The 144,179-nt window shown below is 44.7% G+C and overlaps 2 protein-coding genes across 3 annotated transcripts in view; one reads left to right on the forward strand and one right to left on the reverse strand.

Moving 5' to 3' along the window:
• Window positions 1-11,497: 11,497 nt before the first annotated feature.
• Window positions 11,498-92,617, forward strand: rad21b (RAD21 cohesin complex component b). 2 transcript variants are annotated; one of them, XM_070890709.1, is made up of 14 exons: window positions 11,498-11,646; window positions 48,969-49,146; window positions 54,662-54,791; window positions 57,315-57,414; window positions 60,229-60,335; window positions 68,495-68,701; window positions 69,750-69,872; window positions 69,995-70,117; window positions 70,573-70,796; window positions 71,183-71,342; window positions 75,633-75,778; window positions 76,324-76,479; window positions 77,889-77,972; window positions 91,570-92,617. In XM_070890709.1, exons 2-14 carry the CDS (start codon window positions 49,003-49,005, stop codon window positions 91,759-91,761), a joined length of 1,896 nt encoding a protein of 631 aa, XP_070746810.1. In that variant the 5' UTR covers window positions 11,498-11,646; window positions 48,969-49,002; the 3' UTR covers window positions 91,762-92,617. The 2 variants fall into 2 exon arrangements, with proteins under 2 accessions (XP_070746810.1, XP_070746817.1); XM_070890716.1 differs by lacking the exon at window positions 11,498-11,646 and adding an exon at window positions 11,789-11,805.
• Window positions 92,618-141,780: 49,163 nt separating this feature from the next.
• utp23 (UTP23 small subunit processome component) overlaps window positions 141,781-144,179 on the reverse strand; it is a 13,101-nt gene continuing 10,702 nt past the window's right edge. The window contains exon 3 of the mRNA XM_070890719.1: window positions 141,781-143,103. Coding sequence (XP_070746820.1) covers window positions 142,735-143,103 — 369 coding nt within the window. The 3' untranslated portion in view covers window positions 141,781-142,734. The remainder of the gene's footprint in view (window positions 143,104-144,179) is intronic.

A 144,179-nucleotide genomic window follows, 5' to 3' on the forward strand; every position in this document is an offset into this window, starting at 1 on the left:
GTTTATAACAGGTGCCTGTTTGGCATTCGATCAGCGGCCGCGATTTTTCAAAGAAACATGGAAAGCCTGCTTAAACCCATTCCTGGAATGATCGTATTCCAGGACAACATCCTCATCATGGGTCGAGACACCGAGGAACACCTCCACAACCTGGAGGAGGTGCTACGCCAACTGGACTGGGTCGGCCTGCGACTCAAGAGGTCTAAATTTGTGTTCTTAGCCCCTGAGGTTGAGTTTCTGGGGAGGAGGGTTGCTGCAGGTGGGATTCGGCCAATCGAATCCAAAACAGAGGCGATTCGACAAGCACCCAGGCCCTGCAACACATCAGAGTTGCATTCATTCCTGGGACTGTTAAACTATTTCGGGAACTTTCTGCCGAACTTGAGCACGTTGTTGGAGCCGCTACATGTGCTCCTGCGTAAGGGTTGCGATTGGTTTTGGGGAACTGTCAGGAACGGGTTTTGATTGGGCGTGAAACCTACTTTGTTCAAACAAGTTTTTGACCCTGTACGACTCCTGTAAAAAACTGGTTCTGACATGTAATGCATCGTCCTATGAGGTTGGGTGCATGTTGCAGCAGGGCAATGCTGAGGGTCAACTACAACCTGTGGCTTATGCCTCCAGGTCGCTTTCTCAAGCAGAACGGGGATATGGGATGGTCGAGAAGGAAGCGCTTGTATTTGTCTATGGTGTAAAAAAAATGCACCAGTACCTCTTTGGTACGAAGTTTGAATTAGAGACGGACCACAAGCCATTCACATCCCTGTTGTCAGACAGCAAGGCTATCAATGACAATGCATCTGCTCGCATACAGCGATGGGCTCTCACACTGGCTGCTTATGACTACTCCATCCGGCACCGGCCCAGCACTGAAAATTGCGCCGACGCGCTCAGCAGGCTTCCACTGGTCACCACCGAGGGGGCAGCGGAGCAAAGCACCGAGATGGTCATGGCTGTCGATGCCTTTGACAGCGCAGGCTCCCCCATCACAGCCCGCCAGATCAAAATCTGGACAGAGATCCCCTCCTATCCCCGATTAAGAAATGTGTCCTGACTGGGGATTGGGTGCCCGCACATGGAGCATGCCCTGAGGAGGTCAGACCGTTCCACAGACGGATGGATGAGTTCTCCATCCAAGCCGACTGCCTACTATGGGGCAGTCGGGTAGTTATGCCCAGAAGGGCAGGGAGGCATTCATCAGGGACCCCCACAGCGAGCACCCAGGCATTGTGCTGATGAAAGCCATTGCCCGGTCACACGTTTGGTGGCCTGGAATTGATTCAGACCTGGAACACTGTGTTCGCAGGTGCACGATGTGTACCCAGCTGGGTAATGCCCCCAGGGAGGCCCCGCTCAGCCCGTGGCCCTGGCCCACCAGGCCATGGTCACGCATTCATGTTGACTACACGGGCCCATTCATGGGAAAGATGTTCCTTATTGTGGTAGATGCGTACTCGAAATGGATCGAGTGCATCATTCTGAATTCATGCACGTCATCCACCACCGTGGAAAGCCTACGTGCAATCTTTGCTGCCAGATATCCTGGTTATTGATAATGGCCCATGTTTCACAAGCTACGAATTCTGAGAGTTTATGACGGGCAATGGCATCAACCACCTCAGGACTGCGCCGTTCAAGCTGGCCTCCAATGGCCAGGCGGAACGTGCGGTCCAAATCATTAAGCAAGGTATGCTCAGGATTCAAGGACTCTCCCTACAATGCCGCCTATCGCGTCTCCTGCTGGCCTATAGATCCCGACCACACTCGCTCACGGGGGTCCTGCCCGCAGAGCTACTAATGAAACGGACACTCAAAACTCAGTTGTCCCTCATTCACCCAGTCCTGACCGACATAGTTGAGGGCAAGCGCAAGTCACAAAACGAGTACGATGACCGTAATTCAAGGGGGAGATGTATAGAAATAAATGATCCTGTACTCGTCCTCAATCACGCCATGGGGCCCAAATGGCTTGAGGGCATTGTAATTGACAAAGAGGGGAATAGGGTCATCGTGGTAAAACTCAACAATGGTCAGATATGACGTAAGCATCTGGACCAAGTTTAAAAAAGGTTCAGCATCATCACAGCGGAACCTGAAGGAGATGGAGCACACAACACCGCCAGTGAACGAGCAACAAGAGCAATCAGAAGAATGCATAGTCCCTGCGGTCAGCCCAGACAGGCCGGAATCAACACAGGTGACAGACTCTCACGTCAGTGTCCAACAACCAGAGCCCCAACTGCAGCGTTCCAGGAGGGAGCGTAGACCACCTGAAAGACTAAACCTATGATCCCAATAAGACTTGGGGGTGGGGAGGGGGGGGCGGTGGGGAGGTGATGTCATGTATGTTACCACAATGTAACACCACTGTATTACTGTATACACTCAACCTCAATGCGCATCTTGACCACAAGGGGTGAACTTGTGGGAGACAGTCCTTACTTGATCACACGGGTATAAAGAGGGAGGTCCCATTCAGGGTCATCGTCTTTGGAGTCCTGTGAATAAAGAGTTAAGGTCACAGAGTGACCTTGTCCCCAGAATGTGCCTCGTGTGGTTTCATATTGTAGAGTAAGGACTTTACATTGGTGACGAGAAACGGGAATTCACGACCCACGAGAATGGCCACCAGGAGCACAGATGAATGGTACTGTGTTGGGGAAGACTGGGACAATTTTGTCGAGAGGCTTCAGCAAAGCTTCATTACGAAAGAATGGCTGGGGGATGCAGCGGCCGACAAGCGAAGGGCTCATCTTTTGACCAGCTGCGGACCAAAGACTTACGTGCTCATGAAGGACTTACTAGCACCCAAAAATCCGGCGGACAAAACCTTTGAAGAACTTAGAAAATTAATCGGGGAGCACCTCAAACCGGTGAGTAGCATACATATGGCCCGACACAGATTCTACACCCACAGACGTCGTGAAGGACAGAGCATACCGGACTTCGTAGCGGACCTCCGGCGTTTGGCCAGCCTCTGTAAGTTCACAGACGCCTGCAGGGGGGAGATGCTAAGGGAATTCTTTATCAAGGGCATCGGTCATGCGGGAATTTTCCGCAAATTAATTGAGAACAAGGATTTGACCTTGGAAGCGACGGCGTTGATAGCTCAAACTTTCATGGCTGTGGAGGAAGAGACGAAAATAATATGCACGGGCAATTTACATCACCAACGTCCAGCTCCGCCTCCTCGATGCTGCCGCTGCTCCCTCCGACTGCTGGGTCTCTTGTCGGCCTCACCAACTTGCGCAAAACATAAAAACAGATCGTAAAAGCTTTTACCGATATATAAAACGGAAGAAAGTGACTAAAGTAAATGTTGGTCCCTTAGAAGATGAGAAGAGGGATTTAATAATGGGAAATGTGGAAATGGCTGAGACCTTAAACAATTATTTTGCTTCGGTCTTCACAGTGGAAGACACAAAAACCATGCCAAAAATTGCTGGTCACGGGAATGTGGGAAGGGAGGACCTTGAGACAATCACTATCATTAGGGGGGTAGTGCTGGACAGGCTAATGGGACTCAAGGTAGAAAAGTCCCCTGGTCCTGATGAAATGTATCCCAGGGTATTAAAAGAGATGGCGGAAGTTATGGCAGATGCATTCGTTATAATCTACCAAAAGTCTCTGGACGCTGGGGAGGTACCAACGGATCGGAAAGCAGCTAATGTAATGCCTCTGTTTAAAAAAGGGGGCAGACAAAAGGCAGGTAACTATAGGGGGGTTAGTGTAACATCTGTAGTTGGAAAAATGCTTGAAGCTGTCATTAAGGAAGAAATAGTGGGACATCTAGATAGGAATAGTGCAATCAAGCAGACGCAACATGGATTCATGAAGGGGAAATTATGTTTAACTAATTTACTGGAATTCTTTGAGGATATAACGAGCATGGTGGATAGAGGTGTCACGATGGATGTGATGTATTTAGATTTCCAAAGGGCATTCAATAAGGTGCCACACAAAAGGTTACTGCAGAAGATAAAGGTATGCGGAGTCAGAGGCAATGTATTAGCATGGATCGAGAATTGGCTAGCTAACAGAAAGCAGAGAGTCGGGATAAATGGGTCCTTTTCGGGTTGGAAATCGGTGATTAGTGGTGTGCCACAGGGATCGGTGCTGGGACCACAACTGTTTACAATATACATAGATGACCTGGAAGAGGGGACAGAGTGCAGTGTAACAAAATTTGCAGATGACACAAAGGTTAGTGGGAAAGCGGGTTGTGTAGAGGACACAGAGAGGCTGCAAAGAGATTTAGATAGGTTAAGCGAATGGGCTAAAGTTTGGCAGATGAATACACTGTCGGAAAATGTGAGGTCATCCACCTTGGAAAAAAAAACAGTAAAAGGGAATATTATTTGAATGGGGAGAAATTACAACATGCTGCGGTGCAGAGGGACCTGGGCGTCCTTGTGCATGAATCCCAAAAAGTTAGTTTGCAGGTGCAGCAGGTAATCAGAAAGGCGAATGGAATGTTGGCCTTCATTGCGAGAGGGATGGAGTACAAAAGCAGGGAGGTCCTGTTGCAACTGCACAGGGTATTGGTGAGGCCGCACCTGGAGTACTGCATGCAGTTTTGGTCACCTTACTTAAGGAAGGATATACTAGCCTTGGAGGGGGTACAGAGACAATTCACTAGGCTGATTCCTGAGATGAGGGGGTTACCTTATGATGATAGATTGAGTAGACTGGGTCTTTACTCGTTGGAGTTCAGAAGGATGAGGGATAATCTTATAGAAACATTTAAAACAATGAAAGGGATAGACAAGATAGAGGCAGAGAGGTTGTTTCCATTGGTCGGGGAGACTAGAACTTGGGGGCACAGCCTCAAAATACGGGGGAGCCAATTTAAAACCGAGTTGAGAAGGAATTTCTTCTCCCAGAGGGTTGTGAATCTGTGGAATTCTCTGCCCAAGGAAGCAGTTGAGGCTAGCTCATTGAATGTATTCAAATCACAGATAGATAGATTTTTAACCAATAAGGGAATTAAGGGTTACGGGGAGCGGGCGGGTAAGTGGAGCTGAGTCCATGGCCAGATCAGCCATGATCTTGTTGAATGGCGGAGCAGGCTCGAGGGGCTAGATGGCCTACTCCTGTTCTTAATTCTTATGTTCTTATGCTCCGCCTCCTTGATGCTGCTGCTGCTCCCTCCGACTGCTGAGCCTCTTGTTGGCCTCTCCAACATCCCGCTCCACCTCCTCGACGCTGCCTGAGGAGCAGGTGGAGTCACTGCAGGGCATACCGAACGCTGAGAATTTCCTGTAGTGCAAATTCCAGGAGGTGGTCACCCAACAGCTATAGAGAGTTCAGGAGGTAAGTAAGTGGGTGGCCATCCAGCAGGGAAGGAAGAGGCAGGCAGTGCAGGAATCCTCCATGAGTGTAGCACTTTCAAACTGGTTTTCAGCACTGAATACTGGTGAAAGTGACAACACCTTGGGCGAGTGCAGTCTGGAGCACATCTGTGGCACTGGAGAGCAAATGAATGCATGGCAAGAGTGGAGAGCAAAGTGTAGAAATGCAGTGGTCATGGGAGATTCGATAGTGAGGGGGACAGACAGGTGTTTCTGCAACCGCTGACGTGAGTTCCGCATGGTGTGTTGGCTCCCTGGTGCCAGGGTTAAATGCATCACTGAGAGGGTGCAGAACATTTTCAGTAGGAGAAGGCGAACAGCCATATGCTGTATTGTATTGATCAAAGAAACTATTTACGCACTGGAGAGGAATTATGTAGCTGAGGGGCCAAGGACAGAGTCTATTTGATTAGAATTAAGGAACAGTTGAGGAGCTATTAAGCTACTGGGAGTATACTGTAGGCCACCAAGAATCAAATTTTCAGGCAAATTACAGATGCAGAATAGTCATTATGGGGAACTCCAAATATCCTAATATAGACTGGGATAGTAACAGTGTAAAGGGCAAAGAGGGAAAGGAATTCCTGAAATGTGTACGAAAACTTTATTGGTCAATGTGTTTCCAGCCCAACAAGAAAGGAAGCAGTGCTGGTTCTAGTTCTGGGGAATGAAGTGCGATAAGTGGAGTACGTTTCAGTGGGAGATCATTTTGGGAACAGTGATCAGAATATCAGATTTAGAATAGTTATGGAAAAGGACAAGGTATAATCAAGCATAAAAATAGTTAACTGGATGAGGGCTAACTTCAGTAAGTTGAAAAAGGATCTGGTGCAGGTTGATTGGAATCAAAAATTGGCAGGCAGAACAGAACAGAGGCATAGAGTACAAAAGCCAGGAAGTTATGCTAAACCTATATAAAATACTAGTTTGGCACCAGCTGGAGTAACGTGTCCAATTTGGCCATCACACTTTAGGAAGGACATGAAGGCTTTGGAGAGGATAACAGTAAAATTGTACCATTTAGTTCATGTTGCCTTTCCTCATTTTTCCTACCAAAATGCATCACTTCACACTTCTCTGCATTAAATTTCAATAGACTGTTTATGTCCTCCCAAAGTTTGTTACTATTCCTCCTCATTCTTTATTACATTGGAGTTTCGTGACATCTGCAAAATTTTAAATTATGCCCTGTATACCCAAGTCCAGACCATTAATGTATATCTAAAAGGGCAACGATCCTAATACCGATCCCTGGCGAATACATCTGTATTCTTCACTTCAATCTGAAAAATGGATCAGTATTAGGATCATTTTAAAGGGGGTGCAGAAACAGAGAGACCAAGGGGTGTATGCATACAAAGCTTTGAAGATGCAGAAGAGATTTACTACAATGGTACCAGGGATAAAGGACTTCAGTTATGGGGAGAGACTGGAGAAGCTGGGGTTGGTCGCCTTAGAGCAGAGAAGGTTTGATAGAGGGTGTTTAAAATCATAAACGGTTTTGATAAGAACATAAGAAATAGGAGCAGGAGTAGGCCATACGGTCCCTCGAGCCTGCTCCACCATTTAATATGATCATGGCTGATCCGATCATGGACTCAGGTCCACTTCCCTGCCCGCTCCCCATAACCCCTTATTCCCTTATCGTTTAACAAACTGTCCATTTCTGTCTTAAATTTATTCAATGTCCCAGCTTCCACAGCTCTTTGAGGCAGCAAATTCCACAGATTTGCAACCCTCTGAGAGAAGAAATTTCTCCTCATCTCAGTTTTAAATGGGCGGCCCCTTATTCTAGGATCATGCCCTCGAGTTCTAGTCTCCCACACCAGTGGAAACATCCTCTCTGCATCCACCTTGTCAATTCCCCTCATAATCTTATACATTTCGATAAAATCACCTCTCATTCTTCTGAATTCCAATGAGTAGAGGCCCAACCTCCTCAACCTTTCCTCATAAGTTAACTCACTCATCTCCAGAATCAACCTCGTGAATCTTTTCTGAACTGCCTCCAAAGCAAGTATATCCTTTCGTAAATATGGAAACAAAAACTGTTTCCAGAAGGGTCAGTAACCAGAGGACACAGATTTAAGGTGATTGGCAAAATAACTTAATTGGTGGAAGGCCAATTTCAGCAGGTTGAGAATGGATCTGGCCCGGTTGAAATTGGAATCAGAGATTGCCAGGCAAAACTGTAATCGAACAATGGGCTGCCATTAAAGAGGAGATGGTTCAGGTACAGTCGAGATACATTCCCACGAGGGAGAAAGGGAGGGCAACCAAAGCAAGAGCTTTCTGGATGACAAAAGAGACAGAAAGTAAGATGAAGCAGAAAAAGGGAGCATATGATAGATGTCAGGTTGAGAATACAAATACCAGGCTGAATATAGAAACTTCAGAGGGGAAGTGAAAAAGGAAATAAGAGGGAAAATGGAAATAATAATAGATTGTCACCTAACATAAAAGGGAATCTAAAAGTTTTCCAGAGGCACATAAATAGTAAACGGGTAGTAAGATATGGGGAGAGGCCGATTAGTGACTAAAAAGGAGACCTACGCATGGAGGCAGAGGGCATAGCTGAGGTACTAAATAAGTACTTTGCATCTGTATTTACCAAAATGGATCAAATTGCCTCCTTCTGTGCTGCTGGAATCCATTATTAAGGAAGTAGTAGCAGGCCATTTGGAAAAGCATAATTCAGTCAAGCAGAGTCAGCATGGTTTTATGAAAGGGAAATCATGTTTGACAAATTTGCTGGAGTTCTTTGAGGATCTAATGAGTAGGGTGGATAAGGGAGAACCAGTGGATGTGGTGTATTTGGATTTCCAGAAGGCATTCGATAAGATGCCACATAAAAGGTTACTACGCAAGATAAAAGTTTATGGGTTTGGGGGTAAAATATTAGCATGGATAGAGGATTGGCTAACTAACAGAAAACAGAGAGTTGGGATAAATGGGTCATGTTCTGATTGACAAACAGTAACTAGTGGGGTGCCACAGAGATCGGTGCTGGGGCCTCAACTTTTTACAATCTATATTAATGATTTGGATGAAGGGACTGAGTGTAATGTAGCCAAGTTTGCTGATGATACAAAGATGGGTGGGAAAGCAAGTTGTGAGGACACAAAAAATCTGCAAAGGGATATCGACAGGCTAAGTAAGTGGACAAAAAATTGGCAGATGGAGTATAATGTGGGAAAGTGTGAGGTTATCCACTTTGGCAGAAAAAATAAAAAAGCAAATTATTATTTAAATGGAGAAAAATTACAATATGCTGCAATACAGAGGGACCTAGGGGGTCCTTGTGCATGAAACACAAAAGATTAGCATGTAGGTACAACAGGGGCGCTTGATTTTACGTTATAATAAAATAGCTGTAGGTACAGCAAGTAATCAGGAAGGCAAATGGAATGTTGGCCTTTATTGCAAGGGGGATGGAGTGTAAAAGCAGAGAAGTCCTGCTACAACTGTGCAGGATATTGGTGAGGCCACACCTGGAGTACTGCGTACAGTTTTGGTCTCCTCAATCTTCCTTGCTGCAATGCTCCATCCTACCCTCAGCAAGCTCCCTGCTGGAGTGGAGCTAAATTACAGGACAAACTGGATTCTGTTCAACCTCCGCCGCCTCCAGGCCAAATTCAAGGTCGGCCCATCCTCCGTCATCGAACTACAGTACGCAGACGATGCCTGCGTCTACGCACGCGGAGGCCGAACTCCAAGCTATCGTCCACACCTTGACCGAGGCATACGAGAGCATGGGCCTTACACTAAAGATCCGTAAGACAAGGTCTTCTACCAACCTGCCCCTGCCACACAGCACTGCCCCCCGGTTATCAAAATCCATGACGAGGCTTTGGACAACTTGGACCATTTTCTATACCTCGGGAGCCTACTGTCAACTAGGGCAGACATCGACAATGAGGTCCAACACCGCCTTCAGAGTGCCAGTGCAGCCCTTGGTCGCCTGAGGAAGAGAGTGTTTGAAGATCAGGAGCTCAAACTCGGCACCAGGCTCATGATTTACAGAGCAGTGGTGATACCTGCCCTCCCATATGGCTCAGAGACACGGCAGCAGACACCTCAAAACACTGGAGAAGTACCACCAACGCTGCCTCCGCAAAATCCTGCAAATCCATTGGCAGGATAGGCTCACCGACGTCAGTGTCCTCGCTCAGGCCAATATCCCCAGCATCGAAGTACTGACCACGCTCGATCAGTTCCGCTGGGCAGGACACATCATCCACATGCCTGACACGAGACTCCCAAAACAAGCGCTCCACTCGGAGCTCCAACATGGCAAGCGAGCCCCAGGTGGACAGAGGAAATGCTTCAAGAACACCTCCTTGAAAAAATGTAACATCCCCACCGATACATGAGAATCCCTGGCCCAAGATCGCTCAACACGGAGGAAAAGCATACGGGAAGGTGCTGAACACCTCGAGTCTCTTCGCCGAGAGGAAGCTGAAGCCAAGTGTCGACAGCAGAAGGAGCATGTGGCAACCCAGGCACCCCAGACACCTGTTTCTTCAACCACCGTTTGCCCCACCTGTGACAGAGACTGTAGATCTCGCATTGGACTCTTTAGCCACCTGAGAACTAATTTCTAGTGTGGAAGCAGGTCATCCTTGACTAGGGACTGCCAATGATGATGGTGATTTAAGGAGGGATATACTTGTATTGGAGGCACTTCAGAGAAGATTCACCAGGTTGATTCCGGAGATGAAGGGGTTGACTTATGAAGAAATGTTGAGCCTATACTCATTGGAAGTCAGAAGAATGAGAGGTGATCTATTCGAAACATATAAGATAATGAGGGGGCTTGACAAGATAGATGCGGAGAGGATGTTTCCACTCATCGGGGAGTTTTAGAACTAGGGGGCATAGTTTCAGAATAAGGGGTCGCCCATTTAAAACTGAGATGAGGAGGAATTTCTTCTCTGAGGGTTGTAAATCTGTGGAATTTTCTGCCACAGAGAGCTGTGGAGGCTGGGTCATTGAATATATTTAAGGCGGAGATAGATAAATTTTTGAATGATAAAGGAGTAAAGGGTTATGGGAAGCGGGCAAGGAAGTGGAGCTGAGCCCACGATCAGATCAGCCATGATCTTATTAAATGGCGGAGCAGGCTCGAGGGGCCAAATGGCCTACTTCTGCTCCTATTTCTTATGCTCTTATCATTGTATGGCTGATACTGCAAGCAGAAAAGATTAAGACAGATGAATAACCCAGAACAATGCATTTTACATTGTAATTTAGAAACAAAGAGGTGCAGTTGTGATGAAGGTACTTTGAAAACAAAACTGGAGGGTTTCAAAGAGACCAGTCACTCACTCGTTAAATGCAGTGGCACAAACACACCCGTTGACACACTGTTATTCGCTCGGCTCCATACTGGCTGCCTTGGCTCAGAGATGGATACACGCAACCTCAGGTGAGGGTGCCCTCGGCCCAGATGTGGGTTCACGCAACCTCAGGTAAGGGTGCTTTCGGCCCAGATGTGGGTTCACGCGACCTCGGGTAAGGGTGCCCTCGGCCCAGAGATGGATACACGCGACCTCAGGTGAGGGTGCCCTCAGCCCAGATGTGGGTTCACGCGACCTCAGGTAAGAGTGCCTTTGGCCCAGATGTGGGTTCACACGACCTCGGGTAAGGGTGCCCTCGGCCCAGAGGTGGGTACACGCAACCTCCGGTGAGGGTGCCCTCGGCCCAGATGTAGATTCATGCAACCTCGGGTGAGTGTGCCTTCGGCCCAGGTGTGGGTACACGCAACCTCGGGTGAAGGTGCCCTCGGCCCAGATGTGAGTTCACGCGACCTCGGGTAAGGGTGCCCTCGGCCCAGAGATGGATACACGCAACCTCAGGTGAGGGTGCCCTCAGCCCAGATGTGGGTTCACGCGACCTCAGGTAAGAGTGCCTTTGGCCCAGATGTGGGTTCACACGACCTCGGGTAAGGGTGCCCTCGGCCCAGAGGTGGGTACACGCAACCTCCGGTGAGTGTGCCCTCGGCCCAGGTGTGGGTACACGCAACCTCGGGTGAAGGTGCCCTCGGCCCAGATGTGAGTTCACGCGACCTCAGGTGAGGGTGCCCTCGCCCTCTGTCGGTTGGATGGTAAACATCCGGTGCGTTTGAATAGTTTTGGGCGGGAATCGGCTGCGGCGGCCGCCATCTTGTTCGCCGCCTCTCGCTCTCAGTCAGTATTTGTGTGAGGAGCCGGGGGGAGGGCGGTCGGAGAGCCACAACCGACCGACCGGCCGGTCTTGGGACTGAAGCAGAACGGAGTGGGCGCGACACTGCACCGTGAGTGAAGGCGCAAACATTCTGACCGCGCATGTTCGTGGCCGGCCGGCTTTCGGTTCCTGCTGGACGGCCCAGCTTTATTTATAGTGCGCGGTGGATGCGCACGTCAGCGCTTGGAGGAAGGAGCGAGGCCCCGGCCCCGGCTCCGGCTCCCGCTTGGTAGGTGCAGTGTAAAAGTGGGAGCGCGGTACGGGCTGAGCAAACGGTGGGCGAGAAACGTCCCTGGGGATCTCGGGGACTAAGCCGTGGGATAAAATGGCGACAGGCGAAGGCGAGTGGGAGAAGCGGCCTATCCCCGGCCTCGAGTGCTCAGCTCGGCCGTTCAGGCTTGTCCGGGAGGCGGCTGGGACACGAAGGAAATCGCGGATAGTCGGTGGGCCACTGGCACGCTCCTTCCCTTTCGGTCTCGATCGGTCGGGCGGCACCAACGGTCGCGCTGGGCTCCGGACATCATGTTCCCCGCTGATCTCGGTATTTCTGTGCGGACTTTGGTTGCTCAGCAGCTGTTTTCAGGTTGTTTGGGCCCGTAACCCTGGGTTTATCGTAATCATAGGATCATAACTCCAATTGTTTTAATTCTTTGTTGCGCCCCTTCTCTTGCCTCTCTCCAACCTCTTATGTTTTACCCAGGGCCTTTTATTTATTTCTCCAGTGTTTATGCGGCTTTGACACTTCATCCGCCGCCTCACACAAATTCTGCGTGACACCGACGTATTATGTTTAATCGCGCGTTTTAATCGATCTAGTTCCGAGTTCAGTTTTAGATTTGCGTCTCGGAGTAAAAGTGACAATGCAACACGAGTTCAAATCAATTATTGTGGTCTTTTGGCCATTTGAACAAACCTGTACTGAAAATCCCGTCTGTTTTGTAATGTATGCTGCCGTATTAGTAACGCTACTGAACCTGTAAAACTTCCGATTGGTCTATGTTAACCTCAGACCCATAAGATATCCATTCACTTTTAAAATTGTTTTTGGTATGGTAACATTGGAAATATTTTTATTTGCCTGGTCTGCCCTGAATATAAATCTCCACCCTATTTACGTGAGCAATGCCACGGGAGTAGCATTGTCCACAAAATGAGCAATTAGTTACAGTACAGAAATGTTTAATATTGTTACAATTTCATTGTTTTGTTTTGCTTTGCATGCAGTGAGAAGGTGAGCGAAGTTTCGTGTAAAAGTAACATGGAGTCTGTGTTTGATCTATTATCGTCTAAATGTTTTGGCACTTTTTAAATATAGCTTGATTACAGATTTCCATGTTTAAATTGGAAAGGTCAGTTACGGAGAACATAACATAAGAAATAGGAGCAGGAGTAGGGCATTTGGGCCCTCAAGCCTGCTCCACCATTCAATAAGATAATGGCTGATCTGATCATGGACTCGGCACCACTTCCCTGCCCTCTCGCCATAACCTTTTACTCCCTTTATCGCTCAAAAATCTATTTATCTCTGCCTAAATAAATTCAATTACCCAGCCTCCACAGCTCTCTGGGACAGAGAATTCCATAGATTTACAACCCTCAGCGAGAAGAAATTTCTCCTCGTCTCAGTTTTAAATGGGTGACCCCTTATTCGAAGACTGTCTCCTAGTTTTAGTTTCCCCTATGAGTGGAAATATACCCTCTGCATCCACCTTGTTGAGCTCTCATTATCTTATATGTTTCGATAAGATCACCTCTCATTCTTCTGAACTCCAATGTGCATAGGCTCAACCTATCCTCATAAGTCAACCCCCTCATCTCTGGAATCAACCTAGTGAACCTTCTCTGAACTGCCTCCAATGCAAGTATATCTTTCCTTTAAATATGGAGACTAAAACTGTACACAGTACTCCAGGTGTGGCCTCACTAATACCCTGTACAGTTGTAGACAGGAAAAGTACAAGATTCAACCTTCGTCGCCTCGAGGCCAGATCCAAGACCATCCCATCCTCTGTCGTCGAGTTATAGTATGCAGGCGACGCTTGCGTCTACGCACATTCAGAGCCCGAACTCCAAGTCATCTTCAACATCGTTACCGAGGCATACGAAAGCATGGGCCTTAGGCTAAAGATCTGTAAGACAAAGGTCCTCCACCAACCTGACCCTACCACTCAGCAATGCCCTGCCTCCCCCCCCCCAGTCATCAAGATCCATGGCGTGGCCGTGGATAACGTAGACCACTTTCCATCCCTCAGGAGCCTATTATCAGCAAGGGCAGACATCAACGACAAAGTTCAACACCGCCTCCAGTGTGCCAGCGCAGTCTTTGGCCACCTGAGGAAGAAAGTGTTTGACTATCAGTCCCTCAAATCTGGCACGAAGCTTATGGTCTACAGGGCTGTGGTGATGCCCACCTTCCTGTATGGCTCAGAGACATGGCCCGTATACAGTAGATACCTCAAATCGCTGGAGAAATACCACCAACAATGTCTCCAAGATCGTGCAAATCCCCTGGGAGGACAGACGCACCAACGTTAAGTGTTCTCGATCAGGTCAGCATCGAAGCACTGACCACACTCGACCAGCTCCGTTGGGCGGGCCACATTATTTGCATGCCCGACACAAGACTCCCAAGGCAAGTGCTCGACTTGAAGCTCCTACACGGCAAGTGAGCCCCAGGTGGGCAGAGGAAACGTTTCAAGGACACCCTCAAAGCCTCTTTGATTAAGTGCAACATCTCCACCGACACCTGGGAATCCCTGACCAAAGATTGCCCTGAGTGGAGGAGGAGCATTCAGGAGGGCGCTGAGCACTTCGAATCTCGTTGCCGAGTGCAGGCAGCGGAAGGAGCATGTGGCAAACCAGACTCCCCACCCACCTTTTTCTTCAACAATTGTCTGTCCCACCTGAGACAGACTGCAATTCCTGTATTGGACCGTTCACTCACCTGAGAACTCGCCTTTTGAAGTGGAAGCAAGTCTTCCTCGATTTTAAGGGACTGCCTATGATGTACAGTTGTAGCAGGACTTCTCTGCTTTTATACTCTATCCCCCTTGCAATAAAGGCCAACATTCCATCTACCTTCCTGATTACTTGCTTTACCTGCATACTAACTTTTTGTGTTTCATGCACAAGGACCCCCAGGTGTCTCTGTACTGCAACACTTTGCAATTTTTCCCCATTTTTAATTATAATTTGCTTTTTTATTATTTCTGCCAAAATGGATAACCTCACATTTTCCCACTTTATATTCCATCTGCCAAATTTTTGCCCACTCACTTAGCCTGTCTGTAATCCCTTTGCAGATTTTTTTTGTGTTCACCTCACAATTTGCTTTCCTACCCATCTTTATATCATCAGCAAACTTGGCTACATTACACTCTGTCCCTTCATCCAAGTCATTCATTTACATTGTAAATAGTTGAGGATCCAGCACCGATCCCTGCAGCACCCCACTAGTCACTGTTTGCCAACCGGAAAATTACCCATTTATCCCGACTCTCTTCCGTTAGCCAATCCTCTCTCCATGCTAATATATTGCCCCCTACCCTGTGAGATACAGTGTTTCATGTGTGGAGAGAAGAGGCCAGAACCCAACTTGTTGGATTTGTAATTGAATAATCTAATAATTAAATATTAACTTAATTGGTAAATTTTTATGCAAGATGCTGAGTTTACTGTACAGCAGACAGTACAGGCTGGAGAACATTTATCTTGCGAATTATTGTTGCTCAGAGTAATTCAAGACTAATGAAGGTGGATTATCTGCTGGTAACTTATTTGTGTGGCGGAGGTATAACAGTGTTGTTACATGATAGCTCTTGTCAGGCCAGATATCCTTTCTGCCCAAAATAACACCCAATATCTAGAAAAATGTACCACCTGTTTGGAAAAAGATTTAGTATGATTTACATATCATAGATGACTGTTACACTGATGTGCCTAAACTATTGAATTACTACATTGTACCTGTAACGCATTGACAGATGGCTGTTGTGCAACAATTGACAGATGATTTAATGTGCACACGAGTCCCAGGATGATCTCCCAACTAGAGTGCTAATTTCTGATGCTAGTCTTCATCTCTATGCATAATAGAAACATAGAAAATAGGTGCAGGAGTAGGCCATTCAGACCTTCGAGCCTGCACCACCATTCAATAAGATCATGGCTGATCCTTCACCTCAGTACCCCTTTCCTGCTTTCTCTCCATACCCCTTGATCCCTTTAGTCGTAAGGGCCATATCTAACTCCTTCTTGAATATATCCAATGAACTGGCATCAACAACTCTGCGGTAGGGAATTCCACAGGTTAACAACTCTGAGTGAAGAAGTTTCTCCTTATCTCAGTCCTAAATGGTTTACCCCTTATCCTAAGACTGTGTCCCCTGGTTCAGGACTTTCCCAACATCGAGAACATTCTTTCTGCATCTAATCTGTCCAGTCCTGTCAGAATCTTATGTTTCTGAGATCCCCTCTCATCCTTCTAAACTCCAGTGAATACAGGCCCAGTTGATCCAGTCTCTCCTCATGTCAGTCCTGCCATCCCGGGAATCAGTCTGGTGAACCTTCACTGCACTCCCTCAATAGCAAGAACGTCCTTCCTCAGATTAGGAGACCAAAACTGAACACAATATTCCAGGTGAGGCCTCACCAAAGCCCTGTACAACTGCAGTAAGACCTCCCTGTTCCTATACTCAAATCCCCTAGCTGTGAAGGCCAACATTCCATTTGCCGCCTTCACTGTCTGCTGTACCTGAATGCCAACTTTCAATGACTGATGTACCATGACACCCAGGTCTCGTTGCATCTCCCCTTTTCCTAATCTGCCGCCATTCAGATAATATTCTGCCTTTGTGTTTTTGCCCCCAAAGTGGATAACCTCACATTTATCCACATTATACTGCATCTGCCATGCATTTGCTCACTCACCTAACCTGTCCAAATCACCCTGCAGCCTCTTAGCGTCCTCCTCACAGCTCACACTGCCACCCAGTAAGTGTCATCTGCAAACTTGGAGATATTACACTCAATTCCTTCATCTAAATCATTAATGTATATTGTAAATAGCTGGGGTCCCAGCACTGAGCCCTGCGGCACCCCACTAGTCACAGCCTGCTATTCTGAAAAGGACCCGTTTATCCCGACTCTCTGCTTCCTGTCTGCCAACCAGTTCTCTATCCATGTCAGTACATTACCCCCAGTACCATGTGCTTTAATTTTGCACACCAATCTCTTTTGTGGGACCTTGTCAAAAGCCTTTTGAAAGTCCAAATACACCACATCCGCTGGTTCTCCCTTGTCCACTCTACTAGTTACATCCTCAAAAAAAATTCCAGAAAATTTGTCAAGCATGATTTCCTTTTCATAAATCCATGCTGACTTGGACCGATCCTGTCACTGCTTTCCAAATGTGCTGCTATTTCATCTTTAATAATTGATTCCAACATTTTCCCCGCTACTGATGTCAGGCTAACCGGTCTATAATTACCTGTTTTTTTTTCTCCCTCCTTTTTTTTAAAAAAAAGTGGTGTTACATTAGCTACCCCCCAGTCCATAGGGACTGATCCAGAGTCGTTAGACTGTTGGAAAATGATCACCAATGCATCCACTATTTCTAGGGCCACTTCCTTAAGTACTCTGGGATGCAGACTATCAAGCCCCGGGGATTTATCGGCCTTCAATCCCATCAGTTTCCCGCCTAAAGGATATCCTTCAGTTCCTCCTTCTCGCTAGACCCTCGGTCCCTTTGTACTTCCAAAAGGCTATTTGTGTCTTCCTTCGTGAAGACAGAACCAAAGTATTTGTTCAACTGGTCTGCCATTTCTTTGTTCCCCATTATAAATTCACCTGAATCTGACTGCAAGGGATCTACGTTTGTCTTCACTAATCTCTTTCTCTTCACTTATCTATAGAAGCTTTTGCAGTCAGTTTTTATGTTCCTGGCAAGTTTCCCCTCATACTCTTTCTCTCCCCCGCCCCCCCCCCCTAATTAAACCCTTTGTCCTCCATTGCTGAATTCAAAATTTTTCCTAGTCCTCAGGTTTGCTGCTTTTTCTGGCCAATTTATATACCTCTTCCTTGGATTTAACACTATCCTTAATTTCCCTTGTTAGTCACGTTTGAAGCACCTTCCCCATTTTATTTTTACTCCAAACAGGGCTGTACAATTGTTGAAGCTCATCTATGTGATCCTTAAATGTTTGCCATTGCCTATCCACTGTCAACCCTTTAAATATCATTTGCCAGTCTATTCTAGCAAATTCACGTCTCATACCATCGAAGTTACCTTTCCTTAAGTTCAGGACCCTAGTCTCTGAATTAACTGTGTCACACGCCATCTTAATAAAGAATTCTACCATATTATGGTCACTCTTCCGCAAGTGGCCTCGCACAACAAGATTGCTAATCACTATTTAAGCCAAATATACATAACTTTGGATGTCTTGGTTGTGGGTGAACTAATCTAATAAATCCGACGTGATAATCTGGCAGTAAATTTAAAGAGTGTTCTGCAGTAGTTCATCTTGCAAATGTGTTCAAGGGAATTGTGCTAACAAACCAAACTCCGCCTTTAAAAATACATCTTCTGATAGTTAAATATAGTAGTGATACTAACTGGGGTGGAGAGAAAAGATTGGGAAGTTTATTTTAACCAGGATTGTATTACAAACCCTCTCCTGCCTTTTTGAGATTTATGTCTTTACAATGTGAAGAGGTCCATAAGCAGGTTTGTTGGCAGTCTTGCACAAAATTGACAGACCCCATTGCTGGAGATTGGAATTCTTTCCTGCAGCAGTCGATATGCAAAGGTAGTCTCAACTCTCTTTGAAAAGGAGCCGTATTATTATCTGTACAGGATTGATGGTTAATGGAGTATGTAACCATAGATCAGACATTTTAATGGAACACTGGGGTCCTCTGATTTTGCTTACCAGTTGATGATGTTGTGGTCCCTCGTATCGAGGATGACTTGCTTCCACGCCAAAAAGGGATGAGTTCACAGGTATTTCAATGAAGGACCTAATATTCCACGTCACGAACTAAATATTGAAGGGTGGAAGATGCATGTGCTTAGATTTTAACACGATGGCTGTTGCACACCAGTCACCACACGGCTTGACAGAGCTAGGTCTTGGACCAGTGGCAAGGATTAACCAAGACGATTGGAGACCAGCTCTACTGCATGGACCTAGTGTGCACACATATTGCAATGTGGGCTGGCCCGTGCTGCCCCTGGGCCCTCGCCTCTTCTGGGCCACGATCACGTCGTTCTGCGATCACTCGCTGCTCCTGCAGTACCTACCCACGCTCCAATCAGTGACCTGGACCTTGGTGACGTCCAATCCAGTCGCCCTCTTCACAGCCATCGCTCTCCAGCACATGCTGTACCTGTACGATGAGGATAGAGACATTAATGAGAATGTAAATTTACATGGTGATTCGGAAAGAGCTGGCTTGAAGCAACAATTTTTTTTTTTTTACTCACATACTTCACACAATCACCTAAAGAGTTCTGCACTAATTCATGTCGGCAATCATGGCATGTTAAATTAATTGTCCAGATACTAATTGTAGATTAAAATCCAGATAGGTGGTTGTAAGAAAGAGATTCATGACACAAGCACTTGGATTTCTTTGGATTTTTTTTTGGTTCTGCAAAGTTGACATCTTAATTTTCATGAAAGAAATTACCCCTGTCCCATCTTTTAACTTTAAATTCCTGGATTCTTTTACCTCAATCTGGTTCAGTAAAATTACTGAGTCGAATACCTCTTGTGCTTTGAACAAAGCAGTCTTTATTACCGGCCAGTAAGACCTATCAGACAGAAGATATACTCTCTGGATAGAGCGTACACACTCCCTACGGATAGGTGAAGTTACATCGTAAAGCGTTAACAGTTATACAGTTTTGAAATCAGATAACAAAATACAAATGGATTGACAGTCTAACTCAGCCACTCATTAGTCAATCTATGAGATGTTCTTCTTGAAAGCTCAAGCATTGCCTCTATATGTTTCAATCTAATTTCATGTTACAATTAGATGTCATTGGCAGGAGTAGTGACTTGAAACCTTGAGACAGACTGTTAGCTATGCTGATGTTGCACTATTTGCAATCTGACATTCTCCCAGCTATTCTTCCATGGCTTATACATTTTCATATATCCCGTTTACTTTACTATCCTTAATTCCATATATTCCGTTCAGATATCCACACTAATTCATGTCGGTAATCATGGCATGTTAAATTAATTGTCCAGATACTAATTGTAGATTAAAATCCAGATAGGTGGTTGTAAGAAAGAGATTCATGACACAAGCACTTGGATTTCTTTGGATTTTTTTTTGGTTCTGCAAAGTTGACATCATAATTTTCATGAAAGAAATTACCCCTGTCCCATCTTTTAACTTTAAGTGCTTGCCTTTAAATGCAATTGCTGGATGTCAAATTAAGTGGTTTTTTTTTTAAAAGCTTCCAAAAATGTAATCTTTATAACGTAAAATAAATATCTGACACAGAGCTACAATGCTGTAATTTAATTTGGTGTACCTGAACAACTGAATTACTGCAGTGTATCTTTACAACTATCTATGGGAAACATGTTTTATATACTTATAACATTGACAATCTTTTTGGAGAACAGGTTGTTTAATGTGTGCAGTGTTTAAAGGGCATGTTAAGTTCACGGGAGAGACTATATATCATACTAATATATTAAATTGTTTTGAGGAACTCTTGATGTTTGTGGGTTTAGTTTGGAATCAGAGAAATTTATGCCACCGAAAGAGGCCAGTCGGCTCATCGTGTCTGCAGGCTGACGGAGAGCTATCCAGCCTAATCCCACTTTCCATCTCTTGGTCCACAGCCCTGTAGGTTATGGCACTTCAGATACATATCCAAGTACTTTTTATATGCAATGAGGGTTTCTGCCTCTACCACCCTTTCAGGCAGGGAGGTTCAGACCTCCATCGTCCTCTGGGTGAAAAAGTTCTCCTCAACACTCCTTTAATCCTTCTACCAATTACTTTAAATCTATGCCCCCTGGTTATTGACCTCTCTGTGAAGGGAAATAGGTCCTTTCTATCCACTCTATCCAGGCTCCTCATAATTTTATACACCTCAATTAAGTCTTCCCTCAGCCTCTTTCAAAGAAAACAACCCCTGCCTACCTGATCACTCCTCATCGCTAAAATAAGCCAACCATGGCGACATCCTCAAATCTCCTGTACGCTCTCTAGTACAATCATTTCTGTAATGTGTTGACCATGTGTTATGCAGTACTCTAGCGGTGGCCTAACTAGTCTTTTTTTTTTATACAGTCCAAGCATAACGCCCCTGCTCTATACGATAAAGAAAAGTATCCTGTAACCACCTTTTCTACCTGCCCTGCTACCTTCAGGAATCTGTTGTCATGCACTTCATGGTCCCTCTGTTCCTCTACACTTCTCAGTGTCCTGCCAATTATTGTATATTCCATTGCCTTGTTGACACTCTCCGAAGGCATTACTTCACACTTCTCCAGATTGAATTCCATTTGCAACTTTTCTGCCCACGTGACCAGTGCGTTGATATCTCCCTGCAGTCTACAGCATGCTCACTGAATCACAAGGCCAGTTTTTGAATTATCATGTCCCCTACATTTGAAGTCTAAATCACTGGCATATACCATAAAAAGCAAGGGACCAAGTACTGAGCCCTGAGGAGTCCAATTAGAAGCAGCCTTCTAATCACAAAAACACCCATTGACGATTACCCTTTGCTTCCTGCTACTGAGCCAGTTTTGGATCCTGCTTGCCACTTTCCCTTGGGTCCATGGGCTTTTACTTTTCTGCCCAGTCTGCTGTGTGTGACCTTGTCAAAAGCCTTGCTAAATTCCATGTAGACTACATCAAACGCACTACCCTCATTGACCTTCCTTGTTTACCCCCGCAAAAAATTGAATCAAGTTAGCCAGACACTATCTTCCCATGCCAAATCCATCATGACTGTCCTTAATTAATCCATGCCTTTCTAATTGACAATTAGTACTGCCCTCAGAATTTTTTCCAATTATTTGCCTACCGCTAAGGCTGACTGACCTGTAATTACTCGGTCTATCTCTCGTGAAACAACTGTACAAGATTAGCAGTCCTCCACTCTTGACTGGGTATAACAGCTGAAAACACCTCCCAGTAAAGGTAAAAAAATATTAACTTTGAGGAAAGTTCTGCGTTCTCTGCTATTGTATTGGCACTACCATAAAAAAAATCTGAAGTAAGTTCTTCAGATCAATTGCTGTGGTCAAGCATTTGGATGTGATCCATTGCAGTTCAATGCTAAATTGTGGGCTTTAAAAAAATTAATTTGCAATGATTTAATGCATCAAAAAATTGGTTGTTACGACCCCTAGTAGTCCATCATTTTTAGTGCATGTCTCCTGTTTACCTCGATACCATAACTACCCTAAATAATGTACCATTTATATGTTCTATGTGCTTTGTAGCTAGATTAATTTGTCTACTATGCAAGTGATTTGCTATCTTTTCGAGCGGTGCTATTGCAATACCATATTATACTCTTACTATACTTTTCATAACATAAGAATTAGGAGCAGGAGGAGGGCATTCAGCCCCTCGAGCCTGCTCTGCCATTCAATTAGATCCTTCCACCTCAACTCCACTTTTGTGCACTATCCTCGTAAACCTTGATTCCCTTAATATCCAAAAATCTATCGATCTCTGTCTTGAATATACTCAACGACTGAGCCTCCACAGTCCACTGGAGTAGAGAATTCCAAAGATTCACCACCCTCTGAGTGAAGAAGTTTCTTTCATTTCAGTCCTAACTGGCCAACCCCTTATTCTGAGACTGACCCCTGGTTCTAGACTCCTCAGCCAGAGGAAACATCCTCCCTGCATCTACCCTGTCGAGCCCTGTAGGAATTTTGTATGTTTCCATGAAATCACCTCTCATTCTTCTAAACTTGAGAGAATTTAGCCTAAATTTCACGTCCGAAGACAATCCCCCCCCCCCCCCCCCCCCCCCCCAATCCCAGGAATCAGTCTGGTGAACCTTCGTTGCACTCCCTCAATGGCACGTATATCCTTCCTTGGGCAAGGAGACCAAAACTGTACACAATACTCCAGGTGTGGTCTCACCAGGGCCCTATATAATTGCAGTAAGAGATCTTTACTATTGCACTCCAATCCTCTTGTAATAAAGGCCAACATACCATTTGCTTTCTTAATTGCTTGCTGTACCTTCATATTAACTTTCAGTAATTCGTGTATAAGGACACTCTGGTCCCTCTGAACACCAACATTTCCCAATCTCTCGCCATTTAAAAAATATTCCGCTTTTCTATTTTTCCTACCAAAGTGGATGCCTTCTGAAAATCTAAATATACCACATGCACTGATTCTCCCCCTTCTGCGCCCCCCCCCCCCCCCCCGCCTTATCTATTCTGCTAGTTACAATCTCAAAAAACTCTAACCGATTTGTCAAACATGATTTCCCTTTCATAAATCCATGTTGACTCTGCCCAATCCTATTAGTATTTTCTAAGTGTCCTGTTACCACATCTTTAATAATAGATTCTAGTATTTTCCCTACTACAGGTGCAACGCCTAAAATCTGGAACCCTCGGGATTTCGGGCTTTTCCGGATTTTCGATTTGTTTTCTGACGTCACTAATTCGGAAACACCCTTGCCTAGTTTCGAGTATTTCCGCATTTCAGAACGGGGGGGGGGGATTCCCGCCAAAGAGCTGTTCGGTCCCACTGCGGAGGATGTCGTTGGGCGGGCAGGCCCCGCCTAGGAGGTTGACGGGCGGGCCCCGCTGAGGTGGTGTTCGGGCGGGCCCCGCCGAGGTGGTGTTCGGGTAGTGCCCTGCCAAGGAGGCCCCAGGTAAAGGGCAGCAGCGGCGAGGCCCCGAGGTCGGCAGGATCGTCTGGTCCGGATTCTGGAACATTTGACAGATTCCGGACGACCCTGCCACCGATCCGGATTCTCGACACTACAACTGTACTGATGTCAAGCTGACTGGTCTGTAGTTCCCCGTTTTCTCTCTCCCTCCTTTCTTAAATAGCAGGGTTACATTAGCTACCTTCCAGTCTGTGGGAACCGTTAATAGAATTTATGGAATTTTGCAAGATGACAACCAATGCATCCACTATCTCTATAGTCACCTCTTTCAAAATCCTAGGAAGTAGGCCATCGGGTCCAGGGAATTTATCGGCTTTCAGTCCCGTTAATTTCTCTAGTACTATTTTATTTTTTTACTAATTTCTTTCAGTTCCTCATTCTTGGTTACTCCACTATTTTAGAGAGCATTTTTGTGTCTTCTTCTTTGAAGACAGACACAAAGTGTTTAATTTCTCTGCCATTTCCTTATTCCCCATTATAATTTCTCCTGTCTGATCCTGTAGGGGACCCACATTTACTTTTGCTAATCTTTTTTTTTTACATACCTATAGAAGCTTTTACAGTCTGTTTTTATGTCTCGCTAGTTGACACTCATTCTATTTTCCCTTTCATTATCAATTTCTTGGTCCTCCTTTGCGGAATTCTACAATCTTCCCAATCCTTAGGCTTACAGCTCTTTTTGGCAACATAAGTCTCTGCCTTTGATCTAATACAATCTTTAACTTTTCTTGTTAGCCACGGTTGGACCACTTTTCCTGTGGGTTTTTGTACCTTAAAAGAATGTATGTTTGTTGTAAATTATGTATTAATTCTTTAAATGCTAGCCATTGCTTGTCTGTCATACCTTTTTTAATGTAGTTTCCCACTCTATCTTAGCCAACTCTCCCCTCTTGCCTGCGAAGTTTCCTTTGTTTAGATTTAAGACTAAATCACTTTCAAACTTAATGTAAAATTCTATCATGTTAGGGACCCTTTACAAGGTTACTAATTAACCCTTTCTCATTGCATAATACTAGATCTAAAATAGCCTATTCTCTAGTTGGTTCTTCAACATACTGATCTAGAAAACCATCTTGTATACATTCCATAAATTCGTCTCCACACTATTACTGAAAATTTGGTTTGCCCCAGTCTAATATAAGTTTCCCCGTGATTATGTTACCTTTGTTACATGCACCTCTAATTTCCTGATTTATACTGTGCCCCACTACTATTTGGAGGCCCATAAACAACTTCCACAAAGGCAGCAGGACATTTGGAAAAGCGTGATTCAATCAAGCAGAGTCAACATAGTTTTATGAAAGGGAAATCATGTTTGACATATTTGCTGGAGTTCTTTGAGGATGTAACGAACAGGGTAGATAAGGGAGAACCAGTAGATGTGTATTTGGATTTCCAGAAGGAATTCGATAAGGTGCCACATAAGGTTACCGCACAAGATAAAAGTTCACTGTCGGGGATAATATATTAGCATAGCTAGAGGATTGGCTAACTAACAGAGTCGGGATAAATAGGTCATTTTCCGGTTGGCAAACAGTAACAGTAACAGACACAGGGATCGGTGCTGGGGCCTCAGCTATTTACAATCCTATATTAATGACTTGGATGAAGGAACAGAGTGTAATGTAGCCAAGTTGGCTGATGATACAAAGATGGGTGGGAAAGCAAATTGTGAGTAGGACACAAGAAATCTGCAAAGGGATATAGTCAGGCTAAGTGAGTGGGCAAAAATTTGGCAGATGGAGTATAATGTCGGAAACTGTGAGGTTATCCACTTTGTCAGAAAAATAGAAAAGCAAATTATAATTTAAATGGAGAACAATTGCAAAATGCTGCAGTACAGAGGGACCTGGGGGTGCTTGTGCATGAAACACAAAAAGTTAGTATGCAGGTACAGCAAGTTATCAGGAAGGCAAATAGAATGTTGGCCTTTATTGCAAGGGGGGGTGGAGTATAAAAGCAGAGAAGTCCTGCTACAACTGTACAGGGTATTGGTGATGCCACACCTGGAGTACTGCGTACAGTTTTGGTCTCTGTATTTAAGGAAGAATCTACTTGCATTGGAGACTGTTCAGAGAAGGTTCACTAGGTTGATTCCGGAGATGAGGGGGTTGACTTATGAAAGGTTGAGTAGGTTGGGCCTATACTCATTGGAGTTCAGAAGAATGAGAGGTGATCTTATCGAAACATATAAGATAATGAGGGGGCTCGACAAGATGGATGCAGAGAGAATATTTCCATTCATAGGGGAAACTAAAACTAGGGGTTATAGTCTCAGAATAAGGGGTCGTCCATTTAAAACTGAGATGAGGAGGAATTTCTTCGCTCTGGGTTGTAAATCTGTGGAATTCTCTGCCCTAGAGAGTGTGGAGACTGGGTCATTGACTATATTTAAGGCAGCGATACAGATTTTTGAGCGATAAGGGAGTAAAGGGTTATGGGGAGCGGGCAGGAAGTGGAGCTGAGTCCATGATCAGATCAGCCATGATCTTATTAAAGGGCGGAGCAGGCTTGAGGGGCCAAATGGCCTACTCCTGCTCCTATTTATTGTGTTCTTATCAGATATGGCACAGAAGCAGGACATTCGGCCCAACCAGTCCATGCTGGCATTTATGCTCCACTTGAGCCTCCTCCTGTCTTTCCTTATCTAAATCGATCAGAATAACCCTCTGTTCCATTCTCCCTCGTATGCTTGTCGAGCCTCCCCTTAAATGCATCTATACTATTCGCTTCAACCAGTCTCTTGTAGCGAGTTCTGCGTTTTCAGCACTGGGTGAAGAAGTTCCTTCTCAATTCCTAATTCAATTTCTTGGTGACTATCTTGTATTGATGGCCTCGAGTTATGCTCTTCCCAACAAGTGGAAACATTCTCTCTGTATCCACTCTAATTAAAACCTTTCATTTTTGAAGACCTTTATTGGGTCACCCCTCAGCCTTTTTTCAAGAGAAAAGAGACCCAGCCTGTTCATCCTTTCCTGATACGTATACCCTTGCATTCTGGCATCATCCAGTGGACTGGCTTGATGAAGGGTACACATTGTAATAACTTTATTTTTCTGTTTATGGATGCTGACTCATTTGCTGGGTATTTCCAGCATTTTTTATTATTTCCAGTCTCCCCTATTTTTTCCTCTGCATCTTGGTTAAACCGAATATTGTGTTTCCCACCTGATGAAATTTCAGGAACATCTGAGATTTTCTTGCATCAGTGTACCTGGGGATCAGGAGTTGACCTGTGTTTTGCAGTCGACTGCGTACCTACGGAGTACGCCGCTGGCATTTGAATAGAATTTGGACTTGCCTGACAGGGACCTGCCTTCGCAAACTTGTTCTTTGATGCTGCATACTCAAGGGCAGAGTACGAGCCCACAGATCGCAGGCACGCAGCGTGTGCGGAAGTGTACCTGGGATCGCATGGGCCTGGTGCTCCAATCAGTGGAAGCGCAGAGTCTCCTCTTGACAGATGTGGCAACGAGCATCAAGGGTTTACAGTTAATTGTTCAATTGGGCATGATGACTGGTACACAGAGGAATAAAGTTACTGTTCAGTTGGACATTATAACTAATATTAGGAATAAGGTGACCGGAGAAAGGAGGGTGCAGAGCGGCACCTGACCCGCTGAATCCAATCACAGAACGAGCACAGTCAATGACAACAGCACCGTAAGATGACCTTAAAAGCTTTAATGTCAGGAAATAAGACACAAATATAGTTTAGTTTAACACTTCCTCCTTCTTTTAGGATTTAGTTAGTATTGGTTAAATTCAGATTGCCCCATGCAAGAAATGTGGCGAAATGACAGCACTAAGCTTCAACATGAAGATGTCAATAAAATGTACAGACAAAACAAACTAACAATTTCACTTTTATGTGAGGGAGAACGTGGTGCGGGTGTAAAAGGAGTTGGGTTCGAAAAATGACCATTTTATCATCTGGATCACTTTCTCGCTCTCGCTCTCCCTCTTCTCCCCTCCCCGCCCCTGCCTTTAGACCTGGATCACGTTCTTCCCCCATCCCCACAGATGGTCATTGCCATTGACTTCAATTTTACTTGGGCTCCTTGATACCACACTCGATCAAATGCTGCCTTGATGTCATGGGCAGTCGCTCTCACCTCACCTGGAATTCAGCTCTTTTGTCCATGTTTTTGGACCAAGGCTGTAATGAGCTCTGGATCTGAATGCAAACTGAGCATCAGCGAGCAGGTTATTGGTGAGGAAGTGCCGCTTCATAGCACTGTCTATGACACCTTCCATCACTTTGCTGATGATTGAGAGTAGACTGATGGGGCGGTAATGGGCTGGATTTGATTTGTCCTTTTTGTGAACAAGGAATAGCTGGGCAATTTTCCACATTGTCAGGTAGATGCCAGTGTTGTAGCTGTACTGGAACAGCTTGGCTAGAGGCACGGCTAGTTCTGGAGCACGACAGCCGGCATGTTGTTGGGGCCCAAAGCATTTGCTGTATCCAGTGGGCTCAGCTGCTTCTTGATATCACGTGGAGTGAATCAAATTGACTGAAGACTGGCTACTGTGTTGATGGGGACCTCGGGCGGAGGCTAATATGGATCCACTGAGCACTTCTGGCTAAAGATCATTGCATGCTTCAGCCTTGTCTTTTGCATTGGCTTCGCCATCAATGAGAATATTCATTGAGTCTCCTCCCATTAGTTTAATTGTCCACCACCATTCACGACTGGATGTGACAGGACTGCAGAGCTTTGATCTGATCCGTTTCTTGTGGTACGCTTAACTCTGCTTATAGCATGCTGCTTTCGCTGCTTAGCATGCATGCCTTGATGTCAAGGGCAGTCACACTTGCCTCACCTGGAACCTGTTTCAGCTTCCCCAGGCTGTTGCCTCATTTTTAGGTACGCCTGGTGCTGCTCCTGGCATGCTCTTCTGCTCTCCTTTAACCTAGGGTTCGTCCCCTGGCTTGATGGTGAAGGATATGCCGGGCCATGAGATTTCTGACATCAGGCATTAAGTTATGAAAGATTTTTGATGAAAGCCACCTGCTTTACTTCTGGAAGGGTTTCTGTCTGCATGAGCAGTAATCTGTTACTCATTTTCAAAAAATATTCCAGGGCATTTAAAGAATCTTACTGAGTTTTATATATGTCCATTATTCAGGAAATGCACCAGAAGGATTTTAATTTAAAAAAAGAGAACGTTCACATCTTTTGCAAAAAAAAAATATTACGACCTGTACTAAATTATCACAGTAGCAATGATGGGGACAAAATGAATTCACTTCAAGTTGATCCAATGTACTTTGTCCTGATCGAAAACCAGCTTGTACTTCATGCAGGATCATTTCTACGTAGCTTTTCAATCTCCTGCAGTGTCTTAGTAACTGCTTTTTGCATATTCTCAGTAAGCTGATTCCACTGTAATTGCATCATTCACTCTTGTCTCATTTTTGAAGATTGGTATAATCACCTGTTGGTCTTCAGGCACTTGCTCTTCACAAATTTTGTTAAATAGCATTTGCATCACCTTCACAGAATGTGCCTCACCTGCCTGCAACAACGATGCAGTTATATTATCAATACCTCACACTTCTCCGGATTGAATTCCATTTACCACTTTTCTGCCCTTCTGACCAGTCCATTGATCTCTTCCTGCAGTCTATAGCTTTCTTCCTCACTATCAACCACACAGCCAATTTTTGTATCATAGAAACATAGAAATAGGTGCAGGAGCAGGCCCTTTGAGCCTGCACCACCATTCAATATGATCATGGCTGATCATGCAACTTCAGTACCCCACTCCTGCCTTCTCTCCATACCCCCTGATCCCTTTTGCCATAAGGGCCACATCTAACTCCCTTTTGAACTGGACTCAACAACTTTCTGTGGTAGAGAATTCCACAGGTTCACAACTCTCTGGGGTGAAAAAGTTTCTCCTCATCTTGGTCCTAGGTGGCTTACCCCTTATCCTTAGACTGTGACTCCTGGTTCTGGACCTCCCCAACATCGGGAACATTCTTCCTGCATCTAACCTGTCCAATCCCGTCAGAATTTTATATGTTTCTGAGATCTTCTAAATTCCAGTGAATATAAGCCTAGTCGATCCAGTCTTTCTTATGTCAGTCCTGCCGTCCCGGGAATCAGTCTGGTGAACCTTCGCTGCACTCCCTCAATAGCAAGAATATCCTTCCTCAGATTAGGAGACCAAAACTGCACACAATATTCAAGGTGCGGTCTCACCAAGGCCCTGTTCAACTGCAGCAAGACCTCCCTGCTCCTATACTAAAATCCTCTCACTATGAAGACCAACATGCCATTTGCTTTCTTAACTGCCTACTGTACCTGCATGCCAACTTTCAATGACTGATGTACCATGACACCCAAGTCTCGTTGCACCTCCCCTTTTACTAATCTGTCACCATTCAGATAATCTGCCTTCCTGTTTTTGCCACGAAAGTGGATAACCTCACATTTATCCACGTTATACTGCATCTGCCATGCATTTGCCCACTCACCTAACCTGTCCAAGTCACCCTGCAGCCTCTTAGCATCCTCCTCACAGCTCACATAGCCACCCAGCTTAGTGTCATCTGCAACTTGGAGATATTACATTCAATTCCTTTGTCTAAACCATGAATATATATTGTAAACAGCACTGAACCTTGCGGTACCTCACTAGTCACTGCCTGCAATTCTGGATCAACTGGGCTTGTATTCACTGGAGTTCAGAAGAATGAAAGGGGATCTCATAGAAACATTTAAAATTCTGATGGGTTTAGACAGGTTAGATGCAGGAAGAATGTTCCCAATGTTGGGGAAGTCCAGAACCAGGGGTCACAGTCTAAGGATAAGGGATAAGCCATTTAGGACAGAGATGAGGAGAAACTTCTTCACCCAGAGAGTGGTGAACCTGTGGAATTCTCTACCACAGAAAGTTGTTGAGGCCAATTCACTAAATATATTCAAAAAGGAGTTAGATGTAGCCCTTACTACTAGGGGGATCAAGGGGTATGGCGAGAAAGCAGGAATGGGGTACTGAAGTTGCATGTTTATCCATGAACTCATTGAATGGCCTACTCCTGCACCTATTTTCTATGTTTCTATGAAAAGGACCTGTTTATTCCCACTCTTTGCTTACTGTCTGCCAACCAGTTCTCTATCCATGTCAATTCATTACCCCCAATCCCATGTGCTTTAATTTTGCACACTAATCTCTTGTGTGGGACCTTGTCAAAAGCCCTTTGAAAGTCCAAATACACCATATTCACTGGTTCTCCCTTATCCACTCTACTAGTTACATCTTCAAAAAATTCTGAAGATTTGTCAAGCATGATTTCCCTTTTCATAAATCTATGCTGACTTGGACCGATCCTGTCACTGTTTTCCAAATGCGCTGCTATTGCATCTTTAATAATTGATTCCAGCATTTTCCCCACTACCGATGTCAGGCTAACTGATAATTTCCTGTTTTCTCTCACCCTTTTTTTATAAAGTAGGTTACATTAGCTACCCTCCAATCCATAGGAACTGATCCAGAGTCCATGGAATATTGGAAAATGGCCACCAATGCATCTACTATTTCTAGGGCCACTTCCTTAAGTACTCTGGGATGCAGACTATCAGCCCCTGGGGATTTATCGGCCTTCAATCCCATCAATTTCCCTAACACCATTTCTTGATAAGGATTTCCCTCAGTTCCTCCTTCTTGCTAGACCCTCAGTCCCCTAGTATTTGCGGGAAGTTAGTGAAGACAGAACCAACGTATTTGTTCAGTTGGTCTGCCATTTCCTTGTTCCCCCTTATGAATTCACCTGATTCTGACTGCAAGGGACCTACATTAGTCTTCACTAATCTTTTTCTCTTCACATATCTATAGAAGCTTTGGCAGTCAGTTTTTATGTTCCCTGCAAGCTTACACTCATACTCTATTTTCCCCCTCCTAATTAAACTCTTAGTCCTCCTCTGCTGAATTCTGAATTTCTCCCAGTCCTCAGGTTTGCTGCATTTTCTGGCCAATTTATATGCCTCTTCCTTGGATTTAACACTATCCCTAATTTCTCTTGTTAGCCATGGTTGACCACCTTCCCTTTTTTATTTTTATGCCAGACAGGGATGTACAATTGTTGTAGTTCATCCATGTGATCTTTAAATGTCTGCCATTGCCTATCTACCGTCAACCCTTTAAGTATCATTCGCCAGTCTATCCTAGCCAATTCATGTCTCATACCATTGAAGTTACCTTTCTTTAAGTTCAGGATCCTAGTCTCTGAATTAACTGTGTCACTCTCCATCTTAATAAAGAATTCTACCATATTATGGTCATTCTTCTCAAAGGGGCCTCGCACGACAAGATTGCTAATTAATCCTCTCTCATTACACAAGACCCAGTCTAGGATGGTCAGCTCTCTAGTTGGTTCCTCGACATATTGGTCGAGAAAACCATCCCTTATACACTCCAGGAAATCCTCCTCCACAGTATCGCTATATGTAGATTAAAGTCACCCATGATAACTGCTGTACCTTTATTGCACGCATCCCTAATTTCCTGTTTGATGCCATCCCCAACCTCACTATGACTGTTTGGTGGTCTGTACACAACTCCCACTAACGTTTTCTGCCCTTTGGTGTTTCGCAGCTCTACCCATATAGATTCCACATCATCCAAGCTTCCGTCCTTCCTTACTATTGCGTTAATCTCTTTAACCAGTAACGCTATTTCACCTTTTCCTTTCTGTCTATCCTTTCTGAATATTGAATACCCCTGGATGTTGAGTTCCCAGCCTTGGTTACCCTGGAGTCACGTCTCCATGATCCCAATTACATCATATCCGTTAACAGCTATCTGTGCAGTTAATTCATCCACCTTACTCAGAGCCTTCAGGCTTGTTTTTTTTTTAACACTTTGTCCTTTTAGAATGATGTTGTAATGTGTCCCTTTTTGATTTTTGCCCTTGATTTCTCTGCCCTCCACTCTTACTTTTCTCCTTCCTACCTTTTGCTTCTGCCCCCTTTTTACTTCCCTCTGCCTCCCTGCACAGATTCCCATCCCCCTGCCATATTAGTTTAAATCCTCCCCAACAGCGCTAGCAAACACTCTGCCTTGGACATCGGTTCCGGTCCTGCCCCAGTGCAGACCGTCCAGTTTGTACTGGTCCCACCTCCCCCAGAACTGTCCAATGTCCCGGGAATTTGAATCCTTCCCCCTTGCACCATTCCTCAAGCCACGTATTTATCTGAACTATCCTGCTTTTCCTACTCTGACTAGCACGTGGCACTGATAGCAATTCTGAGATTACTACCTTTTTGAGATCCTACTTTTTAATTTAACTCCTAGCTCCCTAAATTCAGCTTGTAGGACCTCATCCTGTTTTTTTTACCTAATATCGTTGGTACCTATATGCACCACGACAGCTGGCTGTTCACCCTCCCCCTCCAGAATGCCCTGCAGGTGCTCCAAGACATCCTTGACCCTTGCACCAGGGAGGCAACATACCATCCTGGAGTCTCATTTGCGGCTGCAGAAATGCCGATCCATTCCCTCATCTGCACACTTCTTAAGCATGCCCCCTACATTGAAGTCTAAATCATTGATCTGTACCACAAAAAGCAAGGGAGCTAGTACCATGCCCTGTGGAACCCCACGAGAAACAGCCTTGCGGTCATAAAAACATCTGTTGACCATTACCCATTGCTTCCTGCCACTGAGCCAGTTTTGGATCCAACTTACCACTTTCTCTTGGATCCCATAGGCTTTTACTTCTCTGACTAGTCTGCCGTGTGGAACCTTGTCAAATGTCTTGGTAAAATCCATGTAGACTACATCAAATGCACTACCCTCATCAACCCTCCTTGTTACCCCCTCAAAATTCAATCCGGTTAGTCAGACACGACCTTCCATTACCAAATCCATGCTGACTGTCCTTGATTAGTCCATGCCTCAGACTTTTTCCAATAATTTGCCCACCTCTGATGCTAGTCTGACTAGCCTATAATTACTCAGTCTATCCTTTTCTCTCTTTTTAAACAATGGTACAACATTAACAGTTCTCCAGTCCTCTGGCACCACAACTGCAGCCAGATAGGATTGGAAAATGATGGCCAGAAACTCTGCTATTTCCTCCCTTGCTTCTCAACAGCCTCGGATAGATTTTATCGCGACCTGGCGATTTATCCACTTTCAAAGATGCTAAACCCATTAATATTTCTTCTCTCTATGTTCATCTCATCTAATATTTCACACCCCTCCTCCTTAACGACAATGTCTGCATCACCTCTCGTGAAGATGGACGCAAAGCATACCCACATCTTCCACCTCCACACACAGATTAAGAACATAAGAATTAGGAACAGGAGTAGGCCATCTAGCCCCTCGAGCCTGCTCCGCCATTCAACAAAATCATGGCTGATCTGGCCGTGGACTCAGCTCCACTTACCCGCCCGCTCCCCGTAATCCTTAATTCCCTCATTGGTTAAAAATCTATCTATCTGTGATTTGAATACATTCAGTGAGCTCGCCTCAACTGCTTCCTTGGGCAGAGAATTCCACAGATTCCACAACCCTCTGGGAGAAGAAATTCCTTCTCAACTTGGTTTTAAATTGGCTCCCCTGTATTTTGAGGCTGTGCCTCCTAGTTCCAGTCTCCACAACCAGTGGAAACAACCTCTCTGCCTCTATCTTGTCTATCCCTTTCATTATTTTAAATGTTTCTATAAGATCACCCCTCATCCTTCTGAACTCCCAACGAGTAAAGACCCATTCTACTCAATCTATCATCATAAGTTAACCCCCTCATCTCCAGAATCAGCCTAGTGAATCGTCTCTGTACCCCCTCCAAAGCTAGCATATCCTTCCTTAAGTAAGGTGACCAAAACTGCATGCAGTACTCCAGGTGCGGCCTCACCAATACCCTGTACAGTTGCAGCAGGACCTCCCTGCTTTTGTACTCCATCCCTCGCAATGAAGGCCAACATTCCATTCGCCTTCCTGATTACCTGCTGCACCTGCAAACTAACTTTTTGGGATTCATGATTTTATGTTTTAAAGTTTAATTTGTTTTAATTGCCGGTGTTTTTAGTGTCCCCTTCCCTTTTATAGGGGGCACTGGGGAAAAATTGTGATTTTAGTGCCCAAAAAAAAAACCAAAAAAAGGAAAAAAAGGGCCTTGTAAATGTCTGGTGTGTCACCCAGGTCGGGTGGCACGGTTTAATGTGTTTTGTTTTGCAGATAAACTCCAAAAAGAGTTTCATGCACAAGGACCCCCAGGTCCCTCTGCACCGCAGCATGTTGTAATTTCTCCCCATTCAAATAATACTCCCTTTTACTGTTTTTTTTTTCCCAAGGTGGATGACCTCACATTTTCCAACATTGTATTCCATCTGCCAAACCTTAGCCCATTAACCTATCTAAATCTCTTTGCAGCCTCTCTGTGTCCTCTACACAACCCGCTTTCCCACTAATCTTTGTGTCATCTGCAAATTTTGTTACACTACACTCTGTCCCCTCTTCCAGGTCATCTATGTATATTGTAAACAGTTGTGGTCCCAGCACCGATTTCTGTGGCACACCACTAACCACCGATTTCCAACACGAAAAGGACCCATTTATCCTGACTCTCTGCTTTCTGCTAGCTAGCCAATTCTCGATCCATGCTAATACATTTCCTCTGACTCCGCATACCTTTATCTTCTGCAGTAACCTTTTGTGTGGCACCTTATCGAATGCCTTTTGGAAATCTAAATACACCACATCCATCGGTACACCTCTATCCACCATGCTCGTTATATCCTCAAAGATATAACCTTTGTTCTCTAATAGACCCTATTCTTTAGTTGTCCCCTTGCTCTTTTATGTATTTATAAAACATCATTGGGTTTTTCTTAATTTTATTTGCAATATTTTTTCATGCCCTCTCTTTACTTTCCTTATTTCCTCTTTTTAATTTCACTCCTGCACTTTCTATACTCCTAGGCATTCTACAGTATTTAGCTCTCGGTATCTGACAAGCTTACCTTTTTTGCCTTATCCTATCCTGTATGCCCTTTGACATCCAGGGGATCTCGATTTGGGAGTCTCATCCCTTTTCTTTGTGGGAACATATTTGCCTTGAACTGTGAATGTTTAAAATGTATAGAGACATAGAATGTTGATTCCTGGATTCTTTTACCTCAATCTGATTCAGTAAAATTACTGAGTCGAATACCTCTTGTGCTTTGAACAAAGCAGTCTTTATTTTACCGGCCGGCAAGACTTTTCAGAAAGAGGATATACATTCTCGATCGAGCGTACACACTCCCTACGGATAAGTGAAGTTACATCGTAAAGCGACAACAGTTATACATTCTCGGCAAAAGACAACAAGATAGGGCTAGAGTGACATCCGAGTTCAACCTATCTCTTTTGGTCACTCATAAGCCGACCTAAGTATGGTCTGATTTTAAACAAAGACCTTCTATTAATGTTTCAGGTTAATAACATGATTTAATAAGACCTTGAGGTTTTTCTGCAAGCTGTGGGTTTTGTTTCAATATGTGTTAATGTTGTAACATTTCGCAGTCTCGAGTCCGAGATGTCATGGCTATTCCTCCATGAATTCTTTGTTAGCTTATACTGTCCCTATACAATTCCCACGTTCTCAACTTCAATGTCTCTCTACATTTAAAACATTCACAGAACCCTCACTATCTCCTCCTTGAATGCCTCCTACTGCTCTGACAAGTAGATGTTTCCAGTCCACTTTTGCTCAATCAAGTCTCGGCTGAATAAAATTGGCCTTTTCCCAATTGAGATCTTTCACTCCTTGTCTATCTTTGTCCTTTTCTATAACCCCACTAACTGAATTATGATCACTACAACCAAAATGCTCTCCCACTTATCCTTTCCCCTTGCCCAGTTTCATTCTCTAAAACAAAGTCCAGAACCACCTGCTCCCTTGTTGGGCTTCCTATGTGCTGGCTAAAAAGTTCTCCTGAATGCATTTGAAGAATTCTAGGTCCTCTATACCTTTTTACACTGATTCTATTCCAGTTAATAATTGGGCAGTTGAAATTCCCTACAATTACTACCCTACTATTTGCTCTTCTGTCTTCTTCTGACTGTTTGGGGGTCTATAGTACACTCCCTGTGATTGCCTGTTTTTAGATCTTCAGTTCAAACTATATGGCCTCATTTGATCCTTTTAACATCATCCTTCCTCATAGCTGTAATTGTTTCTTTAACCAATATTGCAACCCCCTTTTTTTAAATCCCCCTCTATCTTCTTGAGCTGCCATTCCTGCCCTCCTTTCAACCATTTTTCAATAATAGCTATATCAACATGCTTCAACGTGTCTTTCTGTGCCCTCAGCTCTCCTGCTGTCTTCACTAGACTCCTTGCATTGAAGTATATATTATTAAGCATTGCCAAACTGCTTTGTTATCTATTTTCTAGCCTTTGTACCCTCTGCTTTCCATTTCAGCTTTGCTTCTCTCCCTTCTGAATCTATGTCAGGTTCCCATCCCCCTACTACGTTAGTTTAAACCCTCCCCAACAACACTAGAAACTCACCCCCTAAGGGGATATTGGTTCTGGCACTGTTGAGATGCAACCTATCTTGCTTGTACAGGTCCCACCTCTCCCAGAACTAGTTCCAATGCTTCTAGAATCTAAAGCTCTCCCTTCTGCACCATCTCTCCAGCCACACATTCATCTACTCTATCTTACTATTTCTGTACTCACTAGTGAGTGGCACCGAGAGTAATCTGGCATTTACTACCTTTTGAGGTCCTGCTTATTAATTTCTTTCCTAGCTCATTAAAATCTGCCTGCAGGACCTCATCTCTCTACCTACGTCATTGGTACTGATATCGACCACGACCTCTGGCTGTTCACCCTCCCCCCTCAATGTTCTGCAGCCGCTCAGTGACATAAGAACATAAGAAATAGGAGCAAGCGTTGGCCATTTGGCCCCTCGAGCCTGCTCCGCCATTCAATACCATGGCTGATCTGATCTTGGCCCCAATTCCACTTTCCTGCCAGCTCTCCATAACTCTTGACTCCTCTATAGTTCAAAAATCTGTCTATCTCCACCTTAAATATATTCAATGATCCAGTCTCCACAGCTCTCGGGCTGGAGAATTCCAAAGATTCACAACCCTCCGAGAAGAAATTCCTCCTTATCTCAGTTTTAAATGGGTGACCCCTTATTCTGAAACTATGGCCCCTAGTTCTAGATTCTCCCACAAGGGGAAACATTCTCTCTGCATCTACCCTGTCAAGCCACCTCAGACCCTTCATTCTTCCAAACTTCAATGAGTATAGGCCCAACCTCCTAAACCTTTCTTCATAAGACAACCTCTTCATCTCAGAAATCAACCTAGAAAACCTCCTCTGAACTGCCTGAAGAACACAATGCAAGTATATCCTTCCTTAAATAAGGAAACTAAGTGTGGTCTTGAACGCCCTGTGCAGTTGTAGCAAGACTTCCCATATTTTATACCCTATCCCCATTGCAAAAAAGACCAACATTTCATTTGCCTTCCTAATTACTTGCTGTACCTGCTTGCTAACTTTGTGTTTCATGTATAAGGACCCCAAGATCCCTCTGTACAGCAGCATTTTCTTTCCATTTAAATAATTTGCTTTTTTATTCTTCTTACCAAAGTGGATAACCTCACATTTTCCTTATACTCAATCTGCCAAATTTTTGCCCACTCACTTAACTATCTATATCCCTTTGCAGATTCTTTGTCCTCCTCACAACTTGCTTTCCCACCTCATCATCATAGACAGTCCCTCGGAATTGAGGAGGACTTGTTTCCAGTCTTAACATCAATTCTTAGGTGGCTGAACAGACAATACGAGAACCGCAGATTCTGTCACAGGTGGGGCAGATAGTCGTTGAGGGTAGGGGTGGGTGGGACTGGCTTGCTGCACATTCTTTCCGTTGTCTGCATGCTCTCGGCGATGAGACTCGGTGCTCAGCACCTTCCTGGATGCACTTCCTCCACTTGGGGCGGTCTCTGGCCAGGGACTCCCAGGTGTCAGTGGGGATGTTGCACTTTATCAGGGAGGCTTTGAGGGTGTCCTTGTAACGTTTCCGCTGCCCACCTTTGGCTCGTTTGCCATGAAGGAGTTCCGAGTAGAGCGCTTGCTTTGGGAGTCTCATGTCTGGCATGCGAACAATGTGGCCTGCCCAGCGGAGCTGATCAAGTGTGGTCAGTGCTTCAATGCTGGGGATGTTGGCCTGGCCGAGGACGCTGATGTTGGTGCGTCTGTCCTCCCAGGGGATTTGTAGGATCTTGCGGAGACATCGTTGGTGGTATCTCTCCAGTGACTTGAGGTGTCTGCTGTACATGGTCCATGTCTCTGAGCCATACAGGAGAGCGGGTATCACTACAGCCCTGTAGACCATGAGCTGCTTGGCAGTTTTAAGGGTCTGGCCGAAGGCTGCACTGGCGCACTGGAGGCGATGTTGAATCTCGTCACCACTGCCTGCTCTTGTTGATAGGAGGCTCCCGATGTATGGAAAATGGTCCACATTGTCCAGGCCCGCTTCGTGGATCTTGATGACTGGGGGGGCAGTGCTGTGCGGCAAGGACAGACTGGTGGAGGACCTTTGTCATACAGATGTTTAGCATAAGGCCCATGCTTTCGTACGCCTCAGTAAAAATGTCGACTATGTCCTGGAGTTCAGCCTCTATATGTGCGCAGACGCAGTCGTCGGCCATGTACTGTAGCTCAACGACAGAGGTTGGGGTGGCCTTGGACCTGGCCTGGAGACGGCGAAGGTTGAACAAGCTCCCACTGGTTCTGTAGCTTAGTTCCACTCCAGCAGGGAGCTTGTTGACTGAGGTGGAGCATGACCGCAAGGAAGATTGAGAAGAGGGTTGGGACGATGACGCAGCCCTGTTTGACACCGGTCCAGACGTGGATTGGGTATGTAATGGACCCATTGGCAAGGATCACGGCCTGCATATCGTTGTGGAGCAGGCGGAGAATGGTGGTGAACTTTTGGGGCATCTGAAGCAGAGGAGGACGCTCCATAGACCATTGCGGTTGACACTGTCAAAGGCCTTTGTAAGGTTGAAGAAGGCCTTGTATAAGGGCTGGCGCGGTTCCCTGCATTTTACCTGCAGCTGTTGAGCTGAAAAAATCATGTCCGTTGTGCCCCGTAGGGAACGAAATGCGACTCCGGGAGGAGCTCCTCAGCCTCGGGGAGAAGACGGTTGAGGAGGACTCTAGCGCCGACTTACCCAGTGGCTGATAGCAGGGAGATTCCTCTGTAGTTGCCGCAGTCGGACTTGCTTTCCCACCTATCTTTGTATCATCAGCAAATTTGGCTACAGTACACTTGGTCCCTTCATCCAAGTCATTAATATAGATTGTAAATAGTTGAGGCCCAAGTACTGATCCCTGTGGTACCCCACTGGTTAGTCTGCCAACCTGAAAATGACCCATTTATGTCGACTCTGTTTTCTATTAGTTAGCCAATTCTCTCTCCATTCTAATATATTACCCCCAAACCCATGAGCTCTTATCTTATGCAGTAGCATCTTGGGGTGCCACATATCGAATGCCTTCTGGAACTCCAAATTCACTACATCTACTAGTTCCCCTCTATCCACGCTGCTCGTTACATCCTCAAAGAACTCTAGCAAATTTGTAAAACACTATTTCCCTTTCATACAATCAAGCAGAGTCAGCATGTTTTATTATGATTTTCTAAATGTCCTGCTACTACTTCTGTAATAATGGACTCCAGCATTTTCCCAATGACAGATGTTTGGCTCGCAGGTCTATAGTTTCTTGCTTTCTGTCTCCCTCCTTTCCTGAATAGGGGCATTACATTTGCATGTTTTCCAATTCACTGGGACCTCTCCAGAATCCAGGGAGTTTTGGTAGATTGCCACCAATGCATCCATTATCTCTGCAGCCACTTCTTTTAAGACCCTAGGATGCAGGCCATCAGGTCTAAGGGACTTGTTTGCCTTTAGACAATACCCAGCTCTACCTCTCCGCTACTTCTGTCGACCCCTGCGTTGTATCAAAATTGTCAGATTGCTTGTCCGACATCCAGTACTGGATGAGCAGAAATTTTCTTCAATTAAATATTGGGAAGACCGAATCAGAAATTTACAGCACAGGAGGAGGCCATTTCGGACCATCATGTCCATGCCGGCTGACAGAGCCGCTCGGCCCTCGGTCAGCAGCCCTGAAGGTTACATGTAAACCTATGAACAATGGCGGAAAGGTAAAGAGCACCCAGCCCAACCAGTCTGCCCCACACGACTGCGACACCCCTTATACTGAAACATTCTACACTCCACCCCAACCGGAGCCATGTGATGTCCTGGGAGAGCCAAAAACAAGATTTAAAAACCCAGGCCAATTGGGGGGAAAAAAATCTGGAAAATTCTTCTCCGACCCATCCAGGCGATCAAAATTAATCCAGGAGATCACCCTGGCCGTATTCGATTCCCTGCAGTACTTAGCATTGTATCTGCGCTGGCCAACAAGAGGTTATCGAGTCTAATCCCAATTACCAGCTCTTCGTCTGTAACCCTGCAGGTTACGGCTTTTCAAGTGCACATCCAAGCATCTTTTAAATGTGGTGAGAGTTTCTGCATCCACCATACTTCGAGGCAGTGAGTTCTGAAGCCCACCCCCCGCCCCCCCCAAATCCCCTCTGAACCTTCCACCAACCACCTTAAAACTATGTCCCCTTGTAATTGACCCCTCCACCAATGGAAATAGGCCCTTGCTATCCACTATATCCAGGCCCCTCAAAATTTTGTACTTCTCTGAGGTCTCCTCTCAACCTCCTCTGTTCCAATGAGAACAAACCCAGCCTATCCAATCTATCCTCTTAACTAGGATTCTCCATTCCAGGCAGCATCCTAGTAAATCTCCTCTGCACCCTCTTCAGTGCAATCACGACCTTCCTATAATATGGCGATCAGAACTGCACACAGTACTCCAGATGTGGTCTAACCGAGTATTATACAGTTCACGCATGACATCCCAGCTCTTGTATTCTATGCCTCTGCTAATAAAGGCAAGCATTCCGTATGCCTTCTTAGCCACCTTATCCACTTGGCCTACTACTTTCAGGGATTTGTGGACAAGCACTCCAAGGTCGCTTTGTTCATCTACACTATTAAGTGGCCAACCGCTTAATGTGTATACCCTTTCCTTATTAGCCCTCCCAAAGTGCATTACCTCGCACTTCTCCAAATTAAATTCCATTTGCCACTGCTCTGCCCACCTAACCAATAGGTTGATATATCATCCTACAGTACATGACTTTCCTCTTCATTATCAACCACACAGCCAATTTTAATGTCATTTGCAAACTTCTTAATCATACTCCCTATATTCAAATCTAAATCATTGATATATACCACAAAAAGCAGGGGACCCAGTACTGAGCCCTGCAGAACCCCACTGGAAACATCCTTCCAGTCATAAAAACATCCATCAACCATCACCCTTTGCTTCCTACCTCGAGCTAATTTTGGATCCAACTAGCCACTTTGCCCTGGATCCCATGGGCTTTAACCTTCTTGGCCAGTCTACCATGTGGGACCTTATCAAAAGCTTTGTTAAAGTCCATATACGCTACATCGTCCGCACTACCCTCATCGACCCTCTTGGTTACCGCCTCAAAAAATTCAGGTTAGTCAAACACTATCTTCCCTGAACAAATCTGTGCTGACTGTCCCTAATTAATCCTTGCCTTTCCAAATGCAAATTTATCCTGTCTTTCAGGATTTTTTCCAATAATTTTCCCACCACTGAGGTTAGGCTGACAGGTCTGTAATTACTCGGCCTATCCCTTTCTCCCTTCTTAAACAAGAGTACCACAATTAGCAGTCCTCCGGCACCATGTCCAAATCCAAAGAGGACTGGAAAATGATGGTCAAGGCCTCTGCTATTTCCTCTTTTACTTTGCTCAACAGCCTGGAGATGCATTTCATCCTGGCCTGGGGACTTATCTACTTTCACAGCTGCTAAACCCCTTAATACCTCCCCTCTCTCTATATATTTATTTGATCCAGAATATCTCGCTCCTCCTCGAAAGCAGTATCTGCATTGCCCCTTTCCTTTGTGAAAACAGATGCAAAGTATTTGTTAAGAACCCTCCCAACATCTTCCGGCTCCATACAAAGATTACCCTCATGGTCTCTAATAGACCCTACCCTTTCTTTAGTTATCCTCTTGCTTTTAATATATTTAAAGAACATCTTTTGGGGTTTCCTTAATTTTACTGGCCAAGCATTTCTTGTGCTCTCTCTTAGCATTCCTAATAACCTTTTAACTTTGCCTCTTAACTTTCTATATTCCTCTAAAGATTCTATAGTATTTAGCCTTTGATATATGACATAAGCGTCCTTTTTTTTCTTAATCCTCTCCTGTAAGTCCCGAGACATCCAGGAGACTCTAGAATTATTTTTCCCAGCCTTTTTCTTTAAGGGCACAACTTTGGCCTGAGCCTTCCGAATCTCCTCCTTAAATGCCTCCCACTGTTCCGACACTGATTTACCCACAAGTAGCTGGGTCCACCATGGCCAAATCACTCCTTAACTTAGCAAAATTAGCCGTTCCCCAATTCGGAACTTTTAGTCCATGCCTATTGTTGTCTTTATCCATAACCAACTTGAATCTGACTGAATTATTTACCCAAGTGCTCTCCCACTAATAACCCTTCAACCTGCCCAGCTTCATTCCCCAAAACTACATCCAAGACCGCCCCCTCTCGTGTTGGGCTTGCTACATACTGATTAAAAAAGTTCTCTTGAATGCATTTTAAGAATTCCGCATCCTCTATACCCTTCACATTAAATTTGGATAGTTAAAATCCCCTACTATTACTACCCTATGGTTTTTGGATCATAGCAATTTGTCTACATATTTGCTCCTCTATCTCCCTCCCACTGTTTTTGGGGGGTCTATAATACATGCCCAGCAGTGTGATCGCACCTTTTTTATTTTTCAATTCAACTCGTATTGTCTCATTTGATGATCTCTCTAATATATCATCCCCCCCCCCTCACCGCTGTAATATTTTCTTTAATCAGTACCCCCCCCCCCCCTTTCTATCTTGTGCAAAAGTTCTGTAACCAGAAATATTGATCTGCCAAACCTGCCCCTCTCTCAGCCACGTTTCTGTAATGGCTATAATGTCATACTCCCAAGTGTCTACCTGTGCTTTTAGCTCATCCGCCTTATTCGCTATACTCCTTGCATTAAAGTATATACCATTCAGCACAGGAAGACCTCCTTGCTTACTACATACTAAACCCTGTTTCCTCTGTCTTACAGATTTGCTTTCTAGATTCTTGCTATCCAATTTCAGCTTTACTTCCTTCCCTTTTGAATTCGTTCTCATGTTCCCATCCCCCTGCCAAGCTAGTTTAAACTCTCCCCAACAGCACTAGCAAAACTCCAGGCGCTGTTGAGGTGCAACCTGTCCGGTTTGTACATGTCCCATCTCTCCCAGAAGCAGTCCCAATGCCTCAAGAATTTAAAGCCCTCCCTCCTACACCAACTTTCCAGCCACGTGTTCATCCTCTCTATCCTATTCTTATACTTATTAGCACGTGGCACCGGTAGTAACCCAAAGATTACTACCTTTTGAGGTCCTACCTTTTAATTTCCTTCCTAGCTCCCTGAGTTTTTCCTGTAGGATCTCATCCCTTATTTTACCTATGTCGTTGGTCCCGATATGGACCACGGCCTCGAGCTGTTTACCACCCCCACACCCCCCGCCCCGCCCAGGATGCACTGCGTCCGCTCTGACATCCTTGACCCTGGCACCAGGGAGGCACAAAACCATTCGGGGGTCACATCTACGGCCGCAGAAACTCCTGTCTGTTCCCCTAACTATAGAATCCCCTATCACTAGAGCTCTTGTTCTTCGTCCCTCCCCCCTGTGCAGCTGAGCCACCCATGGTGCCTTGGAATTGGCTCTGGCTGCACTCTCCAGAGTCACCATCGTCCTTAGGATACTCAGAAGTGAATATTGGTTTGAAAGTGAGATGGACTCACGGGGGGACTTCTGCGCTACTTCCCGAGCAACTTACTACATCTGGTAACAGTTGAAGCTGGAGACACCTCCTGCACACATGGTTGTCTAGGCTGCGCGAAGCGTCCAGGACTTCCCACATGCCGCAGGTTGTGCACGCCACGGGATTGAGCTGCACTGCCATCCCTCTAGTTAGCCTTGTCTAGTTTAAAATCTACTTAAAAAGAAATAGAGAAAAGAGAGCTATTTACCAACTCACCTCACCGGCCTCCGAACTCCCGACTCGTCTACCTCGGGGGCCTTGCCGATTCGTCGACCTCGGGGCCTGGTCGGCTCGCCAACCTCCCAGCTCGTCAGAATTGAAAATCTGTTTTGTATTACAAACTAATTAAAACCATCTGGCAAAGTTTGCATAGAATCATAGAAATCATAGAAACTTACAGCACAGGAGTCGTCCATTCAGCCAGTCATGCCTGTGCTGGCTGTTTGAAAGAGCAGTTGTGCTTTGTCCACATCCCTGCTTTTTGTCCATAACCCTGTTCCTCAATCAAGTAAGTGTCCAACTCGCTTTTAACATGATTTATGGAATTACCTTGCAACACCTTTTCAGGTCGAGCATTCCAAATCCCAACAACTGAGTGGAATAAAAACTTCTCGTCTCCAATGATTTTAAAACTATGACTTCTAGTTATTGACCCACTCGTCAGAGGAAATATTTTCCTTTACTTTCTCAAAACCTCTCATCTTGAAAATCTCTGAAGAAAGGAAATTGTTTCTTTGCCATACTTCCATTTTTGACAGCTCCCACCAGAATACCTGCTCCATGGGTGGCTGGTGTAGAGTCAAGCTTTTGGCAACATTATACTTCATCTGGTGCTTGGAGGCATGTGAAAGCAGCCTTCCTGTCACAAATACAATTGATGCCCTTTGAGAAGAGGGAGGGAAGATTCTTGACTCCTCGCTTGACAGCTTAATTAGTAAAGGTATTGCCCACCACAGTAAACATAACTTCCACATTTAATTTCTGGTCAGTGCTTAATTAGTTGATTTTAGCCAAGGCAGCAGTTGGGGTGTGACTGTTGGCGAGGGAAATTAAAATGAGGCAGGGTTTCCACTTCTGATTTTGATTGTTAGCCAATGTCCCCTGCGAGAAAGTGCTTGCATGTAGATATTTGGGTGAAGGCATGACTGGCTCCACTATGATGGTTGAAAATCCTAGCAACATTGAACTGTCTGGGCTCACACAAGGATTATGGCCATTTGGACAAGGGAGCAGAGGATGCCAGTTCCAGTCAATGTGTATCCCACCAAAATTCTATGTCTTCACAAATGGCAGGGAGAAAATCAGCCACAAAAACAATGGGATGGGGTAAATCGAATGTGGATATTTCCATATATACTGTGCTGTTAATGTGTTCGAGATGCACTGTGCCATTACAAAGTTTATATAATTTTTTCCCCCCGCCACCCCACCCTCCCCAATCACCATTTCCATTTCCTAGCTCGGGAGACTGGATGCGCTTGTTGTAGTACTGCCTCCTAAATCAACGAGTAGGAGGCACACATTTGTCACACAGTAGGAGGTTCATTTGTCAGCTTTCACATGTATGCTGTTGACTCCTCTCCGCCACTGCTCTTTACCCCTTCAATGCCTCTGTGTTGTGAGACTGTTTCTGACATTCATAGGAAAATAGAAAATAGGTAGAGGAGTAGCCCAGTCGGCCCTTCGAGCCTGCACCACCATTCAATATGATCATGGCTGATCATGCAATTTCAGTACTCCATTCCTACTTTCTCTCCATACCCCTTGATCCCTTTAGCCGTAAGGGCCACATCTAACTCCCTTTTGAATATATCCAACGAACTGTCCTCAACAACTTTCTGTGGTAGAGAATCCCACAGGTTCACAATTCTGAGTGAAGAAGTTTCTCCTTGTCTCAGTCCTAAATGGCATACCCCTTATCCTTAGACTGTGACCTCTGGTTCTGGACTTCCCTAACATCGGGAACATTCTTCCTGCATCGAACCTGTCCAATCCTGTCAGAATTTTATATGTTTCTATGAATTTCTTCTAAATTCCAGTGAATATAAGCCTCGTCGATCCAGTCTTCATATGTCAGTCATGCCATCCCGGGAATCAGTCTGGTGAACCTTTGCTGCACTCCCTCGATAGCAAGAATACCCTTCCTCAGATTAGGAGACCAAAACTGTACACAATATTCAAGGTGTGGCCTCACCAAGGCCCTGTACAACTGCAGTAAGTCCTCCCTGCTCCTATACGCAAATCCTCTCACTATGAAGACCAACATGCCATTTGCTTTCTTCTCCGCCTGCTGTCCCTGCATGCCAACTTTCAATGACTGATGTACCATGACACCCAGGTCTCGTTGCACCTCCCCTTTTCCTAATCTGTCACCATTCAGATAATCTGCCTTCCTGTTTTCGCCTCCAAAGTGGATAACCTCACATTTATCCACATTATACTGCATCTGCCATGCATTTGCCCACTCACCTAACCTGTCCAAGTCACCCTGCAGCCTCTTAGCGTCCTCCTCACAGCTCATACTGCCACCCAGCTTAGTGTCATCTGCAAACTTGGAGATATTACATTCAATTCCTTCGTCTAAATCATTAATGTATATTATAAATAGCTGGGGTCCCAGCACTGAACCTTCCTGTACCCCACTCGTCACTGCCTGCCATTCTGAAAAGGAGCCGTTTATTCCTTCTCTTTGCTTCCTGTCTGCCAACCAGTTCTCTATCCACGTCAATACATTACCCCCAATACCATGTGCTTTGATTTTGCACACTAATCTCTTGTGTGGGACCTTGTCAAAAGCCTTTTGAAAGTCCAAATACACCACATCCACTGGTTCTCCCTTGTCCACTCTACTGGTTACATCCTCAAAAAATTCTAGAAGATTTGTCAAGCATGATTTCCCTTTCATAAATCCATGCTGACTTGGACTGATCCTGTCACTACTTTCCAAATGCGCTGCTATTACATCTTTAATAATTGATTCCAACATTTTCCCCACTACCGATGTCAGGCTAACCCCTGTTTTTTCTCTCCTTTTTTTAAAAAGTGGGGTTACATTAGCTACCCTCTAATCCATAGGAACTGACCCAGAGTCTGTAGAATGTTGGAAAATGACCACCAATGCAGACTATCAGGCCCTGGGGCTTTATCGGCCTTCAATCCCATCAATTTCCCTTGTCTTGGGCGAGCCACCAATTCATCCAATTAAACATTTGGAAGTCCGCAGCCATTGTCTTTGACTGCTACAAACTCTGTGCTATTTCCACCAATTCCATCCCCTCTCTGGCCACTGTCTCAGGCCGAACCAGACAGTTTACAATTTTGATGTGCTGTTTGACCCCGATTTGAGCTCCCAACCCCATAATCCCCATCACAAAGACTGCCACCTCCGTAATATTGCCTTTGCCAGCCAATCTGCTGTAGAAACTTCTAGATATGACTATTCCAATGCTTTCCTAGCTGGCCTACCATCCTGCACCCTCTGTAAACTTCAGCTTGCCCAGAACTATTACCTTTTTTTATTCATGAGATATGGGCATCCGTGGCAAAGCCAGCATTTATTGCTCATTCCGAGTTCCCCTAATAAGTCGGTGCCTTAGCAGCTGCATTTTTTTTGTAGGTGTTCATACAACTGAGTAGTTTGCTAGACCACTTAAGGTACTAAGTTATGAGGACATTAGTGCAGATGGCAGCAGGAAGTTAAAAGAAACATAGACAGATTATGTGAGTCGACAAAACTATGGCAGATGGAGTTCAATGTGGGCATCTCGGAGGTAGTCAACATTGGACCCAAGAAAGATAAACTGATGTATTTTCTAAATGGTGAGAAAGGAGAAACTGTCGAGGAACAGATTTGGAAGTCCAAGTGCACAACTCATTAAAAGCCAGTCGACAGATACAAAAAGCAATCAAAAAGGCTAATGGAATGTTGGTCTTTATCTCAAAGGGGAGGAAGTTATTCTTCAGTTGGATAAATTCTTGGTCAGAGCCCATTTAGAGTACTGCGTTCAGTTTTGGACACAGTACCTCAAAGGATATACTGGCCTTGGAGGGGGTGCAACGCAGATTTTACCAGAATGATACTGGGGCTTAGTGGGTTAAATTATGAGGACGGGTTGCATAAACTTAGATAAAAACTGAAAATGCTGGAAATACCAGGTCGAGCAGCATCTGTGAAGAGAGAAACAGAGTTGACGTTTCAGGTCGATGGCCTTTCCTCAGAACTGACCGATGGATTAAATGTTGATTGTTTAAATTTTATTCTTGAAAGCATTGTTCCTTTTTTTTTTCTGTGTAACATTTTGAAAATCATTTTCTGGATTGTTTTAGGCCTCCATTATACATGTTAAAGATAAGCATGCTAGGTACTGTTGGATTTAGGGTGAGGAAATTGGGAAAAGAAAAAGTATATTGCGGTATTGTGTAATAAATGTGCAGCTTTCAGGTTATTGATGCCAATTTTCTTTGTCTAGATTTATGATCTTGTGCTGAAAGGTATCGCAGAAGATGTTTTACGCTCACTTTGTGTTGAGCAAGCGTGGGCCGCTAGCCAAAATTTGGCTTGCGGCCCATTGGGACAAGAAGCTCACCAAAGCCCACGTGTTTGAATGTAATCTGGAGAGCAGCGTGGAAAGCATAATTTCTCCAAAGGTAATTATTAATCTAATTGGGCACCTTTTATCTGTCAATTATTTGTAAATAAGATGAGTATTTAACTTGATTTTGTGAGTGTGTTTTTCCTCTGGTCGCACTTTCTGTTGCCAGAATTTTGCTATGCCAATGTGACACTGAGCAACACCTGTGTATATCATTATTAATGGTTAAATAGTTTATCTCCTTTGTTGCACATGGTAAGTTGGGTGGTCACTGTTAACTTTCAGCAATACCTTCATGTTGCTGTTTTTCTCTTTCTCTGCTTCTCTATCTTTTTTTTGCTTTATTTTCTTTACTGCTTCTCACAACCTAACTTTTTTCCCTTCATTCTGTCTTAATTCATTCCATTTTGGATGCGAGATGATGGTTAGTAATGTTGTGGCAGGCAAAGAGGCTACTAATGGTTGCAGGCTGCATTTGGGACAGGGTTTATTTTTTGAAAGTGCATTGTCTAATCTCCATATGAGCGGAGCATTGAACGAGAGAGATGCTTGGTTTATTATGGCTCTGCTCTTCTTCCCCTGCTGTCTCCTCCCTCCCCCCTCCTCCTCCCCTCCACACTTCCCCAGCCTCGTCCTCTGAATTCCTATAGCTCTCTGCTCTTTACTTTCCTTCCCAAAATGTCTTGTCTCTCAAAAGATATTATATCTCCGTTTTAACTTTGTTCTGACATTTTCTGTCCAATTAACTAACCAATGTTCTCCTAAAGTTACTTTCCGTCGTCTTCATTTAACAACAAAAGTGTTGTCTGCAATTTTGTTGTTTCCCTATATCCAATTCTAAATCATTTATATCTATTAAGAGCAACAGACTCAACACTGACCCCTAGCGGATACCACTGTTCATGTTCCTCCAATCTTAAAAAAACATATATGACTACTCTTTTCTGTCCTTTAACTTCCTGTTAACACTGCCATGCTTCCTTTTAATACTGTGTCTATTATGTTTATCAACAAGCTGCCTATATGGCACCTTATCAAATGCTCCTTGAGGCAAAACAGAGCGTATTTTTTTTTTAAACAAGTCTGTTAAATTTGTCAAACACGATTTATTTCAATTCCATGCTGAATCTTTTTACTCTCTTAGAAAGACATGGGCTTCAGTGTTGCATCTGTCAATTATCTGTCAGAAAGCTGTTAAACATTGGGAAACATAGAAAATAGATGCAGGAGTAGGCAATTCGGCCCTTCGAGCCTGCACCACCATTCAATAAGATCATGGCTGATCATTCCTTCAGTATCCCTTTCCTGCTTTCACTCCATACCCCTTGATCCCTTTAGCCGTAAGGGCCATATCTAACTCCCTCTTGAATATATCCAATGAACTGGCATCAACAACTCTCTGCGACAGGGAATTTCACAGGTTAACAACTCTCTGAGTGAAGAAGTTTCTCCTCATCTCAGTCCTGAATGGCTTACCCCTTATCCTAAGACTCTGTCTCCTAGTTCAGGACTTCCCCAACATCGGGAACATTCTTCCCGCATCTAACCTGTCCAATCCCGTCAGAATCATATGTTTTTATGAGATCTCCTCTCATCCTTCTAAACTCCAGTGTATAAAGGCCCAGTTGATCCAGTCTCTCATATGTCAGTCCAGCCATCCCTGGAATTAGTCTGGTGAACCTTCGCTGCACTCCCTCAATAGCAAGAATGTCCTTCCTTAGATTAGGAGACCAAAACTGAACACACTATTCCAGGTGGGGCCTCACCAAGGCCCTGTACAACTGCAGTAAGACTTCCCTGCTCCGATGCTCAAATCCCCTTGTTATGGAGGCCAACATACCATTTGCTGCCTTCACCGCCAGCTGTACCTGCATGCCAACTTTCAATGACTGATGAACCATGACACCCAGGTCTCGCTGCACCTCCTCTTTTCCTAATCTGCTGCCATTTAGCAAATATTCTGCCTTCATGTTTTTGCCCCCAAAGTGGATAACCTCACAATTATCCACATTATACTGCATCTGCCATGTATTTGCCCATTCACCTCACCTGTCCAAGTCACCCTGCAGCCTCTTGGGGTCCTCCTCACAGTTCACACCGCCACCCAGTTTAGTGTCATCTGCAAACTTGGAGATATTACACTCAATTCCATCATCTAAATCATTAATATATATTAAAGAGCTGGGGTCCCAGCACTAAGCCCTGGGGCGCACTCCACTAGTCACTGCCTGCCATTCTGAAAAGGACCCCTTTATCCCGACTCTCTGCTTCCTGTCTGCCAACCAGTTCTCTATCCATGTCAGTACATTACCCTCAATACCATGTGCTTTGACTTTGCACACCAATCTTTTGTGTGGGATCTTGTCAAAAGTCTTTTGAAAGTCCAAATACACCACATCCACTGGCTCTCCCTTGTCCACTCTACTACTTACATTCTCAAAAAATTCCAGAAGGTTTGTCAAGCATGATTTCCCTTTCACAAATCCATGCTTACTTGGACCAATCCTATCACTGCTTTCCAAATGTGCTGCTATTTCATCCTTAATTGATTCCAACATTTTCCCCACTACTGATGTCCTGTTTTCTCTCCCTCCTTTTTTTAAAAAGTGGTGTTGCATTAGCTCCCCTCCAGTCCATAGGAACTGATCCAGAGTCGATAGACTGTTGGAAAATTATCACCAATGCATCCCATATTTCGAGGGCCACTTCCTTAGTCTACATCCCAGAGTACTTATCAGGCCCTGGGGATTTGTCGGCCTTCAATCCCATCAATTTCCCCGACACAATTTCCCGCCTAATTAGGATATCCTTCAATTCCTTGTTCTCACTAGACCCTCGGTCCCCTCGTACATCCGGAAGGTTATTTGTGTCTTCCTTCGTGAAGACAGAACCGAAGTATTTGTTCAATTGGTCTGCCATTTCTTTGTTCCCCATTATAAATTCACCCGACTCCAACTGCAAAGTCCCTACGTTTGTCTTCACTAATCTATTTCTCTTCACATACCTATAGAAGCTTTTGCAGTCAGTTTTTATGTTTCCGGCAAGCTTCCTCTCGTACTCTCTTTTCCCCTCTTAATTAAACCGTTTGTCCTCCTCTGCTGAATTCTAAAATTTCTCCCAGTCCTCCGGTTTGCTGCTTTTTCTGGCTAATTTGTATGCCTCTTCCTTGGATTTAACACGGTCCTTAATTTCTCTTGTTAGCCATGGTTGAGCCACCTTCCCCGTTTTATATTTACTCCAGACAGGGATGTATAATTGTTGAAGATCATCCATGTGATCTTTAAAGGTTTGCCATTGCCTATCCACTGTCAACCTTTTAAGTATCATTTGCCAGTCTATTCTAGCCAATTCGCTCCTCATACCGTCAAAGTTACCTTTCCTTAAGTTCAGGACCCTAGTTTCTGAATTAACTGTCTCACTCTCCATCTTAATAAAGAATTCTACCATATTATGGTCACTCTTCCCCCCCAAGATTGTTAATTAGTCCCTTCTCATTACACATCACCCAGTCTAGGATGGCCAACTCTCTGGTTGGTTCCTCGACATATTGGTCTAGAAAACCATCCCCAATACACTCCAGGAAATCCTCCCTCACTGCATTGCTACCAGTTAGGTTAGCCCAATCAATATTTGGTGGCCTGTACACAACTCCCACTAGTGTTTTCTGCCCTTTGGTATTCAGTAGCTCCACCCATACCAATTCCACATCATCCAAGCTAATGTCCTTTCTTACAATTGCATTAATTTCCTCTTTAACCAGCAATGCCACCCTGCCTCCTTTTCCTTTCTGTCTATCCTTCCTAAATGCTGAATACCCTTGGATATTGAGTTCCCAGCCGTGGTCACCCTGGAGCCAGGTTTCTGTGACGCCAATCACATTGTATCCGTTAATTCCTATCTGCGCAGTTAATTCATCCACCTTATTCAGAATACTCCTTGCATTGAGGCACCGAGCCTTCAGGCTTGTCTTTTTAACACACTTTGACCCTTTAGAATTTTGCTGTAAAGTGGCCCTTTTTGTTTTTTGCCTTGGGTTTCTCTGCCCTCCACTTTTACTATTTTCCTTTCTATCTTTTGCTTCTGTCTCCATTTTATTTCCCTCTGTTTCCCTGCTTAGGTTCCCATCCCCCTGCCATGTTAGTTTAACTCCTCCCAAACAGCACTAGCAAACACTCCCCCTAGGACATTAGTTCCTGCCCAGGTGCAGACCGTCCGGTTTGTACTGGTCCCACCTCCCCCAGAACCGGTTCCAATACCCCAGGAATTTTAATCCCTCCCTGCTGCACCACTGCTTAAGCCCCGTAATCATCTGAGCTATCCTGTGATTCGTACTCTGACTAGCACGTGGCACTGGTAGCAATCCTGAGATTACTACTTTTGCGGTCCTACTTTTTAATTTAACTCCTAGCTCCCTAAATTAGTCTCGTAAGACCTCATCCTGTTTTTTTTTTACCTAATATGTACCACAACAACTGGCTGTTTACCCTCCCTTTTTAGAATGTCCTGCACCCGCTCCGAGACATCCTTGACCCTTGCATCAGGGAGGCAACATACCATCCTGGAGTCTCGGTTGTGGCCGCAGAAACGTCTGTCTATTCCCCTTACCATTGAATTCCCTATCACTATAGCTCTCCCACTCTTTTTTTCTTCCTGCCCTCCTGTTCAGCAGAGCCACCCATGGTGCCATGGACTTGGCTGCTGCTGCTCTCCCCTGATGAGTCATCCCCTCAACAGTACCCAAAACAGTGTATCTGTTTTGCAGGGGGATGACCGCAGTGGACCCCTGCACTACCTTCCTTGCACTGCTCTTCCTGTTGGTCTTCCATTCCCTATCTGGCTGTGTACCCTTTTCCTGCGGTAAGACCAACTTGCAAAACGTGCTATTCACGTCATTCTCAACATTGTGGATGCTCCAGAGTTCATCCACCTGCAGCTCCAGTGCCGCAATGCGGTCCGTCAAGAGCTGGAGGCAGGTATACTTCCCGCACACGTTGTCGTCAAGGACACCGGAAGCGTCCCTGACTTCCCACATATTACAGGAGGAGCATAACATGTGTCCGAGCTGTCCTGCCATGACTTAACCCTTAGATAAACTTCATTTGGCAACAACAATGCTAAATGTTACTTACTGATAAAGAAAAAGAAAAACTACTTGCCAATCACCAGCCAATCACTTGCCCCCTTGGCTGTGATAGCACCTTTCGATTTCTTTCTACTTTTTTGCCTTCTCTCCCTGCTGCAGCTGCACCGGCTGGCCTCTCCGACTCACAACCTCCTCGAGTGTGGGCCTTTTATAGGCCTCCGCCGACTCTGCTCCCTCAACTCCCGCCTCTCCGACTCACGAACTCGAAAATTTTGATCATCTCTCAAGCCCATCATAATAGAATTCTCTCTGAATGAAAGGAATCAAGTTCAAGTAACGATTACTCAAGAATAATTTAAAAATGATGCGCAGGATGACATTTTGACTCTCCTAGAAACAATATAGGAGAGATTGCTACATAAGATGCTTGATAGAGTCTGGAAAAATTGTTCAGTGTAAATAGTTTGTAACACATTGTCTTTTCCAGGTTAAGATGGCTTTGCGAACCTCTGGGCACCTTTTGCTGGGTGTGGTGAGGATTTATCATCGAAAAGCCAAATACCTTTTGGCAGACTGTAATGAAGCCTTCATAAAGATTAAAATGGCTTTCCGTCCAGGTAGGATATTGGTATTTTGTTTGTATACGATTTGTGATTTTGGTATTTTCTTAAATTGGAGGAGGGAGGTTATGGCAGAAATATTTAACCTTTTTAAAAAATCTTTGTGGGCTGCTTATGTGTGGAACCTCAGGAAGGCAAAATTTAAGTAATTGTTCCCATTAATTTTCATATGTCTTGAGGTACATATACCAACAGATCTGTGTTCCGATTTAGGATTTATCCGCAATTGAATCATTAGTGCAATGACAGCCCTTTCGAAACCTCCAAACTAACAAAATTGAAACAGGACAATGAACAAATAAGTAGAAGTGTAAAAATGACTGGGTTGCCTGGCCTTTGGAGGCTGGACTGCTAAGACTCGGGCCTATAGTTTGTGTCTCCTGTTACAATCACTCGTTTTGTTAGTTGCTGGTCTCAACAGAGCTACTATTTGTTTTTTCATAGTGAAGTTGAGGTACTCGAGCACATGATAGGAAAATTAATATTGGAATATTTCAGATTCTAATGAAACATTCCAATTCATCTACCACACCATTAGTTCGAAAGTTGAGAGTAGATTTGAGAATGTGCTTAATACTCTGTTGGGGGTGAAGAGACAAAAATGGGACAAACTTATTTCCATGACATTCCTTTAGTTCCAAAATCATCTGCCATGTTTTTTGATTATTATGCAGAAACATTGCATGTTTTCAACACTGGGTGATACCAAAGCAAATCATTTTTATTAATTTAAAAAAAAGAACATTATACATTCTGTAACTTTAGAATTATAACGTGCCCTTTATTTTTTTACTTTTGCTCCTCTCCAAACAGCAAGCAAGCAAATCTAAATTCAATTTTCTGACTAAAAGCTACAAAATCTAAAATTAGATTAAATAGGAAATTTAGCAGTGGTTTGGGTCTCACGAGTTCAACAGGTTGAATATTTACATACTCTCTGTACTTTGCAATGCTGAAGTCAAACTAAGATCAAGTTCAAAGCATGGAATCACAAGTACAGTAGCATAATAGTTATGTTACTGGACTAGTAATCCAGAGGCCTGGACAACTAATCTGGAGACACGAGTTCAAATCCTGCCACCGCAGCTGGGGAATTTAAATTCAACTAAATAAATCTGTAATAAAAAGTTAGTGGCCTAGAAATCCCGGGTAAACAACTGGGGGAAAAAAGAGAAAAAATGCGCATATGCGCACATACCTGTTCTTGCTGCGACCGCTCGAGATCCTGAGGCTTTCACTCCCTGCGCGTCGCAGCTCGTGCACATTGGGACGTTCGTAATCTGAAGCTGTGGAGTCACATGGCTCTGGGCAGCCAATCGAGGTACGGTATTTTTTCATTCATAATAATGGGAACTCCGTAAGTTGGAGTACCCATCATTATGAATGAGAAACCCTGCCCCAAACACCCAAAACACTAATTTAAAAAATAGAAAATATACACTACATATTTAAGATTCGTTTAAATTAAAGTTATTAATGTCTTTTTTTTTTAATTATCCGATTTAAAAAAAAAAAAAAAAAAATTTAACTTCTGGTTTTAAATAAACTTGCCGTAGTGGACAGAGTTTTTAAACAATACAATGTGTTTATTTAATTTTATTGTGTTTATGTTTTAAAACACTTGCGCCTGTAAAAGTAGGCTATGCACCTGCTTTTATCAGGTGCAAGAATTTTGCGGACATTTGCTGGGCAAGATATGGGTAAATACTGCAATCTTGCCCAAGCAAATGTCCTTGCTCCCAATCTGTGGATGATCTGTCAAGCTCCAGCTTGACAGATCGGAAAAGTCAGTTTTCAGCGTATGCATATTGCACGCTGAAAACCGGCTTTTCTGATACCTTCCCGGGTCCAGAGAGGCCCAGATTTCTACCCCAGTATCTGTAATGGTGCCATGAAATTACCGGATTGTCATAAAAACCCATTTGGTTCATTCATGTCCTTTTTAAGGAAGAAAATCTGCTATCCTTACCCAGTCTAGCCTATATTTGACTCCAGACCTACAGCAATGTGGTTGACTCTTAACTGCCCTCTGAGCTAACAGGCCACTCCGTTGTAATCAAGAAGGCAGTTCACCACCATGTTCTCAAGGGCAATTAGGAATGGGCATAAGTGCTAGCCTTGCCGGCAACATCCACATCCTGTGAATGAATTTTTAAAAAATTGGGTGAGAATGATCCCAGAAGACTTGCAAATTTTTGACCATATTCAAATTCATGAGCATCTTTATGCTTGTCTAATATGAGTACCATGAATTCATTTTGGGGTGGAATTTTAAAGGTTGCTTAATGCAGATATATACAGTATCTTAGCATAACTGCACCAAATAATGCGTTCATCCACTGGGACGTTAGTGGAGCTCGGCCCCCATATTCTAGTCGGAAAATTGTAATTGACAGTGCCCATGGGACACCTTGGTAATCTTGTCCTAATTTGACTATACTAATTTTGAGATGAGTAACGGTGGTTCATAGAATACTAGCTATTATATGAAATTGTCTAAATTTGACATCCCCATTATAGGTGTCGTGGATCTTCCAGAGGAGAACCGGGAAGCTGCATACAATGCTATCACTTTGCCTGAGGAATTTCATGATTTCGACCAGCCATTACCTGACCTGGAGTAAGTATTTTAAAATCTTCTTTTAAAGAAGTTAATATTCTTGCACACCATAAAATCATTTTACAATTGATTTGAAATCGAGCATAATTCAAAATGGCATCTTATGAATGACTAATAATGTAAAAAATGTAGTATTTTGAGTAAATGTACTGAGTGATGTAGGAATATACAACACCGACAAGGAAGAACTCCAATCCGCACTGATTTATTTTAGCCAATAGTGAACAATTGACCTTGGTGACATTGCTCTAGAGAGTAGAAAATTCAGCCTGGATTCCCAGTCTTAATTGTTATCAAGTGCGGTGGGGTCAGTGGGGGACACTGAATTATGCTTAGTTGTGAAACCTTCCATCTATAACCTGCTGAGATGTAGTATCTTGAATTCAAGTGAAGGAAAGCCAAGTGGCAAGGTGTCAACATTGCCTGTAAAACCATACCTTGGCACTTGTCCCTGCTTTAAGGAGAGGGGAAAAATATAATGGTTACCAAATATGATCTAACTGAAACTTTTTCTTCAGATAGGATATTGAGGCATAAAATTAACCTAGCTATATACACAGAGGCAGCAGACAATTGGTACAAGGTTGAGGTCCTGACAAAGCTTGCAAATGGAAAGGTATTTCACATTTTTAGAAGCCCAGAAAATCAAATACAGGTATTTAAAAATAATTTCAGGAGTGTTCTTTTCTGAGACCTGCAGGTCAAAAGTATTAACATTTTCACCATTTTTTTTTTCCCTCTGCTCACCTCTAATGACTGACTCCATTCTTGGGTATGGTTCCTTTGGTGTCGAGGGCCCTCCAGTATCGTGCCAAATTAACCGTTAACCATGTGTGATGAACATCACAGCAGGCTAATGGAATATGGGGGCATTAGATCATGTCCTTATTCAGCATCTGCTTAGACACGCAACGCTGCTTGATAGTGATCAGGAGAAAAACCCATAGCTGATTATTTTTATTTTCCCCTCTATTCTGTTTAATCCAGGGCCATAAAGGGCAACTGGTCGCACAGCTGGGATCAGACAATGCAGTATGGACTGAGCATTGAATGAGAGATATGCTTGGTTTGTTGTGGCTCAGCTACCTGCTGTATAAATTTGCTGAGCCACTGTGGGAGCTCTGTTTTACTTCTAATCAATAATAGACTTCCTTCAGGGATGTGCTTGGTTAAGGGAAGCCATAGTTCTCCAAAATAGTCTCCTTCAAAGGTGGTGTGCACCGTATTTTAGAATAATTACTTGCCCGTAGAGAATAAATGCACGGTCAAAAGGGGTGGTGTGCAAAGGTAGCATTCTGTGGAAATTTAGTTGAATGGAATTGCATGTTTTAGTAAAAGAATGACATTGTTAACAAAACAATACTGTTTCAGTTTCACGCAGCAAACAAAACATATGTTGCAATGACAAACAGCATGAGTGCAGCTGACCGTTGCATCTTTATTAAGGGAGCGCAAAATAGTTTTGTTTATGTGGCAAACTAGTAAACTGGACTGGACTGCTTTGACATTTTTGTTAACAAAGCTCAAATACCAATATGAAAATAGACCATGAGGAAAACCCTAAATTGGAGTATCCAAATACAGAAATTGTAGTTTTAAACCTCCAGGAAGAATAAAGTTGTGCGGCATGTGTTTAGCATAATTGCAAAACTTTACTATTGCTAATCAACATCATAAAAGAAAACTTAAACTTCATCCAGACAGAGTAACTGATAACCTACAGCACTTTTGACTATATGACATTCTTAGCAGATAACAAAGCCTCTGGGGAATGTTCTTACATTTTTGTCAAAAAATTAGTTGTGTAACTTGGGTTATGAAATATGAATTCATGGTATCTGAAAACTGCTACCAAAATAGCATCATTATCTTGATCAGTATTTACCAGAAATATTATCCAGTATGTTTTGTTGGCCTCACTGCTACTTGGCCATTTGAAATGAACTTTCCCAGTGACTAACGATTTCTGTATGATGTTTGTGTTTAGCAGTCCCAGAGAATGCACACATGAATGCTACTTGTGTGTAGCAGCAGTTCATTTCCTGAACAAGTTCATCAATGATGCGGCTATTGGATATTTTGGTGTAATTATTATTCTTTCACTGCTTACTGTTCTGGAATAGTTGAAATACCTGGATGTATTGGGTGTTAACCTTTTGAGAGGCGGTCATGTGTGAACTCTGCAATTCTTAATATTTTCCAGAATTATTATGAAGGAAAATATTTATTTATACTGATCACTTTTGACATAAAAAGAAAAAAAGACTTGCATTTATATAAAGTGCTTTTCATGACCACTGGACATCCCAAAGCACTTTACAGCCAATGTGAAGTGTAGCTACTGTTGCAATGTAGCAAACACGGCAGCCAATTTGCCCACAGCAAGCTCCCACAAACAATGACCAGATAATTTGTTTTTGCTATGTTGATTGAGGGATAAATATTGGCCAGGATACCGGGGACACCCCTGCTCTTCAAATAGTGTCCTGGGATCTTTTATGTCCACCTGAGAGAGCAGATGGGGCCTTTGTTTAATGCCTCATCTGAAAGACGGCACCTCTGACAGTGCAGCACTTCCTCAGTACTGTACTGGAGTGTCAGCCTAGATTTTTGTGCTAGAGTCTCTGGAGCGGGACTTGAACCCACAATTTTCTCTTTTCGGAGGCAAGGGTGCTACCAACTGAGCCATAGCTCAGCTGATAGTCTTTGAAAGTTCTACAGTTGAGTCTTTTCGAGCTTGTGTCTAATTCATTTGATTTGCATGATTGATTTGCAAATCTTGGCTTAATCATATCAATATGGTCTATTTTCTAGTGATATTGATGTGGCACAACAGTTTACTTTGAACCAGAGTCGAGTGGAAGAGATCACTATGAGAGAGGAAGTGGGCAACATCACTTTACTTCAGGACAATGACTTTGGTAAGAATTGAGATTTAGCTTTAACTTGATATTTTTCCTGAACATAGAGAGACAAATCATCTGAAAAATGTTTTCCCTATGTTTTATTTCTCTAATAATTTAAGAATATAGTCCTTAGCATGACTGCTATTAAAGAGTAGAAGTTAGAGTGTTATTTTAACTGGTAAACTGCTTGTGTAAAATTGCTGTGCATGCGATTTAAACAAAGCTGTTAACCCATTAATTTCCTATCCATCAATGGCGTCATTAAAATATCACATAGAAATTTTAGCCTTCAGTGAAGTCATTACAAATAACAGTGAAGTAATTTTTCCCCTGAGCATTTTAAAATTTGAATCTGTATTCAACTCTTAAAAATAAGTGCCATTGTAAACAGAATTTCACTTGTGGTACCAGTACTGTAGCAAGCTTCAGGGTTGGTGTAACATTTGCCCCTCAGGAGATTGCATAGCAAGTGAGTTGGTGGGAGTAATGGTGTAGAAGTTGCATCATCATATAACACGGGCTCAATGGACCAGCTGGTCTTTTCCCCTCCTTCACTTTTGTATATTTGTAACTATAGTATTCTCAGCTCCTGAATAGCAATAATACTAAGGATGTGCATTTGTGTTATTGAAACGGGGTAGAGTGTGAAGGGTTGATATCGTGACACCAATTTTTTTTTTTTTTTTTTTTTAAACCCTCGCCCAGCAAAAATGGTGTGTGGGAGGAGTTAAAATTTGAAAATTCTAGTTCCAGTCTTCAGCCCACCGTGTTCCCGGCCGCACTAATTTTTGTGACTGAATCATACCAGCAACGAGGCTCCTACTAAAGGCATGCGGGGGCCTGTTTAATATTCAAAGTCACAGCCCGATGTCATCGGCACCACAGGGTGATATTAACTTGAAGTCAGGGGAAGTCCTGCACTGTCTGCAGTTGGGCAGCAGAACCACAGTGGGTGATGGTAACTGGCCTGACGAGGCCACAGTAAGTTTTTTTTTAAGTAGTTCTGTTAGAATTTCTTGCAAGGGGTTCTTTGGCCTCCTCTGGCCTACCGTCAATCACACTGAAACCTTTCCTCCCACTGACTACCGGACTATTTCCATGGTTGTGGCCTTCTGCTGCCAGGATCCCACTCCTGCCCTCCAGCCAGTGAATCTGGCTGGGTGTCAATCGGGAGTCTGGGAACTTTTATTTAAATGAGGCCTCCATGTCCAGGACTCTGGGTGTGCAGCTCACTTTGGGGCTCTCGTGCATTCCTCTTCTTTCCCCCCCCCCCCCCCCCCCCCCCCCCCCCCTTTACTTTTTAAATCTGGGCCTTTACATTGGTTCAATTGGTGCAAAATGGCTGGTACAGTCAGGACCTGATGGCTTGTGTTAAATTAACAGCAACTGCAGAAATTCCAAGTTAAATCATGTCATTTTTACTGTGTACCAGATGTCATTTACCTGACTCGAGCTGTATACTATAGTATAATTTCTGCTTTTGCACACTTGTTATTTTGGAAGGATTTGTACTTTGTTGAAAATTAGCACTGTTGCTCAGGTAATTGTTGTCATGTATCTCACACTACTGTACATAACTATCTTACCATGCTATACATGACTGTAACTAGAGATGTCCTGTAACCACAAGCTTACCTTACCACCAGGGGTGCACTTGCAGGAGACACTGGATACCTGTCCCAGACAGGTCTCTGGCAAGTGTGGCATTCGAGAGCTGTGTAATAAAGGTGCAGGTCCTGAGTGACCTTGACTTCAGCATGTGCCTCGTGTGAGTCTGTACTGCAGGGACAGGACTTTACAGTAGCGACGAGTTACGGGATTACAGAATCCACAGAATGGCGACCAACGGCTCAGATGAAAAATACAATGCTAGAGATAATTGGGAGGACTTTATAGAAAGGCTCCAGCAAAGCTTTGTAACCAAAGACTGGTTAGGCGACGATAAGGCAGACAAGAGAAGAGCCCATCTCTTGACCAGCTGTGGCTCGAAAACATACGCCTTAATGAAGGACCTGCTGGCACCCGAGAAACTAGCAAGCAAGTCGTTTGAGGAGTTGAGCACACTGGTAAGAGACCACTTGAAGCCAGCGAGCAGCCTACACATGGCCAGACACAGGTGCTAGAACTACAGACGCTGTGTGGGCCAGAGCATACCCGACTTCGTGGCGGAACTTCGGAAGTTGGCTAGCTTATGTGAGTTCTCCGATGAACTAAGGAAATAAGTATTGAGACACTTTTTTATTGAAGGAATAGGCCACGCAGGCATATTCCAAAAGCTCATAGAGACCAAGAACTTGACCCGAGAGGCAGCAGCACAGGTTGCACAGACATTCTTGACAGGAGAAGAAACAACGAGGTTGATCTATACTGCGGGTACGACAACTAACGAAACATCGGAACAAGGGGTTCACAGCGTGAAACAAGCCGCTACCCCCACACACACAAAGGCAGGAAAGCAGGCCCTCAACAGCAGGCAGTGGTGCCAGAAGCCATCAAGGGCCACATGAACGGCCGTTCACACCTCATCAACCCACAATGCGAGCAATCAACTGCAAACTGAGAGAAGCTCGAGAGATCAGCCAGATGCAGCTCATCTTTTGGAAACAATGGAAGCGGTCTGTGCTGGAGATGTGGGGGAAGGCACTCATCAAGGGGCTGTCGATTTCAGCATGCTGGGGTTTGCAGAAACTGTGACTATACAGGGCATCTGGCCCGCATGTGCAGAATAACGGCAGCTCGGCTGGTATACGGATCGGAAAGCGGACCAGAAGACGGTGGGGACAGTACCCGGGACACCGAGGTACAGCGGGTCAACACGATCAATGACCACTGCTCTTACAACAAGACGCCTCCAATAATGATGAGAGTCCTACTGAACAGGATACCCGTCAACATGGAGCTGGATACGGGAGCGAGTCAATCTCTCATGAGCGATCAACAATTTGGCCGCACAAAAGTGACAGACCAAAACTCTCAAGGGTCGACACCAAACTAAGGACCTATACCAAAGAAATCGCCCCAGTCCTTGGCAGCGCCATGCTCTCAGTCACACACAAAGGGACAGTGAACCGACTTCCCCTGTGGATTGTCCCCGGAGATCTCCCAGCACTGCTGGGGAGAAGCTGGCTGGCAAAACTAAACTGGAAATGGGATGATATTCTCACGCCATGTCGTCAGAGGAACGGACCTCCTGCTCTAAAGTTCTAAGTCGATTTGAGCATCTCTTTCAGCCAGGTGTGGGCACCTTCAAAGGGGCTAAAGTCAAAATCTACATCACACAAGATGCTAGACCGGTCTATCACAAGGCTAGAGCTGTGCCCTACATGATGAGGGAAAGATTGAACATGAACTGGACAGGCTTCTGCGGGAAGGCATTATCTCACCTGTGGAATTTAGCGATTGGACAAGTCCCATCGTTCCAGTCATGAAGTCTGATGGAATCCGCCCAACAGAATCCAAAACCGAAGCAATTCGCCTGGCACCCAGGCGCCGGAATGTCTCGGAACTGCGCGCCTTTCTCGGGCTACTTAATTACTTTGGGAACTTTATGCAGAACTTGAGCACGCTGCTGGAGCCTCTCCACGTGCTACTCAGAAAGGGGTGCGATTGGTTTTGGGGGGACGCCCAGGAACGCGCCTTCAATAAGGCACGCAACCGTCTATGTTCCAACAGTGTTTTGGCTTTCTTTGATCGAGGCAAAAAGCTAGTTCTTACAAGTGATGCGTCAGCGTACGGGGTCGGGTGCGTTTTACAACATGTCAATGGTGCGGGTAAATCACAACCCATAGCTTATGCCTCCAGGTCACGAGCGCGGGTACGGAATGGTGGGGAAGGAGGCGCTCGCGTGCGTGTACAGTGTCAAAAAGATGCACCAATACCTTTTGGGGGCCAAGTTCGCGTTCGAAACCGACCACAAGCCCTCATGTCCCTACTATCCGAGAGCAAGGCAATAAATATCAACGTCTCAGTGCGCATTCGACGGTGGGCACTCATGTTGGCGTCTTACGACTACACCATAAGGCACAGACAACTGTGCCGACGCACTTAGCAGGCTAGCCCTGGCGACCACGGAAGGGTCTGACGAACAGGACTGAGATAGTCACAGCAATCAATGCCTTTGAGTCCACAGGTTCGCCCATGACGGCTCGCCAAATCAGAGTCTGGACGACCAGCAACCCAATGTTATCCTAGTAAAAAGATGTGTCTTAATTGGTGACTGGGCAGAGGCCGCGATGCCTGCCCTGAGGAGATCATAGGCGCATGCATGAGCTGTCACTACAAGCAGACTGCCTGATGTGGGGCAGCCAAGTAGTTATGCCTCTGCAAAGCAGAGAGGCATTTGTCCGGGAGCTCCACCGCGAGCACCTGGGGATCGTTCTCATGAAGGCCATAGCCAGATCCCACGTCTGGTGGCCTGGTATTGATGCGGACTTGGAGCTCTGCGTCTGACAGTGCACCATTTGTGCCCAACTCAGTAACGCCCCCAGGGAAGCCCCCCTGACTCCCTGGCCCACCAAACTGTGGTCGCGAGTGCACGTAGAATATGCGGGCCCATTCATGGGCAAAATGTTCCTCGTAGTTGTCGATGCATTTTCAAAGTGGATCGAGCACCACCTCCACCACTGTGGAGAGCCTTGGAACCATGTTTGCAATGCATGGCATTCCTGACATATTGGTCAGTGATAATGGTCCGTGCTTCACCAGCGCAGAAGTCCAAGATTTTATAAGTGACCACGGCATAAATCACGTTAAGACGGCACCGCTCAAGCCGGCCTCCAACAGCCAGGCGGAGCGAGCAGTGCAAATCGTTAAACAAGGCATGCTCAAAATCCAAGGTCCCACGCTGCAGGGCCGCCTGTCGCGACTGCTGCTGGCATACAGATCTCGTCCGCACTCACTGACTGGGATCTCCCCCCCCCCCCTCCGGCGCAACTATTGATGAAACTGACCTTAAAGACGAGGCTCTCATTAATCCTCCCAGACATGCATGAAATCGTTGAGGCAAAGCGCCGTAAGCTAACTGAGTACCATGACTGAAATTCGAGGGGGAGGTGGAATGAGATAGGGGACAAAGTGTTTGTGCTAAACTATGGCAGGGGTCCCAAATGGCTTGCAGGGACAGTAACAGGCAAGGAAGGAAACAGGCTACTGGTGGTACAAATGGACAATGGCCAAACTTGCCGGAGGTATGTAGACCAAGTAAAAAGTAGATTTACCAACAACACTGCGGAACCAGAGGCAGACTGCAATGTGGATCTCACACCACATCTGGTGGACAGACAGAGGGAACAACCTGAGGAAGGGACAATCCCAACAGACAGCCCAGGCGAGATACCAGCAATCACACCGAAAGAAAAACAGGCACCAAGGCAAACAACTGAACCACAACTCAGACGCTCCACGCGAGAGCGTAGACCACCTGAGACTGAATCTATAAAGACAATAAGATCTTGGGGGAGGGTGATGTCATGTATCTCACACTACTGTACATAACTGTATCTTACCATGCTATACATGACTGTAACTAGAGATGACCTGTAACCACAAGCTTGCCTTACCACCAGGGGTGCACTTGCAGGAGACACTGGATATCTGTCCCAGACAGGTATATAAAGACAGGTCTCAGGCAAGTGTGGCATTCGAGAGCTGTGTCATAAAGGTGCAGGTCCTGAGTGACCTTGACTTCAGCATGTGCCTCGTATGAGTCTGTACTGCAGGGACAGGACTTTACAATTGTAAACATGGAAATTTTTTAAATAATTTATCAGGGTCTGAAATGAATGGTCAGATTGGAGAAGTGAAGGCAGTTTTCTACTCAACATTTCACTCTTGGTCTTTGGAAAGCACAAATGATTGTAGGCATCTGTTCTCAAAATAAAGAATACGAACAAGACACCTCTGCCCGTGGATAAATCTTGGTGGTGATTCTGGGTTATTCTGTTTGGGGTCTGGTGGGACACTGCTGAAAGAACTATAAATATTGAGTTGCGATAATATTTTTCAGCAAAATTTTGCCTGTATTATAGGCTTTGCATGTGAATTGAACTGAAAATGTCAGGCTGCAAAGTTAAAATTGCGGTCGGAGGCTTCCCGCGGGCGGATGCCTCCAACCGCAATAATTTCTACGAAAGTATCTGGTGGTCCCAGAGGTTCGGTGACTTGCAGTCCTGGGGCTCTACGCGAAGGCCAGTGCAGGGACCCACGTATCCCAGGCTCGTACGGGTTTCGTATGGATCCCTGGGATCACTTGGGCCGGCCCAGCCTATCTCAGTAGGGGGATCGAGTAATGTACGGAGCTGCCATAAGTATGAATGGGAATTCCCCCAAACACACGAGCACTGAAAATAAATTTTAAAAACACATTACATATTTAAAATGAATTAAAATGCAATTTAATTAAATATATTTATACAAATATGTTTTAACAGGGCTAAAAATAAACTTGCCTTAATGGACAGGGTTTTTAATATATAAATGAGTGATGGCATTTTATTTTTCTAGCATAAGAATTTGAAGGACATTCGCTGGGCAGGAGTTGGGCAAATAGATCAACTCTCCGCCTGCGGAGGCCCGCATGCATGCAATCTGTCAAATGAATTTCTGACAGCGCAAGTGCCAGGTTTAGGCGCATGCACTTCGCATATCTAAACCTGGAACTTGTGGGGACCCCACGGCCGCGTACACACTTTGTACCTGCCCGTGGGAAGCGCGATTTCAGGCCCTGTGTATTTTGATTGACCAGAGGTTCAACTATGGAATAGATTTTATATGTGGATTTGAGATTATGCCATCATTCACTTGAACATTTCAAGTACCTCACTTGTGGGTCTTTCACCTTTGGGAAAGAAATGCCAAGTCGGCACCAGTGATTACAAGTCCTGTCTTATGGGCTTGTGCAATATCTTGTATGTTTTTTTTAATGTAGAGAGAATGACGTACTTGTGCTTCAGGCAACCAGATATTGTGATACAGTAGTTCAATTTACATTTTACTTTAGATAAATTAAGGTTGCCATTTTTTTCCCCCTGTCTACAATGCAAGCTCTGCAAGTGTCTTAACAGTGATCCAGTTGCAGAGAGCTAAGAAGTAGTATAAATCTATACAATATAATGAGCCATAAAGTGCCCATTGATTTTTGTGGTTCTAGAAAAGCTATAGAATTTCCTTTTGATCATTATTTTAAAACTTTAATCCTGTGTATTGGAATCTTTGTTCTTTAAACCATTCTAAGAAGATTATTGGTCATTAACAAAATTGAATGTTTTTTCTTTTGGGGAGAAAAAAAAAGCTTGGCCTCTACCTTCATTTTTAAATGTACAGCAAAGTTGCTAGCGATCTACTGATACATGTCGAGCAGTGATGGTTTGATTTCGCAATTACACACTAAGTATCAGTGGTAATATTGGATAGCTTGTTAAAGTAATGAATAATGGTTCGTGCATGTCACGGGCACGTGTAAATACTGGCCCTGAAATCCCGGTCGGCTGCTTCCCGCGGGCGATCGAGGGAAAATGTTAAAGCTGCACACCTACCTGTTCCTACTGCGCCCACGCAAGTTCTCGGTCCTGAGGCCTTTACTGACTGTGCGTCGCAGCGCGTGCACATCTGAACGTGCACAGGGCTGGAGCTGCAGTCACATGGCTCTGGGCAGCCAATCAAGGTAAAGTATGTTCTCATTCATAATGGGAACTCCGTAAAGTTGTCGCTCCGTAAACTTGCTTTTATCAGGTGTAAGAGTTTTCAGGGCATCCGCTGGGCAAGATATGGGTAAATACCACAATCTTGCCCATGCAAATGTCCTGGATGTGGAGGATCCGTCAAGCCCCAGCTTGGCAGATTGGAAAAGATTTCAGCACATGCGCTGAAAACCGGCTTTTGCGATGCCTTCCCAGGACCGTACACACTCGGTACGGACCCAGGAGGCCCGAATTTCTGGGCCACTGTGGCTCGGATGTATCTGGGACTGCACATAACATTGTGCCAACTTTAAATTATTGACTCCTTCGATCCAGTATTAGACCATTAAAGATTGAACATGGAAGTCTAAATGTCTGCTTTAGCTTCAGAACCTCTTTATTGGCTTGAACGATTGAAAAAGTGATTTTCCAATTTGTTTGGTGAATGCAAAATATTAAAAGTCTATTACTAATGTGGAATTTCCACCCTATGTAAAGGTGATTTTGGTGTTGATGATCGTGAGATTATGCGAGAAGGCAGCACATTTGAAGAAGACATAATGGGAAGCGCCAGCGACTCCAATCTGTTGTTGGAGCCAGTACAGAACACCACAGCTCAGCTTGCTGAGAAAAGTAACCATCTGGCGTATGATGACCCTCTCAAAAATGACGGATTTGGAGATGGCATTGATGGTGGAATTCTTGGTATGTTTTTTTTCTTGCCTCCCTTGATTCAGAGTTTAGGCAGAGTACAGTTAGAAGGTATAATCAATTCCGGGGGAAACAAATTAATTAAAATATGGAGTACTGCCCAGAACATAATTTTAAATTTAGTTTTATATATTCCCAATTTCACATGCAATTCAACTAGATATAACTTTCACTTCTATGTAATTAGACCACATTGGATCCTCTGAATAACTGTAGCTACGGAGTGCCTAAGCCCAGTCAAGCCACCAAATTTTTATCCAAAGCATAATGCTAGTGTGTTACTTAATATGGAAGTTTTCACATTATTTTGCATTTTCAGTACATTGGTTATAGAATCATACAATCCATGTTTGGCTCTTTGAAAGAGCTATCCAATTAATCCCCCTACCCTGCTCTTTCCCCATAATCTTGCAAATTATTCCTTTTAAAGTATATATCTAATTCCCTTTTTGAAAGCTACTATTGAATCTGCTTCAACTGCCCTTTCAGGCAGTGTGTCAATCGTAATAACTCGTTACGTTAAAAAAAAAATTTTCCCCATCTTGCCTCTGGATCTTTTGCCAGTTTACACTATTTACTCAAACCCCTTCGTAATTTTGAACACCTCCATTAAAATGGTCCTTTAGTTTCTCTGCTCTGAGGAGAACAATTCCAGCGTCTCGTCTCTCCACATAACTGAAGTCCCTATTCTGTGGTATAATTCTAGTAAATCTCATCTGCACCCTCTCCAAGGCCTTGACATCCCTCCTAAAGTGTGGTCCCATGATTGGTGAGGCCTAACCAGTGATTTATAACTGTTTAGTATAACTTGGTTACTTTTATGCTCTGTCTCTATTTATGAAGCATAGCATCCCTTTTTAACCACCATATCAACTTGTCCTGCTACCTTCAAAGATTTGTTTATGTGCACCCCCAGGTCTCTCCTCCTGTATCCCCTTTAAAATTGTATCATTTAGTTATGTTTAACAAAAGTTTTTTTTTAATGTAGACCAATTTTGCATGCTTTCTCAAATATTTGACTGAAAATCATTTTGCTTGCCAGATGACAAACTTTTAAGTCACGACGATGGTGGTATCTTTGATGATCCACCGGTGTTACCAGATGGGGGAGTTTTGATGCCAGAAGAACCTGTTCATAATGATGATGATGATGATGTTATGTCAAGTGAGTATTTTGAAGTGTTTAATCTTTAATCTTTACTGAGTGCATAAACTGAACCTGAATTATTTCTTAACAGTTCTATTAATGTTGCATTATGAATATCACCCAAATTTATTTTTATATAGTGGGTGGACCTGACAGTCCAGACTCTGATGATCCAGTTGAACCTCTGCCAACAATGACTGATCAAACAACTTTAGTACCAAATGAAGAGGAAGCATTTGCTTTGGAACCAATTGATATAACTGGTAAGTTCTTTGTAGACTTTAATTCAGAACTGTGATCAGATAAGCTGGGTCAAATATCAAAGCCAGAGGAGCAAATCTTAAGATTTGCCTTTCCAACCATAATTTGTACGATATAAAATGACCATGGTGTAACAGTGTTAATAGCAGTTATAAATATTTCAGTGAAGTAGAAAATGGGAAGCAAAATGCGAACATATACTGTACCGATATCAACACCATCTTTATGCAGCATTTTTTGGTGTTTGCAAGTGATGCATCTCTATCTGAATTTTAACTACATTTAAACAACTTGTACTGTTGGAGAAATGGTTTGTTGCATAAGTATTTCAGTAAAATGTCTCGTTTGTGGTTTTATTTGTGATGGGGTTTGTTGGGAATGCATTTGATTAAAAGCAACTCTAATTCTGGGAAGTAAAGTATAGTTCTTTTAACCTGTTGGGGATGATTTCTTACAGTTAAGGAAACAAAAGCCAAAAGGAAGAGGAAACTGATTGTGGACAGTGTAAAAGAACTGGACAGTAAAACAATTCGGGCACAGTTAAGTGACTACTCTGACATTGTAACCACGTTGGATCTTGCACCTCCAACCAAGAAACTTATGCTGTGGAAAGAGACTGGTGGTGTGGAGAAACTGTTCTCGCTTCCAGCTCAGCCTCTCTGGAATAGCAGATTGTTGAAGGTAACTGAATTGTTGAAATGTCCAAGTTCTGTTTATGGAGGAGGTAGTGTATAACCTGCAGAGAGTTCTAAAATGTGTACAACGATTGCACATTTTCACCAGCTTATAAAAATGAGATCATTGTGACGTGGTAAGCAAGTCTTACAAGTTTCATTTTGACAGTTTATTTGAGAGTTGTATTTGTGAATACAGCTCAAATGTGAAATGTCATAACTGTTATGTTTAATAACTACATTGGGTCTATTGAACAATCTGATTTATAGATGTGTCTGTTGTATTTAACAGTACAAGCTGCTGTAGTTATAGGAATTTGTGTAACTCTGATATTTGTATCCCAGTCTGTAATAAATACTGTCAGTTAAAACTTCTTCTTGATTTCTGTGTAGCTTTTCACACGCTGCCTCACACCAATTGTCCCAGATGAACTGAGAAAAAAGAGAAAAGGGGGTGAAGCAGACAACTTGGAACAATTCCTGAAAGAGATTGAAAATCCAGAAGTGCCAAGGGAGGAGCAGCAGCCACAACAGCAACAGCGTGATGTAATTGGTAGGAATTCTGGTTCTTATTTCTCTCAACGCTGCAGTTTCCATTTTAAGTCATTCATTCTTTTCCTCCTTTCAGTGAGAGATTGGCTATGATCATTTCCATCGCCCATGAAAATATAATTTCTCTCAATATAACAAAGTCCCCAAATACTCTGCATCCCTCTATGAATATCTCTAACACAGCAATATATGTCCAGAATTGTACACAGTATTACAAATGTAGCCTCATATTCAATTAACTAGTTTTGAGTTACAATCAAATGCCTTTTTGAAGTGCTTCCAAATACTTGATTAACTTGCTGATAACATTTTCACCTTGGCTGGAAATCATCAGTGAATGAGTGGTCACCAATTTTTTTTTTACTTTTCCACTTCTGCTTATAAACACTATCATGTAAACATGATTCATGCTTCATTGTACATGGGCTCATATTTTGTGGTAGGTAATGTCAGCATTCACCATCATTACCCCTCTGAAACTGACGGAATTGCAGGATTTAGCGCGCACACGTCTAAATGTGGAAATCCTCAAGTTGTGGTCAGTCATTCACTGCTCTGACACAGGCAGCGCTGTGGACCAACTCTTTTCCCCCCCCCCCCCCCCCCCCACACCGCGCGCACACAGCCCCCCCTCCCGATCCACCCACGTCCCCCACCCACATGCGCACAACACACACACCCCTCCGCGTGCACTGCACACGTACCCGCACGCACCCGCTAGCACAAACACACGGCGACACACACACATGCCACCGCCAGCCCTAGCACGCATGCACCAGCACACGTACCAACACACACCCACGCACCAGCCCCCCCCCCCCACACTCATTCTCACACTTTCACTGGTTCAGGTTCAATGTAAATGAATTAATTTTGAAATGCTGTTATATATGTAATTAGCAGCTATTTTGGACATAGGCAGCAATGATATTCATGACCAGTTAATCTATTTTTGGCAGTGGTAGTTGTGGGAAGAATGTTGGTCAGGGCACCAGGACAACTCCTTGCTCTTCAAATAGTGCTATGGGATCTTTAACATTGGAAAAGGCAGATGAGGCTTTTGTTGTTTGGCCATGTTTGTTATCTGAAGGATGATAAAAAATCAGGCAATGCCCTCCTCAGTAAAGCACTAAAGCGTCAGCCTAAATTAGTTGATCAAGATCTGGAGTGGGGTTTGGTCCCATAACCACCTTACTCAGATGAGAGATGATCAACTGAGCAATGCTAGTACTTTGCACAAACTATTTACAAATTGAGCTTCCAACACCAATGCATAGGGTTCATTAGCTTCCCCTGCTATGGTGTTGTGTTTATTTATGAGTAGCTGCTGCATCTTGCTAATTGGCAATTGAAACCTACTTCCCATCCATGTTCATTTTACTGTGGCTTTGATAATCTGCAAAAGCTCTTGCATCAGTTTAGTTAGGAGAACATCCACTGTAGTTTTGCCTTCCACCATGAAGGCCATCTAAAATTAAATCAAATTATGACCTCTCATCCCAACTGGGAACTCAATTAGATTCTGCAGAAATGTATGTACCTTCCTTTCAAAACCTCTCAACACTTGTAAACTAAATACTGCATGCTTTGTTACTCTGGTTTTAGCTTGCTGGATCAGTGAATTCCAAGTGCTGGTGATATTTCGGTATTTCATGATCTACACTCTGACTAAGCGATTCTTAGGACATAGCCAAATTTCCTACTAAAGATTCTTCTTGCTTGGGGCAAGAAATTGTGATGCTTTGTGTATCCTCCATTGAAATTAGAGCTGGAAAGCTGCAGAAGTGCTTGTAGATCATTGGTCTTTGGACCGTGTTGTAAATTCCAGGATTCTTTTACCTCAATCTGGTTCAGTAAAATTACTGAGTCGAATACCTCTTGTGCTTTGAACAAAGCAGTCTTTATTACCGGCCAGTAAGACCTATCAGACAGAAGATATACTCTCTGGATAGAGCATACACACTCCCTACGGATAGGTGAAGTTACATCGTAAAGCGTCAACAGTTATACAGTTTTGAAATCCGATAACAAAATACAATTAGATTGACATTCTAACTCAGCCACTCATTAGTCAATCTATATGAGATGTTTTTATGAAAGCTCAAGCATTGCCTCTAAATGTTTCAATCTAGTGGTGTGACTATTAACTGAGACCTTGCAATTCTGCAGATTTACAATTAGATGTTATTGGCAGGATTAGTGACTTGAAACCTTGAGAAAGACTGTTAGCTATGCTGATGTTGCACTATTTGCAATCTGACATTCTCCCAGCTATTCTTCCATGGCTTATACATTTTCATATATCCCGTTTACTTTACTGTCCTTAATTCCATACATTCCGTTCAGATATCCACATTGTCATATCCTTCCATCAGAGTTAGGATATATTCACAATGTATGGTCTCAAAATCCTATAGAAATGGAATGGAGACTAGCCAATAAATGGTACGATACCAAGAAGTGTAGTGCATGTCGACGGATACTTGAAGGTAGCAGGACAGGTGGTTAAGAAGACATTTGGGATAATTTCCTTTATTAGCCGGGGCATAGAATGTAAGAACAGGGAGGTTATGCTTGAACTGTATAAAACACAAGTTAGACAAAGAGCTGAAAATTGGGATTCGGCTGCTGAATAACTCTTCCGGCTGGCGCAGGCACGATGGGCCGAATGCCCTCCTTCTGTTTTGTGCTATGAATTTCCATGATTCTAATTGTTGAATCATTACTGTTAGTAAAATAGTTAATAATATCCAGGTATAGTCCTCCGAAACATGAATCCATCTGTTCTTGTTAAGGTACCACCTGACCTGTGCTTTTTCAGTATTTTTGTTCTTGTTGACAATTCAGCTATCTTTATCACACGTTGCAATGTGAATTTTAACTGTCCTCTCTCGAGCAACTAATTGAAATAATTTTTAACGCTACCCCATTATCCCAGCCATCAAATATAGCGGACGAACGCTCTCTATAAGCTGTGGGGACTGTATAGCATTGGTCAAAACAAACTGATTTTGATCAACTCACCCCATATGTGAAGGATGTTCTACAGATTACGTAATCTTTCCTATAAATATACTATTGACATCCACATAGTCCTCCATCTGGAGAATATTAGAGTTTTTTTGTCTTGGTTGTTTGCCATTCTTACTATGAAATCTACTTGTAAAAACATGTTTTAAAGGTCTTGAGGGCTAGGTTTTCGGTGGAAACCGTTTTTAGGCTTAACTTTCAGCCTTTACATCTGGTAAAGTCAGCGTTGCTCGAGGATTCACGGCGCAAACCACGAGTTTCGGCAACTTTAGTCCGAGGCTGGTAGCGCTGAGAGAGAGGCCTTGGGAGGAGGGAAAAACAAAAAAAAAATTGCAAAATAAACATTCACAAAACCCTTGCCTACTAAATCGCTGAAAAACAATTAAAAAATAAAAGCTTTTAACTTACCTTTTTTTGCAGGTCTTACTTACCGCTGCTTGCAGGGCTGCACCGACAGGTTTGACCCTGTCGATATTCTGGGAGCGGCAGAGAGTGCCGAAAGTACGACGGTAACGCAATCCACAGCGTTGCACGTCGTTTCACGTCAGCGCATCTCTCCCTGGCAGTACGTGGAAGCGCCGCTGCAAAAAGGTGCTGAAGATCCCATCAACCGGGTTTTCGCCACAGAGGGTCAAATCGCAGCGAAAACCCGGTTGCAAAGTCAGCGAAAATCCAGCCCTATATCTTTATCTTTTCTCGGATATTGGAATTTAGAAATCATATTAAAAGTTCCTGAGTGTTTCTCATTACTGCCTATAATTTGAAATGTGTATTTGTCCTAGAGGTACGTTGTGGTTTCATCTTCTATTTGCATTAAGATTCTTAGTCCAGATTCAACTAGATTGTTCTGAGGGATGAGAGTACTGAATGAATTCATTGTGCCCCGAGTACCAGAGAGGTCTGGGTATGCACACTGCGATCAAGATTGACTTATTTTTCCATCAATTAGGTCAACCCTTAATGGCCAAGTGAAAATTATCTATTCCAAATAATAGCGCAGGTTTCTGTGTTTGCCTGGTGGTAGTCTGAAAAATACTGATGTGTTCTTTGTGATTTTCCTTGCTGTAAATCTGGGATTCTGCACTATGGATCTTATTTCCATTTGAAGAAAACCTTCCAAGATGGCTTTCATGTGAAATTTAATTTGTTTAACAAAATAAGTACATAACGATGGGCCGAATGGCCACCTTCCATGCTGTGTAACCATTCTATCATTCTTTGAACTATGTAAATTAGAATTTAAAATTTTTTTGAAATTTAGATGAACCCATCTTAGAAGAGCCCAGTCGCCTACAGGAATCAATATTGGAGAGCAGTAGGACCGCACTGGATGAGTCAATTATGCCCCCACCACAGAGAGTAGCTAAGCGTAAATCAAAGGAAATGGAATCAGAGCCTGCAGTACCTGTGAGTATTATTTTTTTTTAATTCTCTTTAAAAGCTCTCTATATGACGGTGAATTAAATTGAAAAATATTGAATAGCATGAAGCCAAACAGCTTGTGAAATACTTAGATACCACTAATTATGTCAGATACGTTATACATGTTTTTGTCTTTTAAATTGATAGCCATTTGCTTCCCAATTGAATATTGTTGGTGTTCAGTAAGAAACGGTTATTAAGTCTTCTCTAGTGAAAAAACAGTAATGGGAGACACTAGCAATGTCTTCTCTCCAGGTGGAAAAAAAGGATCTCTTGGGTGGCTTATTTGGTGAGTCTGTCATTGGGAAGCTGCATCCTTTACAGTTCTTAATCCTATCCTGGGGCTTCAATTCAACAAAATTTTAAGTACTGTTTTTTTTTCTCCTGAAAAAAAGAAATATTTCCCCCTCAATATTGTTATCTTCTGTTTTGACATCTGTTGCTGCTTGATACAGAGACATTCACTCCTACTCCTGTCGTTCCATTGGAGACTTGTGTATCTCATTTTCTAACTGTTTGTGTCCCTTCAGCAAGAAGAACAGCAGCAGCCACAGCAGCAAGAACAGGAATTGCAGATTCCACCGGTAGAGCTTCCCCCAGAGGAGCAATTGCACATTACTGACCTTGTCCCAGAACTTGCAGTTTTGCAAGAGAAGAAGGAAAAAGGTGAAGAGGAGGAAGAGGAGGTGGGGACAGCTACCTTTTTGATACTCTTTTTGCTAGCTTATATGAATTCTGCAGCAAGGTTTGTCGTCTTATTTGTCTTCCCTTGCTCTTCGTGAAGTTACTGATTCACATTGGGCTAAAAATCTATGAGCAGTGGCAGCCTTCTGATGCTATGTACAATTGACTATTCATCTGTGAGCCATGACCTGAGCTATTCAAAACGATCATGAGATGATACCCATCTGTTCTGCACACAATATCTGCACATACTTCATTTGGAAGTCAGCAGATATTAATCAGGAGTACATTTCTGTCTCGATGGCTCAACCAGTTTGAGGTAAATAGATAAACTTTCCAGACGAGAAAGGTCTCCGCTTTGATTCCCATTTTTTTGAGCTTGTTGATCTCAGCTGAAGTAGCAGTAGGGCCTCTAATTGATCCGAGCATCCTTGTATCAGTGATGAGAAAATTTATCTGGGCTTTCCACTACTTAACTTTTCTCCAGCACATGGACGTCAAGTGAGAGAGGATTCACTTCAACTTTAGTGCCCTATTGGTCAAGTATGATTGCTTTGGTGAGATATTGGGGAGTGCCCATGGAACTGTATCCCAGTGAGGATTTGATACCTTAAGAATGAAAGAAAATGGTGAAGATGAAAACAATTATAAAACAAAGTCAGAAGCTTTTTCCAGACCTTCCAAACCCAGCCGTGCTAACACCAATTATAGTGTCTCCATTATTGCACTCTAGCAGGGATTGTCTACTCCAACACACATCAGGCATCAGTTTGGGAGCTCTGCTTTGTATAGATCAGTATCCGATTGGTACTCAGTAAGTCACTGGATTCCAGCAAGAGTTCTCTTTGAAGGGTTTTTATAGTTCCTTCATTAATTTGAAATATTAAAATTCCTTTTTAAGCTTACAAAAGTCTTTATTTCAAAAACTTGTAATTTTTTTGTACATTAAGCCCACATTTCTAATTGTATAATGGAAAATAATAACAATTTGATCAAATGAGATTCATTATTTTGATCAACTTTATATAACTATGAAAAATTAATTCTGGCAAGCTTCCCACCTGTTGTCTAGCCAGGACCATTTGAGCTGGTTTGCAGACTTATCCGGTGCCAAATGGGAAGAATCCCAGTGATGGGAAAAGGAACAGAGGCAATAATGGGAAAAGCAGCTTTACAAATTGTGACTGCTTTGTTTGATGATTGGCCTTTGGTTCTTTGAAATATGTTTACAGTCCTCTATAATTTATAATAGGTATATTTGAACAATTGAGACACTGGCAGTCCTGATTTTTTTTTTATTGGTCTGTAATATATCTAGTCCATTGGATGAAGTTTGGAGTTATTGGTGTTTCCTCTTTCATACTTATTGGGATTTTACTATAGAGCAACATATTTTACTTTTTGTTTTTAGGAAGAGGAAACAGTAGGGGGTGACCAGGATCAGGAAGAGAGGCGGTGGAATAAGAGAACTCAGCAAATGCTTCATGGTCTACAGGTAAGATAATTAAAATTAAGTAATTTATAACTAATGGACTGAGCATTCACTGTGGAGATTTGTGCAGCTAAATTGCATATAAAATTGCGCAAAATGCTATGCTGTGATTTGAAGGCTTTTTAATTGTATTATGAATAAATCCAGAATTATTAAGAAATGTTTGCAGATAGTGGTTTAACCATTTACTTTAGAGATGTATACATACTGATTAATGTGGTGACCTACTTGTGCACAAAATGTTTTAAGTCTAATTCTGACCATGAATATTTTTGTTGAAGTTTTGCAGTAAATCTCTAGGTTCACATTAAAAAAAGTCAAGAAGACTAGCTATATATCAACTATTACATGTACTCTGCAAAATTGGTTGACTCAGATGACCTGGAGTAGCATTGTAGTTAGCTGCATCTTCATTGTTGGATAGCATTCCTCAATGAAATTTACTTGACTTTTTTGGTGCATGTTTAGGAGGCCCCTGTGGAGATCCATCCACAATATCATAGAATCATAGCATAGTACAGTACTGGCTCTTTTGAAGAGCAATTCAGTTAGTCCCAGCTCTTTCCCCATATCCCTGCAATTTTTTCTCCTTCAATTCCCATTTAAAGGCTTCTATTGAATCTGTATCCGGCAGTGCATTCCAAATCTTAACCACTCGTTGCATAAATAGCTTTTGCTCCTGTTCCCTCTGGTTCTTTCGCCAATCACCTTTAAGTCTGTGTCCTCGTTATCGACCCTTCAGCCATTGGAAACAGTATCTCTTTATTTACTCGTATCTAAACCCTTCATGACTTTAAACACCTCTATCAAATCTCTCCTTGGCCTTCTCTGCTCCAAGGAGAACAACTCCACTTCTCCAGTCTATCTGCGCAACTGTAACCCCTCATCCCTGGAACCATTTTAGTAATTGTCTTCTGTACCCTCTCCAAAGCCTTCGCTTCCTTCCTAAATACTCCAGCTGGGGACGAACTAGTGTTATATAGGCTTAGCATAACTTCCTGGCTTTTGTAGTCACTGCTATTCTAAAGCCCAGGATTCCATATGCTTTATTAACTGATTTGTTTATCTGTCCTGCCACCTTCAAAGATTTTTACACAAACACCTGCAGGTCTCTCTTTTCTTACACCCCCTTTAAAATTGTACTATTTAGCTTGTAAAGTCTCTCATTCGGCCTACCAAAATGCATCATCTTACTTTTCTGTGTTGAATTTCATCTATGTGTCCACTCATTCCACCAGCCTGGCTATGCTCTCTTGAAGACTATTACTATCCTGCTCACTGTTTACTACACTTACACGTTTTGTGTCATCTGGATATTTCAAAATTGTGCCCTGTACCCCAAGTCCAAGTCAGTAATGTACAGTATATCAAAAACAGCAGTACTGAACCTTGGAGAGTTCCTCCAGTTTGAAAAACATCCATGCACAACAACACTCTGCCAATTTTATATCGATACTGCTCCTTTGTACCATGAGCGTTAATGTTGTTACCAAGGCTAATGGGCTCAATTTTCTCCAGTGATTTGCGCCGTTCTTTTGGTGTGTGCTGCTTTTTTTGGCTTAAATTTTTAAAATCCAAGTTTCCCCAATCCTTGTGCGTCAACGTAACTCAGTTACGATTTTTTTAGGGTTTTTTTTGTCATGGGGTCCTGTACCAGTTTTTCACAATTATGCAAGTTTGGCCAATTTACATTTCTCCTAGGACAGCATATATATGACCACTCCCGAAAAACTTTTGGGCACTTAAGGAAAACCAGCGCACATTAAAAGACGCCATTGTTTTTAGGCGAAGTTTTAGAGGGACACTCGAACACATAAATATGCATAATCAAACTTAAATGTTTAAAACTTAAAACGCAGGAAGTGGAATTCTTTAAGTTTTGATTTTTTTTAACTGACACGCCACCACCGAATGTCTCCAAACCAGGCTCGAGTCGGAGCGTCGGCCGGCAGAATTGGTCCCTCGCCCGGACACGGGCTCTGGGCTCAGCTTGAAAAGAAGCCTGGGGGAGAGACTACGGAAGGCATGAGAAGCCTTACACTGGGCGGGGGTGGGGGGGGGGCCGCGGCGGGGGGTTCCGATCGTTGCGCCTGCTCAGACCTGAGTGTGGTCCATACTAGGGTGTTGACCTTGGGGAGAGTTTTTTGCAAAGGTACAATTTAATCATGGGGGCAATACTTGACAATGCCATACCTCGTGCAAGCCTTCTGCATGATGGTGCTGCAGAGGAGATAACTGATTCAACGTCATCACATGAGGAACCTCCGAGCATGAAGGGTGATGGGCAGGAGGCCTTACCCACGTCGGGTATATCGAGACAGGTGTTCGTACCTGCACCCAAGTGATGCAGACTGTTTCGGAAGGTTGCGTTTCCGCCAAGAAGTTGTAACTGAGATCTGAGAGTTAGTAAAAGCACACCTGCAACCTAGAAGCATCAGGAGGATTGCTTTGTCAGTTGAAGTGAAGGTTACAGCTGCACTTTCATTCTATGCATCTGGATTGTTCCAGACCACAACTGGGGATGTGTGCGCCATTTCTCAATGTGCAACACATATCTGCATTCAGCAGGTGACTGCTGCACTAAATGCCCAAAGGAATGACTACATAAAGTTCACCATGACCACCCAGGCAATGCGTGAAAGGGCTGTGAGCTTCTCCAGAATTGCTGGCTTCCCAAAGGTACAGGGCTGCATTTATTGTACCCACATTGCCTTGAGCACCTTTGGAGGATTGCGAGATGTACAGGAACAGAAAAGGCTTCCACTCCGTTAATGTGCAGCTTGTGTGCGACGCCATGTATCGCATCATGTCAGTTGATGCAAGATACCCTGGGAGCACTCGCGATGCTTTCATCCTACGTGAGAGCGTTATAACTGCCATGTTTCAGCAGCAGCCAGAAGGGCAGAGCTGACTACTGTGAGACAAAGGATACGGCCTCATCACCTGGCTCATGACGCTCCCTACACGTGAACCGGACAGAAACTGATCAGGAATAGATCATGTCTCACATTGCGATGCGCAGCATAATAAAGAGGACCATTGGCATCTTGAAACAGCCTTTCCGATGCCTTGGCCATTCCGGAGCCCTCATCTTCAGCCACTCCCCTGAGATTGTCGGTCAGTTCACTGTTGTATGCTGCATAACTTAGCCAACGTGAGGCAACGTGACCCATCTGAGGTGAGAGTGGCTGATGAGGAAGATGCAGATGAGGAGGAGGACAAGGAAGCCATGCATCTACCTGAACCCAGAGCACAACGGTGGAGGAGGGCGGGCAGCCATGCCTCTAACGATTGCTGGAGCCTTGCCCCAGCAGCTCATCCGTGAACGCTTTGCTGCCTGAAGGCTCAGCAGAAACTATTCCACATGGCCCATGTTTACTGTTTGGACCTGTTCTGTAATGTTGTGATGTGTTCATGGAACAAATGACGGAAATGATTCCAGTTTACTTCAAAAAGTTGTGTTAATAAAGGAACAAATAATGTAAATTATTCAGTTATAATTTAAAACCTATTTTATTTAAAAGTTTAACAAACATTTGTTTAACTTGAACAAAAATATTCCCGTATCAAACTTTAAAGTTTTCAGTTAAGATCACTTACAAACTTTTAAAATTGTAAATTTACATAAGTTACAAAAAACTTTTAATTTGAGAACAGTTACAACAGTAACAATAATAATAACAGCAAAGAAAGGCTGCACCCATCTCTCCTCCACCTTATTCTAAGACCGCCCACTGGGCTTGGTCTTAGTGACTCCACCCCTGCCTGCTGGTGGTGGCGCAGTGTTTCTCGGGTTGGTACCAAGCTTATTCTTTCTAACATCTCGGGTAATGAGCACTTCTTGATGGGGGAGGGGGCGAAGAGGAAGAGGAGAGAGAGAGAGAGACACTCTAGTCTGGGGATTGGAGTGGCAGTCGATTCTGTCAATGGGCGCGGGGTCCCTCATGTTGAGCAACAGTGTGTCAGCAACCTGAAATATTCCTTCCCTCATGTTCACTGACATTGTTTCCGCTGACTGAGATATTCCTTCATGTTCCCAGACAGTGTTCCCATTTCTCATGAGTGTCTTCTCTCGACACTCCCGATACCTCATCACCCACCCCACTGATGGTGTCCAGGAGTGATTGGGTAAGGTCAATGCTCTCTGCACTCATTGCCATCATCTGAACCATATCTATTAGATCCTGCACCCCAGGAGAGTACTGCTCTCCTTCCCCTCCTCACCCTTGGTGTGCTTTACTGCATCCTACTGGGACCCGCAGCCTGGGACGATGGGTCCCAGTGTGTGCCTCGCTGTATTCCACTGCGACCCGCAGCCTTGGAAGGTGGGGCCCTGAATGTGCCTTGCTTCACCCCACTCGAATCTCCATCCTCGGCCGGTGGGAAACCATGGAATGTCCCACCAACACTCGTACCACTCCGGGAAAGGACTGGCACCTCAATGGACGGCAGCTGCACCTCCTCCAGTGGAGAGGATTCATCCATCCCCTCACCCTCACCCCCATGCTCTTGGTCTGGAAGGTGGGATTGGAAGATGTTCTCCTCCTTCAGGCTCGTCCACGTCTGAATCATCATCTGCAGCATCAGGATTGGTCTCCAGTTCTGCAAAATATAACAGAATAGACAAATGGTTAGCAGCAGAGGAGGGGGCAGGGTGGGTGGCATGAGTAGGCTCTCACAGCGCAGGCAGCAGGCTGATTTGAAGGACCACGATGAATTATGGCACATTCCGTCAGCTACACTTCGGTTGATGCAGACATCCCCAATGAACCGAAGCATGGCTAGCCTGCGCAGTACTTAACTTTTAGCAAAGCCAGACTCTGGAATTTGAAGGACTTATCCTCTCTCTCTCGAGTGTGGGCCCAGCTTGTGCGGTGGTGGTTGCTTTTCTCCAGGCAGGATCCATCAAAGCAACAATCCTCTCTTCCAATGGTGTCATTGGCTGCAGATTTGCCGGGCCTCCTCCTGTTCGAGTTCTTTCCCTTTTATTGTGTGCCATCTTCCTCTGCAAAGATGAAAATATAACTTTTTAGAGAGGGTGTCTTTCTGCTGGGTGGGATATACAGATGGTCACATTTACAATTGCAATTTCATTGAATAAATGAAAATATTACTTGCACGAACTACTTAACCAAGGTCCTGCCACTGTTTGCAATGGCTTCCAGGCCTCTGGGTGGTCACCATTGCAAGTTGGTTCCAGTGTTTCTTCATTTCTTCGGGTGACCTCTGCTGGTGTCCAGCTCGTGCCATCTTCCCTCAATCGCAGTAACTAGTGCCTCCACTTCATCCTGAGAGAAATTCTTGGTCCTTGTGCTGCGTTGCATCTTTTATTGCAGCTCCAATTTTTCCTATGAGAATTAAAGTTCTCTCAACTGCCTCTTGAAAAATAGCCGAATGCAGACCGGGAGCTGCACTGGGCATGCGCGCCCATAGGAATCACGTGAAAAATGTCCCTTTTTTTGCACATGCGCAGAAGGGAGGGGCATCGTTTTTTCGGCGCAGGCATTAGGTTCCACCCCGCTGAAGCTACAGGACAGGCTGTGCAGCGCCAATTTCAAAAAATAGAACGGGGTAACTGGTACTTTTTTTTGGAGTAGTCGGGGCCAAGAAAAACGGGTGTAACTCTGGCAGTGCGCCAAAAAATGGCACTGTGGAAAATTGAGCCCTATGTGGTACTTTATCTGCTGTTGAAACCCTCATCCATGCCTTTGTTACCTGTAGACTTGACCAATCCAATGTACTCCTGGCTGGCCTCACAATTTCTACCCTCTAAACTTGAGGTCATCCAAAACTGCTGTCCGTGTCCTAACTCGCACTAAGTACGTTCACCCATCCCCTGTGCTCGCTGACCTATATTGGCTCCCTGTTAAGCAGTGCCTCGATTTTAAAATTCTCATGCTTGTTTTCAAATCCCTCCATGGCCTCGCTATCTCTAATCTCCTCCAGCCCTTAATTCTGGCCTCTTGAACATCCCCGATTTTAATCATTCCCCCATTAGCAGCTGTGCCTTCAGCTGTAAGGCCCTAAGCACTAGAATTTTCTCCCTAAACCCCTTTGCCTCTCGTTCCTCCTTTTAAGACCATCCTTAAAACCTACCTCCATTCTGCCCTAATATCTCCTTATGTGGCTTGATGATGCTCCTGTGAAGCGCCTTTGAACATTGTACTGTAAAGGTGCTGTATAAATACAGGTTGTTGTATCAACTGCAATGCCCTCATCCACCCTCTGTTACTGCATCAAAGAACTCAAAATCAATTTAGTCAAATATAATTTGCCCTGAACAGACCTGTGCTGGCTCTCCTTTATTTGTCAATGCTTGTCCAAGTGGCAATTTTCTCCTGGATTATTGTTTCTAAAAGCTTCCCCACCACCAACATTAAACAGACTGGCCTGTAATTGCCAGGTTTATCCTTCTGCCCTTTTTTGAACAAGTGTGTAATGTTTGCAATCCTCCAGTCCGTTGGTACCACTAAGATTAGTGGGAAAGCGGGTTGTGAAGAGGACACAGAGAGGCTGCAAAGAGATTTGGATAGGTTAAGCGAATGGGCTAAGGTTTGGCAGATGGAATACAATGTCGGAAAGTGTGAGGTCATCCACCTTGGGGGGGGGGGGGGAAACAGTAAACGGGAATATTATTTGAATGGAGAGAAATTACAACATGCTGAGGTGCAGAGGGACCTGGGGGTCCTTGTGCATGAAACTCTTTTTTGAGAAACTCTTTTTTGTCCTTGTGCATGAATCCCAAAAAGTTAGCTTGCAGGTGCAGCAGGTAATCAGGAAGACGAATGGAATGTTGGCCTTCATTGCGAGAGGGATGGAGTACAAAAGCAGGTCCTGCTGCAACTGTACAGGGTATTGGTGAGGCCGCACCTGGAGTACTGCGTGCAGTTTTGGTCACCTTACTTAAGGAAGGATATACTGGCTTTGGAGGGGGTACAGAGACGATTCACTAGGCTGATTCCGGAGATGAGGGGGTTACCTTATGATAGATTGAGTAGACTGGGTCTTTACTCGTTGGAGTTCAGAAGGACGAGGGGTGATCTTATAGAAACATTTAAAATAATGAAAGGGATAGACAAGATAGAGGCTGAGAGGTTGTTTCCACTGGTCGGGGAGACTAGGACTAGGGGGCACAACCTCAAAATACAGGGGAGCCGATTTAAAACCGAGTTGAGAAGGAATTTCTTCTCCCAGAGGGTTGTGAATCTGTGGAATTCTCTGCCCAAGGAAGCAGTTAAGGCTAGCTCATTGAATGTATTCAAGTCACAGAGATAGATTTTTAACCAATGAGGGAATTGAGGGTTACGGGGAGCGGGTGGGTAAGTGGAGCTGAGTCCACGGCCAGATCAGCCATGATCTTGTTGAATGGCGGAGCAGGCATGAGGGGCTAGATGGCCGCCTTATGTTCTTATTAAAGGGGATTGGAATATTGTGGCCAGCACCTCGGCAATTTCTACCTTTACTTCCCTCAGCAACTGAGGATGCATCCCATCTGGACTGGGAGACTTAGCCACTTTAAGTACTGCCAGCCATTATTGTACCTACTCTTTATCTATTTCTTTATCTCATCCAGTAGCCCAGCAACCTCTTCGTTTACCATAGCTTTGGCAAAGTCCTCTTCGTTGGTAAACACCTATGCAAAGTACACATTTATATTAATGATTTAGACTTTGGAATCTTTAATTTCTAAATGCAGACGATACCGGATTGGGAGGGATGGTCAACACTGAGGACTGCAACAAATTACAAAACAACCTGAATAAACTTGCAGAATGGGCATATCATTGGCAAATTAATTTCAACATAGATAAGTGTGAGGTATTACATTTTGGTAAGAAAAGGGTAGCATATTATTTGGAAAGTAATCTAAATGGGGTAGAGGAGCAGAGGGATTTGAGTACAAATACACAAATCACTGAAAGTTGAGTTGCAGATCAATAAAACCATAACAAAAGCAAGCAATAGGGTTTAATTCTGGAGGAACAATTGAAAAGTAGAGATGTTATGCTAAACTTGTATTGAATCTTGGTTAGACCACACTTGGAGTTTTGGTCATTGTACTATAAAAAGGATAGAGACAATGGAAAGGGTTCAAAAAGATTTACAAGGGTGATACCAGAACTGCAAGGTTATACCTATCCAGAAAAGATGAACAGCCTGCGTCTCTTTTCTCTTGAAAAGAGAAGGCTGAGGAGTGACCTGATAGAGGTCTTTAAAGTTATGAGAGATTTTGATCAAGTAGACAGAGTGTTTCCACTTGAAGATTAAAATTGGAGACCATCAATATAAGATGTCACCAAGAAATCAAATTGGGAATTCAGAAAAAACTTCTTTACCCAGAGAGTGGTGAGAATGTGAAACTCACTACCACAGCGAGTGATTGAGGTGAATAGTATGGATGCATTTAAGGGGAGGCTAGATAGGCATATGAAGGAGAAGGGAATAGTGTTATGCTGATAGTTAGATATGGGACAAGGTTTGAGTGGAGCATAAATGCCAGCATGGACTGGTTTGCCGAATGGCCTGTTTCTGTGCTGTATATTCTATGTAGTTTAGTACCTCAGCCATGCCTTCTGCCTCCAGCAATAGATCTCCATTTTGGTCCCTAATTGGCCCCACCACTCCTGACAACCCTTTTACTGTTGCTATGCTTCTAGAATACCTTTTGGATTCTCTCTCATGTTAGCCACCAACCTATTCTCTTTGCCCCTTATTTCTTTTTTCATTTCTCCTCTGTACTTTTAATATTCAGCCTGATTCTCCCTTCTATTATCAAGCTGACATCTGTCATACGCCCTCTCTTTCTGCTTCGTCCGACGCTCTAACATCTTTGTCATCCAGGGACGTCTGGCTTTAGTTGCCTTTCCTTTCCCCATTGTGAGAACATATCTAGACTGTACCTGAACCATCTCCTTTGTAAAGGCCACCCATTGGTCCATTCTGCCTGCCAGTCTTTGACTCCAGTTGACCGATCCCCCCTCAGTTCGCTGAAATTAGTCCTTGTCCAGTTAAGTATTTTAATGTCCTTTAGAGAAAGAAATCTGCCGTCCTTACCTGATTTGGCCTGTGTGACTCCAGACCCACAGCAATGTGGTTGATTCTTAACTGCCCTCTGAAATGGTCTAGCAAACCACTCGGTTGTAACAAAATCACTACGAGAAACAATAAAACCAGACGGACCCCTCGGCATCAGCTACGGACATGACAACGGCACGCCCAGTCCAGTCAACCCTGCAAAGTCCTCCTCACCAACATCTGGGGACTTGTGCCAAAATTGGGAGAGCTTTCCCACAGACCAGTCAAGCAAACAGCCTGACATAGTCATACTCACAGAATCATGCCTTTTAGCCAATGTCCCAGACACCTCCATCACCATCCCTATCTATGTCCTGTCCCACCAGCAGGACAGACCCACCAGGGGTGATGGTAGTGGTGTTGTACAGTTGGTAGGGAGTGGCCCAGGGAGTCCTCAACATTGACTCTGGACCTCAAGTCTCATGGCTTCAGGTCAAGCACGGGCAAGGAAACATCCTGCTGATTACCACCTACTGCCCTCCCTCAGCTGGTGAATCACGACGACTCCATGTTTAACACCACTTGGAAGAAGCACTGAGAGTAGCAAGGGTGCCGAATGGGTGGGGGACTTCAATGTCCATCACCAAGAGTGGCTCGGTAGCACCACCACTGGCCGAGACCTGAAGGACATAGCTGCCAGACTGGGCCTGCAGCAGGTGGTGAGAGAACCAACACGTGGGGAAAAAACCTACTTTAGCTTGTCCTCACCAATCTACCTGTCGCAGATGCATCTGTCCATGACAGCATTGATAGCAGTGACCACCGCACAGTCATTGTGGAGACGAAGTCCCGTCTTCACACTGAGGACGCCCTCCATCATGTTGCGTGGCATTGCCAGCATGCTAAATGGGATAGTTTCAGAACAGACCCAGTAACTCAAAACTGGGCATCCATGAGGTGTTGTGGGCCAGCGACAGCAGCAGAATTGCATTCAACCACAATCCGTAACCTCATGGCCTGGCATATCCCTCATTTTATCATTACCATCAAGCCAGGAGACCAACCCTGGTTCAATGAGGAGTGTAGAAGAGCATGCCAGGAGCAGCACCAGACAACTTAAAAATGAGGTGCCAACCTGGGGAAACTGCAACACAGGACTGCATGCATACTAAAAAGTGGAAGCAGCATGCCATCGACGGGGCTAAGCGATCCCACAATCCATGGATCAGATCAAAGCTCTAATCCTGCCACATCCAGGACTAGCCGCGCCTCTAGCCAAGCTGTTCCAGTACAGCTACAACACTGGCATCTATTGGAAAATGTGGAAAATTGCCCAGGTATGTCCTGTCCACAAAGGAAGACGAATACAATCTGAAAAATACCGCCCCATCAGTCTGCTCTCAATCATCAGCAAAGTGATAGAAGGTGTCGTCGATAGTGCTATCAAGCGGTACTTACTCACCAATAACCTGCTCACTGATGCCCAGTTTGGGTTCTGCCAGGGCCATTCGGTTCCAGACCTCATTACAGGCTTCGTCTAAACATGAACAAAAGAGCTGAATTCCAGAGGTGAGAATGACTGCCCTTGACATCAGGGCGGCAATTGACCAAGTGTGACATCAAGGAGCCCTAGTAAAACTGAAGTCAATGGGAATCGGGGGGGGGGGGGGGGAAAGCTCTCCACTGGCTGGAGTCATACCTACTACAAAGGAAGATGGTTGCGGTGGTTAGAGGTCAATCATCACAGCCTCAGGGCATTGCTGCAGGAGTTCCTCAAGGCAGTGTCCTTGGCCCAACCATCTTCAGCTGCTTCATCAATGACCTTGCGTCCCTTTATAAGGTCAGAAGTGGGGATGTTCGCTGATCAGTACCATTCACAACTCCTCAGATAATGGAGCAGTCCATGTCCGGATACAGCAAGACCTGGACAACATTCAGGCTTTGGCTGATAATTGGCAAGTAACATTCGTGCCACATCAGTGCCAGGCAATGACTTATCCCCAACAAGCGAGAGTCTTAACCACTGCCCCATGACATTCAACAGCAATACCATCACCGAATCCCCCACCATCATCATCCTGGGGGTCACCATTGACCAGGAACTTAATTGGATCAGCCACATAAATACTGTGGCAACAAGAGCAGGTCAGAGGCTGGGTATTCTGCAGCGAGTTTCTCGCCTCCTGACTCCCCAAAACCTTTCCACCATCTACAAGGCACAAGTCAGGAGAGTGATGGAATACTCTCCATGTGCCTGGATGAATGCAGTTCCAACAACATGCAAGAACCTCAACACCATCCAGGACAAAACAGACCGCTTGATTGGCATCCCATCCACCACCTTCAACATTCACTCCCTCCATCACTGGTATAACATGGCTGCAGTGTGTACCATCTACAAGATGCACTGCAGCAACTCACAGCTTATTTGACGGCACCTCTCAAATCCGTAACCTCTATCACCTAGAAGGACAAGAGCAGCAGGCGCGTGGGAACACCACCACCTTCATGATCCACTCCAAGTCACATACCATCCTGACTTGGAGGTATGTTGCCGTTCCTTCATCGTTGCTGGGTCAAAATCCTGGAACTCCCTCCCTAAAAGCACTGTGGGAGAGCTTCACCACACGGACTGCAGCAGTTCAAGAAGGTGACTCACCACCATCTTCTCGAGGGCAGTTAGGGATGGGCAATAAATGCTGGCCTTGCCAGTGACACCCACATCCCATGAACAAATAAAAAAAAACATTTTTTAATTCTAGATTCCTTGTCCTTCTCCATAATTAATCTAAACCTTACAGTACCTTGGTCACTATTCCCGAGATGTGACATTCTCCACTTGACCCATTTCATTCCCCAGGATTCGATCCAGCAATGCTTCCTTCCTCATTGGGCAATAACCATGATGGGCAATAAGTCAAGAGTAAAGAGGAGATTGATTCCTTTGAAAGGCAAAGCTGAAGCTGACTGCATTTAGCTCTTGATAAAGTTGAGACCCAGAATGCTGTTTGGGTTTTGCTATATACTGTACTTTACATTGCATTTTAAGTTTTTCTAGGACTAATGATGCCAACTGTTAACTTTGTAGTTGTCAAGTTTTTTATTTTTTGAGTGAACCCCTTTTTAATATGGTGCACTGAGTAAATTGGACATAGGAGGCTAGCACAACCATTACTATCTGTTTTTGTTAAGCTGAGACTTCCCATCATTGACAGTTTTTAAAAAAAAAAATGTTGCTATAGAATTATCACACACAATTCTTCAAAGTAAACCAATCCCAATGAAAGATATGACAAATAAGATTAAGAAGTTGGAAGGTATGCAAGAGCCTGGCAAACTCTTAGAATGTGTCCATCAACAAATTATGTCAGCAAGGGTCAAGAGAACTTTTGGAAGAGACTGATTCTGCCACCTGGCGCACTTCAAATCTTAAGTTGGAGCTTCCATACTGATAACAGTGGCTGTGCAAGAAACGCAAGTTAGAGGCATCCACAAGTGCAACAGCCCGACGCAACTGGCCACGGTTGCAGGGTTGGTATCTGAGGACGCGCATAGAACTGGGAGGGCAGGTTGCGTCATATTTGGGTTTTTTGCGGGGGGGGGGGGGGGGGTAGGAGAGTATGGTTTACTGACTAAATCAAAGCAATTCATGTTTACAAATAATTAGGTTTCTGATTTTACATTATATTTAGAATTTTTTTTTGAGCAGATGCTGCAGTCATCTGGTGGCCCTGGAGTGGAGGAGCATACACACTAAAACCACCAATTTAAAATTACAAATTTGTTCTGACAAAACATTATGTGGCATTTAACAGTATTATGCCCCTGCCGCAATCACAGCACCACCTGCAGGCCTAACTGGTAATACATGGAAATTAGTGATGACCTGTTGATTCTTTCTTGCAAGCAGTTCCAGTTATATCACCGATTGAGAACATCCCAGAGCAGCTCCATAAACAATAATTTGGATTAGCTTGTAAGGTAACTAGGAACTGCGAAACCCTGGTAACCATGCTACAGGTTGGGAAATCTGCCTCCACAGCATGCAGCTTTGTTTTGTGAAATGCTGAGGTTATGGAGCAGCTGTCTGGTTAGTCTGAAACTGCAGTTGCCATTCTTTTTTATGGATCCACATGAGGTTGACCATCACTTGGAGTTGTCTAGCAGGGAGGGAGCCAGCCACTTGGGTCTCCATACGGTTTGTAGAAGGTGAAAAACAATTCTCGAGCTTTTTTGTATAAAATTAAGCATTTTGAACAAAAAATGGAATTCCCTCCGTAAACATCCCTCCTCCTTTAAAGCCCCCGTAAAACCTTTTGGTCACCCCTCCTTGTTTCTCCTCCGTTTGGCTTGGAGTCTGCTTTTCCTCACTCCTGTGGAGATCCATCTTGTGATGTTTTTCTATTTGTGCTATTTAAAGTTGTTGTCCTTGACTTGCCTTCCCTTATTTTTAATAAGCTCCTGTATTAAAGTGGATTGATTTTTATGCATTACAAACTATCTTTTATGCAGTCTTCTTTCTTCAATACACAAACATTAACAATTTGGTTTTAGGGCATGCCTTCATTATTTTTATCTTTTTCAGAGAGCTTTGGCTAAAACAGGAGCTGAATCTATTAGCCTGACAGATTTATGTCGGAAGAACAACCGGAAGCAAGCAGCTGCAAAGTTTTACAGTTTCTTGGTACTTAAAAAGCAACAAGCAATTGAGCTTACGCAGACTGAGCCTTACAGCGACATCATTGCAACTCCAGGGCCAAGGTTCAACATTGTCTGATCTGAATTGGCTAGTGTTTATTCACTAGATATGTATTGCCCCATATGGGGAATTGAGACCATTACAATACTTTAATAAGTTGGTTTTAATGTATATTGAGTTAAAAGATTATTTTGGACAGAGAAATTCATCAGTTTTTTGGGATAGGTGTGTTATTCCAGTGTTTATGATAAATACAAATAACTCACTCCTTGACAGGTTTTATACTGAAAATCATGATTGGAGAAATACATAATGTTTCAGGTATATTATGAATACGTTTCTGTGCAGACATAATTATGCTTTGTTGATTGCATTATTCAGAAATATCACTTGTGTTACACCACTGCTGCTGGTAGACTGTCTCAATAAGATGTCATGTGATGAAATTCATATGTCTGCAACACAGTACTGTAGAGAAGTTGGTATTCAACACTTGCACTTAATTTAACTTTTATAATTGTGTGCTGGTTCCTCTATATTGAGATATTTTTGGAACAGTCTACCGGTATGCCCATTCTCCACTGGAATTGCAAACAATTTGTTAAAATGCAACCAAGGACATACACAATATTCAGTTAATTTTAAACACATACTCAATTTTAGGATGCTTTAACAGTCTGGAGTGTTACAATGCTGTTTTATTTTAAACATAATGTGCCTGTAAGCTTATATTCCCCTTTTGTATAAAATGTGTAGATAATTTTTAATGAATGTTTAATTATGGAAAAGGTGAAAGCTTTCATTTTAAGCAGCATTTTGCTTATGCTACTGAGTCTCTAGTTTGTTGCTTAATTAGGTCATCACTAAATGTTGCTGAACAGTGATAGTTCATGCTGTTATGTATAACTTTTCTAATAAAATACTTGTTACAGTATCGATGGTTTTGTCTCATGAAGCAAGTTTTAGTCCACATTGAATTTTGTTTTCATATCATGTATCTTCGTGTGTGTGTGTATATAACAATTTCATCTTGAAGTTACTGCATATCAATCATAATGAGATATGATCACTTTTGGCCAAACTCGGGAGAAGTGGAGTTTCCATTTATGATGGAGCAAAGTCCTATGGAGTTGTCCAAGCTTGGAAACTTGGAAAGGGGTGAAGGAATTTATTTCTAGTATGTGTAGCTGAAAGGAACATGCCAGGTAGACTATAAATGAGGTATTTTAAATTCCTGCAAACGTTTCCAGTAATTTTGTACTGTTTCGGCTGCAGCATTTAAGAGTAAATTATACTTTAACAGCAACTTTGCTTCATAGGGAATTTCCTCTTCATTTTGATGTTCCTAACATCTATTTAAGATCCAAAACTCGGCAGCCTGTGTCCTAACTCACACCAAATCCTGATCAGCCTTGTGCTCGCTGACCTACATTGGCTTCCAGTTAAGCAACGCCTTGATTTAAAAATTCTCATCCTATTTTCAAATCTCTCCATGGCCTCACCCCTCCCTCCATCTCTGAAATCTTTTTCAGCCTCACAACCCCACAAGATGTCTGTGCTCCTCAAATTCTGCCCTCTTGAGCATCCCTGATTATGACTGCTCAACCATCGGTGGCCGTGCCTTCAGCTGCTTGGGCTGCCCTAAGCTCTGGAACTCCCTCCCTAAGCTTCTCTGCCCCTCTATCTCTCTCTCTCCTCTTTTTAAGACGCTCCTTGAAACATACCTATTTGACCAAGCTTTTGGTCATCTGCCGGAATTTTTTCTTATGTGGCTCAATGTCAAATTTATCTGTTTTGTCTTAGAATGCTGCTGTGAAGCGCCGAAGGGACATTTTACTACGTTAAAGGTGCTTTATAAATAAAAGTTGTTGTTCGTGTTTCACTCCGTTCTGCTCAATAATTCCTTTTTCTGTAGAAGTATTTGAAAAAGGTCTTGCCCAAAACTGGTACTGAAAATCCACTTTTCTTTGCAATGCAGAGTTGTGAAAGTTGAGATATATTTTAAAGCCGAAGTATCCAACCATTTTGTGTTGTCCTGTGAAGTAAGGCCATCTCTGATGGTCACTCACTTCTATCACTCTCCACCCACATCACTGTTCCCCCTCCCAACCCTACTTCCTTCTGTCCGCCCCTGGAGAAAAAACACTTGCAACTGTACTTTCAAAATCTCAATTGTCTAGCCTTTGGCCCTCCATTGACTGACATTTCTGCAGATACTTCACCTCTACCTTTGATGCCCGAGTCCCCATTAAAACTGTTATACTCTTTCACCCCAGTCATTCCCCTGGTATGGCCCTCATCTGCACTCCCTTAAGACCAAGGAATGCAGGCTTGAATATATGTGGCAGACAAGTTGTTTAGCCATTAACCATCAGATCTGGCTAGACCACATAAAGCACTGTCGGGTCCTGCTCTCGTCTGCCAAAACTGCCCATTATTCTAGGATCATCCTGGAATGCAAAGACAACCCCCCAACTTTTCTCTACTCCAAATGGTTGTCTTAAACCCCTCCTTTTTCTCCTCCATCCTCCCCTCCAACAACAAGTGCGAGGAGTTTATGGACTTCTGTAACTACAATTGAGGCCATCCAATCAACTACCTCTACCACTTCCCCTAGCCCACCAGGCCAAACTTCCTCTAAGGTTGCCCCCTGCCATAGCCCTGAACTTGCATCTTCCTCTATGCACGCTCCGAGCTCATCTTGTCTCGGAGTCCCACATCCTGCTCCCTTGACCCTATTCCCACTAAACTGCTGACCACCCAAATTTCCTTCCTGACCCGCATGTCAGCTGATATTGTTAGCGGTGTTCTCTTCTCGGGTACTGTCCCCCCTCCTTCAAATTTGTCATCATCACCCCTCTCAAAAAAAAAGCCTTGACCAATGTTCCTGTAATTTTCACTTGGATGCGCGGCCCATTCATTGAAACATAGAAAATAGGTGCAGGAGTAGGCCATTCGGCCCTTCGAGCTTGCACCGCCATTCAATAAGATCATGGCTGATCATTCCCTCAGTACCCCTTTCCTGCTATCTCTCCATACCCCTTGATCCCCTTAGCCGTCAGGGCCATATCTAACTCCCTCTTGAATATATCCAATGAACTGGCATCAACAACACTGCGGCAGGGAATTCCATAGGTTAACAACTCCCTTGAGTGAAGAAGTTTCTCCTCATCTCAGTCCTAAATGGCCTACCCCTTATCCTAAGACTATCTCCCCTGGTTCTGGACTTCCCCAACATCGGGAACATTCTTCCTGCATCTAACCTGTCCAGTCCCGTCAGAATCATATATTTCTAAGAGATCCCCTCTCATCCTTCTAAACTCCAGTGAATAAAGGCCCAGTTGATCCAGTCTCTCCTCATATGACAGTCCAGCCATCCCTGGAATCAGTCTGGTGAACCTTCGCTGCACTCCCTCAATAGCAAGAACGTCCTTTCTCAGATTAGGAGACCAAAACTGTACACAATATTCCAGGTGAGTCCTCACTAAGGCCCTGTACAACTGCAGTAAGATCTCCCTGCTCCTATACTCAAATCCCCTAGCTATGAAAGCCAACGTACCATTTGCTTTCTTCACCGCCTGCTGTACCTGTATGCCAACTTTCAATGACTGATGAACCATGACACCCAGGTCTCGTTGCACCTCCCCTTTTTCTAATCTGCCGCCATTCAGATAATATTCTGCCTTCCTGTTTTTGCCCCCAAAGTGGATAACCTCACATTTATCCACATTATACTGCATCTGCCATGCATTTGCCCACTCACCTAACCTGTCCAAGTCACCCTGCAGCCTCTTGGCGTCCTCCTCACATCTCACACCGCCATCCAGTTTAGTGTCATCTGCAAACTTGGAGATATTACACTCAATTCCTTCATCTAAATCGTTAATGTATATTGTAAAGAGCTGGGGTCACAGCACTGAGCCCTGCGGCACTTCACTAGTCACTGCCTGCCATTCTGAAAAGGACCTGTTTATCCCGACTCTCTGCTTCCTGTCTGCCAACCAGTTCTCTATCCATGTCAGTACATTACCCCCCAATACCATGCGCTTTGATTTTGCATACCAATCTCTTGTGCGGGACCTTGTCAAAAGCCTTTTGAAAGTCCAAATACACCACATCCACTGGTTCCCCCTTGTCCACTCTGCTGCTCACATCCTCAAATAATTCCAGAAGATTCGTCAAGCATGATTTCCCTTTCATAAATCCATGCTGACTTGGTCCGATCCTGTCACTGCTTTCCAAATGTGCTGCTATCTCATCCTTAATGATTGATTGCAACATCTTCCCCACTACTGATATCAGGCTAACTGGTCTATAATTACCCGTTTTCTCTCCCTCCTTTTTAAAAAAGTGGTGTTACATTAGCTACCCTCCAGTCCACAGCAACTGATCCAGAGTAGATCGACTGTTGGAAAAGGATAACCAATGCATCCACTATTTCTAGGGCCACTTCCTTAAGTTCATGGCACTGTGGGTGGCTCTGCTGCACAGGAGGGCAGGAAAAAGTGTGGGAGAGCTATAGTGACGGGATTCAATTGTAAGGGAAATAGGCGTTTCTGCAGCCGCAACTGAGACTCCAGGATGGTATGTTGCCTCCCTGGTGCAAGGGTCAAGGATGTCTTGGAGTGGGTGCAGGACATTCTGAAAAGGGAGGGTGAACAGCCAATTGTCGTACATATAGGTACTAATGATATCGGTAAACAGGATGAGGTTCTACAACATGAATTTAAGGAGCTAGGAGTTAATTTAAAAAGTAGGACCTCAAAAGTAGTAATCTCGGGATTGCGACCAGTGCCACGTGCTCGTCAGAGTAGGAATCGCAGAATAGCTCAATTAATACGTGGCTTGAGCAGTGGTGCAGAAGGGAGGGATTCAAATTCCTTGGGCATTGGAACCGGTTCTGGGGGTGGGACCAGTACAAACCGGATGGTCTGCACCTGGGCAGGACCAGAACCAATGTCCTAGGGGGAGTGTTTGGTAGTGCTGTTGGGGAGGAGTTAAACTAATATATGGCAGGGGGATGGGAACCTCTGCAGGGAGACTGAGGGAAACAAAATGGAGACAGAAGCAAAAGACAGAAAGGAGATGAGTAAAAGTGGAGGGCAGAGAAACCCAAGACAAAAAAACAAAAAGGGCCACATTACAGCAAAATTCTAAAGGGGCAAAGTGTGTTAGAAAGACAAGCCTGAAGGCTCTGTGCCTTAATGCGAGAAATATTCGGAATAAGGTGGACGAATTAACTGCGCAGATAGCAGTTAACGGGTATGATGTCATTGGCATCACGGAAACATGGCTCCAGGGTGACCAAGGCTGGGAACTCAACATCCAAGGGTATTCAGCATTTAGGAAGGATAGACCGAAAGAAAAAGGAGGCAGGGTGGTGTTGGTGGTTAAAGAGGAAATTAATGCAATAGTTAGGAGGGATATTAGCCTGGTTGATGTGGAATCGGTATGGCTGGAGCTGCAGAATACCAAAGGGCAGAAAACTCTAGTGGGAGTTGTGTACAGACCGCCAAACAGTAGTAGTGAGGTTGCGGACAGCATCAAACTAGAAATAAGGAATGTGTGCAGTAAAGGTACAGCAGTTATCATGGGTGACTTTAATCTACATATTGATTGGGCGAACTAAATTGGTAGCAATGCAGTGGAAGAAGATTACCTGGAGTGTATTAGGGATGGTTTTCTCGACCAATATGTCGAGGAACCAACTAGAGAGCTCGCCATCCTAGACTGGGTGATGTGTAATGAGAAGGGACTAATTAGCAATCTTGTTGTGCGAGGCCCCTTGGGGAAGAGTGACCATAACATGGTAGAATTCTTTATTAAGATGGAGAGTGACACAGTTCATTCGGAAACTAGGGTCCTGAACTTAAGGAAAGGTAACTTCGACGGTATGAGGTATGAATTGGCTAGAATAGACTGGCAACGGATACTTAAAGGGTTGATGGTGGATAAGCAATGGCAAACATTTAAAGATCACATGGATGAACTTCAGCAATTGTACAGCCCTGTCTGGAGTAAAAATAAAACGGGGAAGGTGGCTCAACCATGGCTAACGAGGGAAATTAAGGATAGTGTTAAAGCCAAGGAAGAGACATATAATTTGGCTAGAAAAAGCAACAAACCTGAGGACTGGGAGAAATTTAGAATTCAACAGAGGAAGACTAAGGGTTTAATTAAGAGGGGGGAAATAGAGTACGGGAGGAAGCTTGCAGGGAACATAAAAACTGACTGTAAAAGCTTCTATATATATGTGAAGAGAAAAGGATTAGTGAAGACAAACGTAGGCCCCTTGCAGTTGGATTCAGGTGAATTTATAATGGGGAATAAAGAAATGGCGGACCAATTGAACAAATACTTCGGTTCTGTCTTCACAAAGGAAGACACAAATAACCTTCCGATTGTACTAGGACAGTAGGACTAGTGAGAAGGAGGTACTGAAGGATATCCTTATTCGGTGGGAAATTGTGTTCGGGAAATTGATGGGATTGAAGGTTCAAATTACCACACGTGTGGTTTTGTCATTAGAACACTATGGAGCCAGCTACACGGGGCCTGCTAAATGGGAAGATTGCCCTTGACCCCTCTGTCCTTGCAATCTACAGCCCCATCTTCAACCTCGCTTTCCTCAAGTTTTTGAAAGTGCTGTCGCCTCCCAAATCTGTGCCCATCTTTCCCGGAACTCGAGATGAAACAGTTGGATACTTCGGCTTTAAAACACATGTTAAGTTTCACATGTCTGCATTACAAGAACTCCTCCAATCAGTTTACTGCTCCATCACAGTATTGAAACAGCTCTTCTCAACGTCACCGTGGTAAACTCTTCCTTTTCGGCCTGTCTGTAGGCTTTGACATGGTTGGCAACACCATCCTCCTCCAATGCCTCTCCACTGTCATCCAACTGGATGGGACAACATTCACCTGGTTCCAGTCTTATCTGTCTAGTGGTAGCCAGAGAATTACTTGCAATGGCTTCTCTTCTCGCTCCCACGTGGTTAACTCTGGTGTCCCTTGTTATATATGTGGACATGTATTTAATCTGTACAGCCACCAGAGGGCTCATTCCCCAGAGTCCCAAGGGATCCCATAATTCCTTGGGAGCACAGGTATTTAAGAAGGCTTCACAGGTTGGGGAGGCACTCTGGAGACCTGCAATAAAAGACTACGGTCACACTTTGAGCTCACAGTGCTCAATCTGACTCTTTCTCCATACCCAACATCCCCCAAGGATCTATCCTTAGCTCCCTCCTATTTCTCATTGACATGCTGCCCTTGTCGACATTCCCTGAGAAGAGTCAGTTTCCACATGTATGCTTGCTAGTCCAGTAACTATCACTACCAGCTGCGGTAGCATAATAGTTCCACTAGTAATCCAGAGGCCTGGACTAACGATCTGGCGATATGAGTTCTAATCCCACCACAGCAGCTGGGAAATTTAAATTCAATTAAATGAATCTGGAATAAAAAGCTAGTATTAATAATGATTATGTCTGAGCTGGCTGAGTCCTGAAGCACATAGCTGCCAGATTGGGTGGTGAGAGAACCAACACAAGGGAAAGACCTACTTGACCTTGTTCTCACCAATCGGCCTGACAGTATTTGTAGGAGTGACCACAGTCCTTGTGGAGAAGTCCTGCCTTCACACTGAGAATACTCCATTTGTTTTGTGGCACTATCACTGTGCTAAATGGAATAGATTCAGAACTGGACATCCATGAGGCATTGTGGGCCATCAACAGCAGAATTGTATTCCACCACAATCTGTAACCTCATGATTCAGCATATCCATCACTGTACCATTAATTACTATTAAGCCAGGGGACCAACCTTGTTCCAATGAGGAGTGTTGAAGAGCATGCCAGCATACCTAAAGATGAAGTGCCATTCTGGTGAAGCTACAACACTGGACTACATACATGCTAAACAGCAGGAGCAGCATGCTATAGACAGCTAAGCAATCCCACAACCAATAGATCAGATCAAAGCTCTGCAGTCCTGGCACATCCAGTCGTGAATGGCTCCATGAACATCCCTATCCTCAATGATGGCGGAACCCAGCACGTGAGTGCAAAAGACCACGCTGAAGCGTTCGCAACTACCTTTAGCCAGAAGTGTGGAGAGGTCCCCACTGTCACGGACAGCAATCTTCAGAAAATTTGATTCACTCCACGTGATATCAAGAAACGCTGAGCACACTGGATACAATAAAGGCTATAGGCCCCTACAACATCCCGGCTGTTGTGCTGAAGACTTGTGCTCCAGAAATAGCCGTGCCTTAAGATAAGCTGTTCCAGTACAGTACTTGACAGTCCAGTACACTGACATCGACTTGACAATGTGGAAAATTGCCCAGGTATGCCCTGTCCACAAAAAACAGGACAAATCCAATCTGGTCCATTACCGCCCCATCAGTCTACTCAATCATCAAAGTGATGAAAGGTGTTGTTGACAGTGGTATCAAGCGGCACATACCAATAACCTGCTCACCGATGCTCAGTTTGTGTTCCACTGGGACCACTTGGCTCCAGACCTCATTACAGCCTTAGTGCAAACATAGACAACAGACAAAGGAAGATGGTTGTGGTTGTTGGAGGAAAATCATCTCAGCCCCAGGTTATTGCTGCAGGAGTTGCTGAGGACAGTGTCCTAGGCCCGACCATCTTCAGCTGCTTCATCAGCTGAAGCATCTGTCCATCATAGGGTCAGAAGTGGGGATGTTTGCTGACGATTGCACAGTGTTCAGTTCCATTCGCAACTCCTCAGACAATGAAGCAGACCGTGCTTGCAGGCAGCAAGACCTGGACAACAATCCAGCTTGGGCTGATGAGTGGCAAGCAACATTTGCACCACACAAGTGCCAGGCAATGACTATCTCAAACAAGCGAGAGTCTAACCACCTCCCCATGAAATTAAAAGGGATTACCATCGTCGAATCCCCACCCCATCAACATCCTGGGGGCCACCATTGACCAGAAATTGCACTGGAACAACCACATTTTTTTTTTAAACTGGCTACAAGAGCAGGTCAGAGGCTAGGTATTCTGAGGCGAGTGTCTCACCACCTGACTCCCCCAAGTCCTTCCACCATCTACAAGCCACAAGTCAGGACTGTGATGGAATATTCTCCACTTGCTTGGATGAGTGCAGCTCCAACAACACTCACGAAGCTCAACACCATCCAGGACAAACAGCCCGCTTGATCGGCACCTCTTCCATCACCTTTTATATTCACCTCTTATATATTCCTCCCAGACTCGTAATGCGGATTGCTCCACTAAGGGGTATGACGGACATAATCTTCACCATGTGCCAACGACAGGAGAAATGCAGGGAACAGCCTGAAGCCTTGTACATGGCCTTCTTTGACCTCTCAAAGGCCTTTGACACTGTCAACCATGAGGGACTATGGAGCGTCCTCCTCCGTTTCGGCTGCCCCCAAAAGTTTGTCACCATCCTCCGCCTGCTCCACGATGACATGCAAGCCGTGATCCTGACCAACGGATCCACCACAGACCCAATCCATGTCCGGGCCAGGGTCAAGCAGGGCTGCATCTTCACGCCAATGCTCTTTTCGATTTTCCTCGCTGCAATCTCACTCTCAACAAGCTCCCTGCTGGAGTGGAACTAAACTATAGAAACAATGGTAACCTGTTCATCCTTTGCCACCTCCAGGCTAGATCCAAGGTCGTCCCATCCTCTGTCATCGAACTACAGTACACGGACGACGCTTGCATCTGCGCACACTTAGAGGCCGAACTCCAAGCCATCGTCAACACCTTCACCGAGGCATACAGAAGCATAGGCCTTACATTAAACACCCGTAAGACAAAGGTCCTCTACCAACCTGACCCCACCACACAGCACTGTTCCCCGGTCATCAAAATCCACGGCGCGGCCTTGGACAACGTGGACCATTTTCCATACCTTGGGAGCCTACTATCAGCAAGGGCAGACATTGATGACGAGGTCCAACACCGCCTCCAGTGTGCCAGCGCAGCCTTCGATCACCTGAAGAAGAGAGTGTTTGAAGACCAGGACCTCAAATGTGGCACCAAGCTTATGGTCTACAGGGCAGTAGTGATACCCGCCCTCCTATATGGCTCAGAGATGTGGACTATATACAGCAGACATCTCAAAGCGCTGGATAAGTACCAGCGCTGTCTCCACAAGATCCTGCAAATCCACAGGGAGGATAGACGCAACAATGTCAGTGTTCTCGATCAGGCCAACATCCCCAGCATCAAAGCATTGACCACACTTGCCCAGCTCCATTGAGCGGGACACATCGTCCGCATGCCCGACATGAGACTCCCTAAGCAAGCGCTCTATTCTGAACTCCTACACGGCAAACGAGCCCCAGGTGGGCAGAGGAAATGTTTCAAGGACACCCTCACAGCATCCTTGATAAACTGCAACATCCCCACAGGCACCTGGGAATCCCTGACCCAAGACCTCCCAAAGTGGAGGAAAAGCATCCAGGAGGACGCTCTGCACCTCGAGTCTTGTTGCCAAGAGCATGCAGAAATCAAGCGCAGACAGCGGAAGGAGCGTGCGGCAAACCAGGCTCCCCACCCACCCTTTCATTCATCCACTGTCTGTCCCACCTGAGACTGTAATTCCCGCATTGGACTGTACAGCCACCTGAGAACTCACTTTTAGAGTGGAAGCAAATCTTCCTCGATTCTGAGGGACTGCCTATGATGATGATCACTCCCTCCAACACCGGCGCACTGTGACTGCCATATATTCTATCTACAAGATACACTGCAGTAACTCATCAAGACTACTTCGACAGCAACTCCCAAACCCGCAGCCTGTGCAACCTAGTAGGACGGACAGCAGGCACATGGGAACAACACCAACTCCAAGTTCCCCTCCATGTGATACGCTATCCTGGCTTGAAAATTTAGCGCCGTTCCTTCATTGTCGCTGGGTCAAAATCTTGGAACTCTCTCCCTCACAGCACTGTGGGAGTACCTTCACCTCATAGAAACATAGAAAATCGGTGCAGGAATAGGCCATTCAGCCCTTCGAGCCTGAACCACCATTCAATATGATCATGGCTGATCATGCAACTTCATTACCCCATTCCTGCTTTCTCTCCATACCACTTGATCCCTTTAGACGTAAGGGCCACATCTAACTCCCTTTTGAATATATCTAACGAACTGGCCTCAGCAACTTTCTGTGGTAGAGAATTCCACAGGTTCACAATTCTCTGAGTGAAAAAGTTTCTCCTCATTTTGGTCCTATTATGGCTTACCCCTTATCCTTAAACTGTGACCCCTGGTTCTGGACTTCCCCAACATCGGGAACATTCTTCCTGCACCTAACCTGTCCATTCCCGTCAGAATTTTATGTTTCTATGAGATCCCCTCTCATTCTTCTAAATTCCAGTGAATATAAGACTAGTCGATCCAGTCTTTCTCCATATGTCAGTCCTGCCATCCCGGGAATCAGTCTGGTGAACCTTCGCTGCACTCCCTCAATAGCAAGAATGTCCTTCCTCAGATTAGGAGACCAAAACTGCAGCCAATATTCAAGGTGTGGCCTCACCAAGGCCCTGTACAACTGCAGTTAGATCTCCCTGCTCCTATACTCAAATCCTCTCGCTATGAAGGCCAACATGCCATTTGCCTTCTTCACCGCCTGCTGTACCTGCATGCCAACTTTCAATGTCTTGTTGCACCTCTCCTTTTCCTAATCTGTCACTATTCAGATAATATTCTGCCTTCCTGTTTTTGCCACCAAAGTGGATAACCTCACATTTATCTACATTATACTGCATCTGCCATGTATTTGCCCACCCACCTAACCTGTCCAAGTCACCCTGCAGCCTCTTCGCATCCTCCTTACAGCTCACACTGCCACCCAGCTTAGTGTCATCTGCAAACTTGGAGATATTACATTTAATTCCTTTGTCTAAATCATTAACTTATATTGTAAATAGCTGGGGTCCCGGCACTGAACCCTGCGGTACCCCACTAGTCACTGCCTGCCATTCGGAAAAGGAGCCATTTATTCCTACTCTTTGCTTCCTGTCTGCCAACCAGTTCTCTATCCATGTCAATACATTACCCCCAATACCATGTGCTTTAATTTTGCACACTAACCTCTTGTGTGGGACCTTGTCAAAAGCCTTTTGAAAGTCCAAATACACCACATCCACTGGTTCTCCCTTGTATACTTTACTCGTTACATGCTCAAAAAATTCTAGTAGATTTGTCAAGCATGATTTCCCTTTCAGAAATTCATGCTGACTTGGACGGATCCTGTCACTGCTTTCCAAATGCGCTGTTATTTCATCTTTAATAATTGATGCCAACATTTTCCCACTACCGATGTCAGGCTAACCGGTCTATAATTCCCTGTTTTCTCTCCCTCTTTTAAAAAGTGGGGTTACATTAGCTACCCTCCAATCCATAGAACTGATCCAGAGTCTATACAATGTTGGAAAATGTCCACCAATGCATCCACTATTTCTAGGGCCACTTCCTTAAGTATTCTGGGATGCAGATTATCAGGCCCTGGGGATTTATCAGCCTTCAATTCCATCAATTTCCCTAACACAATTTCCTGACTAAAAAGATTTCCTTCAGTTCCTCCTTCTCGCTAGACCCTCGGTCCCCTAGTATTTCCGGAAGGTTATTTGTATCTTCCTTAGTGAAGACCGAACCAAAGTGTTTGTTGAATTGGTCTGCCATTTCTTTGTTCCCCATTATAAATTCTGACTGCAAGGGACCTACATTTGTCTTCACTAATCTTTTTCTCTTCACATATCTATAGAAGCTTTTGCTGTCAGTTTTTATGTTCCCTGCAAGCTTCCTCTCATACTCTATTTTCCCCCTCTTAATTAAACCCTTTCTTCTCCTCTGCTGAATTCTAAATTTCTCCCAGTCCTCAGGTTTGCTGCTTTTTCTGACCAATTTATATGCCTCTTCTTTGGATTTAACACTATTCCTTATTTCCCTTGTTATCCACGGTTGAGCCACCTTCCCCATTTTATTTTTATGCCAGACAGGGATGTACAATTGTTGAAGTTCATCCATGTGATCTTTAAATGGCTGCCCTTGCCTATCCACTGTCAACCCTTTAAGTATAATTCGCCAGACTATCCTAGCCAATTCACATCTGATACCATCGAAGTTACCTTTCTTTAAGTTCAGGATCCTAGTCTCTGAATTAACTATGTCACTCTCCATCTTAATGAAGAATTCTACCATATTATGGTCACTCTTGCCCAAGGAGCCTCGCACAACAAGATTGCTAATTAATCCTCCCTCGTTACGCAACACCTAATTCAGGATGGCCAGCTCTCTAGTTGGTTCCTCGACATATTGGTCTAGAAAACCATCCCTTATACACTCCAGGAAACCCTCCGCCGCCGCATTGCTACCAGTTTGTTTCGTCCAATCTACATGTAGATTAAAGTCACCCATGATAAGTGCTGTACCTTTATTGCACGCATCCCTAATTTCCTGTTTGATGCCATCCCCAACCTCACTACTACTGTTTGGTGGTCTGTACACAACTCCCACGAGTGTTTTCTGCCCTTTGGTATTCCACAGTTCTACCCATACAGATTCCACATCATCCAGGCTAATGTCCTTTCTTACTATTGTGTTAATCTCCTCTTTAACCAGCAACGCTACCCCATCTCCTTTTCCTTTCTGTCTATCCTTCCTGAATATTGAATACCCCTGGACGTTGAGTTCCCAGCCTTGGTCACCCTGGAGCCATGTCTCTGTAATCCCAATTACATCATATCCGTTAACAGCTATCTGTGCAGTTAATTCATCCACCTTATTACGAATGTTCCTCGCACTGAGACACAGAGCCATCAGGCTTGTTTTTTTATCAGTCTTTGTCCTTTTAGAATTATGTTGCAATGTTGACGTTTTTGATTTTTGCCTTTGATTTCTTTGCCCTCCACTTTTACTTATTTCCTTTCTACCTTTTGCTTCTGCCCCCATTTTACTTCCCTCTGTCTCCCTGCATAGATTCCCATGGACTGCCATGGTTCAAGAAGGCGGCTCACCACCAACATCTCAAGGTCAATTAGGGTTGGGCAATAAACGCTGGCCTTGCTAGCAATGGCCACATCCCATGAATGTATAAAAGTAAACACCCAGCTCTACCTCACCAGCACCTCTCTCGACCCCTCCACTCTCTCTAAACTTTCACACTGCTTGTCCGACTGGATGAGCAGAAATTTCCTCCAACTAAATATCGGGAAGACCGAAGCCATTGTCTTCAGTCCCCGCTACAAACTCCATTCCCTAGCTATTGACTCCATCCTTCTTTCTGTCCACTGTCTGAGGCTGATCCAGACTGTTCGCAATCTTGGTGTCGTATTTGATCCAGTGATGAGCATCCAACCACATATCCGCGCAATCTCTAAGGCTGCCTATTTCTGCCTCTGTAATATCACCTGACACCATCCCTGCCTCAGCTGAAATCCTCATTCCTGCCTTTGTTACCTCTAAACTTGACTATTCCAATGCTCTCCAGGCTGGTCTCCATCTTCCACCCTCTATAAACATGAGCTCATCCAAAACTCTGCTGCCTGTATCCTAACTTGTATTAAGTCCCGTTCACCCATCACCCCTGTGCTTGCTGACCTACATTGGCTCCCGGTTCAGCAACGCCTCGATCTTAAAGTTCTCATCCTTGTTTTGAAATTCCTCCATGGCCTCACCCCTCCCATCTCAACTTCCTCCAGCCTACAAGCCTCAGAGATCTCTGCGCTCCTCCAATTCTGGCCTCTTGAACATCCCCGATTTTAATCACTTCACCATTGGCAGCTCAGAAATTCTCTCCCTAAACCTCACTATCTCTCCTCCTTTAAAACGCTCCTTAAAATCTACCTCTTAGACCAAGCTTTTGGTCCCCAGTCCTAATATCTCCTTGTGTGGCTCGGTTAAATTTTGTTTGATAAATGCTCCTGTGAAGTGCCTTGGGATGTTTCACTCTATTAAAGGTGCTATATAAATGAAAGTTGTTGTATGCAACCAGTTCAGCCCCTGTTTTTCCCCCCGCACCCTCCACCTTCCTTTCCACCCTACCAAGGCTCCCTTTCCCAACCGGTAAGATCAACACAGTTATAGCCATGGAGCTTACATGTTGGTCACAGAAGAACGGTGTACTACAGAATAATCATTTACAACAGTAGTAACGTAAGTGTCCATCACAGATGTGGTACACGTCAGCAAGGAAAAGCATTAAACCAAGTGGAGAAAGAAAGAGCTCCGGGCATTCTAGTGCATAGATCTCTAAAGGTTCATGAGCGATGCTGTGAAGCAATAGCTAGAGCGAATAGGGTGTTGAGGTGCATTTATAGAGCAATTGACTACAAAACAATGCAAATGCATTTTAGAAACATAGAAAATAGGTGCAGGAGTAGGCCATTCGGCTCTTCGAGGCTGCACCACCATTCAAGAAGATCATGGCTGATCATTCACCTCAGTATCCCTTTCCTGCTTTCTCTCCATACTCCTTGATCCCTTTAGCCATAAAGGCCATATCTAACTCCCTCTTGAATATATCCAATGAGCTGGCATCAACAACTCTCTGCAGTAGAGAATTCCACAGGTTAACAACTCTCTAAGTGAAGAAGTTTCTCCTCATCTCAGTCCTAAATGGCCTACCCCTTATCCTTAGACTGTGTCCCCTGGTTCTGGACTTCCCCATCATCGGGAACATTCTTCCTGCATCTAACCTGTCCAGTCCCGTCAGAATTTTATATGTTTCCATGAGATCCCCTCTCATCCTTCTAAACTCCAGTGAATACAGGCCCAGTTGATCCAGTCACTCCTCATATGTCAGTCCAGCCATCCCTGGAATCAGTCTGGTGAACCTTCGCTGCACTCTCTCAATAGCAACAACGTCCTTCCTCAGATTAGGAGACCAAAACTGAACACAATGTTCCAGGTGAGGCCTCACCAAGGCCCTGTACAATTGCAGTAAGACCTCCCTGCTCCTATACTCAAATCCCCTAGCTATGAAGGCCAACATACCGTTTGCCTTCTTCACCGCCTACTGTACCTGCTTGTCAACTTTCAATAACTGATGTACCATGAGACCCAGGTCTCGTTGCACCTCCCCTTTTCCTAATCTGCCACCATTCAGATAATATTCTGCTTCGTGTTTTTGCCACCAAAGTGGATAACCTCACATTTATCCACATTATACTGCATCTGCTATGCATTTGCCCATCACCTAACCTGTCCAAGTCTCCCTGCAGCCTCTTAGCATCCTCCTCACAGCTCACACCGCCACCCAGCTTAGTGTCATCTGCAAACTTGGAGATATTACACTCAATTCCTTCATCCAAATCACTGATGTAGGTTGTAAATAGCTGGGGTCCCAGCACTGAGCCCTGCTGCACCCCATTAGTCCCTGCCTGCCATTCTGAAAAGGATCCGTTAATCCCGACTCTCTGCTTCCTGTCTGCCAACCAGTTCTCTATCCACGTCAGTACATTACCCCCAGTACCATGTGCTTTAATTTTGCACATCAATCTCTTATGTGGGACCTTGTCAAAAGCCTTTTGAAAGTCCAAATACACCACATCCACTAATTCTCCCTTGTCCACTCTGCGAGTTACATCCTCAAAAAATTCTAGAAGATTTGTCAAGCATGATTTCCCTTTCAGAAATCCATGCTGACTTGGACCGATCCTGTCACTGCTTTCCAAATGCGCTGCTATTTCATCCTTAATAATTGATTCCAACATTTTCCCCACTACTGATGTCAGGCTAACTGGTCTATAATCAGCCGTTTTCTCTCTCCCTTCTTTTTTTAAAAAGTGGTGTTGCATTAGCTCCCCTCCAGTCCATAGGAACTGATCCAGAGTCGATAGACTGTTGGAAAATGATCACCAATGCATCCACTATTTCTAAGGCCACTTCCTTAAGTACTCTGGGATGCAGACTATCAGGCCCCGGGGATTTATCGGCCTTCAATCCCATCAATTTCCCCAACAAAATTTCCCGCCTAATAAGGATTTCCTTCAATTCCTCCTTCTCGCTAGACCTTTGGTACCCTCGTATTTCCGGAAGATTATTTGTGTCTTCCTTCATGAAGACAGAACCAAAGTATTTGTTCAACTGGTCTGCCATTTCTTTGTTCCCCATTATAAATTCACCTGAATCTGACTGCAAAGAACCTACGTTTGGCTTCACTAACCTATTTCTCGTCACATATCTATAGAAGCTTTTGCGGTCAGTTTTTATGTTCCCAGAAAGCTTCCTATCATACTCTATTTTCCGCCTGCTAATTAAACACTTTGTCCTCCTCTGCTGGATTCTACATTTCTCCCAGTCCTCAGGTTTGCTGCTTTTTCTGGCCAATTTATATGCCTCTTCCTTGGATTTAACACTATCCCTAATTTCCCTTGTTAGCCATGCATGAGCCACCTTCCCCGTTTTATTTTTACTCCAGAGAGGGATGTACAATTGTCGAAGTTCATCCATGTGATCTTTAAATGTTTGCCATTGCCTATCCACCGTCAACCCTTTAAGTATCATTCGCCAGTCTATTCTAGCCAATTCACGCCTCATACCATCGAAGTTACCTTTCCTCAAGTTCAGTACCCTGCTCTCTGAATTAACTGTGTCACTCTCCATCTTAATAAAGAATTCTACCATATTATAGTCACTCTTCCCCAAGGGGCCTTGCACAACAAGATTGTTAATTACTTCTTTCTCATTACACATCACCCAGTCTAGGATGGCCAGCCCTCTAGTTGGTTCCTCGACATATTGGTCTAGAAAACCATCCCTACCGCATTGCTACCAGTTTGGTTAGCCCAATCTATATGTAGATTAAAGTCGCCCATGATAACTGCTGTACCTTTATTGCATGAATCCCTAATTTCTTGTTTGATGCTGTCCCCAACCTCACTACTACTGTTTGATGGTCTGTCCACAACTCCCAATAGTTCTCTGCCCTTTGGTATTCCGCAGCTCCACCCATACAGATTCCACATCATCCAAGCTAATGCCCTTACTATTGCGTTAATTTCCTCTTTAACCAGCAATGCTACACCACCTCCTTTTCCTTTTTGTCTATCCTTCTTGAATGTTGAATACCCCTGGATGTTGCGTTCCCAGCCTTGGTCACCCTGGAGCCATGTCTCCATAATGCCAATTACATCATGTTCGTTAATTGCTGCCTGCGCAGTTAATTCGTCCACCTTATTCCGAATACGCCTCGCATTGAGGCACAGAGCCTTCAGGCTTGTCTTTTTAACACACTTTGCCCCTTTAGAATTTTGTCCTTGAACAAGATTTTGGTTAGTCCTCAGGTCGAATACTGTGTCCAGTTGTGCTCTCCTCACATGGTGATATTGAGGCTTTTGAAAATGGTGCAGAGGAGTGCCACTAAATTAATTCACAGTTTAAAGTATTTTAGTTATCAAGATTAGATGAAAGAGCCCAGATTTTACACTTTAGAGAGGCATAGACATAGGGGTGATCTGATCAAAGTTTTATGGTGATGAAGAGAATAGATTGTGTTGGAATTGACAGCTTGTTCCAATTAAGTAGGTTAGGGATGATCCGGGCTCTCAATTTTAAGTTGTACAATCCCAGATCTAGGTTAGATATCAAAAGGTGGTTCTTTTCCTAGAGAATATTGGATCTCTGAAACAGGATGCCAGCTCATGCAGTAGACAACGATACGCTGAATTCTTTCAAGTGAGAGCAGGACCTGTGTCTGACTGGGGCGGAGATTATCTCGTACAAAAGATGGGTACTGCATAGAATTATCGTGGCCAGAGTGATCTCCTGGACTAGTTTAAATAGCCTGGGGGGGGCGGCGGTGGTGGTCGGCCCATCGTGTCCGCGCGGGCCACCAGGGAGCTATCTAGCCTAATCCCATTTTCCTGTTCTTGGTCCGTAGCCCTGTAGGTTACGGCACTTCAAGTGCACATTCAATTACTTTTTAAATGTGGTGAGGGTTTCTGCCACTTCAACCCTTCCAGGCAGTGCGTTCCAAACACTCAGCACCCACTGGGTGAAGAAATTTCCCCTCAAATGCCTTCTAAACCTCCTACCAATGACCCTTCTGCTAAAGGAAATAGGTCCTTCCTATCCACTCTATCTAGGTCCCTCATCATTTTTTATACACCTCTATAAGTTCTCCCCTCAGCCTCCTCTGTTCCAAAATAAACAAACACAGCTTATCCAATCTTTCCTCATAACTAAAATTCTCCAGTCCAGGCCACATTCTCATAAATCTCTGTACCCTCGATAGTGTAATCGCATCTTTCCTGTAATGTGGTGACCAGAACTACATGCAGTACTCTAGCTGTGGCCTAACTAGTATTTTGTACATTTCAAGCATAAATTCTAAGAATTCGACGAAAATATACTTTTGGACTTAAGTTTTGGACATTGCTTGGACACATTTTCTGTTACTGCAGAGGAGCAGAACAGCCTGACTTGGGACAGGTCCAAACATGACCCACAGGAATACACACCAGGTGGGCAGGAATCAGATGGTTGATGGACAGGCTCTTTGTCATGCAATCAGTGAGAGATCAACAAGATTGGTCGGTGCTCAGGACACAAAGGAAGCTATTCGGCCAGCCAGACTGGTTGGAGCCTTATCGAGAAAACAGCCAGTAACAAAGGAACAAGCCAAAGACTTGATTTTTGCTTTTTCAGTTGCACTGCCTCAGGGGAAAGAACAGTTGAACTTTTGCTGCGAGAAGAAGCATTTTTGAAGGTATAAGAGTGGCAGTTTGCAGCCATCTCGCTCTCTCCCCTCTTCTACGCCTGCTTGCGTCGCTCAACGCACAAGGACTGAGCACTCTGTCTGGGACGGAGCGAAGAAACACCAATTATGAGCAAACAGAGCATCGCTATTTCGATGGGGAAGCTGACCTTGAGACTGGACTTGAATACCACAGATTGGTACAGAACCAGAAGATACGCCTCATCGGGAGAAGCAGCGAGTAAGCCAGAGGGGTAATTGGTGAGCACTTATCCCAGCCCACACATCTTTAAGACCACCGCATAGTGTGAAAGGGTGTCGTATGTCCCAACCAAGCCTTAGGGTTTTAGTGGGGATGTTTTTGGCACAGATTGTAAGCATACACACAATTCTGTTGGACAGATTTCGGAGATGCACTTTTGAATCTGAGCAGGGATGTTTTAGATGTGGGTATTTTGCATTAGGGGCCTGTTCAGACGTGAGAGGGTTGTGTGTTGTACTGTGTTTGTTTTACACTACCAGGGTGTGTTTTACTGGGTGCAGGCGTATGCTTTAACTTGAATAAAAGCATTGTGATGGTTGAGACCAAAAGATCTGAATGTAACTGTGTATTTCTGTTCACCACTATAATTCCGGTGTCTAGAACTGTTGTAAGGGGGGGTGATTCGAAACCACCAAGGGCAAAACCACTTACACCTCTCTGCTCTTGTATTCTATGCCTCGGCTAATAAAGGCAAGTATTCCGTATGCCATCTTAACAACCTTATCTACCTGGCCTGCTGCCTTCAGGGATCTGTGGATATGCACTCAAAGGTCCCTTTGTTCCTCTACACCTCTCTGTGTCCTACCATTTAATGTGTATTCCCTTGCCTTGTTAGCCCTCCCCAAATGCATTACCTCACAGTTCTCTGGATTGAATTCCACTTACCACTGTTCTGTCCACCTGACCAGCTAATTGATAGCTTCCTGCAGTCTACAGCTTTCTGCTTCATTGTCAAGCACACAACTGATTTTAGTATCATCTGCAAACTTCTTATCATGCCCCCTACTTTTTAAGTTTAAGTCCATTGATGTATACCACAAAAGCAAGGGACCTAGTATTGAGCTCTGCAGAACCCCACTGGAAACAGCCTTCCAGTCACACAAACACCCATCAACTGTTACCCTTTGCTTCCTGCCTCTGAGCCAATTTTGGATCCAACTTGCCACTTTGCCTTGGATTGCATAGGCTTTTACTTTTGTGACCAGTCTGCCATGTGGGACCTTATCAAAAGCCTTGCAAATTCCACATACATTACATCGTACGCACTGCCCTCATCGACGCTCCCCAAAAAATTCAATCAAATTAGTCAGGCACGACCTTCCCGTAAAAAATCCATGCTGACTTTCTTTGATTAATCCGTGACTTTCTAAATGAAGATTTATCCTGTCCCTCAGAATTTTATTCAATAATTTGTCCACCACAGAGGTTAGGCTGACTAGCCTGTAATTACTTGGTCTATCCCTTTCATCCTTTTTAAACAAAGTTACCATGTTAGCAGTCCTCCAGTCCTCCGGCAGCCAGAGAGGATTGGAAAATACTGGGCAGAGCCTCCATTACTTTCTACATTGCTTCTCTTAACAGCCTGGGATACATTTCATCTGGGCCTGGCAATTTATCAATTGCATACTTTGAGAATTGATCAGAGAGAAGTCACACCTAATCAGAGGAAAACAAGGACACACTGGAGGGAATATTAACACCAAAAAATGGACGGGTGGGAGGTTTGAAGTGTTGGAAATCTGAACCTCGACTACAGCCTGCCTCCAGCCTATCCACTTCCAGTCCCAGGAGGCAGGTTGGCACTTTAAATGTTATAATGTGGCCGTATGTCTCGTTTTGAAGCACCATTTCAAATTTCACTCTGAGCCTTCGGGTTTCTTGGACTGTGGGGTAGCTGGCAGCTAAAGGAAGGTGAGGACTGCTGGATCCAGGAGGTAAGTGCCTTTCCATCATCATTATAGGCAGTCCCTCGAAATCGTGGAAGACTTACTTCCACTCAGGTGACTGTATAATCCAATATGGGAATTACAGTTTCTGTCACAGGTGGGACAGACAGTCGTTGAAGGAAAGGGTGGGTGGGGAGTCTGGTTTGCTGCACGCTCCTTCCACTGTCTGCGCATGTTTTCTGCATGCTCTCGATGACAAGACTCGAGATGCTCAGTGCCCTCCCAGATGCTTTTCCTCCACTTTGGGCGGTCTTGGGCCAGGTGTCGGTGGGACTGTTGTACTTCATCAAGGAGGCTTTGAGGGTGTTCTTGAAACATTTCTTCTGCCCACCTGGGGCTCGCTTGCCGTGTAGGAGTTTCGAATAGAGCGTTTGCTTAGGGAGTCTTGTGTTGGGCATGCGGACAATGTGGCCCACCCAACGGGATGGGTCGAGTGTGGTCAGTGCTTCCATGCTGGGGATGTTGGCCTAATCAAGAACACTGACGTGGTGCATCTGTCCTCCCAGGGGATTTGCGGGATCTTGCGGGGACATCATTGGTGGTATTTTCCAGCGATTTGAGGTGTCTACTGTATATGGTCCATGTCTCTGAGCCATACAGGAGGGCGGGTATCACTACAGCCCTGTAGACCATAAGCCTGGTGCCAGATTTGAGGGCCTGATCTTCGAACACTCTCCTCCTCAGGCGACCAAAGGCTGTGCTGGCGTACTGGAGGCGGTGTTGAACCTCGTTGTCGATGTCTGCCCTTGCTGATAATCGACTCCCGAGATATGGAGAGTGGTCCACGTTGTCCAAGGCTGTGCCATGGATCTTGTAAACTGGGGTGCAATGCTGTGTGGCGGGGTCAGGTTGGTGAAGGACCTTTGTCTTACGGATGTTTAGTGTAAAGCCCATGCTTTTGTACGCCTCGGTGAAGATGTTGATGATGGCTTGGAGTTCAGCCTCTGAATGTGCGCAGACGCAAGCGTCAACCGTGTACTGTCGTTCGATGACAGAGGATGGGACAGTCTTGGTTCTAGCCTGGAGGCGATGAAGGTTGAACAAGTTCCCACTGGTTCTATAGTTTAGTTCCACTCCAGCAGGGAGCTTGTTAAGTGTGAGGTGGAGCATTGCAGCAAGGAAGATCAAGAAGAGGGTTGGCATGATGATGCAGCCCTGCTTGACCCCGGTCTGGATGTGAATTGGGTCTGTGGTGGATCCGTTGGTCAGGATCATGGCTTGCATGTCATCATGGAGCAGGTGGAGGATGACGACAAACTTTTGGGGGCACCCGAAATGAAGGAGGATGCTTCATAGTCCCACGCAGTTAAGGAGTGTCAAAGGCCTTTGTAAGGTCAAAGAAGGCCATGTACAAGGGTTGGTGCTGTTCCCTGCATTTTTCTTGCAGTTGTCGCACTGTAACGATCATGTCCGTTGTACCCCGTAGTGGACGGAATCCGCACTGTGACTCTGGGAGGAGCTCCTCAGCCGCAGGGAGAAGACGGTTGAGGAGGATTCTAGCGATGACTTTCCCAGTGGCTGATAACTGGGAGATTCCTCTATAGTTGCCGCAGTCGGACTTGTCCCTTTTTTTAAAGGTGGTCATGATTACTGTATCTCTGAGATCTCCCAGCATGCTCTCCTCCTTCCAAATGTTGTTTTTCTTTGTTTCCCACCAGCAGCCAGGTAGATTGAAAGGCTGGCTGGTTGTCAATAATAATATTGATTAAAAACCAATATTAATCAGGCCCTGCCATTAAACTTGGCATTGATGGGGAAGGAGGTAATCTGTATAAAGAACTAAGTTATAGCGAACCACGGACGGACGAAAACCAAGGTAGGATAGGTGTATGTCCTGAAGCGTGATGGGTGACACGGTAATAACAGGGAGAAGCCCGTATTGATCGTGCTTGGCGCTAACAAGAAGGAATACAACCTAAAGGGGCGGTGGGTGCCGACCCCAGGATCTTTAGAAAAAACTGGCCAGTGGGATGGAATGAGGAATGAGTCTCTGACATCTGGACCAGAAGGGTCTCTGGTATAAATGCTAGCAGAAAGAATGTGAAAATAATTTTTAAAAACTTACAATTTAAAACCGACACTTAAGTTGCCGTGGAACAAAGAGAAAACAAAAATGTTTATGGATGGACTGGGTGAAGCCCATCAAAAGATTATTAAATTAGGATTCAAAGAGGGGGGATGACTACGATGAGTTTGTATGTTTGTTCTAGCTCCCCCACTTTTCAGATATGGAGCTGAAAGCTTTTTCAACCTTAAGTGTTAAAATGTTCATTGTGCACCTGGAATTGAATTAGATTTTAAGTTAGAAACGCAGGTGCAGAGTTAATTTGATTTATGAAGCAATGAAACGCACAACAGACGGGTTGTTTAACAAAAGATAAAACTTCAACCTTGAAGTTACAGTTGCTAAAAGAAAAACAAATTGAACGTTTTAATTTGAGTACAAAAAATTGCAATTGTCTTATGTAGTTTAAATTAACAATTTCTCAGAGCTACAAGCCTTCTGTGTAAAATGTTTGTTAGATACAAAAACTAACTCAGTATTTTTACAGTTCATTGGAAAGGCATTTGAAGAAAGGAGAAAATGGAAACTGATGTAACTTACTGGATGCTATTTTATTCTATTTCATCGGCTCTGTAATGTGTTTAGTTAATAACATATGGGCTATGAAAAGGATATTGGTTTAATTGGATTATTGAGGGTAATTAACCAATGAAAACCGGACTTTCATTGTGGCCACGATGAAATTCCGGTTTTGTTTCAAAGAGTGAATATGAAACTTTCACCACAGTGGAAAAGAGATAAAAGACACTCTATGTTGATAATGATTTTTGCTAGGAAAAATAAAAGTTGCCGTTTGATTGTCTGGAAAATGTTATTTTAAATTACGGAAAAGTTTCGACTTCAGTAAAGGAGATTTAAATTTCGGTTTTGAAATTTTTTTTAAAATGGATGATACGCGACAGTTTGGAAATAATGCTGGAGAGTTTAGAGGCAATTTAAAATGTCGTATTCTCTGATTATCGAGATGAATTGCGAGCACTTGTCTCTCATATCGGGAAAGGTTTTAAAAAAAAAGAATTACGCGAAGTCACATAATGACGTCAGGCCTTTTTACAAACCTGCAAAGGAGTTAACCCTTTCCACTGACAGCTGTTTATTTAGTTTACCAAACAACTTTAGCATCGCTGCAAGAAATTTTTTAAAAACTGGACATTATTAATTTAGGTTCTTAATTGGAAGTGATAGTTTTCCCACGAGCCAGAAGGAAAATAAATAAGTTGTAACGGTTATAAAGAATATGGCAAGAGTGAAGTAACATATCTAGGATACATCATAACACAAGGTAAAAGACAAATGCCCTTGGACAGAAAGGAGGCTATTAGATCGATACCAAAGCCAAGGACCGTGAAAGGGGTCAGGCAGGTATAAGGGCTATTCAACTACTGCTGAAATGTTATCCCTGAATATGTCGAGAATGCCCAACCTATACAGGATCTGGTTAAAAGGGGGAAACCCTCCCAAGAGCCAGTGGACTGGGGCCCTGATCAGGAAACGGCGTTTGTAAAGTTAAAACAGGCCCTCACAAGTGCTCCAGCCCTGGGATTACCCGACCAGAATAGGCCCTTCCCCATCTATAGGTACCACAGTAAAGATCATTATAACACTGTGATGACTCAATTAAATGGGGACAGGCATAGGCCAGTGGCATATTACTCAGGTAAACCGCAACCTGTGGCCACAGGACTGTCGAGGTGTGTTGCTGCCCTCGACTGTGCTGCATGGGCCATCAGAGGTCACGAACCAATAGTAATGTCGGGACACATTATCCTACATACCCTACATACCTTAGTAGAATTGCTTAACACAGGAAGGCTAAAAACGGTATCCGACGCACGAAGGGCTAGGTGGGAAGCAATGCTCTTACCCCCCAACGGGACGGTAACAATAATAAAAGACAACTGTAACAGCCCTGTAGGGTGGATCATTACTGAGGGAGAGGAGCATCAGTGTAGCCTGACAGGAGAAGACAAGGGAAGTCGTCAGGCTAGTGAAACGTCGCTTTGAGGAGGCTGTTATTTCTTTAGATGCTCTGATAATGACTCCACGAGACAATGTGTTGTACTTGAACTGTAGTGACCTTAGTCCTTTATTGATAACTCTAGATTGAGGATCACACATGGTGGCCTGCCTTTTATACTAGGCCAAGCACACCTGTACAGGTAACCTGCAAATCTCCCACTGCTGTGCCCTCTGGTGGCACACCTTGTGATTGTGTACACAGTAACCATATAGGATACATGACATCACTCTCCCCCAAGCCTTTAGTGCAAATCGCCTCTGCATTGACTGTGCTCTGGGCTTAGCTCTATCTGGTTGACCCTTGGCGGGTCGTTTCTATTGTGTATGTAGGCACCTGTTAATGACTCCACGAGGCAGGGGTATGGTACTCAAACTGTGAAGACTGTAGTCCTTTATTTGCAGCTCCTAGAGAACACCAAGAGGTGAACTCCCTTTTATACTGGGTTACCTACAGTGTGCAGATAACCCTTAGGTCTCCAGCAGCAGCACCCTCTGGTGTGCAGGTAAGGTGTGTACAGGGTGAAGGTACATTCAGTGTTACAGACATCATATAACAATACAAGCATGCATACATAACAACACTCCCCCCTAAGTATTTTTCAAGTCCTTATTGCCATGACCTGGGGCGGTGATCAGTAGTGGGCTGTGGGAGGTTGTGGTGAGGGTTGTGTGGGTGCCAGGTGTGATCCCTGTACTTGAGGCTGGCCTCATACATTTCCCCACCCCTCTCACACACAGACCATGTGGGTGTTACTGTAGTGGGATCCCTCAGTGGGGTAGCCAGTGCAGCAGTGGGTAGGGTACATACTCTGTAGTGTGGGTAAGTGTGTGGTGGTGGGCAGAGCCACAAGACTGTGTGGGCTCCTTGTCCTCCATTTGGGATGAGAGTCTGGTCATCCCAGGATTCACCAGGAGAGGGTACTGGCCTCTCGCTCCTGGTGTTGGCCCTGGTGGTCAGGGGGTGTAGGGCTGGTCTGGGGCAGGTTGCCAGTGGTGGTGGCTGTGCTGCCCATTGACCGTTGTCCCTATAGTGGGTCTGCTCCCACTGGGTGTGTGAGAGCCCTTCCTGGGGCATCACATTTGTCCCAAAAGTCCAGGCTACATGGTCAGGTAGCCCGCTGGACCTTGGGCTCTGCCACGGGGGGATTCCTCTGGCATTTACATTGTCCCTGTAGAACCCGGTGTCCTTTAACAGTCTACTTCCTGTATACATGACACATTGGCTCCAATCATACATAGTCGAGTCTACATTATTAACTACCTTTACATTGTTAATTACAGCATTTACATCACTTTCTTGTATCACGGTCTCTCCATACATGGTTACATTTGTCATTTTGAACTTTCTATCATAATCATTAGGCATTACAAACTTGTTCTTAACCTTACTTACACAAGCATTAATTTCATTTTCCTCATGAGTTACTCCGGCATCACAATTCCACGTTACAATATCATACCTGCATTCGCTAACTGCATTTTTAACTTTAAAGTCCTTGTCATCTTTAGATTGAAACTGTCCCTTTAAATTCTTTGGGTTACCGGTCTCCTTTAAGGGGGCCGTCCAATCCGGTTCGCCGCTCAGTGCCCCGTGTCGCTCCTTTAACGCTGCCCCTCGTGGTCTGGTCGCGGCCATTTTGATTTTAGGTTCTTCACCTGGTGGTGCGGCTGCCATCTTCTCCAGGTAGGGTGTGGTGACCTTTTCCTCCTCAGGTTCGGCCATGGACGTCGGAAATCCACTTTTCTCGATGATATTCTTCTTTTGGAGTTCCTCCATGGCCCAGAAAGTGAAGTTTGGATTTTTGGTTCCGGGGATCTCGCCATGGTGTAGTGAAGTCGTTACCGCGCAGTCACGCTGGACGGTGGGATCTCTCGGTGCAGCGATGGCTTCATGTTTGGGGCTGCGTGGGATGTCGATTGCTGGAGCCCGGAGGCCGTCGTCACTTCGACCGACTTGGACCTGCTTCATCCAACTTCTTCCCAGCAGCGTTGGACCATCGCCGGCAACGATCCACAGGGGGAGTTTGTTCATCACGCTGCCCTGGGAGACCTGGATGTCCACGCTGCCAATGACTGGGATTTTACCTTTGGTGTGGGTGAGCAGCTTCGCTTGGACAGGAGACAGTTTTGGTCGGTTGGTGGGATTGATCCAAAGTTTTTCAAAGGTTGTCTGGCTCATTAAAGACTGGCTCACCCCTGTGTCGATCTCCATCGAAACTGGAACTCGGTCGATGTCTACTTCCATCTTCCACGGGGAACTTTCGGTGGAGCAGGTATAAATTCCGAACTTTTCTTCCGGGGGTTGAGCAGCTTCGTTTTCATCTGTGTCGGAGTCCAGCTGATCAGCCAACTCTTCAGCGATGCAGTGAGTAAAGCTCTTCCTGCACATTCTCTGAAGGTGCCCTTTCTCTTTGCAGCCTTTGCAGGTATAGTCTTTGTAGCAGCACTGGTGGGCCCTGTGGTTTCCTCCACAGTGCCAGCATGGGGCCAGCCAGTTTGCCCCATGTGGCAGATTCAGGGTTACGGGACTCGGGGCAACATTCCTGCCTTTAGAAGTAGCCATTCGGTGCATTGCTTTCGTTGGTTTAGAGTCCTGGGTGTGGGTCAATATTCGCCTGGAGCCGCCGACCGAAATCATGTAGGCCTGGCTCACTTTAATTGCCTTTTGCAGGGTGACTGTGATGTCTGCAGAGAGCAATTTGTGGAGGAGGCCCTCATGGCCGATTCTGATAACAAATATGTCCCTTGGTGCTTTGTTAAGGTGGTCGCCAAAATCAAACGATGCAGCCAATCTTCTTAAATCTGCAACATACTTAGCAACTTCTTGGCCTTCGGGTCACCGGTGAGTGTAGAACCGGTGTGAGGATGCTTTCTTTGGGTTTTAGTTGCTGTTGGATTAAGGTTACAAGTTCCCCATAGCTCTCGGTTGTTGTCTTCGCTGGGGGGCTAGCAAATCCCTGACAAGGCAAATGGATAGTGGGCCCACAACTACTAAGCAGGATGGCCCTGCGCTTGTTCGGTAGTGTAACTGGTGTGTCCCCATCCAGGTTGTTGGCTATGAAGAAATGTTCCAACCTTTCCACGAAAGTGTCCCGATCTTCCGCATCGGTGAATTGTTGAAAGTTGCTGAGATTCGACATGTTGTGCGTGTAGTTCGTAACCTCATCGCCAGTTATTGTGTATGTAGGCACTTTGTTAATGACTCCAGAGGCAGGGGTATGGTACTCAAACTGTGAAGACTGTAGTCCTTTATTTGCAGCTCCTAGAGTGAGGACACTAAGAGGTAAGCTCCCTTTTATACTGGGTAACCTGCAGTGTGCAGGTAACCCTTGGGTCTCCAGCAGCAACACCCCTGGTGTACAGGTAAGGTGTGTACAGGGTGAAGGTACATTCAGTGTTACAGTACATCATAACAATACAAGCATGCATACATAACAGTTTCTATCTTGGGTGAGTGGTTGGTGTTTCTTTGGCAGTAGAGTGCTGGTGGTTTCTGTTTGTGTGTCCATGACCACTCCATTCTTTCCCCACACACATATAGATTGTCGGAGGTCATTACATACATATACATTCAAGTCCAGAAAAGAAAATTGCATTAACGGCATTACATTTGTGGTTCAGTTGTGAGGCAAGTATATTCGACTTGTGAGATACATTCTTGATTCGTACAAGGGATCGGTAACTGGTGCGTAAGGACAAGCTAGTTCCAGGACTGCTGGATGGTGTCCAGGCAGTCTGGTGGTGGTGCGGTGCCCAGTGCTGGCAGTGGGAACCCGGTTGGCTCAAGTTGCCTGCTCTCGGGGCTGTTGCCGTAGCTCCTAGCTTCGGGCAGGTTCACAGATGCCTGTGACCTCCTTGTCTTTTCTTTGCGCCCCGGGTCGCTGTTGCTCCCTGAGGAGCTGTCATCTAGCAGTGCACAAGGAACTGCTGACTCGCTTGCCTGGGCATTGTTTTAGTTTGGGATCCTGGCTGGTCCGGTCCCCTTTGGGAGAACTGTTGCGGGTGACCCTTTGTTCCCGGGTATGGCCTTGGTGGCGATGGGGTCTGGTGGCTGCGCCTTAGCACAGTTTGCTCTTTCAGGCTCGTGGCGGTTGGTGCCATCGGGTGCCTGAGAGGTGGAGCCGATCAGGGGCAGGGTATCGATACCGGTGCCCTCCTGAAATCGCTTGCTCTGCAGCTCGTATGTATTGGCTGCTTGTGGCCACACTCCATGGTGCATAACTCTGGTCCCAGGAACGCAGGCTATTACGTTGCATAGCTCGCTGGATCTGTGTGCTCCCGATGTGTGTCTGCCCGCTGCATTCACTGAGTGCAGCTGAAGTCCTACATCGTACATCGTTTCATTACTCATTGTAACTACCCTGTAGCTCCGATCGCAATCGCGCGCCTTTTTTTTGCTTATTGCCTGTACACAACTCTGATCATCAATTACACATTTTACATCTAACTCACAGTTGCTCTTACATTGTTTGAAAATGTGGAACTGTCCCTTTAAGTGTGGTGGGTTGCAGGCCTCCTTTAAGAGAGCCTTGCTTTCTTTATCCCAATCCTCTTCTCCGTTTGGTGCCATGTGTTGCTTCAGCAGCGCTGCACCTCGTGGTCTGGTCGCCAACATCTTTTTCTTCAGCACCTCACCTCGTGGTTTGGGCGCCCTCTTTCTTCCATCCACAATGTCTACTGCAGTGATCCTCTTCTCCCCGGGTTCTGCCACCGAAGCTGGGAAGTCGCCTTTGGATCCGATTTTCTTCCTCCAGAGTCCTGCCACTGGAGCCTGGAAGGAGCATTCTGGTCATCTCAGCTGGATCATCTCCATGCAGTCGTGCTGAGCGGTCTGTGCCTCGGGTGCTGTGCTGGTCTGCTCTCTGGTGCCGGGTCCACCTTCAAGTGAGGGCTTGCTTTGCCTCCGAGCACGGGAGTCGTCGATCGCTGGAGGGGTGAAGTCTTCCCACTTCCAATGGATCTTCTCCATCCACCTTCTTCAGAGTAGCGTTGGTCCATCACCTGCAACAATCCACAGAGGTAACTTGTGCACCACGCCATCATGGAGTACCTTTACATCCACACTACCAATGACTGGGATAAGTTCATTGGTGTAAGTGCGCAGTTTTGCCTGAACCGGGACCAACTTGGGTCGTTCAGCCCGATTGTCCCATAGCCTCTCAAAGGCTTCTTGATTCATTACTATCTGGCTCGCCCCCGTGTCCACTTCCATGAAGACTGGAACGCCATCTAGCTCGACTTCCATCCTCAACGGGGAACACCCGGTGGTGTAGGTAAACATGCTACATACCTCGTCGTGGGGCTGAGCTGCCTCTCTGCCTAATGTTTCATAATCCGCGCTGAATTCATGGCCATCTGCAGACTTTTCATCAGCACAGTGAGTCATATTTATCTTACACATTCGCTGGAGGTGGCCCTTTGTGCTGCAGCCTTTACACACATAGTCTTTAAAACGGCACTGGTGATTCCCTCCACAACGCCAGCATGGAGCTACTCGACTAGCCCCCCTCGGCGGACTCTGAGTTAAGGGACTTGGGGGCCTGTTCTCTCTTCCCTGAGAAGGTTTGCGTTCTATAGTCCAGCCTCTAAAAGGCACCATTCTGTGCACAGTACTAGCCGGGTTTGAGTCCTGAGGATGAGTCATCTGCCTAGAGCCACAGGTCGAGGTCATGAATGCCTGGCTCACAGAGATGGCCTTCTGCAGTGTGACTGTGGTATCTGCAGACAGTAGCTTATGAAGAAGGCCCTCATGGCGATTCCATTGACAAAACTGTCCCGCAGCGCTTCGGTGAAGTGGTTGCCGAAATCACATGGTGCTGCCAGCTTCTTGAGGTCTGCAGCATATTTTGCGATTTCCTGGCCTTCGGGCCGTTGGTGGGTGTAGAACCGGTGTCTGGCTGTGAGGATGCCCTCCTTGGGCTTGAGTTGCTCATGGATCAGGGTTAGAGCTCCTCGTATGTCTTGGTCATTGTCTTCGCTGGTGCCAGCAAGTGCCTGACAAGGCCATAGACAGTGGGCCCACAACTGGTTAGCAAGATAGCTCTGCGCTTATCAGCCAGTGTGGCTGGGTTGTCACCTGCCAGATTGTTTGCTGTGAAGAAATGGTCGAGCCTCTCCACAAAGGCGTCCTAATCATCATCATCGGCGAACTGCTGCAACGTACCAAGGGTAGCCATTTTCGCGTGAAGGTCCGTAATCTCATTGCCAATTGTTATAGGAACATAGAACAACATAAGAATTAGGAACAGGAGTAGGCCATCTAACCCCTCGAGCCTGCTCCGCCATGTCTTTAGATGCTATGTCTTTAGATGCTCTGATAATGACTCCACGAGGCAATGTATTGTACTTGAACTGTAGTGACCTTAGTCCTTTATTGATAACTCCAGAGTGAGGATCACACAGGTGGCCTGCCTTTTATACTAGGCCTGGCACACCTGTACAGGTAACCTACAAGTCTCCCACTGCTGTGCCCTCTGGTGGCACACCTTGTGATAGTGCAAACAGTAACCATGTAGGATGCATGACAGAGGCAGACATGGATCTATACGTAGATGGGTCCCAGCGCTATATCAACAGGACATCACAGACGGGATGGGCCGTGATAGATAGCAGTAGATAGGTTAGGAGGGAAGGATGGTTAGAAGGGGGCCTATCGGCTCAAGTGGCTAAATTGGTGGCTCTCACCGAGGGTCTGAGGATGGCTAAGGAAAAAAAGTAAACATCTATACAGACAGTCGGTATGTTTTTGGAGTAGTGCATGATGCTTAAGGTACAGGGAGAAGCCACTCCACAGGAAAAGGAGGGGTGGAAGCAGAGAGGAGCCCAACAAGGGAGCGATGGGGTATGGAGGAAAGGCGGGAATGTGGTGGCCCCGGAATGCATCCAGGGGAGCCTACTAAATTTATCCCACAGGTATGTCCATACAGGTAGAACCAACATGATAGGCTCGATGTCCAGATGTTGGTTGTGGAAGGGAATTGGCAGAGATATAGAGAACTACTGTAGAAGGTACATGACATGCGCAACATACAACCCAGGGGGGAAAGTAAAGGACAGAATGGGACATCAGCTCCAACCAAAAGGACCCAGGGAAAACTTATAGAGGAGAAGACATACTGCTTAGTTATAATACCCCGATGGACTCAGATTAAGGTACACACTTCACAGGGAAGGTGATGAAACAAGCCTGAGCTTTACGAGGGATCAGGCAAAAATAGGACCTTAAAATCGGCCCTAGCCAAGGCAATCGAAGAGACTGGAAAGAGATAGATAGACATATTACCCCAAGTACTGATGAAACTCAGGACAACCCCTACTCGGACGACAGGACTGACACCCTTTGAACTAATGACCGGAAGGGCTAGGAGATTGGCAGAAGTCTTGGTTACAGGAAGCGAGAACGTAGGACCTTATAAAGACAGGATACGGAGGTTTGTGATAGAACTCTATAAGCAGTTACATGACCTAAAAGCACAGACTGGAGATCAACAAGTAGTCAAGTTTAGCTATTGACACTAAAGAATAGAAGGTCCAAATACCCCATATAGGTCAGTCAGGTGAGGATTAACCCAGAGAGGTCTGGGTTCGCACAAAAATGGACCGGACCCCATCAGGTAATAATGGTAAGTGACACATGTGCCTGCGTAGTTATAAGGAATATCGGCAAGTGGAAGCACTGAACCCAGTTGAAAAAACATAGTCACTAATTAACAGATGACGACCGGGAAATATTATTTTTTGCAGGACTCTGGTGCTCGTGGGAACAACATGGGGTAACTCATCCTCATATCACGGACAACAGGCTGAGGCACGGCAAGGCCTGTATTACAGGGACACAGGCAACATTAGTTGTGATAAAGAATCAGGAACGGTGACGGTCGGAGCAACAGTGGACTTAAATTGCCACATCGGACTAACGGACATTAGACAACGTAGCGAGGGGTCGGATAAGGGAATAACGCTAAAGGTGAATAAGACCGCGGTGTGTTTTGTACTAAAGGGGAGAACAAGGAGCCTGCACCCAGGAAAGAGGGGTGCAGATAAGGCAAACCAAGGATAAGATGCACTTCAGGGTACATCAGCGAATAATTACGGTGTTCCTAAACTTAGCAGACTTAACCATCCCCACCTTCTGCGGGTCGGACACTAGAAGTCTGTATTAAAACCTAACCCTGTGAGCACTTGAAGGCCCTGAATCAAAAACCATGAAGTTTAAAGTGGAAAGAGGGTCGGGTAAAAAGTGGGATCGGTGAAAAAGAGAGATACTAGAAATGGTAGGCGCGGGATATGCGGTGGTAGTTGCGATGGTAAACACTATAGACCTGCACATGATAAATGATGACACTAAGATTAGTGGGAAAGCGGGTTGTGTAGAGGACACAGAGAGGCTGATAAGAGATTTGGATAGGTTAATCGAATGGGCTAAGGTTTGGCAGATGGAATACAATGTTGGAAAGTGTGAGGTCAACCACCTTGGGAAAAAAAACAGTAAAAGGGAATATTATTTGAATGGGGAGAAATTACAACATGCTGAGGTGCAGAGGGACCTGGGGGTCCTTGTGCATGAATCCCAAAAAGTTAGTTTGCAGGTGCAGCAGGTAATCAGGAAGGCGAATGGAATGTTGGCCTTCATTGCGAGAGGGATGGAGTACAAAAGCAGGGAGGTCCTGCTGCAACTGTATAGGGTATTGGTAAGGTCGCACCTGGAGTACTGCGTGCAGTTTTGGTCACCTTACTTAAGGAAGGATATACTGGCTTTGGAGGGGTACAGAGACGATTCACTAGGCTGATTCCGGAGATGAGGGGGTTACCTTATGATGATAAATTGAGTAGACTCGTTAGAGTTCAGAAGGATGAGGGGTGATCTTATAGAAACATTTAAAATCATGAAAGGGATAGACAGGATAGAGGCAGAGAGGTTGTTTCCACTGGTCGGGGAGACTAGAACTAGGGGGCACAGCCTCAAAATACGGGAGAGCCAATTTAAAACCGAGTTGAGAAGGAATTTCTTCTCCCAGAGGGTTGTGAATCTGTGGAATTCTCTGCCCAAGGAAGCAGTTGAGGCTAGCTCATTGAATGTATTCAAATCACAGATAGTTAGATTTTTAACCAATAAGGGAATTAAGGGTTACGGGGAGAGGGCGGGTAAGTGGAGGTGAGTACACGGCCAGATCAGCCATGATCTTATTGAATGGCGGAGCAGGCTCAAGGGGCTAGATGGCCTACTCCTGTTCCTAATTCTTATGTTCTTATGTTCTTATGTTCTTAATGATCGGGTCGACACCCTAAACCAAACCTTACAGGGATTGTTGGATAGGGATGAGGATAATGAAAGGGTACAGGTACAACTGAGTAGTGGCGCGGAGAGGGAATTGTTACAAGTAGCCCACACGTAGCGAGACCACGCCAGAACTATTTGATGGGCAGAGCGGAAAGAAATTTGAGCAGAACCATACAGAAATAGTTTGAGCAGGGTACGGAGCATGGTTATTCAGTGGTATACAACATAACTTAGAGCAACTGCAAAATGGAAAGGTGCCAGATTGGATAACACTTGATGTATTTACCAACTGGACCTTGAATAAAAACATGACTCGTGCATGCGAGGTGCGGAGAAACAGTCATGCTAGGGTCCCAAAGGTCAGATGTGTAACCGGACATTTAAATATAATCGGTTTTGTACTATCAATACAATTAAATGATGTGACAAAGGGAGATCCCCTATACCAAACAGACAATATAGGGGAAATAAGAAATCAAACTCGCGTGCATTACCATGACCTATCCAGATATGTAATTAAAGAGAACAACAGTACTAAGAGTCTCAGCATAGATAATTGTTAGAAAAATAACCAAGTTGTTTTATGTCGAGATCCTCCACGAATGATCAAAGATGACTGTGGATATGGCCAAATTAACGGGTGCACCTTGAGTATCACTCCCCTAGCAAAGGAAATGAAGAATGGTAGGTGAACACCACGGTGACTGAAATAGGGGAGGCAATATCTCATGTGCCATCATGAATACTGACTTCTGCTTTACCCCGCTTGACAAGACATATTAAATGGGTACGTTATAAACCCTGAACTAAAGGAAGAAACCATCAATGGGACAATGATAGACATTATCCGAGAAGGGTATGAGAAGTCCATCGGGTCGCAAGGAGAACCAATACCTGAACTGAATGAGGAACAAACTCGACTGGAGCAGGATATTTGGAGGCAAAGACTGAAGTATATAGTCCTGATGGAAGACATAGACAAACTGCGAAAGGACACTGAGGAAATGCTGGCTAGTCAGCCTTGGTACATGAAGTTTTGGAATGCTGGACTCAATGTGCAAGTGCATCCGTGGATATGGATAGTGTCACATGTACTGGTTGTAGTGCAAGGGATCATATTGGTCATCTTGCTATTGTTAGCCTGTAAAAAGTGTCACCGATGTAAGAGGCAGGCCATAGCACGAACTATAGTTAAAACACTGAATAAAGGCAAATTAGGCAGTCCTGCCAAAAGGACTTAACTTGTATAACCTTGATGGGAAAGCTGATAGGTGGGTCTTGCAGTTCGGGAAGTAGCGCTACCCAAGCGAAAGGACAACCCTGAAGGCTCACCTATGAGAAATAGATTGGGAAATGGCTGATCTTGGGCATATAGCCAAGAGCCATAAGGGGGGATTGTAAGGGGGTATAGTATTGTATGGGGATAAAATATTGTCACCAAAGTGGAAGTAGACATTCATTTATATGCATGTAAAGCTCGCTTATAAAACTCACTTACAAATGGGTTTTAAAATGGAGAACAGCTAAAAAGCAAAGCTTGCTGGTAAATGAACCATCATAAGTAACCAACAATGCATTGAATCCTAGCACAGACTGATAGAAGATGGAAACAAAACATTCAGTACAGAACAACACTTGTCAAGGACAGTGGAGGGCAAGCTGTTTGGGAACATAAATTATAGCAGCATGGGAACGGGATAGTATTGGCTGGTAGTTTTGACTAGAGTTCTTGGGAGAGGGATAAGGAGGCACCACCCTGGGAAACAAGGTTAATCAACACGTCATGAGGAACTGAGGCTACTGAAAAACACATTCCATAAGACTGACAGGTGATGGAAGATGGAAAGGTTGGGGGAACCATTCAGAGCCAGTCTGATAAGGGTCAACGAATCAATGTAACTTCGCTGATAAGTGGTAGGCCAATCGATGGTTTTGTAGGAGGGTGGCACACCTCAGAAAATGTATAACTGTCGATGTAGAATCCTCTATTCTTAGAAGGTTCATCTATGAACTCTTCCCCTGCATGCTTGAATAAAGACCGGTTGAACCCAGGTTTCGTCGAAATGATTCAGTGGTTGCATTAACGGTTGGGTGTCGATTCCTTATATCAGGGAGTCCACCTTGAAGAAGAGAAGACTTCTTTTTACCCTAACAATCCTATTTGCATGTAACATTTGAAACTGTTGCGTTTCCATGATACTACCTAGTCAATTAGCTTATGTCATGTTCTTTTACATTTTCAGAAGAAGATATCTAACAACAGGTCGGAGCAGAGGCGCACCGGAGGGGCCCCTGCTCAGCTCTAACTGCTGACCGACCTTGAAGAGCATGCAACTACGCTTGTGGGCACCCACAGTCACTCGGCTACCACTCGTGGTGTTGCAGAGCCCTGCTTTGCTTCACGTGAGTAATGTGTCAAACAGTTTTAAAGTAATGTAACGTCCTGTAATTATAATGCAACATACGAATGATGTCATGTCATGTCATGTCATGCATGCAGCCTTTGTGCTACTCTCAGGTTGACAACATAAGAACATAAGCAAATAAGAGCACGGGAAGATCATCTGGCCATCTGTCCCCTTCTCTGTGCGCCCCCCCATAAACCCTCACTCCCTTATTCTGTCCATCTGCATTTGATGCAGCCGTGGCTGCTTTCTGGGGCAGTGAAATCCACATGATGCATTAATATTTAACGTCTCTTGGTAATGTGTACCCTTCTGTTCTAATAAGCTCAATTGTGTTTTGAAGGTCAACCGGAGGTGCAAGTGGAGGCCACACCTGCACCTGCATCCATGCAGGTGTCACTCACCACGGGTGGTGAAGAAGAGGAGGAGGAGGAGGATGAAACGAGCACTGAACCGGAGGAGGAAGAATATGTTATGGAGCCCATAGAGGGGGATGAACCTGTGGCCACTTTAAGTTATTGCGACAGAAGAGGCACCGGGACCAAGCGGCGTGCAGCCGGCAACACCAAGGCGCATAATAGTGCGCATGCCAACACCATGGAGGTCGGGTCAGCGAGTTCAGCACTCGCCTCCTATGGACGATCGGTTGGAGGGCTTGATCTCCCTGTGCGAGGAGACGGTTGCGATAAGTTCACGCGGTACTTTTCCTAGGTGTCTGCTGCCCAAGTGGCGGTAGTGCAGCAGACACTTGAGGAGATGCGTGCACAGACCGTCGCCACCAATGCCTTGCGGCATGCATTGTTGGCTGAGCACGGAGCTGTACCCCAAGGTGTCATGATCAGTACGAGCACTAGCCCAAGCACTCAAGCGAGTCAGGAGGAAGCACTTCCTTCTGACTCAGAAGACAATGCCCCAACTTCATCCTTCCCTCCAACACCCCCCCCCCTCCCCCAACAGCCGATCGTGCCACCATCACCCCCACCATGGCAGGAAGTCTTGCCGTTGCCCGCTGCACGGCAGACTCTTCTCGGTCCCCGGGGAAAAAATGGGCGGGTAGGGCTCGGACACGGGGAGGGGACAAGGATTTGGAGGGAAACGTGGCCGCAGGTAAGGAGGGGGGGTGTTATTGTTATTATTGTTATTGTTGTTTTTATCTTACATTGCTGTTAATATTGTTGTTGTTGTTACTGTTGGTTTATAGTTGAGAATGGGGGTTGGTTGTTAAAAATGATTTTGTTAAATTAATAAAAGTTTTTATTGAATTTTACAATTGTTGTGCATTGTCTTATAATAACATAAGTTAAGCTAAAACATTAATGCAACTGCTGTACAACAATGGCCAGGCCAGGCCAGAGCAGGCAATGCTAAAATGTAACTCAATACAAATGCAACTGTTGTGTTACTGTGACTGTCCCCAATGTAAGTTCATGCAATGCATTCATTTATGAGCTGCTGGTGCAACAGATTTGCAGCCGCATAACTCCCACAGGATTTCTCCAGTCTTCTGGTGGGGGCGGGGGGTGAGAGGGGTGGGACCATGGATTCATCGCCAGGCTGATTGTCCTCCCCAAGGTCTTCACCAGCCTCCTCCTCCTGCTCCTCGTCGTCTGCCTCTTCCACCTCCACTCCTTCCGGAGGTGGACCAGCAGCCCCATCTGGCTCTCCTTATAACTAGGTTATGCAACATGCAACACACCACAATAAACTCGGCCACCTGGTCAGGGTGATACTATAGGCTGCCTCCAGAGTGCTCCAGGCTTCTGAAGCACTGCTTCAGCACTCCAATTGTCTTTTCGACGATATTGTGTGTAGCTATGTGGTCTTCGTTATAACGCTTCTCGGCTTCTGTCTGGGGATTACACAAGGGCGTCAGGAGTCAACTGGCTAGGCCATATTCTTTATCCCCCAGCATCCAACCATGACCTTCTGGCTGACTGACAAATAGGTCAGGGATAGCACTCTCACACAGGATATGCACATCATGGATGCTGCCTGGAAATGTAGCATTTACTGCCATGATTATTTGGTTGTGGTCGACAACGAGCTGCACATTCAGGGAGTGGAATCCCTTTCGGTTACGAAATACCTCTGGGTTCTGTAAAGGGGCTTTCAGGGCGATGTGCATGCAGTCTATTGCTCCTTGCACATTGGGGAAGTTTGCTATTCTCGAGAAACCCAAAGCCTTCCCGGTCTGTGCCTCCCTGGTCATAGTGAAGCTTATAAAGTCCATCCTGCAAGCATAAAGGGCTTCAGCCACCTGTCGAATGGAGCAGTGTGTGGCGTGCTGTGAGATACCACAGATGTCGCTAGCTGAAGCCTGAAAGGATCCAGATGCATAGAAGGATAGTGACACAGTAATCTTTACCTCAACAGCCAGTGCAGTCCTGATGGTGCTGGTAGGCTGCAGATCCCTCTTGATGAGCTGGTATAGCTCATTGATGACCTCCTTCCGGAAGCGCAGCCTCCTAAGGCACGTGTTTTCAGACAAGTTGAGGTAAGATTACTTTTCCCTATACATTCGTCGGCTGTACGTTCGCCTCCTCCACCTCCACTTTAGTCTGCCACCTCTTCAATTGGCCCTTTCACTTAACTCAACTTCAAATACTAACATGTGAGCAGTTACAAGTAATGGCAGAGAAGCTACAGGCCCCATCACTATCATTAATACTATCACTATTGATATAAATGTCCTTTCTACTACTAAACTGCCCTTTCTACTAAAATAAATGCAAGTATAATTATAATTATGGATATAAGTATAAATGTGAGGGATCTATCTGTAAAAGACCCTTAAATAACTCACAAATTATAAGCCCCTTGTTTTAGCAGCCTCCTCCCTTCCTCCGACATCCAAAATGGTGTCCGTAGGGCTGAGTTATGTGAGAAAGGCCCGGGAAAAGCAACTATTTTCCAGTGACTTTCTCGGCGAGCGATCAGCCCGATGATGTGCCGAAAATTGCACCCGGCGATGTGCAGGCGATCACGTCGGCGATGTGAGCCGAAAGTTGCGGGAACAATCTTTCAGCGATGTTCCAGCCCAACTTTCCACTTTTCAGTCAAAATGGGCGATAGCAAGCCATTTTGGGCGATATATGGGCACTAGCCCAGCGATGTGAAGTGGAAAATTTAGCCCTAAATGGAAGGCATGTGGCAGGCGACACAGCATGCTGTGGAGGCTGAGGAAGCTGGCGAAAGCAGAGAGGTGGGAGAGGAACTAGTGGGAGGACGAAAATGAGCTCGGAGATTCTCTGACGAGGCAAATGCCTCCCTCCTGCCGGAGGTGGAGTCACGCTGGGGTCAATTGACCCGCGGTGGGCGTGGGAAGCCCACCCCAAAGGTTTACCAGAAGATTTGGGCCGACATAGACGAGGTGGTCTCATCGGCAACGAACAAGGTGTGTGAGGGCAAACAGTGCCACAAGCGCTGGAATGACCTTGTCGGATCCGCTAGAGTATTACATTTATTTACATTTACTTATATATTTATATAATTTGAATTGTAAGTGTAATGAGTGATTAAAATCAGATATAATGTCTCGCACTTATACCGGGAATGTTTTACTCAAAGCCTGCGTTTACGGTGTACGTCTTTCGGTAAATAATGATCATTTCATAATAATCATGATTACATCTGTGGGTTATGTGGTATATGTAAGTACTCTAATAATGACTCCACGAGGTAAGGGTATAGTACTTGAACTGTAGTGACCTTAGTCCATTTATTGCAGCTCCTTGAGTGAGGACACCAAAAGGTGATCTCCCTTTTATACTTCGTTACCTGCAGTGTACAGGTGACCCTTAGGTCTCCACCAGTAGCACCCTCTGGTGGTACAGGTATGGTGTATACAGTGTGAAGGTACATTCAGTGGTCTAGTGTTACAGTACACACATTAAAATACATAACAACACTCCCCCTTTAGTTTTGTGCCATTGGCTTTTGCATTGTGTTTTCAGGCCCTCGACTTGAGAGGTTGCAATGAGGGTTGTGTGGGTTCTGAGTGTGATCCATGTGTTCATGGCTACATACATCCATTCCACACCCGCCCCACCACCCCCCCCCCCCCCACCTCCATCCCCTACATACATAGACTATGTGTATGGCTCAACACCTGCATTGGCATACATGTAGGGTGAGTAATGAATCTGCTTGGTTATGTCATTGTTTTTGAGTTCAGCAGTGGTGGAGCAAGTACATGTTATAGGTACGGTACATACATTACTTTGTTTGGGTGGGTGAGGACATTTAGTGGTGGGCAGAGTCACAGGGTGGTGTGGCCTCCCTGTCCTCCATTGAGGGCTGCAGTGTCACCCTGCTGCCCTTCATGGTGGTGGAAGTCTGGTCATCCCAGGTCCCGCTTGGAAAGCTGGAGGGTACTGGCCTCTTGCTCCCAGTGCTGGCCCTGGTGGCCAGGGTGTAGGGCCAGTCTGGGGCAGGTTGCCAGTTGTGGTGGCTGTGCCGTCCATTGATCGCTGGCCTTGCAGTGGATATGCTCCCACTGTGTGTGTGACCCTCCCTGGGGCATCACATTGGTCCCGGAGGTGCAGGCTATATGATCGGGTAGCCCGCTGGACCTTGGTGTTTCCCACGGGGGGTTGCTTTTGGCATTGTCGGCATACATGAAGAACCCGGCATCATTTCTCATTTTATCATTAGCATACATGATATATTGGCTCCGACCGCAACCAGCCAACTCGACATTGTTATTTGTCTTTACACTTTCACATTTGTCCATTACATCACTTTCCTGTGTACTATCAGTATCTCTGTGCAAGGTTACATTTGGATACCTGCCTTTGTTGGTTACATTTGTCTCATTAGCATTACCGGCATCACTGTTCAACAGTACGAATTTGCCACTTACATCACTTATTTGAGTACTATCAGCATTTCCATGCAAGGTTACTTTTGGATACCTGCCTTTGTTAGTTACATTTTTCTCATTATCATTACCGGCATCACCGTTCAACAGTACATTTATATACTTGCATTCATTAATTACACCTTTATCATTAGTGTCCCCGGTATCCCTGTACCAAGAGTGGAACTGTCCCTTTAATTGTTTTGGGTTGCCGGTCTCCTTTAAGAGGGCCTTGCAATCTTTACCCCAATCCGGTTCGCTGCTCGGCGTCACGTGTCACTCTCTCAATGCTGCCCCTCGTGGTGTGGTCGTGGCCATCTTGATTTCAGGTGCGTCACCTCGTAGTGCGGGCGCCATCTTCTTTCTCTCCACGAGGTAGGCTGCGTTGATCCTTTTCTCCCCAGTTTCTGCCACGGAAGCTGGGAATCTACCTTCTGCACCGATCTTTTCCCTCGGAGACCTGCCACTGGAGCCCGGAAGGTGAGGTCTGGTCGTTCAGGTTGGCTCATCTCGCCGTTGAGTTGTGCAGTCTGTGTCATTGCCACACAATCGAGCTGGATGGTAGGATTTCCAGGTGCTGTGATGGATCCAAGTTTGAGGCTGCGTAGGACATCGATCACTGGGGCCTGGAGGCTTTCCCCGCTACAACAGATTTGGATTTGCTTCATCCAGCTTCTTCCCAGCAGCGTTGGACCATCACCGGCAACGATCCACAAAGGAAGCTTGTGCATCGCACCACCATGGGACACCTGGACATCCACGCTGCCAACGACTGGGATGGTGTCTTTTGTGTAGGTGAGCAGCTTCACCTGGATTGGGAACATTTTGGGTCATTTGGCGGGATTGTCCCACAGTTTCTCGAAGGCCGTCTGATTCATCAACAACTGGCTCGCCCCTGTGTTGATCTCCATCGAGACTGGAACACCGTTGATTTCAACTTCCATTTTCCACGGGGAACTCTCGGTGGAGCAGGTATATATTCCGTACTCCTCTTCCAGGGGCTGAGCCGCTTCGTCTTCATCAGTGCTTGAGCCCGGATGATCGGCCAACTCTTCAGCGACTCAGTGAGTAAAACTACTTCTACACATTCGCTGGAGATGACCTTTAGTGTTATAGCCTTTGCAGGTATAGTCTTTGTATCGGCACTGGTGGGTTTGTGGTTTCCTCCACAACGCCAGCACAAGGCTAGCCGGTTGGCCCCATGTGGCGGACTCAGGGTTGTGGGACTCGGGGCAGCAGCCTTTCCTCTGAAAGGCACCATTCTGTTCACTGTACTCGTCGGGTTAGAGTCCTGACGGTGAGTCATCGTCCTCTTGGAGTCGCAGACCGAAATCATGAATGCCTGGCTCACTTTGATTGCCTTCTGCAGGGTGACTGTAATGACCGCAGAGAGCAGCTTATGGAGGAGACCCTCGTGGCCGATTCCAATAACGAAGATGTCCCTTAGTGCTTCGGTGAGGTGGTCGCCAAAATCACACGGTGCAGCCAATCTTCTCAGATCTGCAGCATATTTAGCAATTTCTTGGCCTTCGGGCCGCCGGTGGGTGTAGAACCGGTGTCTGGCTGTGAGGATGCTCTCTTTGGGTTTGAGTTGTTCTTGTATTATAGTTACGAGTGCCACATAAGTCTTGGTTGTCGTCTTCACTGGGGCTAGCAAGTCCCTGGCAAGGCCGTGGACGTTGGGCCCACAACTGCTGAGCAGGATGGCTCTGCGCTTATCAGCCAGCGAGGTCGGTGTGTCTCCAGCCAGGTCGTTCACGATGAAAAAATGTTCGAGCTTTTCCACAAAGGCATCCCAATCTTCCCCATCAGTGAATTGTTGGAAGTTGCTTAGGTTAGACATGTTGTGCATGGAAATTCATAACCTCGTCGCCAGTTGTGGTATATGTAAGCACTCTAATAACGACTCCACGAGGTAAGGGTATAGTACTTGAACTGTAGTGACCTTAGTCCATTTATTGTAGCTCCTTGAGTGAGGACACCAAGAGGTGAATTCCCTTTTATACTTGAGTTACCTGCAGTGTGCAGGTGACCCTTCGATCTCCACCAGTAGCACCCTCTAGTGGTACAGGTATGGTGTATACAGTGTGAAGGTACATTCAGTCGTCTAGTGTTACAGTACATACATTAACATACATAACAGGTTATGTGTTGTATCAGTCTCTGTGACAGTACCTAGCAATGATATCATGCAATGATCTCATGCCATGTCGTGCTGATGTTACCTTTTGCAGAAGAAGCTTTCGAAGAATAGGGCCGAGCAGCGGCGCACGGGTGGCGGCCCACCAGTCATCAGCGAGCTAACAGACATCGAGGAGCGGGTGCTGGCACTAGTGTGGATCCACCCCCGGTCGGCCACGCAAGCAGCAGCAGAAACTGATGTGATGCCACATGAGTAAAGTATAACCATTGTGTGATGTTAAGTCAATATATGCCACACCCAGTCATATCCGAACAATAATATATGATAGATGACTGATAAAAGTGTTATCTAAATAATGATGGCCTCATGAAAATCATTGTAATGCAGAATTTGGTCATGGTCATGAAATGTGATGTCTGTGATGATTTTGATAGCAGTAGTGCTTTTGTCATGCATACGTGACCCGAGTACCCTCTTCTCCTCTAATAACCTCATTTATGTTTTGTAGCTCAGCCAGCAGTGCAGACCCATGCAACACCACCGAGCCCAGAAACTGTGGGTCCGGCGCCGGACTCGCTGGAGGATCGTCAATCTGGTGCTGAGAAGCCGCAAATCTTGTCCGTGGAGCTGCAGGGTGCCTTCTCCACTGATGACAGTGCCAACTTCGAGAAGCCTGCATCGACCAGCTCCATAATCTATTCAACACCGATGACATATCCGGCCAACCAGCAGATCTGCTGTCATCCCCCCCAATGAAACAGCGCCTGATGAGCTCTTTAGCAAGGCGGCTTGGATTCAGGAGGGGAAGGGGTAGAGATGGGGAAGAGAAGGGGGGTGGGGGGAGGATAGGGGGAAAGGAAAGTGAGGTGCATGGCCGCAAAGTTGTATTGATCACAATATTTTTATGTTGTGGTTGCTATTTTGTTTGGGGGAAGGGGGAGGGGGGCACCTTGTTTTTTTGCATTTGTGTTCTATGATTATGAAGTTTTGTTTGAAACGTGAAAAATGTAATGAATGAGATAAATGTTATCAATTTGTTGTGGGGTGGGGTGAGGTGTTTTTTTCAGTTATAATTATGATTTTATACAAATGTTTTTTATTTCACATAACCTTGTTGCGCATTGTCTCAGGTAAGACCGCTTCTCCCTGTAAGTGCCTGGGGTGTAAGTTCTCGTCCTCCTCAGTCTGCCACCTCTTTGATTGGGCACATAATGCTCTTGAATATACCTTCTGCCATCTCTAGTCTGCAGCATGGGCGTAGTCATCAAGACAGGCTGAGAAATTACAGGGCCCATTACAATAACAATCAGCATTATACCTATTGTTCACAAACAATAAATTTACCTACTAAAACACCTAAAATAAATTCAAATCGTCCACAGTATGATAAGATGTTTGTTCAGATGTTCAAATCACCTTAAAAGAACTCCACAGTACATCAAAATTCCCTAGAAGTTGAAGCAGCCTTTTATATGAATCGACCTCCGATTTACAACATGGCGTCTATAGCACTGGGTTTAGTTCAGGTGAGAGCAACTTTTTCTCAGCGGGTATTTTTTGGCGAGCGATATTTTTGGCGTTATGCCGAGGTGCCGAAAGTAATGCTCGGTGATATTATGGCCGTTAGTGTCGCCCATTCTGATCTTTACGGCAAAAAAAAGTGGGCGGGCGGTATTATTAATTCTCGCCGTTAACTATATGCCGAAAGTAACGTTGGGCGATAAGTGATCGATACATGGCCGTTAGTTTCCATTTTGTTGCTAAATGAGCGATATCTGGGAGTTATACCTCATCTCAGCATTAAATAGACGTTAAGTGGGCGGTATCGATGCAAAAAAAAGTCTAGCCCCAAGCAATTACAGGCCAGTCAGCCTAACCTCGGTAGTGAGAAAATAATTGGAAACAGTTCTCAGGGACAGGATAAATCTTCATTTAGAAAGCCACGGCTTAATCAAGGACAGTCAGTATGGCTTTGTTAAAAGAAGGTTGTGTCTGACTAACTTAATTGCATTTTTTGAGGAGGTAACAAGGAGGGTCGATGAGGGTAGTGCATTTGATGTAGTGTATATGGATTTTAGCAAGGCTTTTGATCAGGTCTCACATGGCAGACTGGCAAGTTGGATCCAAAATTGGCTCAGAGGCAGGAAGCAAAGGGTAATGGTCGATGGGTGTTTTTGTGACTGGAAAGCTGTTTCCAGTGGGGTTCCGCAGAGCTCAGTACTAGGTCCCTTGCTTTTTGTGGTATATAATTAACGATTTAGACTTGAATGTAGGGTGTAGGATTAAGAAGTTTGCCGATGACACTAAAATAGGCTGTGTGGTTGGTAATGAAGAAGAAAGCTGCGGACTGCATGAAGATATCAATGTACTGGTCAGGTGGGCAGAACAGTGGCAAATGGAATTCAATCCGGAGAAATGTGAGGTAATGCATTTGGAGAGGTTAACAAGGCAACATAATAAATGGTAGGACACTGAGAAGTGTAGAGGAATAGAGGGACATTGGAGTGCATGTCCACAGATCCCTGAAGGTAGCAGGCGAGGTAGATAAGGTAGTTAAGAAGGCATGCGGAATACTTGCCTTTATTAGCCGAGGCTTAGAATAAAAGAGCAGGGAAGTTATGCTTGAACTGTATACAACACTAGTTAGGCCACAGCTAGAGTACTGCGTGCAATTCTGGTCACATTACAGGAAAGATGTGATTGCACTAGAGGGTACAGAGGAGATTTACAAGGATGCTGCCTGGACTAGAGAATTTTAGCTATGAGGAAAGATTGGATAGGCTCGGGTTGTTTTCTTTGGAACAGAGGAGGCTGAAAGGAGACCTTATTGAGGTGTATAAAATTATGAGGGGCTAGATAGAGTAGATAGGAAGGACCCATTTCCCTTAGCAGAGGGGTCAACAACCAGAGGGCATAGATTTAAAGTAATTGGTGGGAGATTTAGAGGGGATTTGAGGGGAAATATTTTCGCCCAGAGGATGGTGGGGGTCTGGAACTCGCTGCCTGAAAGGCTGGTAGAGGCAGAAACCCTTGTCACACTTCAAAAGTACTTGGATATGCACTTGATGTGCCATAACCTACAAGAGCTTGAAAGTGGGATTGGGCTGGATAGCTCTTTGTCGGCTGGCATGGACATGATGAGTCAAATGGCCTCCTTCTGTGTTATAAATTTCTATGATGTTGCCTCAGGACAATAGGGTGCTCTGTGCATGACTGTATACATGCACAGAGTATGATACTTGCACATTAAGAACATAAGAAATAGCAGGAGTAGGCCATTTGGCCCCTCAAGCCTGTTCCACCATTCAATATCATAGCTGATCTAATCATGGACTTAGCTCCACTTCCCTGCCACTCCCCATAACCCTTTACTCCCTTTATAGCTCAAAAATCTGTCTATCTCTGCCTTAAATATATTCAATGACCCAGCCTCTACAGCTCTCTGGGGCAGAGAATTCCATAGATTTACAATCCTCTGAGAAGAAATTTTTCCTCATCTCAGTTTTAAATGGGCGGCCTCTTATTCTAAGACCATGTCCCCTAGTTTAAGTTCCCCGAGTAGAAATATCCTCTCTGCATTCACCTTGTCGAGTCCCCTCATTATCATGTTTCAACAAGATCATCTCTCATTCTTCTTAACTCCAATGTGTATAGGCCCAACCTGCTCAACCGATCTTCATAAGTCAAACCCCTCATCTCCAGAATCAACCTAGTGAATCTTCTCTGAACAGCCTCCAGTGCAAGTATATCTTTCCTTAAATACATTGTTTTTATTGATTTGATTTGGCTTGGTAAGTAATTGGAAATATCAGTTAAGCAGATCAACTTAATGCACAGAGGGAAATATATGTTTAGTCACAGGAGATTGTAGTAAGATGATTCATGGAGCTAAGATGAACAGTAGAGACATTAGAACAAACATAAACACATGTCCTTTTTTGGATCAGAAGTTGGAAGGAAAGAACCATAAAGGAATTAAACTTGAGTTTCAGTAAGAATCAAAAGTGGAGGGTAGCATGACTGAATATGAAATGGACAGAATGAAGATTCAAAGGAAAGTCCACAAATATTGTAGAAATGCAGGTTAAACAAAAGGAAAGTAATCACTTGGATGTTTCCGAGTCCATGGTAGGTTGTCATCCTGCCACCAGCCTGTCCTCACCGCACAGCACTGCCCCCCAGTCATCAAGATCCACGGCACGGCCCTGGACAACGTGGACCACTTCCCTTATCTCGGGAGCCTCCTAACAAGAGCAGGCATTGACGACGAGATCCAAAACCGCCTCCAGTGCGCCAGTGCAGCCTTCGGTCACCTGAGGAAAAGAGTATTTGAAGACCAGGCCCTCAAAACTGCTACAAGCTCATGGTCTGCAGGGCTGTCGTAATACCCGCCCTCCTGTATGTCTCAGAGACATGGACCATGTACAGCAGACACCTCAAGTTACTGGAGAAATACCACCAACAATGTCCCCGCAAGATCCTACAAACCCCTGGGAGGACAGACGCACCAACGTTAGCTTCCTCGTCCAGGCCAACATCCCCAGCATTGAAGCACTGACCACACTTGATCAGCTCCGCTGGGCAGGCCACATAGTTCGCATGCCAGACATGAGACTCCCAAAGCAAGCGCTCTACTCGGAACTCCTTCACGGTAAAAGAGCCAAAGGTGGGCAGCGGAAACGTTACAAGGACACCCTCAAAGCCTCCCTGATAAAGTACAACATCCCCACGGACACCTTGGAGTCCCTGGCAAAAGATCGCTCTAAGTGGAGAAAGTGCATCCGGCAGGGCACTGAGCACCTCGAGTCCCGCCATCGAGAGCATGCAGAAATCAAGTGCAGGCAGCTGAAAGAGCGTGCGGCAAACCAGTCCCACCCACCTCTTCTCTCAACGACTATTTGTCCCACCTGTGACAGAGACTGTGTTTCTCGTATTGGACTGTACAGCCACCTAAGAACTCATGTTAAGAGTGGAAGCAAGTCTTCCTTGATTCCGAGGGAGTCTATGATGATGATGATGATACTTTCATATTGTTCATGATATTGAAAGGAGAAAAAGCAGTAAGAGACCAATACTGCTGCATTGAGAGAGGGCTGGTCAATTCCACAAATTCTAAAATAATTGCATCATTATACCATGTTTGTATTTTTTCTCCTATCAGAATATCTATCTATTAAGCACAGATGAACCTGTGTTTGGAACAATCACCCTTATTTTCACTGATCAGGGTGAACAATTCCTGCAAAGCTTTCCAATGAGGCTTCCAGAAATACAATGTACTGAAGTTAAGCCAGCTCCAGATTTCTCTTTATCCTCCCTAACCACAGGCAAAAACATTTTTTGATAAAAGTGGCAGAGCTTTGGAAAAAAATTGGCTCCAAGAAACTCGTGCATCACAACAAACTGACTAATAGTTGTTTGGTTAATACTTTATCCATCTCAGGAAATCATATAATCCTCAGGTCCAAACAGGTTATTGTAAGGTAATCTTATGATTTGCCAATGCAGGCACACTAACTGCACTACTATTTTAAACAGGCTAAGAACTGTTACTGTGCCAGACAGGTGTTTAAGGCAAACTCACAAAGCAGTGCGCTAAAAACAGAGCAAATGAAAAGGTAATTTTTTCCCCTATTTTATTCATGATTTTTGTGACATAGGAACATGAAATTCAGCCGCATCTACTCTAGATTCCAGTAAAGCAATACAGCAGCCCAGGATAGTCTGTCAATAATCTGGCAAGAAGCTTGGAAACATCCATTTCCCATTAATTAAACTTAATATCTAAAAAGAAATCGTAAGGTACAGTGGATGAATAATTTTTAATCAGTATTTGTCCAATGTAATAGGAAAAGTATGTAATGAATCAGTAAATAAAGAAAAATCCCATTCTTATTGGTAATAACCCACACCATCTACATTTTTTTTAAAAGATGCTTATCCAGATAGTCATACACTTAAGGATGTTGGGTTGGTTTATCTCTGAAAATAGCTCCAAACAAGAGATGCAGATCATTCCTAATTGTATAAGTTTAGAATACATTTTAAATGTTATTTAAGAAGCCCTAACATAATCAACCACTCCATAACAGTAAGTTGACCATTCTATCCATGTCTTGCTGTTATTTCACACTACTCCTGTTTGCAAACCAGGGAGGCGCCTTTTCTTCAAAGTTTAAATGTGAAGTCTCTTCTTGACATTTTTCAATAAGTGATGCTTAATACCTGTGCAAAGCATTATAATTTTATTTTGTATCAATAATCATTTTGTATGCAACAAAACTGTTGTACCAGTGTTATGAACAGACTATCAGCATTTCAGAACAAAATGCTTTTGTATGGTTATGAAATTATGAAGACTGTATTTAAACTCAAAATTATGACATTTTTCTGCACATATTTTTCAGATTGTTTTACTGTAAATTAAAAAAAATGCTCCCATTAGGTTGTATATTTTAAACTGTTATTTGTGCCCAAATTCAAAATTTTCAACTGACTGCACCAAGTGCAATGTAAAAAATCACATGGTTACGTACTTTGGTCCATGTTCTTACAAACTCTATGGTTACACTTTTACTTCGTGGCTTCTACTTTGACACACGTTGCAGATATTCTCCTTCTCTTTCTTGATCTCCTTTGTTTTTTTTCTTTATTTGGTTGTTGTGGTGGTTGGATCTTCTTTTTCAGACAACTGAGAGGATTAGGGCCCCCTTTCCTTTTGCGTTTTTTGTGCCGAGGTTCGGATTCCTTCACCAGGCCCTGCTTTTCTTTCAAGTGCTGGATAGTCTGCTGCTGATGTACAGGGACAAACTGATTACCGTGCAAAAACTGTAGTTGTGCAATTGATTTGGGGGAAGGTTTCTCCAGGACCATAGTGTTCTGTATAATATACATAAGAGGAACTCCTGATAACTTTTTAATTTTCACTGTTAACTCTTGATCCTGTTGAAAACAATTTAGAAACATTTAATGAACATTTTAACACTACAACAAACAAACTATTCATGGGTACAAATTAATTGATAACCAGTTTATCTAAATCATTAAATAGCACAGCCTACATCAAATCTCCCATTCTGGTTTCATTACTGTTGGTTGTGATCTCTCAGTAGAAAAAAATAGATTTCATTCCGGAATATTTCCATGCATTTTCACAAGAAGAATCAAATAACCACCTGAGCCATTAATATTTATAATAGAAACATAGAAAATAGGAGCAGTAGCAGACCACTCAGCTCTTTGAGCCTGCACTGCCATTCAATATCATGGCTGATCCTCTATCTCAACATCATATTCCTGCTTTTTCCCCATATCCCTTGATGCCTTTTGTGTCTAGAAATCTATCTATCTCCTTCCTAAATATATTCAGTGACTTGGCCTCCACAGCCTTCTGTGGTAGAGAATTCCACAGGTTCACTACCCTCTGAATAAAAAAATTTCTCCTCATCTCGGTCCTAAATTTCCTACCCCGTATCCTGAGACTGTGACCCCTTGTTCTAGACTTCACAGCCAGGGGAAACATCCTCCCCACAGCAAGTTTGTCCAACCCCATCAGAATTTTATATGTTTCAATGAGATCCCCTCTCATTCTTCTAAACTCTAGTGAATACAGGACTAGTCGACCCAATCTCTCATCATACGACAATCCTGCCATCCCAGGAATCAGTCTGGTGAACTTTTGCTGCACTCCCTCTATGGCAATTATATCCTTTCTTAGGTAAGAAGACGAAAAACTGCACACAATACTCTAGTTGCGGTCTCACCAAGGCCCTGTATAACTGTAGTAAGGCATCCTTGCACCTGTACTCAAATCCTCTTGCAATGAAGACCAACATACTGTTATGTCTTGCGCAAAGAATCTGACCAGATACGGTGAGCTCAAAGTAACGTGTGACTGCAGTCCTTTATTCAGGTCTCTAGAGTGCCTCACCAGCCTGTGAGGCCTCCTTATGTACAGGTGCTCCCACGGGATTGTGGGATCCCTTGGGACTCCAGGGGATGAGCCCTCTGGTGGTTAA

This window comes from Pristiophorus japonicus, chromosome 1, assembly GCF_044704955.1.
Source record: "Pristiophorus japonicus isolate sPriJap1 chromosome 1, sPriJap1.hap1, whole genome shotgun sequence".
Taxonomy (NCBI): domain Eukaryota; kingdom Metazoa; phylum Chordata; class Chondrichthyes; family Pristiophoridae; genus Pristiophorus; species Pristiophorus japonicus.

Bases quoted from the DNA above. Each gene is read 5' to 3' on its own strand.
- rad21b (XM_070890709.1), top strand. From the start codon at position 49,003: ATGTTTTACGCTCACTTTGTGTTGAGCAAGCGTGGGCCGCTAGCCAAA. The intron at 68,702-69,749 runs GTATGTTTTTTT...TTTGCTTGCCAG, and splicing joins CATTGATGGTGGAATTCTTG to ATGACAAACTTTTAAGTCAC. The intron at 76,480-77,888 runs GTGGGGACAGCT...TTTTGTTTTTAG, and splicing joins GTGAAGAGGAGGAAGAGGAG to GAAGAGGAAACAGTAGGGGG.